This window comes from Amaranthus tricolor, chromosome 10, assembly GCF_026212465.1.
Source record: "Amaranthus tricolor cultivar Red isolate AtriRed21 chromosome 10, ASM2621246v1, whole genome shotgun sequence".
Taxonomy (NCBI): Eukaryota; Viridiplantae; Streptophyta; class Magnoliopsida; order Caryophyllales; family Amaranthaceae; genus Amaranthus; species Amaranthus tricolor.
In genome coordinates, this window is record NC_080056.1 from 7,794,109 (window position 1) to 7,933,795 (window position 139,687).

The 139,687-nt window shown below is 32.5% G+C and overlaps 10 protein-coding genes, 4 non-coding genes and 1 pseudogene across 21 annotated transcripts; 10 read left to right on the forward strand and 5 right to left on the reverse strand.

Annotated features, from left to right (window-relative positions):
* Nucleotides 1-9,683: 9,683 nt before the first annotated feature.
* Nucleotides 9,684-9,796, reverse strand: LOC130826384 (U5 spliceosomal RNA). Its single transcript, XR_009047087.1, has one exon. It is a non-coding gene; the product is annotated as a U5 spliceosomal RNA (small nuclear RNA).
* Nucleotides 9,797-11,410: 1,614 nt separating this feature from the next.
* Nucleotides 11,411-16,384, forward strand: LOC130824791 (S-norcoclaurine synthase 1-like). The gene is made up of 4 exons (XM_057689808.1): nucleotides 11,411-11,487; nucleotides 15,380-15,511; nucleotides 15,677-15,696; nucleotides 15,999-16,384. The coding sequence occupies exons 1-4, from the start codon at nucleotides 11,411-11,413 to the stop codon at nucleotides 16,382-16,384; spliced, it is 615 nt and encodes a 204-aa protein (XP_057545791.1).
* LOC130826373 (U5 spliceosomal RNA) lies at nucleotides 15,562-15,676 on the forward strand. The gene has a single exon (XR_009047077.1). It is a non-coding gene; the product is annotated as a U5 spliceosomal RNA (small nuclear RNA).
* Nucleotides 16,385-21,687: 5,303 nt separating the features above from the next.
* LOC130824792 (2-oxoglutarate-dependent dioxygenase 11-like) lies at nucleotides 21,688-31,281 on the forward strand. Its single transcript, XM_057689809.1, has 5 exons — nucleotides 21,688-21,798; nucleotides 28,992-29,257; nucleotides 29,410-29,496; nucleotides 30,235-30,477; nucleotides 31,017-31,281. The coding sequence occupies exons 1-5, from the start codon at nucleotides 21,688-21,690 to the stop codon at nucleotides 31,279-31,281; spliced, it is 972 nt and encodes a 323-aa protein (XP_057545792.1).
* Nucleotides 31,282-32,149: 868 nt separating this feature from the next.
* On the reverse strand, nucleotides 32,150-32,264 carry LOC130826377 (U5 spliceosomal RNA). Its single transcript, XR_009047081.1, has one exon. It is a non-coding gene; the product is annotated as a U5 spliceosomal RNA (small nuclear RNA).
* A 3,600-nt stretch (nucleotides 32,265-35,864) lies between these two features.
* On the forward strand, nucleotides 35,865-35,979 carry LOC130826378 (U5 spliceosomal RNA). Its single transcript, XR_009047082.1, has one exon. It is a non-coding gene; the product is annotated as a U5 spliceosomal RNA (small nuclear RNA).
* A 16,850-nt stretch (nucleotides 35,980-52,829) lies between these two features.
* Nucleotides 52,830-63,357, forward strand: LOC130825697 (uncharacterized). Its single transcript, XM_057691047.1, has 6 exons — nucleotides 52,830-53,621; nucleotides 53,822-54,030; nucleotides 61,971-62,208; nucleotides 62,292-62,377; nucleotides 62,482-62,573; nucleotides 62,665-63,357. The coding sequence occupies exons 1-6, from the start codon at nucleotides 53,184-53,186 to the stop codon at nucleotides 62,892-62,894; spliced, it is 1,293 nt and encodes a 430-aa protein (XP_057547030.1). The 5' UTR covers nucleotides 52,830-53,183; the 3' UTR covers nucleotides 62,895-63,357.
* A 2,131-nt stretch (nucleotides 63,358-65,488) lies between these two features.
* On the forward strand, nucleotides 65,489-66,432 carry LOC130824793 (mitochondrial phosphate carrier protein 1, mitochondrial-like). Its single transcript, XM_057689810.1, has 4 exons — nucleotides 65,489-65,850; nucleotides 65,945-65,988; nucleotides 66,144-66,337; nucleotides 66,379-66,432. Exons 1-4 carry the CDS (start codon nucleotides 65,489-65,491, stop codon nucleotides 66,430-66,432), a joined length of 654 nt encoding a protein of 217 aa, XP_057545793.1.
* A 512-nt stretch (nucleotides 66,433-66,944) lies between these two features.
* Nucleotides 66,945-72,908, reverse strand: LOC130825698 (protein DEHYDRATION-INDUCED 19 homolog 4-like). 2 transcript variants are annotated; one of them, XM_057691048.1, is made up of 5 exons: nucleotides 72,539-72,908; nucleotides 72,034-72,176; nucleotides 70,448-70,525; nucleotides 69,614-69,873; nucleotides 66,945-67,217 (listed from the first exon to the last, which is right to left on the reverse strand). In XM_057691048.1, the coding sequence occupies exons 1-5, from the start codon at nucleotides 72,603-72,605 to the stop codon at nucleotides 67,109-67,111; spliced, it is 657 nt and encodes a 218-aa protein (XP_057547031.1). In that variant the 5' UTR covers nucleotides 72,606-72,908; the 3' UTR covers nucleotides 66,945-67,108. The 2 variants fall into 2 exon arrangements, with proteins under 2 accessions (XP_057547031.1, XP_057547032.1); XM_057691049.1 differs by lacking the exon at nucleotides 66,945-67,217 and adding an exon at nucleotides 67,240-68,055 and having other exon boundaries at nucleotides 72,539-72,872.
* A 7,368-nt stretch (nucleotides 72,909-80,276) lies between these two features.
* LOC130825700 (two-component response regulator ARR2-like) lies at nucleotides 80,277-85,730 on the forward strand. Of its 4 annotated transcripts, none has more exons than XM_057691050.1 (6): nucleotides 80,277-80,915; nucleotides 81,554-81,706; nucleotides 81,807-82,181; nucleotides 83,422-83,498; nucleotides 83,581-84,702; nucleotides 85,065-85,730. In XM_057691050.1, the coding sequence occupies exons 1-6, from the start codon at nucleotides 80,747-80,749 to the stop codon at nucleotides 85,137-85,139; spliced, it is 1,971 nt and encodes a 656-aa protein (XP_057547033.1). In that variant the 5' UTR covers nucleotides 80,277-80,746; the 3' UTR covers nucleotides 85,140-85,730. The 4 variants fall into 4 exon arrangements, with proteins under 4 accessions (XP_057547033.1, XP_057547035.1, XP_057547034.1 ...); XM_057691052.1 differs by having other exon boundaries at nucleotides 85,068-85,730; XM_057691051.1 differs by having other exon boundaries at nucleotides 80,278-80,915; nucleotides 83,581-84,710.
* Nucleotides 85,731-87,703: 1,973 nt separating this feature from the next.
* LOC130825701 (pathogenesis-related protein 5-like) lies at nucleotides 87,704-89,728 on the forward strand. Its single transcript, XM_057691055.1, has 2 exons — nucleotides 87,704-87,988; nucleotides 88,785-89,728. The coding sequence occupies exons 1-2, from the start codon at nucleotides 87,934-87,936 to the stop codon at nucleotides 89,483-89,485; spliced, it is 756 nt and encodes a 251-aa protein (XP_057547038.1). The 5' UTR covers nucleotides 87,704-87,933; the 3' UTR covers nucleotides 89,486-89,728.
* Nucleotides 89,729-96,988: 7,260 nt separating this feature from the next.
* On the forward strand, nucleotides 96,989-98,393 carry LOC130825768 (GATA transcription factor 15-like). 2 transcript variants are annotated; one of them, XM_057691169.1, is made up of 3 exons: nucleotides 96,989-97,558; nucleotides 97,666-97,773; nucleotides 97,860-98,393. In XM_057691169.1, the coding sequence occupies exons 1-3, from the start codon at nucleotides 97,538-97,540 to the stop codon at nucleotides 98,145-98,147; spliced, it is 417 nt and encodes a 138-aa protein (XP_057547152.1). In that variant the 5' UTR covers nucleotides 96,989-97,537; the 3' UTR covers nucleotides 98,148-98,393. The 2 variants fall into 2 exon arrangements, with proteins under 2 accessions (XP_057547152.1, XP_057547151.1); XM_057691168.1 differs by having other exon boundaries at nucleotides 96,999-97,773.
* A 5,517-nt stretch (nucleotides 98,394-103,910) lies between these two features.
* LOC130826224 (importin subunit alpha-2-like) lies at nucleotides 103,911-111,832 on the reverse strand. 2 transcript variants are annotated; one of them, XM_057691812.1, is made up of 11 exons: nucleotides 111,696-111,832; nucleotides 111,388-111,624; nucleotides 109,757-109,853; nucleotides 109,565-109,656; nucleotides 109,338-109,469; nucleotides 109,055-109,240; nucleotides 108,812-108,975; nucleotides 108,653-108,731; nucleotides 105,837-105,965; nucleotides 104,707-104,834; nucleotides 103,911-104,618 (listed from the first exon to the last, which is right to left on the reverse strand). In XM_057691812.1, the coding sequence occupies exons 2-11, from the start codon at nucleotides 111,598-111,600 to the stop codon at nucleotides 104,228-104,230; spliced, it is 1,611 nt and encodes a 536-aa protein (XP_057547795.1). In that variant the 5' UTR covers nucleotides 111,601-111,624; nucleotides 111,696-111,832; the 3' UTR covers nucleotides 103,911-104,227. The 2 variants fall into 2 exon arrangements, 1 of the variants encoding a protein (XP_057547795.1); XR_009047040.1 differs by having other exon boundaries at nucleotides 104,508-104,618; nucleotides 104,707-104,779.
* Nucleotides 111,833-116,970: 5,138 nt separating this feature from the next.
* On the reverse strand, nucleotides 116,971-133,586 carry LOC130824794 (importin subunit alpha-1a-like; annotated as a pseudogene).
* Nucleotides 133,587-133,755: 169 nt separating this feature from the next.
* Nucleotides 133,756-138,567, forward strand: LOC130825809 (uncharacterized). 2 transcript variants are annotated; one of them, XM_057691233.1, is made up of 3 exons: nucleotides 133,756-135,024; nucleotides 135,318-137,403; nucleotides 137,480-138,567. In XM_057691233.1, exons 2-3 carry the CDS (start codon nucleotides 135,325-135,327, stop codon nucleotides 138,461-138,463), a joined length of 3,063 nt encoding a protein of 1,020 aa, XP_057547216.1. In that variant the 5' UTR covers nucleotides 133,756-135,024; nucleotides 135,318-135,324; the 3' UTR covers nucleotides 138,464-138,567. The 2 variants fall into 2 exon arrangements, with proteins under 2 accessions (XP_057547216.1, XP_057547217.1); XM_057691234.1 differs by lacking the exon at nucleotides 133,756-135,024 and having other exon boundaries at nucleotides 135,157-137,403.
* The last annotated feature ends 1,120 nt before the right edge of the window (nucleotides 138,568-139,687 follow it).

Consider the following 139,687-nt stretch of genomic DNA (forward strand, 5'->3'; position numbering starts at 1 on the left):
TGTCAATAAATTAGGTGAAAGAACATTTGAGAATTTGTTAAAATTGTTGATAGGGAGCTCAACTAATGAAATAAATGAAGAAAGGAGGGTGTTTATTTGCATCATTGGATCAATTTGAATTATTTTAAAATCGGTTCTTGTATTCACATTGATTTTTACATTATTTTAAATTCACTTTAAAGTCGAGTTAAGTTGGATTCAGTTTTAAACGTCTCTAGAAAGAATTGAGATTTATATGCTTGCTCGGCACCCCTGAGCGACTTGATTGCTCACTCAAGCTTATGAAGTTGTTTACATTCTGCCTTGCTCACTCCATAGAATTATCACAACTTCTCATGTTTTGATACTCCAAAATATAAAGTATTTCAAGAATTTAATTTTATGGGAAGGGGAAAATAACGAAAAAATTTTAGTGAAATGATCGATAAAATATAATATCACATTGAAGACCATAAGAATTAACACAAAAACTCGAGAAAATTTCAAAACCATCAATTTAGACCAACACAATTCATGTGTGTAACATTTTTACTATCCTACCCCACTAACCTACAATTACCCCTATCCTACCCTACCCTAAACCCCTATCCTAACCTACCCTAAACCCCACTATCCTACCCCACCTTAAACCCCTACCCTATCCTACCCCACTAACCTACAATTACCCCTATCCTACCCTACCCTAAACCCCTATCCTAACCTACCCTAAATTCAATAATCGTTTCGTTTTATTATTTTATTTTTAATGCCGTTTCGAAATTTTATTCCAATCGTTTTTAAGTTCTCGTTTTTCTTTTATATATAATTTATTTCTCTTAAAATAAATTATCTAAATATTAAGTCTAGCTAAATTAACTACAATAAGTTAATCTTTTTATTTCCCATATTAATTTATTAAAAATAAAGATATATATTATAATAATAATTAAAAAAAAAAAGGTAAAATTCTAAAAAGTTGGCGGCAAGACTAAAACTAGGTGACAAAAAATTTTAATGTAGTCTTATCCTTATGATAAAATATCTTGGAGTAATTATATTTGCTTGCACATGAAGGAAAATTAAAACAACAAAAAAATTACAATCCTTAGCCTATAAATAGAACAAGCATACCGTGGGTAAAAGGAAAGGAGGAGAAAAAAAAAATCAGAAAATTTATTCCTAAAAGCAAATTTCTAAAGAAAAATTCTAAAAACCCTAGAAAAATTCCTAAAAATTCTCAAAAATTTTCTAATAATAGTATTTAGTGTTAATTATAGAAATTCAAGGGGAGGAAGCTAATTTTGTGGCTAGAAATTCTACAACAAAGGGAATTAATTAATAGTTATATTAGTAAAGGTATAAATTATAGATTTCATTATATTTCAATTTCATATTCTGCAAATTTTGGTGAATTAATTCGTTGTAAATTAATTTATATGATTTATTCTTTGAAATTGCCAAAAACCGCAAAATCTGAAATAATTTAAATTAAAATAGTTAATATTAATATTTTTAAACGAAATTTTTTCTGTACATATATATATATGAGATATAGATTTTGTATTAATTTCGTGAAATATTGTTGAGTATAAATATTATTATTAATTTTTTTCTAAAAAAAACAAACCGCAAAATCTGAAATAATTTTAATTATAATAGTAAATATTAATATTTTTAAACGAAACTTTTTCTGTATATATATAAATATGAGACATGAGTTGTGTATTAATTTCGTGAATTGTTGAATATAAATATTATTATTAATTTTTTTTGCTAAAAAACGCATAAAATAAGGAAATTCATAAATTTGGGTTTAAAATAATTAATTCTGGAAAAAAATAATTTATTTTAGTGTTACTGTATTTTCATTTCATTTAAATTATTTTTGTGAAATTTTATGATATTTAAATTTTAAAGAAATAAATTAATAAATTAAATGGTTATTGTAGGCAAAAAGAATAAAAATGAAAGAAATAATTAAAATTAATTTATTTTGGTGAATAAGAATATATGCCAACTCATTTAATAAATTATTTATTTTAAAATATTTCGTGTCGATTTTGATCCTAAGAAAATTAATTATTCATGTACAAAATTTAAAAATAAGTTATTAAGAAAATAATAAAGCATAATTGAAATTTATCTATAAATAAATACTAAAGACCCATTTTAGTTTTGATTTAGTTTAATAATAAATGAATATTTATATGCAAGATGTTATGAATTTATTTCTATTGTATGTTATTGTAATGTTGCATTTATATGAAAACAGTAACATGATAATAAAAAGGCTTGATAGTAAGGAAATTTCGAACCATGCTTCCGGCATGTAAAAAACGTGGGACGTGTTTTCCGACACGTAAAATACGGCGAACACAGTAAGGTTGTTTAACCTGGCCTGTGGCTCGAGCAATATTGTACTGGAGGAGTGACGACTCCCACTAAGTTAGGGGTTTTGGTTTACCTCACCCTAACAGGCCCTTACATATATCAAACAAAGATCATATGTGTTGCATTCATTAAATAAGTAGTCGGATTCCACGCCCTAACACTTCACACTCAAGCAGAAGTGTTAGTAAATCACGCCCTGGTACTCAAGCAGAAGGACCAGAAGTTATATATATATAAATGAATCTAATATGAAAATGAATTCCCTATAATACATAAGATACCTTGCATATTATTTATTGCAATGCACTTATTTTTGCTTATTACTTAATTGTCGTGCATATACTATCCATACTTGTATAGTTGCGGTAAATTTTTATACTCGGTTTTTTTTAAAGCTGACCGATTTCCATCGGCTGTTCCCATATTTCGGGAGCAGATGCAGCAGGTAACTTTACGTGAAGTTATTAAGAAGATATTGTATTGTTTATGTGAGATTAGGATATAATATGTATATAGTTTATATTACGGACGATAATTATGTATTATAGAAAGATGTAATACGTAAAATTATATTTTAATGATTTAAGTTTTCTTTGTTTTAATTGAAAATTCTGTTTTGTCTTATTTGTTTTTCGCAATAATCACGGTACGATAGACTTCCGCTTAGCATTACCTACTATTATATTATTATAAACCTAAATTCGAAAAGAACGCTCCGTTACAGCCTTTTAATAGACATAACCTGCAACATTGTGTAGATGATATCACTTGAATTTTCTAATGAAACAAAGGGAGTCTTTTTTTTTGTTGTTTTTTTTTTTTTTTGATTTGAAATGATGAAATGATGAAACAAGGGAGTTTAATTTGGTTTATAATAAAATTGTGTAAAAGGTAATGTATCAACGGTTGTCAAAATTACTTATTATCTTTTTAAATAAATTTTAATTAATAATATTTAATTTATTTTATGATAAATTTTAAAATTTTAAAATACTAAGAAAATACATATGTTACAACAAAATTTAAGATTGAAACTGATTATTAATATGAAGCAAGTAATTTTTTGTAGACATGTATTTCAACTCATATATTTAGATCACAAGGATTGTTTAACTTTTTTTAGAGGGAAGTTATGATAAAACAAAACTTTTTGTAATGAGAAACATTTTGTCAACAAAACTTGATCAGGCCGTGCACAACGTGGGTAGATTCCGAATCTTGTGTCTATGGATCCTCGTTCACCATGCTCCTTTATGACGCTGTCATCCTTTAAATCCAGGCACCGCGCCATGGCTTTCAGCATAATTAATAAGATTACTGTCAAATTCAATGATAACTCATCCAGAACTTCTCTGCAAGCTCACAAGAACTCGTTTTTCTTAATAAAATCCACTAAATGCATATGAAAAACAATCACTATAAACCCATCAAAAATCAGTTCTAGTCAGCTCATATCAATTGAAATTTGTAATCAACTGATAGATAGATGTATATGCTATGATGTGACAATTCGTCACATAATCACCCCATGAGCCCACTCATGTGGACCCACCAACATGGCACCCATGGGCTCAAACCCACAAACCCATCGACTTGCATACAAAACATGATGAGTTTCACTCTTTTCCAAAACCATACGGTATTAAGAGGATTACACATCAAGCATTATATACAAGTCTATAATTCACTATTTTAGTGATTTGAGATCTTCACATGTGAAATAGTTTCAACAGTATACTTTCAAATTTAATTACCTTGATGCCAGGCTTCACTTTGACTTCCGCTTGTGAGGGGTGGGGTTTTGGGTAGGATGTACGCACTACGCAACCTTACACTTCGTGAAAATAATAGGTTGTTTACCAAATATTATGTGTATGTTTGCATTACTAAAAATTACACATGATTTGATGAGCCATTTTGCTCATTATGACCTGAAGCAAAGAAATATTGAACATCGGCCTATTAGGAATAACTAGGATGAATATGAATATGAGGGGAACACTAGAAATTGACAAAGATCAATTCAACAATAGAATCAACAACAATGCGAAAGCCTAAATCCCAAAAGATTGAGTCGTCTACATAAACGCCCATGTGAGATTTTTGGTACATGTTCATGGATGTGACTAAATTTTACTGAGCTGGTTGTCACTAACTTACCGCTTACCTACCTCTTTTATTCGGGCTTGGGACCTAGGGGAGGAGTTAGCTCAAACAATAGAATAAAAATCAGAATTCTAAAGGGTTGATAATTGATAATGTACCTAAACTTTTGAGGCTTTTGAGGCCAAAGTTGGAGCTTTCTTTGATCTTCAGGATAAACAGTAAGAAAGAGTCTATCATTCCAATTCAGAGACTTATTCCCTGCAATAGTTGCAGCATTCCCATATCCATTAAATAAATCTTCAGCTATTGAGCATTTTAGTCTCTACTCTAATGGAAGTCCAAAAAATTGTCTAGTAACCTCAATCAAATCATTCAGAAATGAAATTGTCATCCCATGATTTACAATCTATCATTAATAAGAAAAATTACTTAATGATTTGTTTGATCATAAGTGTAATAAACATGTTGGAGTATATAAATATCCTAAGGCCTCAAGCCTACTATCATCGACTTAAGTTTTTGGTTGAGTTGATTTCTTGAAATAATATCAAAAGTCAGCATTATAAGAGGTCACATGTTCAAATCATACCTCTTATTTAATTTTTTAAGATAAGAAAATGTATAATCTCAGATAATTTTTTAAGATAAGAAAATATATAACCTCAGATATGGAGAGAATCTATGTTACGTCCATATTTTAAGCTCATAGAGACTCTTATGTGAGGGGTATTTTGCGGTCTCATGACAAAATAAGTAAAGAATCAAAGAAAAAAATAAAAAAATAAAAACCTGGAAGCAACCCCAATCTTGTTAAGCAGAGTGAAGTTTGGTGAGTTCATTTTGAGCAGCAGTAGAAGGATCATAAACAGAAAGAGGAGAAAAATCAATGAATAAAGATTGATTCCATAAAGTTGGGGAAGCATCAATGGCAGGAAGTATAACTTCATTTTTAAGGATGTAATTTTCTGGGATTTCTCCTGTACTAATCTTGATGCTATATCTTCATTCCTTGATTCATCCATTTCAACACTTATAGGATTCTCAGTTTCTCACTTTCACTTGCTTAATCTTTTAGCTTTCTGTAGATCAAAGCTCTTATCCAATGGTTATGACTTATAACGTACTACTATGTCAAATAATTTAATTATATGTGACTCGGTCGATGTTCTATTTGCTTTTTTGACACTATTTATCTCTTACTCTTAATTTTTATGTTATTATTAATTTATAAATTAAAATTCAGTCAAGTGGAATTTTATTTGATCAATCTAAAGATTATTCATATAAATTTTTCATAATTTTTAATTATGTACAATTAGAGATATTAAGAATTGAATAAGTTTATTGAATAAAGTGCATAAAACAAATGAGATGCTAATAGTAAATTGGAGGGACTAGGGAGTATATCTATGTAAATTTATTTCATCGAGACGAATCATATAACAGACGAATCAAACAACATCTCACTTGACTATTTTTTTAATTTATAGATTAAAAACTAATCACAGATTAAGAGTAATAAATGAATTGTACAATATTTCTAAGTGATATTGAAACAGAGAAAGTAATAATTTCCACTGTTTTTTGATGACTACATACAATAGACTCTTTTGGCATTAAATATTCTCAAGTATTATAACAAAAAATTATAATAAGTTGATATTATAAAAATATATATTAGAAAGAATTAAATAAAATTTCAGTTGACTATTTTTTTTTATACATTGAAAAAAAATTGTAAAATAAAATTAAGCAATATATAAATTAATTATCGACATCCTTAAAGGGGCAACAACTTGGTAAAAAGAAATGTCCCATTTGCTTTTTGGACATTATTCATCTCTTACTCTTAATTTGTATTCTATTATTAATCTATAAGTTAAAACATAGTCAAGTGTGATCTTGTTTGATTCATCTCAATGCAAGGATTATTTATATCAACTTTTCATAATTTTTAATTACGCACAATTAGAAATATTAAGAATTGAATAAGCGCATTGGATAGAGTGTATAAAACAAATAAAACATTAAGGGGGTGTTTGGTATGAACTTTTTAATATTGAGTAAGGGATTCAATTACCATTACTCCACATATTTGTTTGGTATGATATTAGGTTAACCCAATCCTTTTCTTGAGGGTAATGGATACCCTTACTGTGTTACCATCCATTTATGTCAAGTAACAAATTCCTTTTTTATGATCAATTAAGTGTTTTTCTTATATTTTCATATCAAACAACATATAACTACAACCCATACCCTTACTCTTACTCCTCTTTATCATTTTCGTTTGCATTACATTTTATATTCCCATACCAAACACCCCCTAATACTGAATTGAAAGAAATATTAAATTATGGATCTACAATCACCAACTTGAAAAACGAAATTTAAAAATAGATAATTAGTGCCCAAAAGTTGCCTCTCATCTTTTTGTCTGTTTCAGTAACTTTAAGCCATTTTTATTTCAGCTACTCTTTTGAGAGACCGTCTCTTTGAGAGATGTCTATTATGCCCAGCCCATTAAAACTTAATATCTACTTACATTATCCTTAATGCCTACTTATATTATTCTTAATGCCTACTTATCGTATTCTTAATACCTACTCACAGTATCTTAAATGCCTACTTACATCATTTTTAATGCTTACTTACAATATTTAAAAAATTATATATTGGGCCGACCCGATTAGAGATGGTCTCTCACAAGAATTTGTGTTTTTATTTTTAGTTATGACTAATTTTTTTTATCTCGCATTTTACCACTTTTTCCTATAAAATATTAATTTATTTTATTTTTTTAGTATTTAAATACTATCGCATATTTAGAGGCGTTCAACGGATCGGATCAAAATATTAACGGACCGGGCCATCGGTTTGAACCCGACCCCTTAAGACTTTTTTTAATCTTACGCTTGAAATTAGATATCTATAGCACAAGTTTGATAGTAATGACTAATGAGCAGAGTATTTGAAATTAGAAAGCAAAAAACAGAAGCGCCTAAAAGCATTCTACATGTACCTCCGGAATAACTAACACAAAGTATTAATTAACGCCATTTTGGTTTAGGCGTTGTGTATGTTTTTTTTCAGTCAACTTGTGTATATGATTATATGAGATTGTCTTATTAAAATAAAAAATCAAGAGTATATTTAATGATAATAGAGTATTTTATAATCTCTATTAGTTAAAAGTTAAAACGTGAAAATTAACATTCATTAATTTTGTATTCATGTCTAGTTTCATACTCCATTTAAATTTATTATTTCTATTTTGTTTTATTATCATATTTGGTGAGTAATTTGCCTATATAAAAGTAAAGTCATTGATGCACTAATCGGATACTTAAAGCTGTAACTCTCTATTTAACTATATTTTAGCGTATGGCTTGAAAATAAAATACACATTAAGGGGTGTTTGGTATGAACTCTTTAATACCAAGTAAGGGATTTAATTATGAATTATTATTACTCCACATTTTTTGTTTGGTATAATATTAGGTTAACCTAAAACCTTTCTTGAGGGTAATGAATACCTTATTTTGTTACCTATAATTTATATCAAGTAACAAATTCTCATACTATGATCAAGTAAATGTTTCCTTATATTTTTACGCCAAATAACATATAACTACAATCCATACTCTTACCTTTACTCGTCTTTATCATTTCTCTTCCCATTACATTATATATTCCAATATCAAATACCCCTAACGGCCCGTTTGGTTGATGGTGATGAAGTAATGGGAATGAAATGTTGTAATGGCAATAGTAATGAAGGAATGGATATTAGAATTGGTCATGAAGATTCTTTTGTTTGGTGTGCATGACTAAAGAATGGTAATGAAAGATAATATTCCATTTATTGCATTTGGTTGTTATTAATAAAAAATGGTAATGACTCTTAGTTTCATTATTGTATATTTGTATCTAAAAGCATTATTGTATCTAAATTATTCTATCTAATGATTTCTTTTTTAATAATAATATTTTTTTGGATAATTACATACATTACCTTTTTTTTCTTCATTATTTTTTTTTCTTCAACTCGAAACAACATTACCTTATTTTATTACCACAGTAATACTTCATTACCATTACAGCCTAATATCAGGTTGTTTGATGGTAATAAAAATGGCCCTTTTTGGTAATTTCATTACCTTATTTTATTACCATCCATTACCATTGAAGGCATCCGAACAACCAAATTTTTTATTACTTAATTTATTACCATTACCGCCCTCTAATACCATGTACCAAACGGGCCGTAAGAGTGATCGATGAATAATGTCCAAAAAACAAATAGGATATTTAAAAAGAAACGAAATGAATATATTTTAAATCTAGTATGTGGCAATTGAAATAAGGTAAATTTAATTAGTCTAACTCCAGTGTGTTTAAACCCTTAGCTACGCGTACAATACGTGTGTTTGCGATAATACCCAAATGGACGATTTCCTTTAGAGAAACTTATAATGATAACATTTTCATCACATTTAGAAGAAAAAAAAAACACTCCACATCAAAGTACAACATTTAGAAGAAGGGATAGTTTGAGTAAAGAAAGTTGATGATGCAGACAAAAGTATGAAGAAATTAAGAATACAAATTAAACTAGATTTTGAGAACATCAATGACCCTTTTGCCTGTAGGGTATGTCTCAAAGAAGAGGTTTCTGTATGTTTGAGTGGACACTCTTTTACACAACTGTGGTTCATTGTTGCATATCAGTTGATTTACAGGTCCCACTTCACCATCTGGGTTTGGAAAATAAAATGCTGCCACTGTAAACCTTTCCTTCTTTGAATTTGGAATCACCCTGTGTATTACACTCTTGAATATCTCATTACTCATCAACTGCATTTTAAAGCCATCATTTAAGACTACAATCAGGTTAAGAACTCATCATACACTAGATATACATATATTATTTACATGGAGTATAGATGTGTATGTGTCTAGACCCAGAGTCGACCCTAATTTGAGGGTCTCACTCTTTTTTTGGACCCTATAAATCTAGGATATGAGTCCTAAATTTTCAACTTCAAAGGATTTGAGTTTGGATTTGGGTCCTACAAAAAATAAGGTGTAAATCTCAGTTTGCTAGACCCTATTCGAATCCTACTCATACCCCTTCTTACTAATCTTGAGACTTTGACTAATCAGCTTAAGCTTAAGAAAATACCTGATGCTTTAAATATAATGGTATATAGTCGATAACTCAAGTCAAAAATAAACGTATGCCACTTAATGCAGCGAGCACATGGTATTCTTTAGTAAAAGGCGAAAGAATAGTTCGCTTTGTGCTCACTGCGTGGTAGCGTGAGAATAAAAAGAAGCAGGTTTTGTTATTTATATGCATAGCATTACCTTGCTCTTTTTTCTTGACCGATGTGGGATATTGTGCTTTCACTAATCTCTACAACAATGTTTTTTTTTGGAAAGTACTCCAAAAATGTAGTATTTTGAGAATTAGAAATAAGAAATAAGAAATCCCTTGTTAACTGATCTTTACATTAGAGTAAGTTAGGATGAGTAGTAATAAAACTGAATTTACAAAATTTTCAATGGGTTAATAAATGGGTTAAAATATGGGTCGACCTGACCTGATTGACCAATTTAATAAATGGGTTAAACAGGTTTTTTTCGGGTTTAAATATTCAACCTGAACCTAACTCATTTAATAAACAGATCAAGTTGGGTTGACCCATTTAATTAATTGGGTCAAAAATCTAAACCCAAACCCGCTAATAAACAGATCAGGTTAGCAGGTTGGGTCAGCTTTTGCCAGCCCTAAGATCAGTAATAACATTGAGTTAACTGTCAATGATAGTCTGTAACTATAACTCTATAACTCTATAAGATAGTTTGTATTAGTTTCATTCACTCCAATAGGTCTAGTTCCGAATATTATTAAGCTTTAAATTAAATACGATCAATTATTAGTGTAATAGATTTATTATTTTAAAGTATTCAAGGTCACTAATAAGTATAAATACATGATATCATATAAAATGGTTATGATTACTTGATTAATCTAATTCACTTTATTATATATAATAAGTTTTAATTATCAAACTTAGAAATACAATCGATTATTAGTGTAATAGAGTAATGTATATTCTAATAGCTTATACTCCCTCTAATTAAAAACAAATGTCTCATTTGGAATTTGCATAAATTCTCCCTCTAGTAATATATTCTAAATTTCTAATAAGTTAATTACAAGCCTAAAAAGAAATCGAGATAATTACTCTGAATTGGAGAGACTATTAGTTTAGCCTTTAGAGTACTCAATAAAGCTAATAAGTCTAAGTACGTAACTAATAGCCTATGAGATAGTTTAGATTATTCTTATTCATTCAAACAAATCGAGTTTCGATTATCGAGTTTTAATATTCAATCAATTATCAAAAGTAGCAACATGATGCATTATTAAATAATAGTCATATATATATATATATATATATATATATATATATATATATATATATATATATATATATATATATATATATATATATATATATATATATAAACTAATTGAAATAAATTGATCTGCCATAAAATGAGCATACATCAATTAAAAACCCGACTATTAACATATTTCGATATTGACCCGATCAATAGTTGTCCGTTACCGATAACTACTCGAAAAATAAAGCTCTAACTCGATTTGTGCCCAAAAAAACCGAACTAATGTAAGACCGATGACAACCCAAGCTCGATTGACACGCCACTCGAAGTTCAACCGATAACAAACCGGTTTGAACCTGATAATGCGAACAACCGTTGTTAAACCGACCCGTAACTAACCGATCTGACCCGAGTATGACCCGTTGTTTTATACAACCGAAAATTTACCGATTCGAAAACCAACCGAGCCGAATTACTCCCGTCCGAAACCGACCCGATGTCCCGAATGAACACCTCTATGAAAGATGATCAATGGTTCAAGGTTCCTGTCATCCCTGGTGCACTTTTTGTTAATCTTGGTGATTTTTTGGAGAGGTAAATCATTAATCACTCCTACCATGCATGCTTTTAAACATCAATACTCGTTAGTTGGTTTGCATTTTAAGATCAACGATCTGATTGAAGAAATTTGAGAGGAAGTTTGAATAAATTTGTTTTCTTTTTGGTAGTTAGTGGGGTGGGTTTTATGCTGAGCATTTCCATGAAATTCTATTTTTTCTAAAGAAAAATTTGGAGTGAAATAATTTTCTTTTAATAGCCCAAGTGTTACGTACTTCGAAAATTTGAAAAAAATGAGATTATTTATCTACTTAATTCCAAATATAAGATTGGGAAAAACTTATGTCCCAAAATAAACTTCCGTACATCCAATCCTAGCTTCGGGTAGAGTCGCTTTTAGTAACAGCGAAAGTGAAAAAAAAAAAAAATTAAAAGCCCAAAGTCGCTGTTAGTAACAGCGACCTAAAAAAAAAATAAAAAATTAAAAGCCCAAAGTCGCTGTTACTAACAGCGACTAAAAAAAAAATATATTTTTTTTTTAATTTAAGTCGCTGTTTGTAGTAATAAAAAAAAAGAGTATGGGTTTCTTTTTTTTCTATCCGAATCTGACACTTAGACTTGTGGCCATGGCCAATTATGGTTGTTGAATCTTTGTAACAATTACATACACCGATACCTCTACCAATCTTCCCTTCCCCTGACTGTACTCTGTTGATTGCTTCTAGCTCTGATAGCCACCATCCTCTCTAGCGCTCATCGCACTGCCTTGCCCTACATTTTCTTTATCCTTCCCGTTTTCTTTTTTTATCCTATCAACATGATTGAGGCCTTTTGGGGGGTTTTAAAGTACATTTTTTAGGAGTAGCAATGTCAATTTCCTTCTCTTTAGGTATTAAAGGTCTAAATTAAGGAGCTTCTATGGTTCATAACTCCTACAATCTTTATTGGCTTTGAATTCCCTTATTTTATACTTACAAGTACTCTGCTGATACATCATACTGATCAGTGTTGACAATTATCTCTTAAAGTGTCTTGTCTCTTGCTATCATTGTATTTCAGATCCAAAATACTACTCATAGTCAGGTTAAATCCAAAATTTAATGTTAAGGTTACTACTAACAGCGACTTAAATTAAAAAAAAAAAATTTTTTTTTAAGTCGCTGTTAGTAACAGCGACTTTGGCCTTTTAATTTTTTTTTAGGTCGCTGTTACTAACAGCGACTTTGGGCTTTTAATTTTTTTTTTTTCACTTTCGCTGTTACTAACAGCGACTCTACCCGAAGTTAGGATTAGATGTACGGAAGCTTATTTTGGGACATAAGTTTTCCCCAATCTTATATTTAGAATTAAGTAGATAAATAATCTCATTTTTTTCAATCTTTCTACGTACTACTATATAAAAGTTGCGCAAGTCTTATATGAACATATCACTCTAAAACTATAAAAAATAATCGCTTATAATAAGTGATCATTTAAGATAATAAGTACACATTGGATAATCTCAATAAAGATGTTCTCACTGTGAGATCATCTCATTTGAATATCAACAAGTCTTGCAAGCAATCGTCTCATATTAAGCCCAATAGGTCAACTATATATAATTAATCATTTTAATGTTTGTATTGATCATTTTAATTTTTAACGTTGAAATTGAATACTTTAAAAAAATTGATTTATTTAAGGTTATAAACTTATAGGTAGAAATTAATCACTTTAATGTCAAAATTGATCACTTTTAGATCAACATTGAAATTTTTTTTATTGATTGCTTTTAAACAAGGTTTTTTGGATCGAGATTTTGCGTAGGATCGTTGAGGAAGTAGGATCGAAATCGTTAGAATTGGATCGTGGAATCGTGTGATCTTACAAATATGCATTAATATGCTTTAGATAACTAATTATCAAATATATTTGTTTATTTTTAAAGTTTTAAGGTGTAAATAAAAACTTATTTGACTTGAATTATTAGGTTTGAAATTTAAATAAAAATACTTTTAATAATAATTTTAAATTACGAATAAAAAAAACTTGAATTTGGGCTAGCCTATTAATACCCACCTCATAATAAGGTGGTGAGGCAATCTTTTGTGAGGTTTTGCGAAGTAATATATTGACTATAGTTTTTAAATAACAAAAACTAATATTGTTATGCTTAACTTGTGCAAATAAACAATGTCATACATTCATAAATAAGTTACATCTATATCTATAGATGTGTAATTCACATGTTTCTAAGAGTTTTCAGATAAGTCATACTTCTATATGAACAACTCTAATAATATAATATAATTATAATTTTTATATGTCTTGCATGGCGCATACATATAAGTAGTAGTTAGAGATGAAAAAAATAAAATTATTTGAGTTTCAATCAAATATGGGTATGAATTATTGTGTAACGGGTACATATGCGTATGAATTTGGTGAGTAGTGAGTGGATATGGGTATAAAAAGTTTAACTTGCCATGGGTAATGGATAAGTGGTGGGTATGAAATCTTACCGGCTTCTAGAGGTGTTCATTCGGGTCATCGGGTCGGTTTCGGACGAGAGTAATTCGGCTCGGTTGGTTTTCGAATCGGTAGTTTTCGGTTGTATACAACAACGGGTCATACTCGGGTCAGATCGGTTAGTTACGGGTCGGTTTAACAACGGTTGTTCGCATTATCGGGTTCAAACCGGTTTGTTATCGGTTGAAATTCGAGTCGCGTGTCAATCGAGCTCGGGTTGTCATCGGTCTTACATTAGTTCGGTTTTTTCGGGCACAAATCGGGTTCGAGCTTTATTTTTCGAGTAGTTATCGGTTACGGACAACTATTGATCGGGTCAATATCGAAATAAGTTAATAGTCGGGTTTTTAATTGATGTATGCTCATTTTATGGCAGATCAATTTATTTCAATTAGTTTATATATATATATATATATATATATATATATATATATATATATATATATATATATATATATATATATATATATATATATATATGAGACTATTATTTAATAATGCATCATGTTGCTACTTTTGATAATTGATTGAATATTAAAACTCGATAATCGAAACTCAATTTGTTTGAATGAATAAGAATAATCTAAACTATCTCATAGGCTATTAGTTACGTACTTAGACTTATTAGCTTTATTGAGTACTCTAAAGGTTAAACTAATAGTCTCTCCAATTCAGAGTAATTATCTCGATTTCTTTTTAGGCTTGTAATTAACTTATTAGAAATTTAGAATATATTACTAGAGGGAGAATTTATGCAAATTCCAAATGAGACATTTGTTTTTAATTAGAGGGAGTATAAGCTAGTAGAATATACATTACTCTATTACACTAATAATCGATTGTATTTCTAAATTTGATAATTAAAACTTATTATATATAATAAAGTGAATTAGATTAATCAAGTAATCATAACCATTTTATATGATATCATGTATTTATACTTATTAGTGACCTTGAATACTTTAAAATAATAAATCTATTGCACTAATAGTTGATCGTATTTAATTTAAAGCTTAATAATGTTCGGAACTAGACCTATTGGAGTGAATGAAACTAATACAAACTATCTTATAGAGTTTTAGAGTTATAGTTACAGACTATCATTGACAGTTAACTCAATGTTATTACTGATCTTAGGGCTGGCAAAAGCTGACCCAACCTGCTAACCTGATCTGTTTATTAGCGGGTTTGGGTTTAGATTTTTGACCCAATTAATTAAATGGGTCAACCCAACTTGATCTGTTTATTAAATGGGTTAGGTTCAGGTTGAATATTTAAACCCGAAAAAAACCTGTTTAACCCATTATTAAATTGGTCAATCAGGTCAGGTCGACCCATATTTTAACCCATTTATTAACCCATTGAAAATTTTGTAAATTCAGTTTTATTGCTACTCATCCTAACTTACTCTAATGTAAAGATCAGTTAACAACGGATTTCTTATTTCTAATTCTCAAAATACTACATTTTTGGAGTACTTTCCAAAAAAAAACATTGTTGTAGAGATTAGTGAAAGCACAATATCCCACATCGGTCAAGAAAAAAGAGCAAGGTAATGCTATGCATATAAATAACAAAACCTGCTTCTCTTTATTCTCACGCTACCACGCAGTGAGCACAAAGCGAACTATTCTTTCGCCTTTTACTAAAGAATACCATGTGCTCGCTGCATTAAGTGGCATACGTTTATTTTTGACTTGAGTTATTGACTATATAGCATTATATTTAAAGCATCAGGTATTTTCTTAAGCTTAAGCTGATTAGTCAAAGTCTCAAGATTAGTAAGAAGGGGTATGAGTAGGATTCGAATAGGGTCTAGCAAACTGAGATTTACACCTTATTTTTTGTAGGACCCAAATCCAAACTCAAATCCTTTGAAGTTGAAAATTTAGGACTCATATCCTAGATTTATAGGGTCCAAAAAAAGAGTGAGACCCTCAAATTAGGGTCGACTCTGGGTCTAGACACATACACATCTATACTCCATGTAAATAATATATGTATATCTAGTGTATGATGAGTTCTTAACCTGATTGTAGTCTTAAATGATGGCTTTAAAATGCAGTTGATGAGTAATGAGATATTCAAGAGTGTAATACACAGGGTGATTCCAAATTCAAAGAAGGAAAGGTTTACAGTGGCAGCATTTTATTTTCCAAACCCAGATGGTGAAGTGGGACCTGTAAATCAACTGATATGCAACAATGAACCACAGTTGTATAAAAGAGTGTCCACTCAAACATACAGAAACCTCTTCTTTGAGACATACCCTACAGGCAAAAGGGTCATTGATGTTCTCAAATCTAGTTTAATTTGTATTCTTAATTTCTTCATACTTTTGTCTGCATCATCAACTTTCTTTACTCAAACTATCCCTTCTTCTAAATGTTGTACTTTGATGTGGAGTGTTTTTTTTTTCTTCTAAATGTGATGAAAATGTTATCATTATAAGTTTCTCTAAAGGAAATCGTCCATTTGGGTATTATCGCAAACAATACGTGTAGCTAAGGGTTTAAACACACTGGAGTTAGACTAATTAAATTTACCTTATTTCAATTGCCACATACTAGATTTAAAATATATTCATTTCGTTTCTTTTTAAATATCCTATTTGTTTTTTGGACATTATTCATCGATCACTCATACGGCCCGTTTGGTACATGGTATTAGAGGGCGGTAATGGTAATAAATTAAGTAATAAAAAATTTGGTTGTTCGGATGCCTTCAATGGTAATGGATGGTAATAAAATAAGGTAATGAAATTACCAAAAAGGGCCATTTTTATTACCATCAAACAACCTGATATTAGGCTGTAATGGTAATGAAGTATTACTGTGGTAATAAAATAAGGTAATGTTGTTTCGAGTTGAAGAAAAAAAAATAATGAAGAAAAAAAAGGTAATGTATGTAATTATCCAAAAAAATATTATTATTAAAAAAGAAATCATTAGATAGAATAATTTAGATACAATAATGCTTTTAGATACAAATATACAATAATGAAACTAAGAGTCATTACCATTTTTTATTAATAACAACCAAATGCAATAAATGGAATATTATCTTCCATTACCATTCTTTAGTCATGCACACCAAACAAAAGAATCTTCATGACCAATTCTAATATCCATTCCTTCATTACTATTGCCATTACAACATTTCATTCCCATTACTTCATCACCATCAACCAAACGGGCCGTTAGGGGTATTTGATATTGGAATATATAATGTAATGGGAAGATAAATGATAAAGACGAGTAAAGGTAAGAGTATGGATTGTAGTTATATGTTATTTGGCGTAAAAATATAAGGAAACATTTACTTGATCATAGTATGAGAATTTGTTACTTGACATAAATTATAGGTAACAAAATAAGGTATTCATTACCCTCAAGAAAGGTTTTAGGTTAACCTAATATTATACCAAACAAAAAATGTGGAGTAATAATAATTCATAATTAAATCCCTTACTTGGTATTAAAGAGTTCATACCAAACACCCCTTAATGTGTATTTTATTTTCAAGCCATACGCTAAAATATAGTTAAATAGAGAGTTACAGCTTTAAGTATCCGATTAGTGCATCAATGACTTTACTTTTATATAGGCAAATTACTCACCAAATATGATAATAAAACAAAATAGAAATAATAAATTTAAATGGAGTATGAAACTAGACATGAATACAAAATTAATGAATGTTAATTTTCACGTTTTAACTTTTAACTAATAGAGATTATAAAATACTCTATTATCATTAAATATACTCTTGATTTTTTATTTTAATAAGACAATCTCATATAATCATATACACAAGTTGACTGAAAAAAAACATACACAACGCCTAAACCAAAATGGCGTTAATTAATACTTTGTGTTAGTTATTCCGGAGGTACATGTAGAATGCTTTTAGGCGCTTCTGTTTTTTGCTTTCTAATTTCAAATACTCTGCTCATTAGTCATTACTATCAAACTTGTGCTATAGATATCTAATTTCAAGCGTAAGATTAAAAAAAGTCTTAAGGGGTCGGGTTCAAACCGATGGCCCGGTCCGTTAATATTTTGATCCGATCCGTTGAACGCCTCTAAATATGCGATAGTATTTAAATACTAAAAAAATAAAATAAATTAATATTTTATAGGAAAAAGTGGTAAAATGCGAGATAAAAAAAATTAGTCATAACTAAAAATAAAAACACAAATTCTTGTGAGAGACCATCTCTAATCGGGTCGGCCCAATATATAATTTTTTAAATATTGTAAGTAAGCATTAAAAATGATGTAAGTAGGCATTTAAGATACTGTGAGTAGGTATTAAGAATACGATAAGTAGGCATTAAGAATAATATAAGTAGGCATTAAGGATAATGTAAGTAGATATTAAGTTTTAATGGGCTGGGCATAATAGACATCTCTCAAAGAGACGGTCTCTCAAAAGAGTAGCTGAAATAAAAATGGCTTAAAGTTACTGAAACAGACAAAAAGATGAGAGGCAACTTTTGGGCACTAATTATCTATTTTTAAATTTCGTTTTTCAAGTTGGTGATTGTAGATCCATAATTTAATATTTCTTTCAATTCAGTATTAGGGGGTGTTTGGTATGGGAATATAAAATGTAATGCAAACGAAAATGATAAAGAGGAGTAAGAGTAAGGGTATGGGTTGTAGTTATATGTTGTTTGATATGAAAATATAAGAAAAACACTTAATTGATCATAAAAAAGGAATTTGTTACTTGACATAAATGGATGGTAACACAGTAAGGGTATCCATTACCCTCAAGAAAAGGATTGGGTTAACCTAATATCATACCAAACAAATATGTGGAGTAATGGTAATTGAATCCCTTACTCAATATTAAAAAGTTCATACCAAACACCCCCTTAATGTTTTATTTGTTTTATACACTCTATCCAATGCGCTTATTCAATTCTTAATATTTCTAATTGTGCGTAATTAAAAATTATGAAAAGTTGATATAAATAATCCTTGCATTGAGATGAATCAAACAAGATCACACTTGACTATGTTTTAACTTATAGATTAATAATAGAATACAAATTAAGAGTAAGAGATGAATAATGTCCAAAAAGCAAATGGGACATTTCTTTTTACCAAGTTGTTGCCCCTTTAAGGATGTCGATAATTAATTTATATATTGCTTAATTTTATTTTACAATTTTTTTTCAATGTATAAAAAAAAATAGTCAACTGAAATTTTATTTAATTCTTTCTAATATATATTTTTATAATATCAACTTATTATAATTTTTTGTTATAATACTTGAGAATATTTAATGCCAAAAGAGTCTATTGTATGTAGTCATCAAAAAACAGTGGAAATTATTACTTTCTCTGTTTCAATATCACTTAGAAATATTGTACAATTCATTTATTACTCTTAATCTGTGATTAGTTTTTAATCTATAAATTAAAAAAATAGTCAAGTGAGATGTTGTTTGATTCGTCTGTTATATGATTCGTCTCGATGAAATAAATTTACATAGATATACTCCCTAGTCCCTCCAATTTACTATTAGCATCTCATTTGTTTTATGCACTTTATTCAATAAACTTATTCAATTCTTAATATCTCTAATTGTACATAATTAAAAATTATGAAAAATTTATATGAATAATCTTTAGATTGATCAAATAAAATTCCACTTGACTGAATTTTAATTTATAAATTAATAATAACATAAAAATTAAGAGTAAGAGATAAATAGTGTCAAAAAAGCAAATAGAACATCGACCGAGTCACATATAATTAAATTATTTGACATAGTAGTACGTTATAAGTCATAACCATTGGATAAGAGCTTTGATCTACAGAAAGCTAAAAGATTAAGCAAGTGAAAGTGAGAAACTGAGAATCCTATAAGTGTTGAAATGGATGAATCAAGGAATGAAGATATAGCATCAAGATTAGTACAGGAGAAATCCCAGAAAATTACATCCTTAAAAATGAAGTTATACTTCCTGCCATTGATGCTTCCCCAACTTTATGGAATCAATCTTTATTCATTGATTTTTCTCCTCTTTCTGTTTATGATCCTTCTACTGCTGCTCAAAATGAACTCACCAAACTTCACTCTGCTTAACAAGATTGGGGTTGCTTCCAGGTTTTTATTTTTTTATTTTTTTCTTTGATTCTTTACTTATTTTGTCATGAGACCGCAAAATACCCCTCACATAAGAGTCTCTATGAGCTTAAAATATGGACGTAACATAGATTCTCTCCATATCTGAGGTTATATATTTTCTTATCTTAAAAAATTATCTGAGATTATACATTTTCTTATCTTAAAAAATTAAATAAGAGGTATGATTTGAACATGTGACCTCTTATAATGCTGACTTTTGATATTATTTCAAGAAATCAACTCAACCAAAAACTTAAGTCGATGATAGTAGGCTTGAGGCCTTAGGATATTTATATACTCCAACATGTTTATTACACTTATGATCAAACAAATCATTAAGTAATTTTTCTTATTAATGATAGATTGTAAATCATGGGATGACAATTTCATTTCTGAATGATTTGATTGAGGTTACTAGACAATTTTTTGGACTTCCATTAGAGTAGAGACTAAAATGCTCAATAGCTGAAGATTTATTTAATGGATATGGGAATGCTGCAACTATTGCAGGGAATAAGTCTCTGAATTGGAATGATAGACTCTTTCTTACTGTTTATCCTGAAGATCAAAGAAAGCTCCAACTTTGGCCTCAAAAGCCTCAAAAGTTTAGGTACATTATCAATTATCAACCCTTTAGAATTCTGATTTTTATTCTATTGTTTGAGCTAACTCCTCCCCTAGGTCCCAAGCCCGAATAAAAGAGGTAGGTAAGCGGTAAGTTAGTGACAACCAGCTCAGTAAAATTTAGTCACATCCATGAACATGTACCAAAAATCTCACATGGGCGTTTATGTAGACGACTCAATCTTTTGGGATTTAGGCTTTCGCATTGTTGTTGATTCTATTGTTGAATTGATCTTTGTCAATTTCTAGTGTTCCCCTCATATTCATATTCATCCTAGTTATTCCTAATAGGCCGATGTTCAATATTTCTTTGCTTCAGGTCATAATGAGCAAAATGGCTCATCAAATCATGTGTAATTTTTAGTAATGCAAACATACACATAATATTTGGTAAACAACCTATTATTTTCACGAAGTGTAAGGTTGCGTAGTGCGTACATCCTACCCAAAACCCCACCCCTCACAAGCGGAAGTCAAAGTGAAGCCTGGCATCAAGGTAATTAAATTTGAAAGTATACTGTTGAAACTATTTCACATGTGAAGATCTCAAATCACTAAAATAGTGAATTATAGACTTGTATATAATGCTTGATGTGTAATCCTCTTAATACCGTATGGTTTTGGAAAAGAGTGAAACTCATCATGTTTTGTATGCAAGTCGATGGGTTTGTGGGTTTGAGCCCATGGGTGCCATGTTGGTGGGTCCACATGAGTGGGCTCATGGGGTGATTATGTGACGAATTGTCACATCATAGCATATACATCTATCTATCAGTTGATTACAAATTTCAATTGATATGAGCTGACTAGAACTGATTTTTGATGGGTTTATAGTGATTGTTTTTCATATGCATTTAGTGGATTTTATTAAGAAAAACGAGTTCTTGTGAGCTTGCAGAGAAGTTCTGGATGAGTTATCATTGAATTTGACAGTAATCTTATTAATTATGCTGAAAGCCATGGCGCGGTGCCTGGATTTAAAGGATGACAGCGTCATAAAGGAGCATGGTGAACGAGGATCCATAGACACAAGATTCGGAATCTACCCACGTTGTGCACGGCCTGATCAAGTTTTGTTGACAAAATGTTTCTCATTACAAAAAGTTTTGTTTTATCATAACTTCCCTCTAAAAAAAGTTAAACAATCCTTGTGATCTAAATATATGAGTTGAAATACATGTCTACAAAAAATTACTTGCTTCATATTAATAATCAGTTTCAATCTTAAATTTTGTTGTAACATATGTATTTTCTTAGTATTTTAAAATTTTAAAATTTATCATAAAATAAATTAAATATTATTAATTAAAATTTATTTAAAAAGATAATAAGTAATTTTGACAACCGTTAATACATTACCTTTACACAATTTTATTATAAACCAAATTAAACTCCCTTGTTTCATCATTTCATCATTTCAAATCAAAAAAAAAAACAACAAAAAAAAAAGACTGCCTTTGTTTCATTAGAAAATTCAAGTGATATCATCTACACAATGTTGCAGGTTATGTCTATTAAAAGGCTGTAACGGAGCGTTCTTTTCGAATTTAGGTTTATAATAATATAATAGTAGGTAATGCTAAGCGGAAGTCTATCGTACCGTGATTATTGCGAAAAACAAATAAGACAAAACAGAATTTTCAATTAAAACAAAGAAAACTTAAATCATTAAAATATAATTTTACGTATTACATCTTTCTATAATACATAATTATCGTCCATAATATAAACTATATACATATTATATCCTAATCTCACATAAACAATACAATATCTTCTTAATAACTTCATGTAAAGTTACCTGCTGCATCTGCTCCCGAAATATGGGAACAGCCGATGGAAATCGGTCAGCTTTAAAAAAAACCGAGTATAAAAATTTACCGCAACTATACAAGTATGGATAGTATATGCACGACAATTAAGTAATAAGCAAAAATAAGTGCATTGCAATAAATAATATGCAAGGTATCTTATGTATTATAGGGAATTCATTTTCATATTAGATTCATTTATATATATATAACTTCTGGTCCTTCTGCTTGAGTACCAGGGCGTGATTTACTAACACTTCTGCTTGAGTGTGAAGTGTTAGGGCGTGGAATCCGACTACTTATTTAATGAATGCAACACATATGATCTTTGTTTGATATATGTAAGGGCCTGTTAGGGTGAGGTAAACCAAAACCCCTAACTTAGTGGGAGTCGTCACTCCTCCAGTACAATATTGCTCGAGCCACAGGCCAGGTTAAACAACCTTACTGTGTTCGCCGTATTTTACGTGTCGGAAAACACGTCCCACGTTTTTTACATGCCGGAAGCATGGTTCGAAATTTCCTTACTATCAAGCCTTTTTATTATCATGTTACTGTTTTCATATAAATGCAACATTACAATAACATACAATAGAAATAAATTCATAACATCATGCATATAAATATTCATTTATTATTAAACTAAATCAAAACTAAAATGGGTCTTTAGTATTTATTTATAGATAAATTTCAATTATGCTTTATTATTTTCTTAATAACTTATTTTTAAATTTTGTACATGAATAATTAATTTTCTTAGGATCGAAATCGACACGAAATAATTTAAAATAAATAATTTATTAAATGAGTTGGCATATATTCTTATTCACCAAAATAAATTAATTTTGATTATTTCTTTCATTTTTATTCTTTTTGCCTACAATAACCATTTAATTTATTAATTTATTTCTTTAAAATTTAAATATCATAAAATTTCACAAAATTAATTTAAATGAAATGAAAATACAGTAACACTAAAATAAATTATTTTTTTCCAGAATTAATTATTTTTAACCCAAATTTATGAATTTCCTTATTTTATGCGTTTTTTAGCAAAACAAATTAATAATAATATTTATATTCAACAATAATTCACGAAATTAATACACAACTCATGTCTCATATTTATATATATACAGAAAAAGTTTCGTTTAAAAATATTAATATTTACTATTATAATTAAAATTATTTCAGATTTTGCGGTTTGTTTTGTTTTAGAAAAAAATTAATCATAATATTTATACTCAACAATATTTCACGAAATTAATATAAAATCTATATCTCATATATATATATGTACAGAAAAAATTTCGTTTAAAAATATTAATATTTACTATTTTAATTTAAATTATTTCAGATTTTGCGGTTTTTGGCAATTTCAAAGAATAAATCATATAAATTAAATTACAACGAATTAATTCACCAAAATTTGCAGAAAATGAAATTTAAATATAATGAACACATATAAAAATTTATGGGCATAATTTCATGTAAATAAATATATGTAAGAATTTATACCTTTACTAATATCAATATTAATTAATTCACTTTGTTATAGAATTTCTAGCCACAAAATTAGCTTCCTCCCCTTGAATTTCTATAATTAACACTAAATACTATTATTAGAAAATTTTTGAGAATTTTTAGGAATTTTTCTAGTGTTTTTAGAATTTTTCTTTAGAAATTTGCTTTTAGGAATAAATTTTCTGATTTTTTTTTTCTCCTCCTTTCCTTTTACCCACGGTATGCTTGTTCTATTTATAGGCTAAGGATTGTAATTTTTTTGTTGTTTTAATTTTCCTTGATGTGCAAGCAAATATAATTACTCCAAGATATTTTATCATAAGGATAAGACTACATTAAAATTTTTTGTCACCTAGTTTTAGTCTTGCCGCCAACTTTTTAGAATTTTACCTTTTTTTTAATTATTATTATAATATATATCTTTATTTTTAATAAATTAATATGGGAAATAAAAAGATTAACTTATTATAGTTAATTTAGCTAGACTTAATATTTAGATAATTTATTTTAAGAGAAATAAATTATATATAAAAGAAAAACGAGAACTTAAAAACGATTGGAATAAAATTTCGAAACGGCATTAAAAATAAAATAATAAAACGAAACGATTATTGAATTTGTCGAAATATTTAAGATTAAGAAAAACGGTCTGTTACAAAGGCGATGTGGGATAGCATGTATGAAACATTTCAATTCATGGGTGAATTGCAACACATCCGATCCCACATCCTAAAATGAAAGATGGGAAGCTCCTACTTTCTTATAAATAGTCTCATGTGAATTCCAATGGTTTTGCTTAAGTGTTCCCATTGGCTATCTTCTTACTTTAGAAGGTTGGGCTATATGGGCATAGTATAGAATAGTGTGTAGGGAGGTTTGGGTTTCTAGGGTCGGGTGAGGGGTTAGGATTAGGATAGAAGGCTTTAGAGCCATAAGGGAGGGGGACTAACTTAGGATAGGATAGGATAGGGTAGGGGCTTAGAATAGAAGGTATATGTTTAGGTTAGGATAGTGCCTAGGGGAGGGTTAGGGTAGGATAGGATAGGGGCTTAAGGTAGGGTATGATAGGATAGGGTAGGGGTTTAGGGTGGGGTAGGATAGGATAGGGGTTTAGGCTAGGGTAGGATAGAATAGGGGTTTAGGGTAGGATAGGATAGGATAGGGGTTTAGGGTAGGGTAGGATAGAATAGGGGTGTAGGGTAGGATAGGGTAGGGGTTTAGGGTAGGATAGGATAGGGGTTTAGGGTGGGGTAGGATAGAATAGGGGTTTAGGGTAGGATAGGATAGGATAGGGGTTTAGGGTAGGGTAGGATAGAATAGGGGTGTAGGGTAGGATAGGGTAGGGGTTTAGGGTAGGATAGGATAGGGGATTAGGGTGGGGTAGGATAGGGTAGGGGTTTAAGGTGGGGTAGGATAGGATAGGGGTTTAGGGTAGGTTAGGATAGGGGTTTAGGGTAGGGTAGGATAGGGGTAATAGTAGGTTAGTAGGGTAGGATAGTAAAAATGTTACACACATGAATTGTGTTGGTCTAAATTGATGGTTTTGAAATTTTCTCAAGTTTTTGTGTTAATTCTTATGGTCTTCAATGTGATATTATATTTTATCGATCATTTCACTAAAATTTTTTCGTTATTTTCCCCTTCCCATAAAATTAAATTCTTGAAATACTTTATATTTTGGAGTATCAAAACATGAGAAGTTGTGATAATTCTATGGAGTGAGCAAGGCAGAATGTAAACAACATCATAAGCTTGAGTGAGCAATCAAGTCGCTCAGGGGTGCCGAGCAAGCATATAAATCTCAATTCTTTCTAGAGACGTTTAAAACTGAATCCAACTTAACTCGACTTTAAAGTGAATTTAAAATAATGTAAAAATCAATGTGAATACAAGAACCGATTTTAAAATAATTCAAATTGATCCAATGATGCAAATAAACACCCTCCTTTCTTCATTTATTTCATTAGTTGAGCTCCCTATCAACAATTTTAACAAATTCTCAAATGTTCCTTCACCTAATTTATTGACATTGTTTGTTTACTTAACCTTGAAAATATCCTTAGTTTAACATTTTTTGATGTATATAGTCCTTATATATTTTTCAATGACTTTATATAAATATAAAATTAGGTATTAAATAAGTTGATATCTTCTTAATGTGGCGGCCGACTCATGAGTCATGACTTTTGTGTTATTGAAAATGATTATCATTCACTCTCTCTATATTGGTGCTTTTGACTATTTATTTAACTTAGATTCGACTCAAACTTTTCTTAAACTTAATTTATGATCCAACCATGTTAAAAAAAGGTAAAATAAATGATTAAATACAATCCATCTATAAGTCATTAGGTACACTTTTAAAATCCTAAACCCATTAAACTCGATAGGTTTGAATTCAAATATGAAGTATAAGACTTTGGTTGTGGATTTGAACTTGAGTCTGAGTTTGAGTCACACGGTTTACACCAGACCAGAATATATTATGGTTTTTCGGTCCGGTCTGGTCTAAAATTTTTAAAACTTAGATCGGATCGGAAACTGTAATTTAAAAAAAACTGATCAGGCCATTTAGACCGTAGACTAAACTAAATACTTAAATTACGGTTTGATCCGATTTGATTTACAATTTAAATCAAACTTTGATCGGCCCTAGTCAAAATAAGCATAGTTGACATCCTAATCATTTAAAGGAGTAGGCTAAGAAGACAATCAATCACATCATACAATTACTTTTCACATCATAATATCCCTCCTCATTTCATAATTGATATTTTTTTCTCTTTCAAAACTAATATTTCTACATCTATTTCTTTTAAAATTAATTTAAAAACATTATATACCACCTTTGTGTCATAATGTTTGCTATATTTTTAATTACATCAGTTTCACAATATATGCTGTATTGCTATATATTCACTCCTATCATGATTAAATGTTAATTTTATTAATATTTAACTTTTACTCATTCCATTTTCATATGTAATTTACGAATTTTAGTGTTAAATTTTGACTATGATTTTCAATCGATCTATAAGAAAAAACATATTCATGTGGTATCTTGTTAGATTTGTTTCAAAATATATACTTTTAAATATCAACTTTTTAGAATTTTTAAAAACTTACAATTTACATTATTTGATTTAAAGTTTACATTGAGATATACGAAAAAAGCGAATGAGAAGAACATTTAAAAATAGAGGGAGTATAGTTTTTAAAGAAGCATGATTAGAGATATTTACGATCTAAAAATCGATAAGTGTGCAAAACTAAATGAAACATTTCACATTTGGTTAGAATATTATATGAGGGAGCATGTCATAATAAAGGAAGTAACTTATAAATTGTCTTATTTATTTTATTTTATCTTACTTCATATTTTATTAATTTTTATATTTTTGTCATCATTAACTTTTATTCTATTTTACTATCAGTTCTTAATACATGGTACAATGTCAAAATGATGTAATTATCATGTAATGAGTCTAGTATAAAAAAAAATACAACCTATCTTTTGAGAGATCTTCTTTGTGGGAAACATCTCTTAAGTTCAACCCATTAAAGCTTAACTCACCCAATTAGTCAAAAAAAATATGTGAAACAAATAAGTCGTAGAAATTTGAGCAAATGCGTATCATGTTGTATTCTTATTCATCATACCATCATCATTTGTTTGCAATCTTTTAGTTATTCATAAAGGCACGTGACTGCCAACTCAGATTGAAAGCTACTCATTCTAACTTTACCGAGACTTAATTCAGCTGCCATATATTCTCATTTCTATTTAATTTGCATTTAATTTTTATTTTGACTCCTCACAAATATTTATATTCTCTTATTTTATTTACGGTCCATTTGATAGATGATAATAGAGGGTGGTATTGAAAATGAAAAATTAATATAATTTTAGTTGAAAAATCTTTTGGCTACCTTAAAGGTCATGCTTGTCCAACTTTAATCATTTTATTTTCTTTATAAAATTCATTTCAATGCATTATCATTGGGAGATGTGATATTAGGTGGTAATGGAAATTTGTAAACAAAAAAAATTTTTTGTGATCAAAGTTTCATTACCATGGAAATGCTATGGAACTTTTGATGAATTTTTACACTATAAATCATTCTCATTACCACCATTTAGTATCATTAACCAAACAGTCTATTAATATTTGTCTTATCCACACACTGCAATAGCGTATGTTCCAAAATCATGAGGACATATAGAGTAGCAAAAATTTGTATCAATTTTCAATTTATTTTGTTCTACTTATTTTAAATTATTTTCTTTTTTGGAAATTAACCCCACTAAGCCTGGCTGAATAGCATGAACACCATGAGTTGTGATTTAGGGCCTCATCTTAGAATTGTCCATCATTAGAGACATTATGTTGCATTGAATAAAAGTACTTGTATTGTACAATGTTTTAATATTATTATTGATAGTGTTATTGACCATTCATTTGTTGTTTATAATTCATCCATAAAATGATAAATTAATAATCCCTCCGTTCTTTTTTGATCTTCCACATTACTATAACGGGTAGTTTCAAAAGTTCTTCCACTTTAGAATACTTTCTATTTTTAGAAAGTTTTTATCCCACTTTTACCCCTTAAAACCCTCTTTTCTTTTAATGTACCCCGTTGCTTTTATTTATAATTATTTTCTCTCTCATACTTTCAATACAATTATTACTTCACACTACTATATAATTAAAATAATTCTCACTACAACCTCATACTTCCAATACAATCATTACTTCACACTACTATTTAATTAAAATAATACCCACTACAACCCAAAGATTATATCTTCCTTAATATGTGTGAAAAACTTAAAGTGGAAGATCAAAAAAGAACGGAGGGAGTATCTAACTATTGTCTAACAAAATCAAAATGAGGGATTAATTCTTGTGGTAATTATTGATTAGGTGATAAATCATGGGATGACGAGTTCATTCTTGGATGAATTGCTAAATGTTTCCAAGCAATTTTTTGGGCTTCCTTTAGATGAGAAACTGAAATATTGCCCAATTCCATCGAAGAACACTACCAAATACTTCAATGGGTATGCAAATTCCTCCTTTATTGCAGGAGATGAGAAATCTTTGAACTGGAATGATAGATTATTTCTCATAGCTCATCCTGACAAATATCGTAAACTCCGATTTTGGCCTCAAAAACCACACAACTTCAGGTATATATATGACTTGCATAACTTTCTTGGTGTGTATTGTTGGGTTGTTTTTACAAATTAAAGATGATTTGCATATTTTATAGGTCATTGGAGATTTTTCTCCCACTGTCCTCATATATGGATTTGATATGGTATCTATTTGGCTTATGAAGTGTGAGCATCATCTTGTGTTTTCCGATTATATATGCTGACGTTCAAAATGAGTCAAGTCTAAACTTAAATATAATGTCAGAGTCGAAGTTCGATTAAAAATTACATGATAGCTAGGTCCAAAAAGAATGATATTCTTAACCTAATTATTAATTACTTCCACGTAGGAATTTAACACGGTTTGCATGCGAGGAGGTTTTTATGGCATAAAACCTTATATTTTCTTAATCTACTAATCATTACACCTATATAGTTCCTCCGTTCCTTAAAGTTATCGTTTTTAATTGTTATTTTGCTTTAGTTTTTATTATTATTGTTCATATGAGTAATCTATCTAATTATATCGTAAATTTTGGACAAAACTAATTTTATAAAAAATTAATATAAAAATATAATAAGAAATTACGGAAAGATAAAAATCTATCTATTTAATCGTTGACTTAAAATTTACTAGATTGAATTTATTTTTAAAGAATGAGTGAAATTAAATTTATTATTGTACGTTTTCAAGTACTGAAGGCTAAAACATAATTTATTTTTGTAAAGTAATACAATAGGGGTGTATCTAATGTCATTTAATAATGCCAACTGACAATATTTTACTTATATATAAAATGGTATACTTAAAAGATATTACGATATGCATGTGTTGGTTAAAATTTGTTATGTCAATGCTGACCTAAGCCCAAACCTCTTTAAGTATAATTTTTTAATTATTATGGACATCATTCGATTTTATTTTAGTGTTAGCCCCAAAATATAGAGATTTATACAAATGTAATGTTATTGTCTAAAAATGAAATAATGGTAATCAATTATTGATGCAGAGAATTGGTAAAGGAATACAGTTTGAAGCTAAAAATGATGTTTGATGTTCTCCTAAAAGCGATGGCGAAGTCTATACGATTAGATGAAAATAGCTTGTTAAATCAAATGGATGGAGGAGTTATCGCAACAACATTTGCAATGTATCCTCGCTGTTCATCTCCTGATCGTGTTTACGGCATTCATCCACATACTGATGGATCAACTATTACAGCACTTTTACCTGATCGTGTTTACATATTCTTGTTACTCATCCTGACAATTTTTGTAAATTCCAATTTTGGCCTCGAAAACCACACAATTTCAGGTAAATTTAGCTTGGCATATCAAACAAATATCTTTTCACCTCAAACTAAATAACTCGTTTAGTTATTGAGTTAGTTATCCAGTTATAAATTAATAAAACGCTATTTTTAAAATAAAAATTGTTAAAAAGTACTACATAAATTTTTTTTCCCAAAAGGTACTCTATAGAAAAAGTTTTGTACTCTATAGAAAAAGTTTTGTCAAAAAATTCCTAATAAATTTTTTTCTTTTTCAATGAGTACCAAGTAACGTTTTCTACGGTTAACTGGTCAAAATCGAAAACTCTTCTTTCTCATCTTCAATTTCTTTTTCAATTTAATTTTGATTTTGATTAAAAAGTAGAGGAAGAAGATTGTGAAGAAATTGAATTGGATTTAGTTTAGACAGATCGGGTAAAATAATTAAGTAAAGTTGAGTATTTACTTAAATGTGTTATTGTTATCTACAAATGAAAAACTGTTAATCAATTATGATGCAGAGAATTGGTCAAGGAATACAATTTGAGGTTAAAAATTATGCTGGGAGTCCTCCTTAAAGCCATGTCAAGGTCTATAAAAATAGATGAAGATAGTTTGTTGAATGAGATGGATGAAGGAGCCATAGCAACAAGATTTGCAATGTATCCTCGTTGTTCGTGTCCTGATCGTGTTTATGGAGTTCATCCACATTCTGATGGATCAGTTATTACGGCACTTCTACCAGATAAGGAAGTATCTGAAGGCTTAGATATCATGAAAGATTAGAGTTGTTCAAAACAAACCCGACCCGGAATTGAAAATTATCCGACCCGAAAAAATGTTAAATTTTTAGGTTTACCGAACCGGAATTATCCGAACCGATACTGCACTCGAATCGTTTGATAACCGAAAAGGGCAAAATAGAACTCGAGCTGCAACCGAATTTTATAACCGACATATAAACGTTAATCGATGTTACCCGAACTCAACAGTGATCGACCCGAGTCAAATCCGACCCGAACTATGCACGTAACCGAATGCAACCTGACTAAAACCGATTAAGATCGAACTGATACAAACCCCAATCGATTATTAATCGAAATGTTTTTAATCCGAACTGATACAAACCCGAACCGATTGTTAATCGAACTGTTATAAATCCGAATCAATTTTTCACCTAATTTCAGCAAATTAGGTCCAATTTCAATTTTCTAATTATGATTTTTTGAATATTTGAAAACTAATTTCTAATATTGAAACATTGTAAACAAGATTATATATAAATAAATAAGATTCCCCATGATATTAAAATCAATTATAAACCAATAAGCACATTACAAAAATTGGACAATTAGTAAGATCTCACACGTCTATATACAAAGATCAACGACTTAGAATAAGTAATGTATCAATTGAGTAATATATTCATCAAATTGGACAATTAGTTATCTAAAATAATTTATTTGAGTATATAAATATTTTATATCAAATATTAAATATTTTTATTATTGAATTTGATCAAATTGCATAATTTAGACTATTTAATTCAAAGTAACAAAAAAAATGGGGGTACTAGTTTCATTTACTATAATAGATCAAATTACAATAAATAAACTTTGAATTACGATCGATTATTAATAGCCTATAAATTATTAATAGCCTATAAAGGCTTCCTCCAGAAATAAACGCATGCCACTTAATGAAGCGAGCACATGGTATTCTTTAGTAAAAGGCGAAAGAATAGTTCGCTTTGTGCTCACTGCATGGTAGCGTGAGAATAAAGAGAAGCAGGTTTTGTTATTTATATGCATAGCATTACCTTGCTCTTTTTTCTTGACCGATGTGGGATATTGTGCTTTCACTAATCTCTACAACAATGTTTTTTTTTTGGAAAGTACTCCAAAAATGTAGTATTTTGAGAATTAGAAATAAGAAATCCCTTGTTAACTGATCTTTACATTAGAGTAAGTTAGGATGAGTAGTAATAAAACTGAATTTACAAAATTTTCAATGGGTTAATAAATGGGTTAAAATATGAGTCGACCTGACCTGATTGACCAATTTAATAAATGGGTTAAACAGGTTTTTTTCGGGTTTAAATATTCAACCTGAACCTAAACCATTTAATAAACAGATAAGGTTAGGTTGACCCATTTAATTAATTGCGTCAAAAATCTAAACCCAAACCCGCTAATTTTGGATCGGTTTCAGATCAGGTTAGCAGGTTGGGTCAGCTTTTGCCAGCCCTAAGATCAGTAATAACATTGAGTTAACTGTCAATGATAGTCTGTAACTATAACTCTATAACTCTATAAGATAGTTTGTATTAGTTTCATTCACTCCAATAGGTCTAGTTCCGAACATTATTAAGCTTTAAATTAAATACGATCAATTATTAGTGTAATAGATTTATTATTTTAAAGTATTCAAGGTCACTAATAAGTATAAATACATAATATCATATAAAATGGTTATGATTACTTGATTAATCTAATTCACTTTATTATATATAATAAGTTTTAATTATCAAACTTAGAAATACAATCGATTATTAGTGTAATAGAGTAATGTATATTCTAATAGCTTATACTCCCTCTAATTAAAAACAAATGTCTCATTTGGAGTTTGCATAAATTCTACCTCTAGTAATATATTCTAAATTTCTAATAAGTTAATTACAAGCCTAAAAAGAAATCGAGATAATTACTCTGAATTGGAGAGACTATTAGTTTAGCCTTTAGAGTACTCAATAAAGCTAATAAGTCTAAGTACGTAACTAATAGCCTATGAGATAGTTTAGATTATTCTTATTCATTCAAACAAATCGAGTTTCGATTATCGAGTTTTAATATTCAATCAATTATCAAAAGTAGCAACATGATGCATTATTAAATAATAGTCTCATATATATATATATATATATATATATATATATATATATATATATATATATATATATATATATATATATATATATATATATATATATATATATATATATATATATATATATATATAAACTAATTGAAATAAATTGATCTGCCATAAAATGAGCATACATCAATTAAAAACCCGACTATTAACTTATTTCGATATTGACCCGATCAATAGTTGTCCGTAACCGATAACTACTCGAAAAATAAAGCTCGAACCCGATTTATGCCCGAAAAAACCTTAACATTAAATTTTGGATTTAACCTGACTATGAGTAGTACTTTGGATCTGAAATACAATGATAGCAAGAGACAAGACACTTTAAGAGATAATTGTCAACACTGATCAGTATGATGTATCAGCAGAGTACTTGTAAGTATAAAATAAGGGAATTCAAAGCCAATAAAGATTGTAGGAGTTATGAACCATAGAAGCTCCTTAATTTAGACCTTTAATACCTAAAGAGAAGGAAATTGACATTGCTACTCCTAAAAAATGTACTTTAAAACCCCCCAAAAGGCCTCAATCATGTTGACAGGATAAAAAAAGAAAACGGGAAGGATAAAGAAAATGTAGGGCAAGGCAGTGCGATGAGCGCTAGATAGGATGGTGGCTATCAGAGCTAGAAGCAATCAACAAAGTACAGTCAGGGGAAGGGAAGATTGGTAGAGGTATCGGTGTATGTAATTGTTACAAAGATTCAACAACCATAATTGGCCATGGCCACAAGTCTAAGTGTCAGATTCGGATAGAAAAAAAAGAAACCCATACTCTTTTTTTTTATTACTACTAACAGCGACTTAAATTAAAAAAAAAAATTTTTTTTTTTAGTCGCTGTTAGTAACAGCGACTTTGGGCTTTTAATTTTTATTTTTTTTTTAGGTCGCTGTTACTAACAGCGACTTTGGGCTTTTAATTTTTTTTTTTTCCACTTTCGCTGTTACTAAAAGCGACTCTACCCGAAGCTAGGATTGGATATACGGAAGTTTATTTTGGGACATAAGTTTTTCCCAATCTTATATTTGGAATTAAGTAGATAAATAATCTCATTTTTTTTCAAATTTTCGAAGTACGTAACACTTGGGCTATTAAAAGAAAATTATTTCACTCCAAATTTTTCTTTAGAAAAAAATAGAATTTCATGGAAATGCTCAGCATAAAACCCACCCCACTAACTACCAAAAAGAAAACAAATTTATTCAAACTTCCTCTCAAATTTCTTCAATCAGATCGTTGATCTTAAAATGCAAACCAACTAACGAGTATTGATGTTTAAAAGCATGCATGGTAGGAGTGATTAATGAGACTATTATTTAATAATGCATAATGTTGCTACTTTTGATAATTAATTGAATATTAAAACTCGATAATCGAAACTCGATTTGTTTGAATGAATAAGAATAATCTAAACTATCTCATAGGCTATTAGTTACGTACTTAGACTTATTAGCTTTATTGAGTACTCTAAAGGCTAAACTAATAGTCTCTCCAATTCAGAGTAATTATCTCGATTTCTTTTTAGGCTTGTAATTAACTTATTAGAAATTTAGAATATATTACTAGAGGTAGAATTTATGCAAACTCCAAATGAGACATTTGTTTTTAATTAGAGGGAGTATAAGCTATTAGAATATACATTACTCTATTACACTAATAATCGATTGTATTTCTAAGTTTGATAATTGAAACTTATTATATATAATAAAGTGAATTAGATTAATCAAGTAATCATAACCATTTTATATGATATTATGTATTTATACTTATTAGTGACCTTGAATACTTTAAAATAATAAATCTATTACACTAATAATTGATCGTATTTAATTTAAAGCTTAATAATGTTCGGAACTAGACCTATTGGAGTGAATGAAACTAATACAAACTATCTTATAGAGTTATAGAGTTATAGTTACAGACTATCATTGACAGTTAACTCAATGTTATTACTGATCTTAGGGCTGGCAAAAGCTGACCCAACCTGCTAACCTGATCTGAAACCGATCCAAAATTAGCGGGTTTGGGTTTAGATTTTTGACGCAATTAATTAAATGGGTCAACCTAACCTTATTTGTTTATTAAATGGTTTAGGTTCAGGTTGAATATTTAAACCCAAAAAAAACCTGTTTAACCCATTTATTAAATTGGTCAATCAGATCAGGTCGACTCATATTTTAACCCATTTATTAACCCATTGAAAATTTTGTAAATTCAGTTTTATTACTACTCATCCTAACTTACTCTAATGTAAAGATCAGTTAACAAGGGATTTCTTATTTCTAATTCTCAAAATACTACATTTTTGGAGTACTTTCCAAAAAAAAACATTGTTGTAGAGATTAGTGAAAGCACAATATCCCACATCGGTCAAGAAAAAAGAGCAAGGTAATGCTATGCATATAAATAACAAAACCTGCTTCTCTTTATTCTCACGCTACCATGCAGTGAGCACAAAGCGAACTATTCTTTCGCCTTTTACTAAAGAATACCATGTGCTCGCTTCATTAAGTGGCATGCGTTTATTTCTGGAGGAAGCCTTTATAGGCTATTAATAATTTATAGGCTATTAATAATCGATCGTAATTCAAAGTTTATTTATTGTAATTTGATCTATTATAGTAAATGAAACTAGTACCCCATCTTTTTTGTTACTTTGAATTAAATAGCCTAAATTATGCAATTTGATCAAATTCAATAATAAAAATATTTAATATTTGATATAAAATATTTATATACTCAAATAAATTATTCTAGATAACTAATTGTCCAATTTGATGAATATATTACTCAATTGATACATTACTTATTCTAAGTCGTTGATCTTTGTATATAGACGTGTGAGATCTTACTAATTGTCCAATTTTTGTAATGTGCTTATTGGTTTATAATTGATTTTAATATCATGGGGAATCTTATTTATTTATATATAATCTTGTTTACAATGTTTCAATATTAGAAATTAGTTTTCAAATATTCAAAAAATCATAATTAAAAAATTGAAATTGGACCTAATTTGCTGAAATTAGGTAAAAAATTGATTCGGATTTATAACAGTTCGATTAACAATTGGTTCAGGTTTGTATCAGTTTGGATTAAAAATAGTTCGATTAATAATCGATTCGGGTTTGTATCAGTTCGATCTTAATCGGTTTTAGTCAGGTTGCATTCGGTTACGTGCATAGTTCGGGTCGGATTTGACTCGGGTCGATCACTGTTGAGTTCGGGTAACATCGGTTAACGTTTATATGTCGGTTATAAAATTCGGTTGCAGTTCGAGTTCGATTTTGCCCTTTTCGGTTATCAAACGATTCGAGTGCAGTATCGGTTCGGATAATTCCGGTTCGGTAAACCTAAAAAATTAACATTTTTCGGGTTGGATAATTTTCAATTCCGGGTCGGATTTTCGGGTCGGGTTTGTTTTGAACAACTTTAGAAACTAGTGTAAGGCTAAGAAAAATGGATTATTACTCCATTATATATGGTAAACTCCAAAATATTAAATAATTAATTAAATGTCCTAATATCCAATCTTTAAACAAAAACTACATTACAAAAACTGAAACACTACTCTATATTGTATTATATTCACTATTTTCCCATCACACACTGCTCATCTGCAAGTAAATAAGAAAGCAACAAAGAAAACTCCAAAATTGAAAAAGGTAAGTAATTTAAAATCCATTATTATGTAAAATAATAATGCAGTAAAAATAATTTAAAGTTCTATGATGTTTTAAAGTGAATATTAATATCACAATTAATTAAGGAGAAGAAATAATACGCTTGCAGGCAGGGCAAACCTACTTACAAGCCCACTTCAATCACTATTTATGGGTTTGGACTACAAGTCTAAACAAAAGAAAATTTATAAATATATTCATGTGAGATCTTGTTAGATTCGTTTTAAAATATATTTTTTTATTATATATTATTTATGATGTGTATTTAGAGATATTAAGACTTAAAATTACTTTAAAAACTGTGCAAAAAGTAAATGGGAAGAACATTAGAAAATAGAGGAAATACTATTTAATAAAGATGAAACTAATTTCAAATGGTGATCTCTGAGCAATTTGCTTATGGAGATTGATAATTCATGAAGAAGCCACATTAATGTACTTCCTCTTCTTGCTACTTTTTGGTTGTGTACAAGAAATATTTGCTCTGAAATACTCGCTATACTTTACAGTTAGTGATATTAGTTATCTTTTAAGTTTATTTTAAATATTGCAGTTATTGCATAAGAAAAAGTATAGTCAAGTGAGATATTGCTTAATTTGTTTGATTGCATACTTGATACTTTCATAATATCAAATTTTATACTTTTTAGTTGAGTATAGTTTAAGATATAAATGATTAATATAGTTTAAGATATAAATGATCAATATTATGCATTAAATTGCGTAAAGTGAAATGTAGTAAGTATAATAATACATAGGAAGTATGAAAAGAGAGTCTCATTAAGAACAAAATTAAAATAATTCTAGTTATGAGATTGGATCCGTGAATAAACATAAGAACATTAAGGGTATAAGAATAAAGTTAGGGTAAAGTAGACTTATATGTGGTTATTTTTTGCCAAAATAAAAAATGTAGCAAATAATTTGAAACTTGAATTTTTAGTATAAATCTCTAAAATAACATTGACGTTGTCTAGTAATTAGGTGTTCTTTAATATACAATTTTTTGTATTATTATTATTATTATTATGAATTTTAAATAAATCTACCCATCGAATAAACTACCTATAATTAATGCTTCGATTTCAAAAAGTTATAAGATCCGATCACTTATAACCAATATATATTTTATTTGTCTCCGATGCAACTAAGTTTTTTCCAATTATTTTGTGGCTACACAAGTGGTCAATAAGATTCTAGCACTTTAGTCCATTTCTAATGAATTGCGATCATTTAGACAACTATCCAGCCACATAAGCACTAATCATTGAGAAACCCATAGATTCACCAAATATAACCATTTAGGTTAAACTTATAGTAGTTTTTATTTCTCTACTTATTGATAAGTTGGGCTTTAAATTAAATTAGGGTTTTTGTCAAAAAATATAATAGTTTTTTTTTCTCAAAAATTATTTAAAAAAAATTCAATTATTTCTTTGTTAAAGACTACTAATTATATCTTTGTTAAAGACTACTAATTATTATTAGGTGAATTGCACGTGACTTGCACATGTTACACCCACATCATAATGGAGTAAAAAACTGTATTTAAGGCTTGAAAAAACGCAGTCTTTACTTATGGAACACCCTTCTGTCTATATCGACTGTTGGTACATGAATATTGGTGATAAATGAAGCAGGGTTTTAGTCTTGGTCATTGTAGGGGTTGGTGTGTGTGTGCTACCTTTGGTTTGAAAAGGATATTGATGAGTTCCAGAAGGCAAAGCCTACCATGATCTCTTCTATCTTTGGAAGAGACCTACGACCAGAAATACAGAGGTACTTTGCCTCACATACATATATGCTGCAAGAATCCACTACATATATAGTTGAGCGGACAGTCAAGTAACCAACTCAACCAAAAGTTTAAGCTGATGGTTGAGGCGCCAAGATATGTTATATACTCTAAGTCTCTAACATGACCCCTCACACGAAAGTCCTTTGACCTAAAAGTGTGGATACAATACAAGCTCTCCTTATACGTAGTGCGAATTATTTCACTTTGAAATAAGGGATTGATGCGATTCAAACCCGTGACCTTCCGTCACGTAGGTCACGTAGGTTTTTGATACCATGTCAAGGAACCAACTCAACCAAAAGCTTAAGTTGATGGTTGAGGCTCAAAGATATATTATATATTCTGACACGAAGCCAACTGTAATTTTTGTGTTTCTTGCAAGAATATACTCTAACACGTCCCGAGAGCTCCTTAGGCTAGAAATATGGATTCAAGACAGACCCTTATTTCCGATGCTAAATATCCCACTTGATTTTGACGTGTGGATTTCTTGGCTTCTAAGACCATGTCAAAGAACCAACTTAACCAAAAGTTTAAGCTAATTATTGAGGCCCCTAGATATGTTATATACTCTTACACTAATGCCTCTGATTAATGGCTCTCATCCATGTGAGATTAAAGTGAGTCGGATAAATGTAATTTTACCCGGGTAATAACATAGAGGCAATATATGCAAATTGCAAAAAATCACCTACAACTTCACATTTGACATTCATATATAGAAGTGCACGTAAATTATGTGACACATTGTGTAGAGAAAACTAAAACACGAGGAAACACGAGGAAATTAGGCTGGACTTATTATCAATGCCAGCATATTAACGGGGAAACACGAGGTGCACACACTTCATAAGTCAAGAAGATATATATTATCCCAAAACCATATGGCAATGGGAAGAAGGTCTCCAATAGCTTATAAAATGTGCACACCATCTTTAATTTTTCGACGTGGAATAAATCATCCCAACACCCCTCCCCCCCTCACATGCGAAGCCTCGTCAAGTTCGCATGTGGGAGTAATCAATTATGGTAGGAGCGCCATTCTTTTCGGACCTGCCATTTTTATTTTTGATCGAACCATCGGCTTTGATACCATGTCAAGGAACCAACTCAACCAAAAGCTTAAGCTGATGGTTGAGGCCCCAAGATATGTTATAAACTCTAACGTGCCCCGTCACACAAGAGCTCTTTGGGCTATAAGTGTAGATGCAACACAGGCCCTTATCATACCTGGTGCTAAATATTCCACTTAAATGAGGGGTGGTTAAGATTCGAACCCGTGACCTCTTGTCACACTGGCTTTTGATACCATGATAAATTAGGCTAGACTTATTATCAATGCCAGCATATTAACGGGGAAAACACAAGGTGTACACACTTCATAAACCAAGGAGATATATAACATCCCAAAACCATATGGCAATGGGAAGGGGAACTCTAATAACTTATAAAGTGTGCACACCATTTTCAATTTGTCGATGTGGGATAACTCATCCCAACACCCCCACATGCGAACCCCCGTCAAGTTTGTATGTGGGAATAATCAATTAGGTAGGAACGCCATTCTTTTTGGACCTACCATTTATAAATTTTGATCGAACCATCGGCTCGGATACCATGTTAAATTAGGTTGGACTTATTATAAATGTCAGCACGTTAACAGGGAGATACGAGGTGCACACACTTCATAAGTCAAAGAGATTTATATTATCCCAAAACCATATGGCAATGGGAAGGACTCCAATAACTTATAAAGTGTGTACACCATTTTCAAAATCCAATGTTTCATGAGCACACTAAACATATTGAAATTGATTGTCACTTTGTGCGAGATGCCATTCAAGATGGTATCAATAATCCTTCTCATGTTCCTTCTACTACACAACTTGCTGATATTTTCACTAAGGCTTTGGGGCAAGCTCAGTTTTCTTTTCTTCTTTGCAAGTTGGGCATTTGTGATCTACATGCTCCAACTTGAGAGAGGGTGTTAGAGTTTATTATGTATTTGGGCCTATTGTATATAATAGTAATGGGCTCTATGTATTAGGGTTTCCTTCCGCACTTATATAAAACCCCTTGTCTTGTTACTACTCATGAGCAAGGTATTTATACAAGTGTGGAAGGAAACCCTAGTACATAGAGCCCATTACTATTATATATAATAGGCCCAAATACATAATAAACTCTAACACCCTCCCTCAAGTTGGAGCATGGAGATCACAAATGCCCAACTTGCGAAGAAGAAAAGAAAACTAAGCTTGCCCCAAAGCCTTAGTGAAATTATCAGCTAGTTGTGTAGTAGAAGAAACATGAGAAGGACTAATGATACCATCTTGAATGACATCTCTCACAAAGTGACAATCAATTTCAATATGTTTGGTGCGCTCATGAAACACTGGACTTTGAGCAATGTAGAGAGCATATTGACTATAACAAAACAAAGACATCGCTTTCGGGTGATGCACTCCCAAACTACAAAGAAAACCTTTGAGCCATTTAAGTTTACAAGTTACGGCAGCCATAGACCTATACTCTGCTTCAGTTGATGATCTAGAGACTGTAACTTGCTTTTTCGTTTTCCACGAAATGGGAGAATGTCCAAGGAAAACTAGCCAACCTGATAATGAGGGATGAGTAAGAGGACAACTAGCCCAATCTGAATCACACCATCCACTTAAAGATAGATCACAATCCGAACGAAGAAGAATGCCTTGACTAGGACATCCTTTAAGATATCGAATCACTCGAATAGCAGCATCCCAATGATCGCGACGTGGAGCGCCAAGAAATTGAGAGAGTATGTGTACAAAATAAGCCAAATCAGGTATAGTAAAAGTTAGATAAATAGGTCGACCAACTAACCTGTGATACTGCTCACCATTATCAAGAAAAAGACTAATAGAAGTTGCCAACTTATGATTTTGCTCCATAGGAAAACGAATGGGTTTCGAGCCAAGATTACCTGATTCAGTAATGATATCAAGAGCATAATTCCTTTGACACAAATAAATAAATACTTTTTGAATTTCTGGAAACTTCAATACCCAGAAAATATTTAAGTACACCAAGATCTTTTATATGAAAGCATGAACACAAATATTGTTTGAAAGCAGTAAAAGCAGTGGAATCATTCCTAGATTTAATTAAATCATCTACATAAATAAGAATATTAAGCTGAACACGACCTTTCTGATAAATGAAAAGAGAATAATTTGAATAAGATTACCGAAAACCATAATTTTGAAGAGAAGTAGCCAACTTAGCCAACCAACATCTAGGTGCTTGTTTCAAGCCATAAAGAGACTTTTGCAACCGATATACCTTACTAGGCTGAGCAGCGTGAAAACCAGGTGGCATTTTCATATAAACTTCTTCAGACAAATCTCCATGCAGGAAAGCATTGTGGACATCTATTTGGTGCAACTCCCAATTTTTAGCAGCAGCTACAGGTAGAAAAACACGTATTGTAGTCATCTTCGCTACCGGAGCAAAGGTAGCTGAGTAATCAATCCCTTCAACCTAATGATTGCCAAACACAACCAACCGAGCCTTAAGGCGCTCCACACTACCATCTGAGTTGTATTTAATTCTATATACCCATTGACTACCAAGAGCTTTCTTCCCGAGAGGAAGATCTGTCACACGCCAAGTACCATTGTTTTCTAATACTTGAATTTCTTGCTGCATAGCTTCTTACCAACTAGGGTCTTTCATGGCTTCCTTAAAGAATTGATGTTCTGAGGCTGCGGTAATAGCTGCAAGAAAATTTCGATGCCCCATAAAAAACCTTCCACAATTAACAAAATGTGCTATAGGATAAGAAATACCTGAGGTCTGAGACGAAGTAGATGACAGAGGAGAGAAAGACGAACTGACTTTTTGAATTGTATTTGTAATAAAACCACATAACTTTGTAGATGAATACCTTATGCACTTGTCTTTTCCTCTTTGATCATTGTCGAGAGTAGTGTGAGTTGCGACAACCTCCTCCCTCAAGGAACTATTAGACCCAATACTAGAGGCCACATTATTACTAGGAGCATTGGCCGCAAACTCACTACCACCAATCTAATGGCTAACAATGCTTGTAGGCTAAACTTTATCATTGCTCGTGCACACTACCCCCTCGCTACTAGTAGAGTTAGTAGTAACAACCCTCTCATGAACAACACTTCTATCAATAACATCGTCATTCCTACTTGCTCCAAGACCAAGAAGGTCATCAAAAGAATCATCAATATAATCAAAATTAGGTGCGACAATAATCATTGGAGAAGATGAGGTGGAAGGAGTATTATGAGCAAAAGGGAATTTGGTTTCATAAAACTTCACATCCCTAGATACAAAATATTCACTTGTTTCAAGATTATATAGTTTCCACCCTTTCTTCCCTTGCGGATAGCCAACAAATATGCATTTCCTACTCCGACTTATAAACTTATCCCTCTTGGATTTGATGTTATGTACATAGCACAAACACCCAAAGACACGAAGTGTATCATAGGAAGGGGAAGTATTACACAAAACCTCATAAGGACTTTTATTGTCAAGCAAAAGATAAGGTGTGCGAGTAATTATATAACTAGCGGCCAAGACACAATCACCCCAAAATGATAAGGCAAATTAGCCTGAAAACGTAACGCTCGAGCTACATTCAAAATGTGACGATGTTTACATTCAACCCGTCCATTCTGTTGAGGTGTATCAACACAAGAAGTTTGAAACAAAATGTCATTATGCTGGAAATAATCTCGCATACAATTGAAATTTGTGCCATTATAGCTTCGTACCATTCTAACTTTAGCATCAAACTGTCGCTCAATCATGGAAAAAAAAGAACTAAACATCTTATAAACCTCAGTTTTATCAAATAAGAGATACACCCACGCCGCTCTAGAATAATCATCAACCAAAGTAAGAAAATAAGTAGCACCACAAGAGGAGGGAGTATGATACTTCTCCCATAAATCACAATGTATAATTTCAAAACGTTTTGTCGCTTTGCTGTCACTTATAGGAAATTTATCTCTAGTTTGTTTTGCTTAATGACATATATCACAAGCTCTGCTAGAATAGCTACACGATTTAACCAAAAAAGGAAGTGACCTTATTACTTTATACGAAGGATGACCAAGACGTTGATGCCATAAATTAGAAGAAGAGACCTCATCGATATTCAATGCACTAATCCTAGGAAAGTCACGAAAATAGTACAGTCCGTATCTCCGTTCACCCACTCCAATCAAAGTCCTCAAGTGTAGGTCCTGTATAACACAAAATGTTTTAGTGAAAAGCAAAACACAACTCATATCATCAGTCAATTGGGTAACAGAAATCAAATTGCATTGTAGATCAGGACCACATAACACATTTCGTAAAACAATATCGGAACGCAATTTCACATCACCCTTCATGGTGGAGACAACCTGCTTACCATCTGGAAGTCCAATCAAAAAATTGGTAACAACATGAATATTGCTCAACAAATCAAAATTACCAGTAACATGATGGGAAGCACCCGAATCAATAGGTCAACAAGAAGTACTACCATTTACACGATTGCGAGAATCGCTTGTTGACGAGTTACCAAGCCATTCACGAAAATGTTGCCAATGTGCTTTCGGTATCCCAGGCAGAATGTCATTAAAATGTTGACCATAAGCATATTAAGCAACATCGTCATTGTGAGGACTTGATACCGAAGCTATCACACAAGGTATTTGTGTTTCTTGCACAAAATGTGTTGCCATGATAAATAAAAAGGAGAAGACAAATTACCTTAAACTTGTCAAATAAATACCAATCGGCCAAAACACAAATTAATGGTGCTCAAAAAAAAATTACACTTACACCTACTTTGAATTGCAGATAAAAAAAATTGTTACTGTTGTAGATAAATGGACAGAGGAATTACGCCATGTATGGCCAAGCACCAAAACCTTTAATAATGAAAATAAACCAAATCCTTCAATAAAGAAACGAAAACAAATTAGCCAACTGCACTTTCTGTTTGCAAATTCAAGAAATTGCAATTATATTAGACCCAATTACTCTTCTCTGCAAACAGAAATCCAATTACTCTTACTATGAAACAAACTAACCAAAACAAAAGTGCAAAATAATATGAAACCACTATTCAATTCCTCTGATGCAATTCAATGGAGGCTGTTGATATTTTTTTGTTTTTTTGTTTATTTAGAATCAAAATATTGTGGTAGGGGAGGAAAAAATAACCTAGCTCTGATACCATGTAGAGAAAACTAAAACCTCTTGTCTTGTTACTACTCATAAGCAAGGTTTTTATGCAAGTGTGGAAGGAAACCCTAATACATAGAGCCCATTACTATTATATACAATAAACCCAAATACATAATAAACTCTAACACATTGTTTCTGGGTCAAGACTCAAGATCAGATCGGTGAACCAGATACATGTTCACTCATTAGTCATTATTGTTATTTAGGTTCAAACAGTCGATATTATGTACATTTGTACTTGAAGGTTTGATAAAAAAAAATTATATTTATAGGAATGGAAATAAGAAGATAGGCTAAAAACTTAGGAGTATCTCTCAAATAAACATGCAATTATGTCTTCGATTCATGACCACCAAGAATAGTCATACAATTTTTGATTACTTACTAATTGATGGGGTTGTGATAAACACTACACAAGAGATTTGTCCATGTAATTGTCAATTTTGTTTGTCCATGTAATTGTCAATTTTGTTTATTTACTCCATCCATCCAAAAATTGTTTTAATATATAAGGTGTTTAGGTAATTTATTGATTTCTAGGTTTCATGAGAATAGATTAGTTGGATCTTCATCATCATTAGGGTCTGGGAAGGGAAGGACGACGGCAACTTATACCCATAAAGGAGAGTGCGGCCAAAGAGTCCCTCGACTCGAGAAAGAATAAAAGATTATAAATTTATTAGGAAAATCTTTTGACAAGTTTACTGGTCATAACTATTATTCTTCAATCATCTATTATGTTCTCACAAAATCTAATCCGATGAATTATCAATTTGATAAGTTGTATTACGTTGTAATAGAAAATTGTGAACAAAAAACACTTTCTATGATTAAAATTTCATCAACGGATAAATGACATGATATACATTTTATGAAAATTTACACTAGTGGAAAAAAACATCATTTGCTGCGTGTCATTTGCTGCGGTTTTCTTTATACGCAGCATTAAATAGCAAAAAAAAAAAGAAAAAACAATATATAATACAAATGCTGCGGTTTTCATGATGACCGCAGCAAATAAGCATTATTTGCTGCGGTTTTATTAAGCCCGCAGCAAATAAGTGCTTATCAAACGAAAAAAAATAAAAATAAAAATAAATAAACATTATTTGTTGCGGTTTTAATGAAACCGCAGCAAATAAGTTATAAAAAAAATTTAAAAAAAAAATTTTTTTTTTTTTAATACTTATTTGCTGCGAGCTTCGTAGAACCGCAGCATATAATGCAGATGTTATTGCAAGTCTGCTTAATTTGCATCCCCCTCTCTCAGTATCTTTCAGCCTAAATCAAATGAAATGTATATTGTTTTTGTACGAAAATGTGCAATATAGACATCCAAGGTAAATGGAAACCCCCTAGGAATTATGTGTTTATTCATTAGCTTCTATTTCCAGCCATACCTAAGTCACTGTTTACTGAGAGTAATAGAAAGGAGGAAAAAACTTCCTTATGCTTCCCTTAATAATAACCAAAGGAGCTGTGTAGGTCGCAAGTGAATCGCAGCTAGAGAAATCACAATCCACTATTTCATCTTTTGGAATATGAACTACTTACAAATTCAAAGTACCATCAAATTCTCTTTATAGTTGGTAGAAAGTGTCCAATGGAAGTGATGAAAGGATGAAAAAGAGAACAGACTATGAAATATAAAGCATTGCAGGAGTACCTGGAGAGTTAATGCACTGGTGTGTTTGGTCACCAAAAAGTTCATTAAATTCACAAAGTAGGCAAGAGCAGAATTAAAGAGCAAATACCAAACAATGCTGCGATCTTCTCTGGCAAGAGCTACTGTGATCCCAACTACATATTTCTCCAGTGTGAGTACTGTTGGAATAAGGCACACAACAGCTATGGGAGCCATGTACATTAGAAGATTCATAGAATTCAGCTTCTTCCTGTCCAATGTAATGTGAATCCATTAAGCCCGCAGCAAATAAGTGCTTATCAAACGAAAAAAAAATAAAAATAAAAAAAATAAACATTATTTGCTGCGATTTTAATGAAACCGCAGCAAATAAGTTAAAAAAAAATGAAATTTAATACTTATTTGTTGCGGGCTTCTTGAAACCGCAGCAAATAATGCTTATTTGCTGCGGTTTTTTAAGAAGCCCGCAGCAAATAGCCAGTTCAAAAAATATAAAAACGCGTTTTGACGTTCAATTGCTTAAAACCCTAAAATAACTTTCTTCAAAATCCTATGATGACGACTGTCTTCTTCTTCAAGCTTATGAATTTCAGAAAATTTCTTCAAACACCCAAGAAAAATCTCTTTAAGTTCTTCAAGTTTTTCAAATCATACGACTCCACTGTGTTTTCTCTTCATTTCGTTCATCATCTTCCAAACCCCACGACTTTGTTTAAGTTCTAAAACCCACCATTGTTGCTTTTCCTTCAAAAGCCACGAAATTATGGCTAGTCTTGTTCTTTTTCAAGTCATTGTGTTTTAATAAGGATTTAGTCTTTTTTTATACTAATTTTGATTTGTTTTTTTCATTGTAGGTTACATAATCTTATTCTGGAAACAAAATTATCATATCTCATTATCAAGGTATGTATTTTATATTTGAATGTGAATAATTTACTTATGTATGTACATGAATATTTGAATGTGAATAATTTTAATTAATTAGGATTTTTAGGGTAGATTGAATGTGAATAATTTACTTATGTATATATGTAGTTGTATATTTGAATGTGAATAATTACTTATGTATGTGGTATCAATGGTTCAATGGGTAGTTGTTCTTGTAAACGATATCATGTAAGATTATAATCATGTAATTTAATTATATATCAATCTTTATTTGGTGATGATAGTTTTTGCTGGTATTAAACCTGCTTTGCTTTATTATGTGTGTGAAGTAGAAATTTGGAAGTAGGATAGTGACTTTTGCTTATCGACAATCGGCTAAGAAACTGTAAAGATTTAAAGAACCTCAAAATGAAATGAGATTTATAGACATTACTTATAAATTAATGTATTATTCATTTTCTATTTTTAGGATTAAGTTGGTATTCTAATGTACTTCTAGGATGTTAATTAATTATGTTTTTGGAATGGTTTAATGCTTATTTGTGTTTCGCTGGATTTGTAGATTGATAGTTTGCCATGTCGATGTTTATTTGAAGGACAAAAATTCTCAACTCGAATCCACTATTCACTTTCGATTTATTAGGACTTTAATTTGTATATGTACATATTATTATATTATATTATATATACGATCGAGAGTTTTCAAAGAGATTATTGGTGATTATCATTGGATTAATTATTGTTTATTACATTGTACATTATTGGATTATTTAATACTATTAAACGAAAAAAGCAAAAAAAAAAAAATTTTTTTTTTTTCGTTTAATAGACACTTATTTGCTACGGGCTTCTTAAATCCGCAGCAAATAATGCTTATTTGTTGCGGTTTTTTAAGAAGCCCGCAGCAAATAGTTAGTTTTTTTGCTGCGGTTCAAAACCGCAGCATTTAAAATAGGTTATTTGCTGCTATCACTATTCCTGCGGGCCAAAATCGCTGCATATTATGGCCCAAAAACCGCAGCAAATAAGGTTTTTTCCACTAGTGTTACACTATAAATTAATATTTTTATTACCACAATTTAGTACTGATAATCAACCAAGCCGTCATTGTAAATATCTAATACTTCTAATGTGCGAGCAGTAGCGGACTACATTGGAGTCTACAGGATCACGTGTCCCTAGGGGTTTTTTTTTCAAAAAAAAAATTCTAAGTAGATTTTTCTATTAGTTAGAGTAAAAGTGCAAAATTAATAATGAAGTCTTTTGATGATAAATAGTCTCTCATTTTAATAATTTTGTCTTATTTTTTTTAGGTCAGTTGATTTATTTTGTTTCATTTCCTCTTATGGTATGTACTATTTAAAAGTTTAGCAAGCAAGTGTAAAATGTTTGTTAATTTTTACAAACCAAACTCTGCTGAAATTTTGTCAATTATTTGGTGCTCCCGAGACTCCAAATCCTAGATCCGCCACTGTGTGCTAATATACTCCAACAAGGACAATTTAGAAAATTTTCCTTGTTATCATGCTTGGTTTTGTCATTCTTGTTTATTGTTGTGCAGATGAAGCAGCAATAATCTTGTCTGTGCCTCCTTTGAAGGAGTCAAAACATAGGCACTTTGGTAGATGCGTGGAGTGTGGTTGTCAAGGTAGGTTTTCTGCTGCCTAATGAAAGTGTGCGCGTTGAATTGGGGTATAAGGTTCGGCACCATAGTGTGAATATTAAATACACGGTTGCAATAACGGAACGGTGATGAATGCGATTACCGTAACACTGAAATGTCAGTTGATCCTAAGATATTCCTTGATATGGCCAAAAATGTGATTTTTTTACACCTTTACAACGTGCTAAATGTCGTTTCATTTGTATTGAAAATCCGTACAACGCAATCGATGCAATGCGATGACATGATCGAAATTGTATACTTCGATCTATTAATAATTGGATGCTCATGTATGTCATAAAGTAGTTCCTTCCAAAGAATATTGCTATATTTGAGTTCTTCAATCCAGCTTATTGCTTGTGGTTTAACTGAAATGGAGAATTGCCATCTACATAACTTCATGCGGGAAAAATTGCTATTACTAAGAGGCCAGCTAAGATTTCCTCTAATCATAGTTAAACCTGGATTGTCGTCCCTTAGTCAACACAAACCAATATCTTATCATAAAAAGTTATTGGTGCTGAAGGATAATAATAATAATAATAATAATAATAATAATAATAATAATAATAATAATAATAATAATAATTCGAGATATAGATAAGGTGACTCAAGATATAAGCTCTAAAAATTTTAAATGTATACTCAAATATTTAAGATATTCAAATGACATTTAAGGTTTGCAACAAAAAAAAAAAAAAAAAAAAAAAAAAAAAAAGAACCTAATTCGAGGGGAAATCTCTCGGAAAGCCTCTTTGACGTGTAAATCGTTTGAGATATCAGAAAATTGAATAGTAGTAGTAGTAATGAATGTGTTGTTTAACATTGTTAGGCTAAGTATCTCTAGTTTTGGTGGATGAATAGAGAATGGAGTGTAGTCTATTCGAAGAATTGACAGAGAGTACAATATTTTGCCCCTTTCCTAGTTTGATAGGAAGGGGTATTCATAGTAGAAAATAGGGAGAGAATCAGAGAATGATGAAAAGTTAGCTTATGTTGAAAAAAATAGAGGAGTGATGATAGTGGGTGGTTATGATTTTGACTATTTCTAAGGTTTCGACCACTCTTTCTAGGCTCTTTCTAGGTTGAGGGTTTTGACTACTTTTCTTAAGGTTAAGTTCAAAATTGGATTTTGAAAATAGAGAGAAAATCAGAGAATAATGGAAAATTGGATTATGCTCGATAGGAGTCCATGAAAATTGAATTATAAAAATATAGCCCTGGTTCAAAATTGGATAATATTAATTTTTTTTCAATAACAATAAGTGCTTAGAATAACTTAGCCCCAAACTCTCAACTTTGGGGCTAATCAAAATATGACTTTTATATCCTCGAACAAAATTTAGCCCTAAATTTTCAATTTGAGGACTAATATGAGTTTGACTTTCAAATTAACAACTTGAAAGTTTGGACCATACAAATCACTCATTTTTGGGTTTTTAGTAATAAACCAACTTTCAAAGTAAGTGAAAACTCAGATTTGAAGACTTACACAAATATCGCACAAAATAATGGCCAAAAAAATCGTCTTGAACTTATGAGGATTAAACTTTCAATTTAGGTGAAAGTTAAAAAATTAAAATACTTAGATGAATAACTCTCAAAATCACTTGTATATGGCTTAATAATAATTTGACTTTCAAACTAGGTAAACGTTTGAAATATAAAATTCTTAAACAAACATCGGCCAAAATCACTCATTTTGGAATTTAATAATAATCCGACTTTAATACTAGATGAAAGTTCAAATGATTTCATAGTTAGAAAACTTTCACCCTTAATTCCTGAATTGGGGGCAGTTAGGGGTTCGATTCATCTAGTTCGATGATACTCGGATAAATTAGTACTTAATATAATTAACATGCATCAAGGATAAACATAAAACACAAATTTAATTATCATCACCATTTTCTTAATAATCACAAAAAAATAGTATAATGTAAACACAAAAATCCATGTTTCATAAGGATAAAATCTCTAATATTAGAGCTAAAACAATTAAACAAGTACAACCAACTCAATAGTTAAGAGTACAAAATTAGAATATAGGGTAAATCATTAACAAGAAAAGTTCAAATTATATTATAATTATCATATTTGTGTTTCACTAACAAACAAATCAAAAAGTCCTTTGAAAGCACAACCACCTCATGAAAGTCTAATCTCATACCCCACCCATTTAGTTTAGCTCCATAAATCATAATTATCATCTAGTAATTACCAAATAATTTCCTATTGGTTTGATGGTGAGGTGGTACCAAATCCAAATCATATCCATTATCCAATCTCAGCATCTTTCACACTCATTAGTGATTAGTAGGAGTACTCCTTAAAATTTCCCTAATCCAACTTAAACCAATATGAATAAGAGAAGGTTAGTTTAGTTAGTTCCTTGATTAACTCTTCACTTTCAAGTACACTACCACTAGCTTCACCCAACTTCCACCAAGTGGGCACATAATACTCCACGTGTTCCAATCTTAACCTCATTTCAAAATCATAGGTATACCCCCAAAACCATCGTATTCAACCTCTACACAAGAAAACTCGTGTGTCTATTTTGGTTTTTACTTTTTACTTTTTACATAATTATATATATTTTTTTTTATATATTTTACTTGTTTTATTTACTTTTTTATATTTGTCGATGTAATATTTTAACTCTTAATATCTCTAATTATGTTTAATAAAAAATTATAAAAAAGTTAATATAAATAATCCTTGAATAAAGTAAATGACAAAAAAGTACAAATTAAAAGAGATTCGTGAATAGTGACAAAAAGTAAATGAGATAAGTAAAATGACTAGGAGGGAGTAATACATTTTAAAAATCGAGTTAAATCAAAATAGGATTTGGTTATAAAGTCAGGTAAGTATCGGATCATCGAGTTTGTTTTATTTTTATTTTTAAATTAGATATAAGATTAGAAGTATTTAAAATAAAAATATAAAATCATATCTTATCCAAAAAAAAATAAATATTAAAATTAAAACATAGTAAAATGAAAAAAAAAAAGACAAATAGAGGGTAATAGGGAGTTACTCATAAGTCATCCACACTGTTTGTTATACTCCAATTAAGATTGAGATTGAGATAAAATCGGCTTTTATTACGATTAGCAATTACTCCCTCTTCCTCTCTCAATTTGCACCTTTTTAATTTTAGTTTATCTCACCGTAAGACATACTTCATATTTAGGTTAAATAGCCCATCAACATAAATTTCTAGCTAGTAGACTTTTTATTTTGAGGTTATCTCACCGTGAGACAACCTCATACAAAACAAACTGTTTTTTTAATCACACTCAAAAATTTATTATCTATCTCCATATGAACCACTATTTTTCTCATTCACTTCTTTGTTTTATTTTGGTGCATTCTTATAGGATCAAACAGATAATGACTTACTCTACTTTACTAATTTGTGATCAGCATCTTTATCTCAAAATTTCATCAAGGGTTTAAAGCCAAAAAAGGTAGCTTCCATTGAAGAATTCTCTGGACTCGTCCACAGGCTGCAATTCACTCCTCCCATCTACTCTAAAAATTCACTCTTTCTTCTTTCGTTTTACCTCTAATTGCCTCCCATCTCCTCAATCTTCTGTACTTAAAATTCTCCATCTTTTTTAAATTTTTTATTCTAAATAATAACAATTATATCAAACACAAACAAAAAAGAAAGTTATTATCCCTTTGAAACCCTAGATTTTCATCTCAACAACACCTAAAACCCTAGCCAAGATTCAAACTTGCAATTAATCAACATAAATTAGGGTTTTCGATTTCAATTTAATTTCAGTTTCATCAAATTTGTGATTAGCAATGTCGACAGCGTCGTATGGTCGTAGTAGAAGCGGAGACAGATTCTACTGTCCTCCACAAGTTCGTCGCCAAAATCAGCTGCGAAAACAAGAACTTCTTGTACAGAAGCAAAAATTAGAGGAAAAAGATGAGATTAGGAGACAAAAGCAACCTAATCAGCAGCTAAATCATCATCAATTGCGACGGAATAAGTCGCTGGCGAATGATACGGTGGTGCAGCAGGAGCAAAGGACGTCGACGAAGAGTACTTCGTCGTCGGAAAATCGGGTGGAATCTGATGATTGTGCTTCTTCCACGGCAACCACAACTACCACGAACACGACTGCTACTACAACTACTACGTTCACACCTGCTGCTTCTGTTTCATCGCATTTGACGAATTTGGATCGGTTTTTGGAGTTTACTACTCCTTCAGTTCCGGTTCAGTACTTTGCTAAGGTATAAATTGTTTCTTGTTAAGTTTTTCTTTTGGTTAATTTGAGGTTATATGAGTTGTTTTAAGCGGTAATTGGATCTCATGATTGTAATTGGGGAAATGTGATTCTTTTCAATTGTGTGTAGCTTGTGATGTTGTTTGAATTTAGCTTTGATTATAGAGTTGGATAATTGAGTAAATGAAAGTTTGATATTTGTTTTAGTCGAGTTTGAAGGGTTGGCGAAATCAAGAAGAGTTTCAACGGTACTTTGTGCTTGGTGATCTTTGGGAGTCCTTTAAAGAGTGGAGTGCGTACGGGGCAGGAGTACCCCTTTTGTTAAATGGGATTGACTCTGTTGTGCAATACTATGTTCCGTATTTGTCTGGGATTCAGTTGTACACAGACCCGTCAAAGCCTTCTCTAAGAACCAGGTTAGTTTGTTTCTTATCTTTATTTGTTATATTGTGTTGGTACATTTATAATTAAGTATGTTATGTATTATTGAATCATTTAATGTAACGTGATTGTGTGTGCATCATGAGGCATGATAAATTTGAAGTGAGCCAAGTTGTTTTTTTATTGTGTTGGTACATTTAAAATTAAGTATGTTCACTGTTATTGAATTTTTTTATATAACGTGATTGTGTGTGCATCATGAGGCATGACAAATTTGAAGTGAGCCAGGTTGCCTATGTATTAGGATGGCCTCATCTTAAGGTTTGGATGATGTCATTATCTCCTCGATGCTTGATAGTACTAGTGCTTTGTTCAATAGAATTATGCATATTGAGTAGATGAGAATTATGGTTTGTTGTGCTGACTTATCCGGGAAGGTATGACAATTGTTAATAAGCTTGGATGCAGAGAGGAAGGATAAATATGATGTAGTGAATGTTTGTGAGCTTAGCTCATTTGATTTTCTTGAAGGATGAGACAGAGGAATAGAAAAAGAAAAGATGTATAACAAGTGCTGAAGTTTAAATATTTATTTTGATGTCCAAAACTTAATGTATGGGCTGAAGACAATTTCTACTTTAATATATCTATTTTCAGTGTTGTATACATTCAGAGAAGGGTAGGGATTATTATAAGGACCTCTGGAGTTACTAAAATCCATTTTCTATGATACTATTTATTCAGTATACTGTTGGTAAATCTATCTTAGAGATGAGGTGTGGCAGCCATTTATTGTATGATTGTAGCTATTGTTATGAGTTATGTGTATATAGGATGGTCAAAAGTCAGTTAAAGATTTCATGCTTTGGATAGGATGTGGTGGAATAACATGTTTTATCTTTGTTAGTAATGAATCTCTACCTTTATTTCTTGAGTTTCATTAGTTAGGTTTCTTTTCTACCCGTCTTGAATACGGAGTGGATTGTGTAGAACCATATTGTGAAGTATGATGAAGCCGATTGACATTTTCTTCTTTTATTGATTGGCAAAGCTATGACCTTTGCTTGGTTTATAGTGCAGCCCTTGCACTTCAATTTTGAATTGACCAATTGTGTGTTTTTAGCATAAAAGATATTTTTTGGTTTGCGGATTAAATTGGATGTTATAAGGACTTTTGTAATTTGTATCTTTTAGAAAATGGAGAATGGAGATCTTTCTTTATGAATTAGTAACATGGATGTATGTACTATAGCAACATAGGAATCAAGAGTTTAGGTTAATGGTTCAACTTGTTTGTGCTTTAGCTTCTTTAACTTGAAGCCTTAAAGCACTTACTTCATTGTCGAGCAAGATTGTCCTTGCCTCCTTGGTTATATGTCTTTAGTTTTATAGTCTTGATATTTTTAACTTATATGGTTGTTTGAGGAATTAGATCTATAGCCTCTCGTTAATTCGGAAATCAATGAGTATTTAGCACTGTTTCATATGGGTTAGTGAGACAATAGGGAAGTGCAAAGGAATGGAGAATGGGAAGTGCTTAATGTTTTTGAAACGTTGTTTCGTTGATTTACAAAGAGCGTTCAATTTATATTCTCTCTCTTAAAACCTTTCAAAATAGATTCTCTCGCCCCTTGCCTATTGCCTCTTAGAAGTTACTCCCTTCCTTCTCTAATGTTCTTCCCATTTGGAATATTCTAACTTAAAGAGAGAGAAATTTAATTAATGTTTTTGACACATATTTAGAAAATTAAATATATCCATGTAAGATCTCGTTACATTGATAATTGCGCAAAAAGAAAATGGGAAGAACAAAAAGAAACGGAAAGAGTAATACATAGGAGTATTAAAAATAGATATTCTCAAGAACATTAATTTAAATTTAGTCTTGTAATAGACCTCTTAGAACCTAATACATATTAGAAAAACAATTTTAATAGTAATATATTAGAATAACAACTTAATATGGTTGTTCCTCGACGATTTTAACGCACATGTTACATGACGGAGTTTTGCAAAATGGTAAGTCAAAATCAATTATAAAACGACCATTATTTATAGGGATCGAACTCATTTTTATTCACAATGGTTATTGCAATTGTAGTGTTGTGCTTAGTTTTAAAAAACTCATTTATGTGCGCATTAAGCTAGCGTCTTGGGTGGGTGATGGGTTGGGTGCCTTAACAATGTTGACCGAGGCGATTCTTTAAGGTAAGCACCTTAGAGTGCTTCATTATACCCAAGCCCAGTGCCTTAGAGCACCTTTTGATCTTAGTCTCAAAAGAAGTTCATTTGATGCGCGCATCTGTACCAAATATGTTTTCTTTCGGCGTAATAATATAAGTTTGTCACCTGTGGCTTATTTGGGAATGAATGAAGGTTAGTCTTGTTGATGGTATAAGAAAGTGCACAAGGTACCTACAAGTACAATTTTGATTGGTATTGTTACATTTTCTATGTGAGACATTAATTGTTGCAAGAAAGATAAAAATTTTCCAAGGATTTTGACCAGGTGTTACATAATTCGCTGGCTAATTCGTTTTTCAAATTTATAATTTGATGATCAAAATTAGCCTAAAACTGACCATAATTTGCTTTTTTTGATTTGCAATTCGTGAGGAAATCAGTGAATCATGTGACACTGATTTTGACTAACTTTACTAACGCACATTATCTTTTTGGGTAACTTGACTGCCGGTTAAATAAACAAATTTGGCAGTTTCATTGTTAGTTTGGCAATGTTCTTCAAAGCCTATATTGTATTTTTTTTCCATAATCCTGAACTTCATTATTATCAACACTACAATATGTGAACTGTTCAGTGTCAAGACATGCAAATGCTCTTTATGTTAAATAGTGTGACGACCCACCTGTGACTAAAATAGTACTCCTTCCATCCCTATAAGAATGCATCCAAATTTTTTTGGTGAAATTTAGTGAAGAGGAATCGAATTGGAGAATAAAATTGAATGATAGAAATGAGTGGTTAAGATGAAAAGAGATGATAAATTTATCAACGAGATCTATAGAAAGAGTGTGGGACCATAACCAAAAAAGGAAAGGGTGCAAAATGAGGGGGACAAACTAATATGAAAAGTGGTTCAAATTGAGAGGGACAGAGCGAGTAATTGTTTTGGTTGATAACTCAAAGTATGATCATCGTTTTGAAGGCCTGATCAATAGCTGCTTGAAATTTATGTTATAATGTGTAAATGACTGAAATTTTGAATTGGTGATAAAGCTGAATGCAACTCTTAGATTGAGAAGCATTTTGTTTTAAATTCTTAAATACTCCTGCTACATGTTTGGTATCAAGGCTGGATATTTTGATGTTATATTGTCTCTACCAGATTTAATTAGTACATGTATGAGAAAATTGCTTTTAAATTATTTAGTTATACTGTGCTGCATAATCTTTGTTTCATGTAGATGGGTGCACATATTATTTAGTTGATGGATCTGTATTTTGAATTGGAATGGGTGTTTGTGATGTTAATTCTAATAATAGAAGAGACAGTCATAATAATCAATCGAGGTTGTAGGCCCCTTTCAAAAATGTCATAAAATATGTGTATTCAATAAATTGTATAATTCACATGTCAATCCTTTAATCGGTGATCTACTGATAATATTCTTTGAAGCGGATTTTTTCGTTTATATATCTTTCAAGCGGATTTTTTGTTTATATTTCTTCAAGCAAATTTTTTTGTTAATGTATAGGATTACGAGTCGTGAACTCTATATCTCCTGAGTGGATTTTGTGAGTCATACTACTATATATCAATCAAGGGGTTTGTGAGTTGTGATTAGAATTGCTAAAGCTTTGAACAATATTATTCACTGCTCAGTTGAGTTGTAGGGAGGATACATATTGGTTCGTACTTGAGTGTTACTGCTCTGGGTGCAAGATTGAAGCCTGGACAGCAAGCATAGCAGCTTGCTCCAGATTGCTGGTCAATGTCAAACTAGATTGATGATGTTCATGCCCAGTTAGGACTTGGGTACTTAGCTTGACCATCAATCCAGCCTTCCATTGCTTGTAATGTAATGGTTACCACATCAAAGATTGGATTAGCAAACAGTTAACCTGTTTGCTAGTAAGAACTAGGCCAGGATCATTTTGAGTTGGAATTCTGGATCTAGGTTCAAATTGAAAACCCTTTGAACAACTATTGGGCCATCACTTGATGTGCAGGGATGAAAGCATTGCTGTGTCAAGGGAACAGTGAGGAAACCAAGGTCAAATATTTTTTTGTGTTTTTTTTTCTCTACCTTGTTTTAGTGTTTTTTATGCTAAAAATATGAATTGTTGTTCTACTAAGCTTTTCATCTTTAGTAGCATTTTATTTCTTTTTGAATCTTCTATAAATTATTATAGCCGCAAAAGTTAATTTTTTGGAGTTATAGCCACTTTAAATTAACAGGTGCATCTATTATAACCATGTCACCGGAATCCGATGATCGGACTTTTTAATGATCGTTGTCCACTTAATTACCTTTGACCTTACCCGAGTTACCCAAACTACTCTTCCTCACCTTCTCTCTTTTTCGTCTCTTCTTCATATCTATCTTTCCCCATTAACTAACTCAACCATGGACCGTGATATGTTATCAATGGCGGATGCAATGGGTTTTTTTTTGGGTTTTAGAAGAATACACATCTCTTTTATAGGAGTCATTACCAATTTTTATCAATTTTGTTTTAAATCCCTATATCTATCTTTCCCAACTTAACTAACTCAACCATGGACCTTGATATGTCATCAATGGCGGATGCATTGTACCAATACTCATATTTCTCCTATGTTATGTTGCCACAACACTTGTCAGCCTTTTTGGCAATTTGTAGCTAGAACTCTTCCTAAGCGCATCTATTCTTCATTAACTAGTATTGTTCTATGTTACCTGTCTTTTGGGGTTTCTTCTCATCTTCATTTTCTTGTTTCTATGCTTTTTTATCGCCTTAAATATGGGCTCATCACTTTCATTGCTGCTTTTGGGTATTTGATTGGCTGGTAAGTTTTTAATTTACATTATGAGTATTTAAAGTTTTATTTAGTTGATTTCAAGTTATGGGTATTCCTAATTTGTGAGTTTTATTGTCTTACATTGTTGTTTCATGGTTGATTAGATCATTGTCTTAATCTATATTGAATGAAATTTATGTATGTCTTGATTACTGACATCCTGATTGCCATTTGGTTAGTGTTTGATTTTCGGTTTGTTGATTTGCTAATGTATGATAAAGATTTTAACCTTTTTTTTTGTTTGGATTTTCACTCATTACTTGGATTTAACCTTGTATTTTCATGTAGCATACGAGAATTTGTTTGGTTTATTGGAGTTTCTTCAATTGTAGAAAACTAATATATTTCCTACAATGGAAATTTGAATATGTTTATTTTCAAACTTTTTATAAGATTGCCTTTCTTGAGTGAGGGAAGTTTTTTCTTAGCACTATCCGATGAATGAAATGTGAAAGTGAAATTATAAGGAGTATACAAATGAGTAAATGGTTTGATTACTGTTTGATTTAGGTGAGAGAAGGTGGGCAATGGGAGGGTGGATTAGCAGAGATGAGGAAGAGAGAAGGTGAAGGAGAATACTTTGGGTAATTTGGGAAGTTCAAAGGTAAGTAAGTTGAGTTGATGACCATAGTGGCTGTAACTCATAAAAAATGAACTTTGCGGGTATAATTAATAAATGAGCTAAATTATTGGCTATAATTTATAAATGGATTCATTCTTTTTTCTCCTACTTCGACTTGCATTACACTTTGTCTAAATTTGACAAGCCTAAAAAAAGAATGAAGAGAATTCTGGATAGGAACACAGTCTATATTGAGTGCAATGTAGTGCCAGTGATTCACACTTTTAATATTGAACTAATCTTGTGTTTAAATCTTCAACTGACAAAAAAAGTAGGGATTTAATTTTTATCTCGTTTAGTGTAAGTAGGACTGCCTGTTCCTTCAATATGTATAATTTTGCTTGTGAGTATGCCATCATTCTTAAGATTCAAGCTGCATTTGATTCATACTACAAAAGTATGATTTCGGTTGCTGTTGTGGTAACAGTGGCAAAGCGGCTTTTGCGGTCAATGAGGATAGTAACGTTTAGCTCGCCTATTTTTGGGTCACGGAAGATCAAAAACCTGCACAATGCAGTCTTAATAGAGTGATGTGGGCGATATCATGCACTATGGTTTGATTCTTGGCTATGGTCGTCACTTGGTGCATATAGTACTACAGTAGCTTTTATGAAACTCAAAGATTTGATTTTTTAAGCCTTTGTAAGAATTGTCAGAGCTAGTTACTTTAGGAGTCGTTGACACTCATTAATGCTGGAAAAGTTGAGGTTGAGCTCTTCATGAGTTGCTGATGAATTTCTCAGAGGCTTAAGAACTGTAATCTGTTTTTTGCTACAAGCCCCCAATTAATGTTGAGTTAGTTACATTGTAAGTAGAGGTGGTTGATGGGGCAAGTCAGTCCAATGGGTTGATGGCTGGTTTGAATTTATTTTGCGAGGCAGATCATCAACCGGGCGGGTCATTAAGGGGCTTTATTTAATTGGGTCAATAATGGGTTTTGAAGGCTCGATAAATGGGTTTTCCTCTCTACACTTTTCTTTTTCCCAATACAATTCATGTCTTCACGTGACCCATATCAAAGGTCTTCCTCTCTAAACTTTCTTCTCTGATGATCCATACAAGCAATTGCAGAACTTGAACAAGCAGGTTTTTTCGTTTCTTCATCTTTGCTTATTTCTTCTTGTTTCTTTTTGTTCAACTCACTTTTCAAATTTTTTTCCTCTGCCCATTAAAATCCCTCAATTTTTTCTTCAGAAAATTTCAATTTTGATGATTATAGAAAACCCATCTTCATTCCCATTTCAAAATTTTTTTAAATATCACCCATCACTTTCAATGTAGTTTTTTTTAAAAAAATTTCTAAATGCCTTCAATTTTGTCATTAAACTGTGAAATTCCATGTTTGGGCCTTTAATTGTTTGAATATTGACTGTATTTATGTAGTTTTAAACTTTTGGGATGTTAAATCTTTGAAAAATTGCACCACTTGATTGAGAGAAAAGAAAATATGTTTGTTGATTACTCCTTAGCTCTGTTTAAAAGACTAAAACGTATGAAATAACTATTGACAGACCAACAAACAATATTGCTAAGATAAATGCTGACAGCCCAAAAATTCTGCCTCACAACCTGCCATGCTAAGATACACGCCGACCCACATTGACCCACCCTGCTCATTTACCAAGACGAATTGTATGCATATAAAGGGTAGAACTTGTGGATGATTAAACTTTCAGGGTTGGCTTGACACTTTGCTCCATGGTGCTTACACTTTCATTATACCCATCTGTGGAATATGTCATGATTCATGTTTACTATGAGATTCTGGCTGTAGATACTCGTTCAGTTTAGTAAACCTTAGCTGCTCCTTTAGAAATTAGTAACTCGATATTCGCACGAGATTTTTTTTTTTTTTTTTTTTTGTTGCTGCTGTTTGTAGTTTGGATGTCTTACTCAATCAATTCCTAGTTTTACTCCATCCTGTTTTCTCCTTTTTTTGGGTGTTTTTAGAAGTAGGGAACAGTGATTCTTTTTTCAGGTTTCCATCGTAACTTGTAAGTGATCATCGGAGGAGAGAGAGCTATAGGCTATTCGTGTAAATTTTCATTCTTCAAAGAATTGTTTCTTTTTCTCTTTCAATACTTGCATTTCATTTTTTTTCTTCATTTAAGTGATCATTGGAGGAAAGAGCTGTAGGCTTTTTGTGCCACACTTCTGTTCTTCAAAGAATTGGTCCTTTGTTTCTCTCAGATTTTGGAGTAGTTCATTATTGTCTTGATTTATAGAGAATATAACTTGGTTCGTGTTTATTGTTTATAAACGTTTCTACATTGGAGTTGATGACACAGTATCGTTTGCTTACTCCATGTTCTTGCGAGTTCTTTTGCAGAATGCCCGGTGAGGAGAGTGATGAGTCATCTAGAGAAACCTGTAGTGATGGCAGCAGTGATTGTGAGACAGGTTTTTCAGAGTCTACACTACAGGGTATGAAAGGACTTTCTCTAAGATATAAGCCTTTCAATGGTTCATCTAGTGATGAAGGGGATTTTTCTAGTTCTCCTGGTGTTCTTATCTTCGAGTATTTTGAGCATGCCCCTCCATTTAGCCGGGAACCATTGGCTGACAAGGTTATTTCATCATCTCAATTTTTTTATTCTTTTCCATTTTTATATCCTTGTATTCTTATTAAATTTAATGTAATTCTCCACAGATATCACTTCTTGCATCACAATACCCGGGACTAAAAACTTATAGGAGCTGCGATTTGACACCATCAAGTTGGATTTCTGTTGCATGGTAGGTTCTTTCAGTTGTATAAACATGAATTTTTTTAACAGTTCGTATGCTTTTATCATATAAATAACCTGATATAGATGTCTTTAACCTATTCTTGGCAAAAGGTATCCGATATATAGAATTCCTACTGGTCCAACCCTGCAGAACTTGGATTCCTGCTTTTTGACGTTTCACTCCCTCTCAACACCTCTTTGTGGTATGCCTCACTTGTTTTCGGTTTGAAATTCAAATAAATATATTCCTTCTGGAAATCCTGCCTGAAAGGGTTTACTACCCCATTTTTACAGGTGGATATCCAAGGGAGATTCCGAATGGCTTCCATATGGTTCCTAAAATGCCCTTGCCAATATTCGGGATGGCCTCGTATAAGTTCAAAATCTCTGTTTGGGATCAAAATGGAGAAGAAAGTCAAAAGGCCAATTCCCTTTTGCAAGCTGCTGACGAGTGGCTTAGGGTCCTAAACGTAAATCATCCTGATTACAGGTTCTTTATCTCTCGTAACTTCAACTGTCGATGAAAAGGCTGAACTAATGATACACGAATCGAGGGACGACAAGAGTCGTAGCTGACTCCCCATAGCTCTAGCTGGCTATACGTATTAAAAAATTGTTGGCTGAGCATTGCAGAATCCCCCTCGCCCTTCTATTCCTCAATCTGCATCTTTGATTTTGCCATTATGTGTATTTAGAGAGAGAAATTTTTGAAAAATCAGCGTTTGGTGACTTGCAAGCAGGAAGGATGGAAGTTTTATACTGTGTAATTTTTTAAATAACTCGCTGTACCAAAAACTTTCTGATCTGATACAGTTCGAGGACGGGATTCTTGAAAATTTGTAGGCTTTTGAAAGCTCCCTTGGGCCAATGTATAACTACTTTGCCATCTTAACGTTAAAACATGTACTATCTTAGATATTGTATGAGCAAGGTTTCTTGTATAAATTATATGCTTTTCTCGGAATTGGATTCTACAAGTTTTTGAGATGGTCTAGGGGTCTTTCTCGGGTTGAGGGACTCTTTCGCTTCCTCTTCTGGAGGTATGTGTTTCTGTCTTCCATTCCTCCCCAGATCCTAATCATAGTTTTTATGAGCGGATATAATGAGTACGATGGTGATGGTGATGGTGATGTTTTTGTTTTTGAGACGGTCACCTGTGTGTTATTAGTGTTTCAAGTATGTTGCAGGGAAGAAAAAAATATCAAAATGCAGTCACATAAGCTTATGTATCTCTGGAATCAAATGTTTCAGCTTAATTCTTATTGAAGGATGTCGAATTCTTTGAATTCAATGTTCTGTCTCTGCTACAGAAACAATGCTATATATATGGTCATATGGCTACAAAGTGACATGCATAATACACTTGCTACAAGTTTTAATTTTATGAGATGTATTTGGTAAATGACTTTTTTTTATTGGTTTTTTAGTTTTGATTTATAATTGACTTTTTGTTTGGTTAAACGGTTAAAAGAAGTGTTTTTGAATGATCTGTTATGTTTTTTAAGTTAAAACGAAAATACTAAAATATTAATGAGTAGCTTTTTGATACATTTTTTTTCTATGCGAATACTCTCTCCAATTCACTATTAATGTCTTATTTAATTTATGCGTTCTACTCAATGCACTTATTTAATTTTTAATATTTTTAATTGTGCATTATTAAAAATTATGAAAAGTTGATTTGAATAATTTTTACATTGAGACGAATCAATTAAGATTTCATATAACTATGTTTTAACTTATAGATTAATAATAAAATATAAATTAAGAATAAGAGATGAATAGTGTTTAAAAAGCAAATAGGACGTTAATACTGAATTGAAGGGAGTAGTGAATAATTTATTTTTAGCGAAATTTTCATGATTGTTGGCTTATAGCCAGTACAACAACGCTAACGAAATTAACCAATTTCCACTAAGAACTTGAATTTGGAATATTCTACTTTCATCAATCCACAAGATTATCAAGCAAATGGTCTTTCACAATTTAGGCCAAATGGGGGGTCATGCCTAGACGTAATAGTTTAAGAAATTATGAATACTGATTATAAATACTAAAATTAAATGTTTGGATGCAATTATAAAAGCTTCACATATGATTTTGTGTGATTAAATTCAATTTCATGGATATTTATGAATGGCATAATGGTGGTGAAGGTATAGGTATTTTGAATCAGTTAAAAATCGATTTTGTGTTTATGTAGGTTTTACATAATTGCTAGTCCATTTTTAAAGCTGAGTCAAATTAATTTTGATTTACAAGGACGAGTTAATAACAGGTTGTCGAGTTTATATTGAACACTTTTAGGTGGAGGTGAGATGGATGCAAATACTACATTGCCTGTATGAATAAGGCACATTCTTCTTTAAAGAAAGCTCATTTGTAAAAAAAAAACTCCACAATTAAACGTGTTTGGTATAAAATAGTCTAAGATAGATTACCTTTTGAAAAGCTTTCAGAATAAATACGAGTGAAGACAAAATACACCCTAAATACTTAAAGTAATTTGTAAGCTAGTCTAGAAACCCTATATTAATTTACTAAAGCCTTAAAAATCTCATTTTATTCATAACCCCTCAAAAAAGCAGAAATTTATTAATGAAAAGTCCAACACATGCCAAGTTCGTTCCATCTTTAATTATGAGAAAGATTGAAAAAAATAAGATAAATAAACAATTTAATTCCGAATATAAGATTCGGGGAAACTTATGTCCCAAAATAAGCTTCCGTACATCCAAGCCTAGCCTCGGGTAAGTCGCTGTTAGTAACAGCGAATGAGGAGAAAAAAAAAAAATTAAAAGGCCTTAAGTCGCTGTTACTAACAGCGACTTAAAAAAAAAAAAAAAAAAATTTTTTTTTTTAAAAAATTTTAATAGTACTAAACTTGAAGTTGCTGTATTTTTTTGTTTTTGAAGCAGCTCGTTTTTTAACCTTCAAACAGTTATTAATAGCAGATGAACTAACTATATAAACTTGTTATTGTTTGATTAATCTTCCGATGTGGGACTGTGGGTTTTTCCTTTCAATTCCCTACCCTCCCTTGCCCTATCGATATCCAAATGAGGAAATGCAATCCTACGTGCAGAACTGACGAGTGTGGGACCTTGTAGTTGTTCCCATGGGCTTTGTGAAGACTCTCTGTGTGTTCCCTTGCCGCCCATTATGCCTATCAACTTTACTTAGAGAACAAGGGCCTTCTGTGCTTTGGAGAGGGTGGGCTACCAAATTCTTTGGTTATGGTATGCAAGGTGTTTGTAGGTTCGGTCTATACGAGTACTTCAAGAATCTCTATTCAAATATGCTGGCAGACAGCAACAGAAATGTTGTTTTCTTTGCTAGTAGTGCTTCTGCAGAGGTGGTTGCTAACGTTGTTTTGTGTCCCTTCGAAGCCATCAAAGTTCGGGTGCAAGCGCAACCTGTTTTTGGTAAAGGGTTGCTAGATGGATTCCCAAAACTATATGCTGCCGAAGGACTCCATGGGTATGATTTTAGTAATTGAAACTTACTATATAGATAAATTGTTTGTGTTAATTTCTTCTATTGATTGCTACTGCCTTTTCATTTCAATTTGCAGTTTTTACCGAGGGCTTATTCCACTTTGGGGTCGAAACCTTCCATGTAAACCCTGCATTTCTATAACATTCATATACTAATCATTATATTGTAAGGATTAAGGATCATTCAAATTGTGTAAATATGGATTTAGATTTCAAATTTAAGTCGACTTTGACATAGTGCAAGGATCATTCAATACCTCGATGTTTGTGGTGCAGTCTCGATGGTGATGTTCTCGACATTTGAGCATACTGTGGATTTCTTATATTCTAATATTCTCAAGTCAAGAAAAGAAGATTGCTCCATAGCAAGGCAGCTTAGTGTAACATGTTTAGCAGGATATACAGCTGGAGCAGTGGGTAGTATTGTTTTAAAGATGAGCCGACATCAGTCCCACATCGGTGCTCTATTCGTGAGCTAATTTTTGGTTTCATTTATTTTGATGTGTTTCAGAAAACAGTCCCACATCGGAAGATTAATCAAACAATAACAAGTTTATATAATTAGTTCATCTGCTATTAAAGAACTGTTTGAAGGTTAAAAAACGAGCTGCTTCAAAAACAAAAAAATACAGCAACTTCAAGTTTAGTACTATTAAAATTTTTTTAAAAAAAAAAATTTTTTTTTTTTTTTTTTAAGTCGCTGTTAGTAACAGCGACTTAAGGCCTTTTGATTTTTTTTTTTTTCTCCTCATTCGCTGTTACTAACAGCGACTTACCCGAGGCTAGGCTTGGATGTACGGAAGCTTATTTTGGGACATAAGTTTTCCCGAATCTTATATTCGGCATTAAATTGTTTATTTATCTTATTTTTTTCAATCTTTCTAATTATGATGATGTACGCTTCCCATTTGCATGGGAGACTAAAGACCCAAAAACTAGAAGCAACAAGTCAAATGCTAAAAATACATATTATTCCACCTTAAAAATATGGCAGTTCCACAAAAGTCTTGTAAATACAATAAGAAATACAACATTAACTTACAATATTAACCTGAGTCCTAACATATTTTCTCTCCCTCTTTTTTTTTTTTTTTTTTTTTTTTTTTTTTTTTTTTTTTTATCGCTCTCAATCTTTCATAACACTGGTTATAGTTATGGATCCTGTTGGAGTTCTCCCTTTCCTCCTACAGTTCACACTATCTTAGCACAGTTCAAAGCATCTCCAACCTCGGTTTTGCATTTTATAAAACATCGTCAAGCATTGTGGAGAGCAGCAATCCTCGAACGAATTCACACTTCCTCGCCTTCTCCTCTTGCTCCTTTTCAGAAAGCACAGATGGCTGCGGAGAACTATAATAAATACACATCGTTAGCATATAAATCACCCATCTAACCTTTCAAACAAATAATTTAACCGAGCTTTTTACAAGTAAAGTTTGTCGTAGTTTATTAAGCAATGCTGAATGGGAGGGCCGAAAACTAACAAGTGAAGGATTTGATTTAGTATTATATGAGATTTGCTTCCACATTCTCATGAAAACACATTGTAAATGTAATGGAAAGGGAACGTATATACAAAGGTAAGGGTAATGATAAGTGTTTTTGTTATTATTTGTTTGGTATGAAGAGAGCAAAGGGATTTGTTACAGCACTATTACGCGCGGTAACAAATTAGACGACTCCATTTCTTGAAAGTAACGTACACGATTACTTTAGAGTCAAAACAAACAATATGTAACGGGTTGAGTTATGCGTTTCCATTAGTGTGATCTTCAAAAAATGGATACCAAACACACCCTTACTTTGTGATGTCCGCCTTGACACAAGCTCTCGCTCTCTATCTTCAGCAATCTTCATCCTCCATAACCATCATGTTCTTTCTCCACGTCCTTTAATGGGGGAATCTCCATCGTCTTTTCAATTTCAATGACAATGCCTTCTAGTCTATGACTACCATATTCATCTCAAAGTTGCCACCATGGTGCCACCGTTGTTAATGATGACAATTAAATCTACCTCTTCTCTCATTATGCTTCTTCGCGAAAATGAAATTTAGATGAAAAGGCTTTGGTGATCCTTTTGTACCTAATCCCACTGAAATGCCACTAACTGGCTCCTCCGGCTTGTGAATATTTGGACAAATTTGATCGAATTGGGACTAGAAAGAGAATGCTAATTGAATTACGATCTACGACAAGCCAATTAGAAATTTTTAGAAGAAATTTCTAAAATCAAGCTAATTGAATGATTATGAATTGAAGTTCAATGACATATATATGGGAGAAAAGGGGCAAAGAGAAAGAAAATGCAAATAATTAACTATTCTCTTCATGTGGTTATAGAATTGAAATGGCTAAATTACAAATTTTTGGTCTCTGTTTCCAATTCCATGCTTATACCAAACAATTGACAATAATAATACTTCTTTTTATTTGTTCTCTTATTTAAATGTTTTCATTCCATTCCATAAATATAATACAAACCAAAAGAACACTTAATGTGATATTGAAGGAACTCAACCACATTGTGAGTGGTAACTTGAGACTACGCGCACCCCATGGAATCTAGAAGGCAAGGAGCCGAAAATACCACTAAATTGCAATGGCTATATCATGTTGTCTCAAAACCAGGGGTGTGCATAAATACTCGACCCGAAATATCCGGTATCCGGTATCCAAAACCGGATAATTAACCCGGTTTCACAACCCGGATAATCCGGATCAGGTACCCAGATTTGAAACCGGATCCGAATCACTTTTTTGGAAACTGGGTATCCGGTAATAGATATTTTTTATTTTTTTAAAAAACTTTTTCTCAAATAAAATGATGATAGTATCTCTTAAGCTAACCTTAGGTTGAATCTTAATATAATTCCGCATAATTTTTTTTACGATTGTTCTTGCTTAAAGGAATGAGCAATAATGTTATTCTTTAATTTTCTTAAGGTAGAAGTTTACAAGATTTAAACATGTAAATGATGTAGACATTTACACACAAGATTAAAAATATTCTAAAATAAAAATAGTATTTAAATTTTAGAGAGTTAGTATTTGAATTTCATATAAAAAAATATTCTAAAGTAAAAATAAAGATGAAAAAACGCATGGGTAAACAAAAAAAAGGCAATTTTTTTTTTCAAAAATCTATTAAAACCAGGTATCCGGATCGCATTTTTAGGTATCCGAAAAACCGGGTATCCATATTTTCGGATCCGAGTCGACCCGGTATCTGATTTTGAACACCCCTACTCAAAACCAAGACCTCTTCAACACAAATGGCACTCTAAACCACTTGCTCTAGCCTAGGTTAGTTGGGTCAAAAAATTGTGTTGCAATTGTGGTAAAAAAATAACAGGGTGATGCAGTCATCGTTTTGTCAAATTTCCTCCTAAATCATGAAATATTGCTTGAAACGAACTAAAACATGTATTTTTACATCTTATGAAAAAGGGTCTTAATCAACTTGGTAAATTTGATAAACTTAAAGATACGGGGTATTGAGCTCTTTTTTTATTCATGTAAGAAACAAAAAGATCAGAATTTAATTAATTATTTACATCTTTCATTACCTACACCTAAGTTTTAATTGGGGACGCGGTGGTGGGTGTTCACATCAATTACAATACATTCTTTGATAGAATGAACCTTCAAATTATAAACATCCCCCCAAAACTGCTAATACGGAATCAAATTCTAAAATGTTCACTATGCAAAAAGTTACCATCAAACAAGATAGTTTTATGTTACCTTTTACTCGCCTCCTCTACCACTTGTGGAAGTGAGACAACTTCCTTAGACAAACGAGGTTCTTCCTTCCCCAGTTCTTCTGCAGTGGATGAGTTACACATAAACGAAGACAGCAGAGGATCAGGGTCAGGATTAGATGAGGAAACTGCAAAAGAAGACCCTCCAGAAAACAATTGCCTGTTTCCTTCTCGCAATTCCTTCCTCAATATGTTGAACATAGAATTCGGAATGCTTCTGCGTACTCTCCTCCTGCGCTGGACGTATTTTCCAGTCAAGGAAACACATTCAATGATACGCGAGCTCATATGGGGGACACCAATATCAATTAACCAATTAGATCTTACTGTAGCTAATATTATCCAAAGGAACGCGTCTCGGTTATGTTATTTACTGGGTGATGAAATGAATCCAAATTCAACTATGGAGAGAACCAAAGTAAAACTTCAAAACAACTAAGCCAAACACACAAATGAAAATAGAATTTAATAAAGCTAATAGCATGAGAAGTCGCCTGAAATACGAAGATAATATGAAGGCATGTAAGACATCGAAAGCGTAGTTGCATATTTCAAATAGGGTCTACAAGAGATTTAGGCTACAAACATATAGTCAATGGTTTATGATGTCTTGATTTTGGTAGACTGGACACAAAATAGCATGATAACCCGACATCTATACCTAAACAAGAATATCTTCCTCAATGTTGAGTTGAGAGACAAGTCACACATCACATAGAATGTTCATACTTCATGCAGCACAAGTGAAATAAGAATTCAAAATCTTTAGTCTAGTCTATACAATTCAAAGTTGCATGAACTATAAGAGAAAGGATATCTTCAAAATATTTCCATGCTGCATTGTGATGTGACCCACCATGTCCGTTCCCACCCTCTTTGTGCACACAGGGCAAACCTGCAAAAAAAGTACACCATCCAAGCACATCAATTCAGTAATCTATTAAGCACCCAACGTGACAATAAGGGAAGGAATATGTGGGAATCATTATTTTCCATGATAATCTACAAGTTCAAACAAAAGTGTTAACTGTCCAGTACTATGTTGAGGTAATATAACTGCTGTGGCAAACACCCATAAAAAACAAAAAGGATACAGAAGGAAGCAAAAGGTTGCAAAACACAGAAAAGACAACAGTCCAAAGCACAATTAATCAATCAATAGATGAAAAAAGGCCTAAAAAAGAATATTGCACTAAATGAAATTAAAATTAATAACAAACGTAAATATCCAAGATAACACACCAATCACAGTACGTTACGGCAATTCTTATCTAATATCCAATAGGCTTCACATCTTAAGACACATAACATGCCACTGCAAAATTGCAAGAAAAATTTTCCACTAGAAACTCACAAGTTATATAAACATTAGACTTGTTGAGTGCTAAATAGTTTATAAGGCTTTGTTTTATACACTTGAGAAAGGAAAGGAAAGGGAAAGGAAGGAGAGAGGGAGGGAAGGGAGCAAAAATCACTCAGATTTCACTCCAATTCTTTCAATTATTGGAAGCTACTGCCTCAATTATCTTCCCTTCATCACATTCTTCCTCCCCTTCTACCCAAATGAAAGAAACCCTATCCCTTCATTTCCCTCTCCTCCATTTCTCTCTAAATCCTCCTATCCGAACATAGTATAAAGGATCACTACCATCAGCTAATAAAGCAAAAGACACCACGGCATCTCTTTGCAAACAGGTCCATATGGAAGGATTAAAGCATAAAATAAGCAAGAAAAAGGTTCATACACGTATAAAAATTTGTCTAGTTCAGCCAAAAGTCATAGATCGGTTGGTAATGAGTAAGAAAAGCTGAAGAGGTTCGTTAACCCAAATTCATAATAGGATTTCAATGCAATTCAATGCCCCGGCACAAAGATTTCCACCATTATCCGTCTCACTCAAAGTAAGTAGCTCATATTAAATCAAAGGACCTTAGAGTCAAACCAATGGTATCATGCACAACAATCCTAATGAAGGGTCTAAAGGAGCACTGATCATTCCATCTTATAAACTAATCATCACCAAATTGTTTTTTTTGGATTCGAGGTAGGCTAAAGAATCCCTACAGGTAAGAGAAAAAAGGAAGTAATTATTCGTGTAGGTGATGAGAATCGAAACCCGATCATAAGGGTGAAAGGTAAAGCCCTCGAAAACTCAGTTGTCCCAAGATTCTCGAATCAGCACCATAATTGGAATGGTTATACAAAGTAGGAACTTCCGATCAATAAACACATTAGATTGAATACACAACCATCAAAAGCCTCAAAAAACATGACAGATTAGCAAAACAACATATGTACTACGCATGAACAAGTTTCAAGCAAATAGGATAAAACCAACAGATAATTCTGCACAGCTATAACGTAGACAAATGTAAAACTATGGTATAGAGGTAAAGAATTACCCCATTTTTCAATTCCAGCTGATGTTCATCATCCATATGGCAAAAGAGCCCCACAATATCGAGCTCATCCGCACAAAATGGACATGAAAATTCTTGCTTGTACTCGTCTTCCACTTCTAGATCATCTCCTCCTAAATAAGCCTCTGTTACAACCAAAAATTTCAAATTTTTAATATATTAATCCACCATAACATAATAATTCAACTAATTCCATATAACCCTTTGCAAAATCACCCCAAATGATAAGAAGATGCAATTTTTACAAGCTAATTGCAACAATTTCACCAAAACCACCCAACTAATGGATAAAACCTTTTGTATATTAACCAAAAGAAATTAATAAATCATAAAGGTAAGATGTTTATGAGATAAATTTTGGAAAAAAAAATCACTTTTCTAAATTGAATTCCCTTTCAAATCCCCAAAAAGAGAATCAATTTACAAATTAAAAACTGACCAGATGAAAGAATGAAAAAAAAAATAAAACCCAGAAAAGAAAACTAACCAGATCGTAGTTGGTAACGTCTGAAAGAAGAGGAAAGACGAGAACTCCATGGATCACCTCCGTCCATTTCTTTATACCTTCTTCAAGATGATGATTATGATCCTCAAAAATACCAGAAAATCAGTTGAACTTTTGATGAAAAAAGCCAGTAATTAATGAAAGAAACAAGTCACAAGCTTTCTGGAAAATCTTGGATGAATTTTGATAAAGCTATAAGGAGAAACCCCTAAAAGAAGGTAGAAAAAAAGGAGGAGTCCGAGTATAGTTTGTGTTTTTTTGGTTGGGAGAAATGTCCAGGAAATAGAGAATGAGAGAGAAAAATCAGAGATAAAACACTATCTACCGACCTTCATATTTATACACCCACAATTTTCAGGTTTTTACCCTCCATTATTTGTGTTTTTTTCCACTTTACCTATACTTAAACATTTATGTTAGGATAGAAGGAATAGGAAGGGAAGGTAAAGAAAAAGAAATAATACAAAATGTTTATTTGAAAGGGAAAGAAAGAAGAGAAAAAGAATTTTTTTTTTTTAAATTGAAAAAATAATTTTGAATAATTTTATTTATTGTCTATCTAATGTAAATAATTTTTATTTTGAATTATTTTTTAATAATTTAATATTTGATATTAATTTGGTCACGGGTCAGGATCACTTTTCCTCCCCTCTCCTCACAACACCCCACCGCAGCTCTTCTCCTTTCTCAGCTGCAACCCCTTTCCACCACAACACTTTTCCTCTTCTCGACCCATCTAGCTACAATACCACTACCATCCTCTTCCCCACCCATTTACCTGTTGAACATTTAGAGTATATAGACCTAGATTTGTATATACTACATACTTAGTATAGTAGTGGGACTAAATAAATATATTATAAGTCCAATTAAGTGCCTCAAAGAATTTGATGAATTATTACTTTGATTCATAAGTTTTGTTTGATGAATAACTTTGATTCATAAGCTTTGCTTGGTGAAACATTACTTTGATTCATAAGCTTTGTTTGGTGAAACACTTTTGTTTCAAAAGGAGGTATTGTTTCATGCATAGCTCTATAATAGAGGTTGCATGCCAAGGGACATTCCATCTCATCTCCATATCATTTCTTATTTCTCTCTGAAAAATACTCCCATTCTTGTTCTTCATTTCATGAGATAATATTGAGAGAGTAATTAACTCTCAATATTATCAAAGTTCTTAATTCACCACAACACTTGTATTTACTACTGCAATTTCCTTGTTCTAGGATTTTGTTGTGTAGATTGTATCTCATTGTGAATTTTATTTATCATTCCAAGCACCTTTGTGGGAGAAATATTACAATAGAAAAGTGCATGAACGCATTCTACTCATATCAAGTTTCCGAGCGACTTCTTTGATTGTCGCAACCATATCTTCATCGTCTCCTTGGTAATTCAACAAGAGTTCAAAGCCATATACAAAGGATTACAAATAGTGTAGATTTATCTTGTAACACATATTTATAATACATCATTATTGTAATACTAGCAACAACATTTTGAGTAAAATCTATTCAATTTTGGCTTGGGTGGTTGATGTTGTAAGGGAAGGGGTGGGTGGGGTGGGGTGGCAAAGATGATGACAAAGGTGGTGGAGAAAGGGAGTGGGATGGTACAGGTGGTGAGGAACGAGTTGGGTTAGGTGGTAGTGGTGGTAGCTAGGTATGGAGTTGGCCGTTATGTGTTTTTCCATTGAATTTTTAATTTTTCTTTTTCTTTTTGTGCAGGATTACCTGTTATAACATGTGAAAAAAATTAAGGGTATGTTAGGAGCAAATTAGTATCAAAGGTGGATTATTAGAAAATAATTTAAAGTAGGAATTATTTACTATAGATGGGCGATAGGTGAGATATTATTCAAGTTAATTTTTGCTTCAAAATTTTCATGAAGATCAAGTGAAGGAAGAAGAAAGATGTATGAAGATCAAACTTTAACTTATCATGGATTCGGGTGATCCCAATACTATCTAAGTTTATAAGACGATTATTCCTTCAAGAATTAATTAGACAATTTATAGATTCATCATTTTGACATGAGATAATGGGTGGACCTACTTTATAAGTGAATCCCTATACACTTTAAGTTTAACAGATCTGACGACCATTGCAAACCTTTTGAAGTGTGTTTGAAAATTTCATAACCCTAGAAAGTTGCATTAGTCATTTTCTAGCTTGCAAGAAGCAAGTTAAGGCTACTCCAGAACGAAAAAATCATTCAGGTGTAAGATAAGAGTCTTTTAGACGATCTTTTCCAATTCAACAAAGAGACAATTGTGATAAGCAACCTAGAGTATTGCCATGTTTACTTTCAAATTAGGTCTTACAGAAGATTTATCGAATATCAATACCTTATATTTTTATCGATAGCGATACATATAAAAGAATATGAAGCAAGTTACTAATTCTACATGTAAGTAAGTCAACAATGAAAAATTCAAGAGGCTAAATAAGAGGTAAAAATCAAAAGTGGAAAAAAGAAGAGGGTTATTTAGTGATGTTTAAGAAATTAAAGCCATTAAGTAATCAAGAGTCACATATGAGACAAATTGTATATCAAATAAATCCAATTATAAATTGTATGTTATCACCTTATTAGTAATAAACCCAACCTTAAAATAATTGGTCGTACTATTTTTTAGTGCTTCTTTTCTGATACAATCAAAACTTACAACACTATTATTTCAATATAGATATATATATACATGTTATTTACTTTTAGTAAATTAAATTTAATGGCATAATATTTTGGAGGGAGTATTTTGTGGGTTTTACTATTATAAGTAAAAATCTAAATTTATTTTTGGAAAGAGAATTTTGAGGGGTTTAATTTAGATTAAGGGTTTTGAGGAGATTTGAATTTTTATATCAAATAAATAAAAACAAACTTTTAGAATTTAATTTTAGAGGATGAAGTTTGAAATTTTATTTTGGATGAAGAATATGTTTTGAAGGATTTTTATTTTGCGTATCAAATATTTCTCATTTCAGATAAAAACAAAATTTTAAAATATTATTTTAGAGTTAATATTTAGGGTGTTATTTTGGATGGATACCTTTGAGTGATTTAATTTTTGTATCTTATATTTAAAATGAAGGGTTGGTGGTTTAATTTTCAATGGGGTATTTTTGAAATTTTAATTTTTCGTATAAAAAAATTTTAATGTGAATAAATAATAAGATCAAATTTGCTTCAAAATACATTATATTAAATATTGTATTGGTTCAAATAAAATTTTATTGTAAAAATTTCCTTTCAATTCAACAAAAGATTCACTCAATGATATGAATTTAATCCAAACGAAACCAAAAGATCATAAATTTTATTCTAACTTAATCTTTCATACCTAAAGTTAATATGAACCCCAAACAAGAACACAGGATTTTCTTACTCAAATATAACATGATATAACTCACTAAAGTCAACCCAATTCAAAATAACCTGAATCAAAGTTAAACCCAAACCAAAAGTGACTCTACCCATAGTCTAATCAAACTTGATTGGACGTCGAGCATATGTTAGAGTATACTTCTATAACATATCATTGGATTTCAATTATAAGCTTTAACTTTTGGTTGAATTGGTTTTTTAACATGATATTATAAGCCAGCGTCATAAGGTCACATATTTAAATGTCAATCACCCCTCATCTAAAGTGAAATATGCAATGTCAGAGATAAGGAGGACCTATGTTACATTCACACACTTCTAATCCAAAGGGCTCTTGTATGTGAGAGCGAGTTAGTGTATATAACATATCATGATACCTCATCCATAAGCTAAATTTTTTGTTGAGTTGATTCTTTATCAGTATAGATAATTTAGTTTTTTTCAACAATTCTCCAGTGAGACGGTCTCATGTTATATTGGGCTTAGCATTTAGCAAAATAAAAGAAAACAACTACTTATTTAATTCTCTCTGTTTCTCTTCTCCTCTTTTCTCTTTAATCGTCTTTTTCAATTGGAATACAATTCAATTAATATCTGCAAAATAAAGGACAAAAACTGCCATGACATCCAAAACCATGTCATTTGAATTGGATACATTTGAATTATCTAAACATAACAGTTATATTTATTCTTGTGTTTAATTGTAGTAATTAGTGAATTACTGCTATTATAGTTATTTTGTAATAAGTATAATTGAGATTTGTTTAGTAAAGAATTGGTAAAATACTTTGTCACGTGTTAGAATTAAATTTTTGATTTTGTTTATGAAAGAGATTTTTCATAAATGAATTTATTGTATGTTTTCCACACTTTAATGTATACTTATCATATCAATACTTTTGACAATTTAAGGCTTAGGGTTCAATATTTTAAGTTTTGAAGTAGGCAATTTAATTCTTTGAATAGGCCTTCTAAGACTTAAAATACGCTTTTAAAACTTTATAGTATGATGTAAAACTTATACTTTTGGAAAATGAAAGTTAAGGCTTAGAATTGGCATTTTAAGCCTTAAAATAGATATTTTATGCCTTAAAATAGGCGTTAAAAACTTTAACTTTGGATGTTAAATTCCAGTGTTTATAATAAAAAGAAGGGTAAGGCTTTGAATAAGTGTTTTAATCATTGGAATAAAAAATTTAAGCCCTAAAATTGAAATTTTAAACTTTCAAATAGGTTGTTAAACTTAATCCTTTAATTTAAAACGGAATATTAAGGCTTAGAATGGAGATTTTAATCCTTAGAATGGACATTTTATGGCTTAGAATATATATTTTAAGATTTGGAATAGACATTTAAATCTTTATAGTAAGATGTTAAACTAAGCCTTAAGAAAAAGGAAGATTAAGTCTTAAATTTGGTATTTTAAATCATAAAATGGACATTTTAATAATTAAAATAGGCTTTTTAATCATTGGATCTTAAGCTTTGGAATGTACATTAAAACTTTGAAATTGGGCCAGAATATTAGGCTGATTGCATGTATATACCCACCGCACAGGAGAATTTCTCAACTTTTAATCCTATTTACATGACCCAATATAAACTCGAACCAAAATCTAATCCGACCCGAAACCAAATTTGATTCAATGTAGAACTAGATATATAAACTCGAACCAGAATCTAATCCGACCCGAAACCAAATTTGATTCAATGTAGAACTAGATAGTAGTCATAGTGTCATATAATGCACAACTTTATAATTTAGTCTGTTGTATTTGTAAACATTCAGAAAATAAATTTCTTATAAATAATTTTGTTAGTTAATTTCTAAACAAGAAAACTATTTCCTCCTTTCTTTTTTTGTTGGTCCATTTTAGAAAGGAGAAATTTAAATTAGATTTTTAAAGTATATGTTGAACATAAAAAATATTCATGTGAGATTTTGTTAAAATTGATATTAATTTAATAAAATATAATAATGAAGAAACGACTTGAGACATGTGTCTCACTGTTATTAAAAATTTTTTCGCCTTTTTTTCTATTATCGACAGAGAAATTTTTGATATTTGACTTGATATTTAGGGAAACAATTAACTCATTAAAACACGTAATATTTGTTGATTGACTCTACTTATATGTGATGATTTATCAATAATCAATAATCAATCAATAATCAGTAAAATATAATAATGAAGAAACGACTTGAGACACGTGTCACACTATTATTAAAAAAATTTTCGTCTTTTTTCTATTATTAACAGGGAAATAAAATATAATAATGAAAAAACGACTTGAGACATGTGTCTCATTATTATTAAAAAAAATTTCGCCTTTTTTTCTATTATCGACAGAGAAATTTTTGATATTTGACTTGATATTTAGGGAAACAATTAACTCATTAAAACATGTAATATTTGTTGATTGACTCTAATTATATGTGATGATTTATCAATAATCAATAAAATGTAATAATGAAGAAACGATTTGAGACACATGTCACACTATTATTAAAAAATTTTCCGTCTTTTTTCTATTATTGACAGGAAAATTTTTGAAACTATAATTATTTGTGATGATCTATTAAAATATTATATTTCCTTATATAACAAAAAAAAATAGTATACATGTAAATCTTTATTTTTAACTTAAATAATAAATCATCAACATATAATGAATAAGCTAACTAATTTGGCTATTTTTTCAACTAAACCCTCCCTCCTATTTATCATAGTTGAAGACCTTTTAATTTTTATTTATCTTAATTATCAATAATTACTATGAATATATATTTTAGTATTGTTGTATAATAGATTATTTATTCACTTTAATAATGATAATATAATAACAAATACAAAGATTTATTAATTAAGTTTATGTTGTAAACGAATTAATTTTATAAAATAATATCATTATTCATATCAGTAAATATTTTTATCATCCGTGTTTTATACGGGAATCTATCTAGTTAAAACTAAAACTCTACAAATTCAAACCCAAAAACATCCATGCTGAAAATCAAACCGAGTAACCGAATTAGAGGCAAAGCAGGCCCTTACTTTTTAGGGATTCGGGGTGAAATATATTTACCGCCCCCTAACTAGCAGAGATATAAAAAATTATATATTCAATGTTATAATAGAAAGAGTGCATGCATCAATATATAATATAAAATAAAATAAAATAATTTCCAAGAGCATTTTTTTATGCATAATCTCTACTAACAGTGTCTAAATCAAGATATTTGGTCCTAATTTTCTCAAATGATAACACTGCACCATTCAAACATTCTTGTGAAATTGAAGATCTTAAAGTAATTTTTTAGTATATTTAAATTTGAAAAACTTCTCTCGACTGATGCAACAGTAACAAGAATAAATATATTTACAATTATAAGGTTATAATCCTCTTTTGCAATTTAAAAGAGGAATCAATTATCAATCAATCATAAAAATTACTTCAACTAATTTACATATCAACATTTAAATAGTGATATAAGCATAAATTAAGAATTAATGATGATAAATTAGTGATTGATGATTAATGATTCCTTCAAGTATATCAATTGTTTAGAAATTGGAAGGTTTCCCATAATACAGTTTTCAGTACAAGGCAACTTTCAATGATTTAGAAAGTTTCCTATTATACCATTTCTCACAATTCATTAACAATCATGTAATTGGGGCTAATGGACGAAGGTTTCCCGCAAACTTGAAGTACAGTAATTGTTTGGGAATCAAGACCGTAAGATTTTATAAGGTTTTCAAACTTTAAGCACAGGCTCAACTCGCTCCTTCATATGGTGGAACCTAATTAAACATGTTCATTCGGATCATCGGATTGATTTTAGGTCGATTTGAAATCATGTTTTGTGTCGAATCAGATTCTATTACAAAATCGGATAAATTTCGAATCATCAAATCTATTTTGAACACTTCTATGTAGTGTTTGGAAATAACTATTTCATTTTAAATTATGCATTTCAGTTATGAAATCATAAAAAAAGAATTTTGGATAGTCATTTTTAAATTTTCAACTTTCACTACTTTACAAATAATGGTAAAATTTAATCTAAATTCAAAATTAAAAATTTTTTAATGTGCTAAACAATAAATTTAAACCAATTTTAAATTTACAAATGAAATTATGGTTTGACATATACCGAGTAAATGACTACTAAATCTATGGGTTATTTTAGTTGCGTGTGTTAATGAGCTGGATCCATACTCATCAAATAGACCCACTTACTAATAAAATATTCAAATCCAATTTTATTTTAAAATTTATTTTTAAAATAAATATTTTACCCAGAAGCAGCGTTGAACTTGCATCAATTTATTCCTCTTGCTTTTATCTTTGTTTCTCTCTCTTTCTCCTCCTCTTCACTTTCTCTCTCTACTTTTCTCCCATCTTCTCTCGAATTTTCAGGCAAATCTTAACTCATGTTTGCTTAACAACTTGAATTTCCATTTGGGTATGACGAATTTACTTCCAGAGTTTTCAAAAAATCTGTTATTTTACCTCAAATAATTTCCTAGTAGTCAAACTTAGTAAAAGCACAATAAGAATCTTATACTGGGTTTCATCATTTCATTTTTTTTCTATTTCAAAGATTCCATTTCTCCTAAAGTTAGGATTTCGAAAGTGGGTTTTTCCTTAAATTAATCCATGCAGACCTTAATTACGTAATAAGTTCCTTAATTTTTTTGGGGGTTTTTGGGAAATTATTTATGGTGGGTCAAACCCCTTAATTTGTAGGTACTATTTTGTATAAATAATAAGGTTATTACAATCTAGATGAGATGAATTTAGGTGGTGGATTAGTAGGATCCATGAATTTAACTAGCTCTACAGTTAACCGGAAATCAGCAGATGATAATTTTCCGGTTGGTCTCCGGGTTCTTTTGGTTGATGATGATCCAACTTGCCTTACCATCTTAGAAAAGATGCTTCGTACTTGTCGGTATGAAGGTAATAATTTTAAGTTTTTATGTACTTCCTTTGATACATCAATTATTGGACTGAATTTTGGTTGATCCAACTGTTGATTTTATTAATTGTTCTGTACTTTTCTTCTTTGATGAATTAATGGTGTATTGGGTTTTGGTATATTTGTGGGTTTTTGTTGTATGGTTTAGTTTTTGTTGCTTCGTATTGATAGTTTTGAACTGTGATATATGGGTTTTGTTGGAGATGTAAATTGTTTAGATGGGATAAATTTGTGATATATGGTAATAATTTGGGGTTTGGTATATTTGAGGGTATTTATTGTATGGTTTAAGATTTGTTGCTTTGTATTGATTGATTGTTGGAGATGTGAATTATTTAGATGGGATAAAATTAGATATATGGTAATAATTTGGGTTTTGAATTGCTTTAGACATTGATTCCAAATATTGATATTAGGGTTTTAACCCATTATAACCTATTTGCCTTCCATGATCATGAACCTAAAATCAATCCCGTGTGGACGACAATTGGAAATGAACTATTGGTTCATGTTGCCGACCAAAATCTTTTGGGATTAAGGGTTGGCATAGTTGATGTTGTGGATTAGCTATTTTAGTTTGAGTTGAAAAATGACTTGTGTTTGATTTTGTATGTTTTAGTTACCAAGACAAATAGAGCTGAGATTGCCCTAACCTTGCTCCGAGAGAATAAGAATGGGTTTGATATTGTTATAAGTGATGTTCATATGCCCGATATGGATGGGTTCAAACTCCTGGAGCATGTTGGGTTGGAAATGGACCTTCCGGTTATCAGTAAGTATTAACTATTGAGCTATAACATCTGGGTTAATACTTGATCCTTAAATTCTCATTTTCTTTAGAAGTCTTAGATGAAATTTATGTAATGGAACAGTGATGTCTGCGGATGATAGCAAGCATGTTGTGATGAAAGGTGTTACACACGGAGCTTGTGATTATTTGATCAAACCTGTGCCAATTGAGGCACTTAAGAACATATGGCAGCATGTGGTGAGGAAGAGGAAGAATGAGTACAAAGACATCGAGCAATCAGGAAGTTGGGATGAAGGGGATCGATCGCAAAAACAAGAAGATGCTGTTTCATCTCCTGCCAATGATGGGAACTGGAAGAATTCGAAAAGGAAAAGTAGCGAGGATGATGAGAATGAGGAAAAGGACGAGTCGACTTCTCTTAAGAAACCTCGGGTAGTTTGGTCGGTTGAGCTTCACCAACAGTTTGTGGCCGCTGTAAACCAGCTTGGCATTGACAGTATGATCCCTTCCTCTTCCGATTTAAGTTATTTAAAGTGTCTGTTTTGCGTTGTTGAAGGCATCCAACTATTATTGAATAATGTTTTCTATAAATCACGTAGCACTTTTATTGTTCGAGTTAGTTTTGGAATAGTTTCATCATCATCATCTCACCCAGTGTATCTCGCTCATAGGACTTTACCTGGTTATTGACTATTGTTGCACCAATAAAGAGGTCGAATGTGCATATTTGATGAATCAATTGTTTCTTTTTGGTTGGATTATGAAATTTTTAAATTGCCTCCAATGGAAGAGTTGTTTGTTGTTTTGTTTGAAGTTGAAATTGGACTGCATATGGCTTTGCTTGTTCTTGTTCTTTTTTTAGAAGATTGCTTGTTGCCCAAACCTTTAGTGTTGTTAAATTGGCAATTGCTGTGCTTGATACTATAACATTTTTCACGATTAAATTTATTATTATTGTTTTCTTTATCTTTTGTCTTCTTTGGGTTACCATATGATTTTGATATTAATGTCTAAAGGAAACTAAAATGTTAAACATTTTTCTTTCAAGTCAACTAAATAAAGGGTTAAATCATAGTTGTAAAAATTTGCTAATTTATTGAATAGTTTGATAACTTAATTTTTAAATAACAATCTAATTTTTTAAGAACATAATCAAGATATAATTTTCGTAGCATACTTCATTTAAAATCCAATATCTACTTTATATAGGATATTAATTTTCAAACTTTTAAAACGCACATTTGCATGGTAGCTCCTAGACTCCAACCCTCATCTTATATGTTTTGTTGATTAGTATATTACAACATCAATAGCATTCCATTACCCTAATGCCACTAATGTCTCCACCTAGGTGAGGCTTGGGGAGTTGGATGTACGCAACGTCGCAACCTTACCCTTGTTGGTGATGTTGATTTATCTATCTGCTTGATGGCTCGGCCCTATAAAGGGGCAGGAGGGGAGGGGCCTGTGCCCCGGGCCCTTCAATAAAATTCGAAAAATGACGCTTTAATATTTAATACCTAGGGGCCTATAATAATATATTTAGTGATTAGGGGTCAATAATAACATTTAAACCCGGGCCACTCAAATCTCAGGGCCGACCTTGTCTGCTTGAAATTATTCTTATGAACTGTTCGAAGAAAATGTTAGGTACTTAAGTCTACTTTTTTGTCTTAAATTGTTTGCTTCTCTTTTTTTATCTTAGCTTACCATTTCTGCTGGATGAATGTTTCCAGAAGCCGTTCCAAAGAAAATACTGGAGCTGATGAACGTTCCTGGTCTTACAAGAGAAAATGTGGCTAGCCATCTTCAGGTAAATCAGAGATTCAACCCCTCGTCTTCTGCTCCCTTTTCACTTCCATCTTTCTCTTGAACGTCTTACTTGATCGATGCAGAAATATCGCTTGTATCTAAGAAGGTTGAGTGGAGTATCACAACACCAAGGTGGAATAAACAGCTCGTTTATGCCCCAGGATACAGGTTTTAGCTCAATGTCATCGCTCGGAGGTATTGATCTCCAAACTCTAGCCGCTACTGGTCAACTTTCCGCTCAGACTCTAGCGGCATACACCAGAATCCCTCCTCCTATTAAACCCGGCATGTCAATGCCGTTTGTCGACCAGAGAAATCTCTTTAGTTTTGACAACAATAAGGTAAGATACGGAGATCCACAACAAGCACAGATCAGCAAAACTAGTAAGCAAATGAACCTGCTGCACGGAATCCCGACATCTATGGAACCTAAGCAAATCGGAGGATTAAATCAATCTGTACAATCCCTTGGGAATATGAACATGCAAGCTAATGCTACAAGTAGTCATCAAAATAGTTCTTTAATGATGCAGCAGATGGTCCCACAACACTCACGGGGTCAAATTTTAAACGAAAATGTCAATGCTCAAGCTTTACGGATTCAATCTTCGATCGGGCAGTCATTGCAGTCAAATGGGACCGGAAGTTCAGTTATATCGAGAAATAATGTGCCTTATGATCCAGTTGCTCAAGCTGGCCCGGTGGTAGATTACTCTGTCAACCAGATCTATGATTTACCAAGCAATAGCTTCCCTCTTGGTAGTACCCCAGGGATAACATCTAACTCGGAAATTAAAGTAACGAGAGGATTTGTTGGGAGTTACGATATTTTCAGCGATCTTCAGCAGAAGCCTCAAGAATGTTATTTGCAGAATCCTAACATGTCGTTTGGTGGGCCCTCCCAACATGTATCGTCTATGCAAAGCAGTGTGAATGTTGCACCCTCGGTTTTGGTAAACCAGTCCTATATTTCCTCTCATAAGAATGAACAGAATGGGAACACCATTCCCGGGAATCCGATTTTTTCAGTCGGATTAGAAAATCAAAACGTGGGTACGCAGAACGTCAATCAGAACATCAACAGCGTAGTCATTAATCATTCTTCAAAGGTGAAGGCAGAGAGTGTTTCTGACGTGGAGAGCCCGGGAGCCCACCTCTTTTCCGAGCACTATAGTCAGGACGATTTGATGAGTCTTCTTAAGCAGGTAAGGAGGTATAGTTCTCATTAAAGTTTTGTCTACACGAACACGATCGATGAAATATTAATTGCATTTATCATTTAGCTTGGACTCCCTTGGCATACCTTTTTTGTTCTATACAAGATTAGTTAAGATACACTAAGTGAAAACGGTAGAATACATTTGTCGTAATTGAGAGTATAAACCATCAGTTTAAGCTTTTAGTTGAGTTGGTTGGCTCAATACCAACAAGGAACCAACTCAACTAAAAGCTTAAGTTGACGGTTGAGGCTCCAACGCGCATTTTTCTTATGAAAACTCGTAATATTGAAAACTCCTAGCTATGAAGTATGAACATAAAACTCATCTATGAAATGTTTGCCTTGTAGCAGCAAGAAGGCATCGGATCGGACTACGACTATGATGGGTATACCTTGGATAATATTCCTAGGATAGGAATATAATACGACTTTAAAATTCCGGTCTTGAGATTGTGAATGTACATAATTGCTGCTGCAAATTGGTGAGGAACTCCATATACACTAAAAGATTTAAACCCGCGTCTGGACCGCCATTTTCAGCTAAAAAACAGCTTTCATGGTTGGTATAGATTTAGTTATTCTATCGTTCGTTATAATTCAAAAAAGTTTTGATTGTTTCTAAGGCTGTGTCGTTCGTGGTGATTACTGCATAGCTTTGTGCATATGAAAGGGGTGGGAGAAGTCTGCAGATTGGTAGAGGAGTTTTATTCTTGTTCTTTGTTACTCTTGTGTTCTTCTAACTTGAATATCCACACTTAAATGTGTAGCTTTTAGACTTTGATGTACAAATCTCATTTGATTGCTCAGGATAATGCTCTTGAGAATTATTTTTTCTTTGGTTGCTTCTTTGTGTATTGGTTCTTTTAAGGATATTTGCTTTCTCCTTTTTTTTTAATTTTTTTTTTAAATTAATGACCCCATACTTCTCTTTGTACCCAATTGAATGATGTTTGTCATTATCTTTGGTAAAATTTACTCTCGTTTAAGATGGTTTATTTGTGAGATAGTCTTAAATTGCGCTAAATTAATTAGAAATCTACTTTCGTACTTTAATAACTCACTTTCAAGTGTTTAATGTTAGCACATTGTTTTCAAGTTAAATGTATCTCTTTAGATATTAAAACACTTATCTTGGTATGCTTTTATGGATTTGTTTTAACGTTGGTCTACAAGATCTGCTCTTTTTAACGCGCTAATGCCTTGGCTTATGAATCCGCTCTTATGTTTTGTTGGGCTGGCTTTGGTAACTACATATAAATTTTGGGTGAGATCATTTTACTTGTAACCTCTAACGGTACTCCACCATAGGAACTGCTACAGTAAGTTTTTGTAAAGTGAAAAGTAGACTGTACTCCATAGGAGCTGGTACAGTAACTTCTGCTACCATTAGAACCCTTAAATGGAGAATGAAAATGAAAAAAATGAAGGATAAAGAAGAGAAATAGAGAAGAGAGGAATAAAGAATGAAGAATGAAAAATAAAGAGAAAAAATAAAAAGAAAAAAAAATAGAGAAGAATGAATTATTTTGATCCATGTTCAAGTGTTTAGGAAAAATATAGTAGCATATAAATATAGAAAAGCGAAAGGAAAAAAATAGAGAGGAATGAAGAAGAATGAGAAGAGTGAAGAAGAAAGAAGAATGAAGATCAAGAAAAAGAGAATAAGAAGAAAGTAAAGAAGAAAAAAATAGGTAATGTATGTTTTCAGAAGAGAGGAAAAATTAGGTTATAGTATTTGAGATAGAAAATTAGGGATGGCAATTCAGTCCGAATCCGACCCTAGTCCGACTCCTCCGAGGAAAATAATCCGATTCGAGTCTGAGGAAAAGGTTATCCAACTCCAACTCCGACTTTACGATCCGAATCCGAGTTAGAGACGGACCGGAGTTGCACCTTATAAAAATCCGACACTCCGACCCGACTCCAACCCTGAAGTGAATCCGACTTTGAATTTGACTTTTAACCCAATATTTTGTTTTCTTTAAAACTCTAGACGTGACTAATTCAAACTCTCTCTCATACTAATTGTAATTTTCGATTTTGAAAAACTACTTGGTATTTTTATTTAGATCAATCAATCAAAATACGACAGATCAGATCAAGAGAAATAAAATACACCAAATCAAAATGCGAGAAAATTTTGTTAAATTGTAGTATTAGGAATATTTCTCATGTTAAATTTGAATTCAAAGTACATATTTTTTTTGTTAAATTGTATTTGAAAAATATATTTTGTTAACTTCTTATGCTTTAAATCATTAGTACAATATCACAACGATAAAGTTTGATAATAATCCGACTCCGTTGGAGGTCCAAAGTCCGAGTCAGGGCAAACTTGGAGTATGCATAATCCAACTCTGAGTGGAGGTGGACTGAAAAAAAAAAGTTCGACTAAAATCCGGAGCAAAGTCAGAGTATGTATAATTCGAGCCGAGTCTGACCCATTGCCATCCCTACAGAAAATAGAAGGGGAGAGAGTTTGATGATCCGAGTATGGGGGTAAGAACCAATAGAAAAGAGAAAAAATAAGGTATATTATCTGAGATTATTTAATGAAAAAAGTTGGCAATAAAGACTTTTAATTTGTTGCCATCCGCCCACATTTTCGTAAAAAAAATTGGTGGCAAAACAGTTATTTGTCACCATTTTTATTGCCTAACTTTTGCAACATGTATTCATCATTAATGAGAACCCCTAAACAATAAGAGAAAAGGAAAAATAAGGTATAGATCGATAATATGAAATTTGAGATTGTTTTAAAAAAAAATTATAACAAACATTTTATATCGCCATCTTATTTCTACATTTTTTAAAATTAATGACAAAAGCAGGTACATATCATCATTTTTGTGGCCAACCCTGTTTTACTACATAAATTTTTATTGTCAAATTAAATACCCTGTTTTACTACATAAATTTTTATTGTCAAATTAAATTTTTTAGTGCATCTTTGATGAGACCCCAAAAAAATAACAAAAATAGAAAATATAAAAAGGAAGCAAGAATCACACTCTTTGAATAAAATCTTAAAATAGTTGGTATCCCTAAAACTATAAATACACCACCATATCTACTTTTAGCTTTAAACTCCAACCCCCTTCCCCAACTCTTAACCACTCTTGAGTCTAACCTTTAACCTTTTTCTCTTTATTACTTTTTAAACACAATAAAACTTCCTCACTTCTCATTTAACTGTGATCCTTCTCAATTACCAACAATGTTGATCATCAATCGTAGCTTCTTTTTTCTCCACACATTCCTCTTCTTGTTAGGTATGTTTTATCCTAGTTGTGCTTAGTTTCCATTGTTATTTTGTATTTCAATGTTTGCATATAATCATAAATATAATTAGTATTGTTAGAGTTTAATATAACATATTTTAGCTTTTAGCCATCCAACTTAAGGTTTTTGGTTAAGTTGGTTCATTTACATTGACTGCCTATTTGATATAGTCGGTATTAAATGATTGAATTTGTAAAACTTTAGCGTAATTTTAATGAAAATTTAGTGTCTTGACAAGTTAAATAGTTATACTTATTCTACTTTAATTGTCTCACACAAATTTCTAATGCATTGCCATGTGAAAATGTAGTATTAAGCGGTAATGAAAATTGTAACAAAAAAAAGTTTTTATAATTAAATTTTTGTTACATGGTATATTTCATGCGGATCATTCTTATTAAACACTATTTAGTACGGATAATCAAATGAGCCATGAGTAATGAACACAATGTATGTTGAAAACATGTTTTACATCAACATTTTTAGCCCAAATATTTTATATGAGAAAGCGAGTTAAATTATACTATAACATATTTTGATACTTCAAACAATTATCGTACAAAAATTGTTATATGAGACGACCGAGAGACGTGTCTCATATATGGCTTACATAGCCCATCGCACATATTTTATAACAATATATATATTCTTTGTTTGAGGTCATCTCGCCGAAAGGCGGTCTCTCACAAGAATGATTTTTTACAATTACATTTAAAATGAAAATATGATGCATTATTTGCACATACCATCCCTTTGTAAGTTGTAACTACCCTCAATTTTATACAGGCTTTTCAACAAACACAGCATCAGCAACCGTGTTTAATCTCCTCAACAACTGCCCATACACAGTCTGGCCCGCTTCACTAACAGGAAACGGCCCACCCCTCCTCACACAATCAAACCACACTCTACCACATGGCTCATCACTCACCCTCAACCCCCCAGCAGGCTGGTCAGGCCGATTCTGGGCCCGAACAGCCTGCAACTTCAACCCCAAAGGCACAGGCACCTGCTCAACAGGCGACTGTGGGGGACTCACTTGCACGGGTGGGGGAATCCCACCCGTGTCCCTTGTAGAATTTACCTTAAACGGAGCCAATGGTATGGACTTCTACGACGTAAGCCTTGTTGACGGATACAATGTAGGCATAGGAGTAAAGCCGATAAATGGTGGAATCGGGAATTGTGAGTATGCTGGGTGTGTTGAGGACCTGAACGGGTCATGTCCACCCGAGCTACGAGTGGTGGACCCGAACCGTTCAGGTGCGGTAATTGCGTGTAAAAGTGCGTGTACTGCGTTTAATAAACCGGAGTATTGTTGTACGGAGAATTATGGGACCCCACAAACGTGTACGCCTACGAAGTATTCGAAGTTGTTCAAGAATGCGTGTCCAACTGCTTACAGTTATGCTTATGATGATGCTACCAGTACATGTACTTGTACTGGGTCGGATTATTTGATCACTTTCTGCCCTTCTACTCTGTGATTTGTCAAAAAAAAAATAAATAAATATATGTTGTATTTTTTTTAGTGTAATTTATTTTATCTATGGCGTAGGTAGTGGCATCACACAACATGTATCAGTTAAGGAAATTCTTGTTTTTTTAGTTGTATGTTTTAGAACATTGTAGTTGGTTCATGGCAATTGTGAGTAATTATGTTTGATTAGAATATTAGAATAAAAATTCATATATAAAACGATCTTATGGTGAGATTATTTTAATTGGACTAACTCATGTACATTTATAGCGTGTTAGGGTGTGTGTAAAAATATTCAATTAGAATTATCCGATTTGAAATATCCGATTTTAAAAAACATATAATTTATCCGATTATTTGGAAATCACATATCCGGTTTTCTAAATTTCAAAAGTTCATGGTTAAACCTATATGAAGTAATTTAACCTCTTTTCAAAAAAAGGTAATTTAACCTAAAATTTAAGCTAAGTTAATTATGGCTTTAAAAGTTTTAGAGGGTGTACTGGTGTTAGAGGGAATATCATCCATACTTCAATTCAAACCCCTATAATTCAACTAATGCGAAATCAAAATTAATATCCCTAATAAAAACTTTTACACAAATTCTTGTGTGAGATGGTGTTATCATAAGACATTCTTTCTATATAGACTAAATAGTCTAACTAATATAATTATTAGCACATTAACTTTTTATTTTAGAGAAAATTACTAAAAATTACCTATTCGCTGCAAAAAACTACCTATTCTAATTTTTTTTTGCAAAAAACTACCTTAAATGACATAAACGTTTGCAAAAAACTACCTGATGACAGAATCAGTTCGGTGACCGTTAGTTCTATGGTTGACTTTACACGTGAATTGCACGTGACTTCATTTAAAGCTATGAAATGTTTAATTGGCGTCATCTTTTCCTTTCCCTCTACTCTTAGTTGATGATTGCTCTCACAGATCATGAAAGACATCCATCAACACTCAATCAAAACTTGAATGCAGCATTAATCATCCCATCCAATCAACTAGTAAATCCTGTAATTGCTATTTATTTCATTAATCTATCCTCAAATTCAAATTTCTCTCATATATGCTCTGAATCAGTACTTGAATGCGTGGGTTTATTTCATTAATCTACTCCCCAATCTCGATCCTCAGTTCTCTTTCTCTTGCACATTATTATTCTACATACGAGATGATGAAGCCAGTGAACATTCGTTTATATTTTGGTGGATTTTTTGTTACCAAGAACTGCAAAACTGAATATAGACATTTAGAACTAGCTTGCACCCAAATGTAGAGGTTTGTTATTTTGAAATGGCTTATTGGATTAGAAATGAGCTAGGCTATGCTGATGTTAATAGAAATTGGTACAAGAGGTATGGCTACACTATGTTTGCAGGTAGGGCAGAAATCAAGGATGACAAGAGCATCCCAGATTTCCTTCAAAGCCCTGAACCTGATGATTGGTAGCATCTTTATGTTGTTCATGGGGGTGATGACAGAGGTGAAAAAGTCAATAAGAAAAAATCAAATAAGAAAATGCCTAAAAAAGATGTGGCAGATGACATGGACATTGATGATGATGTGTGTATATTGAATGATGAATTGGACATAGATAAGGGTGAAGTGGGAGACAAGGTTGGTGGTGATGTGGAGAGTCCAAGTGGTCATTTGAAAAGGGGACCACTACTAAAGGACAAGGTTGTAAATGTGTCATTACACTCAAACCCTAGATCTAAAACGCAAACAACTACCGAACCCTACTTCAATGCTCTGAACACCTTCCACAAACACTAAATAACCAAATAACAAGTGCACAGACTTCATAAAACAGTGACTACAAAGCTGGTTCTTGGAGTGAGTCAGAGGATGATGATGATGCTGATGCTGATTTGTTTGCAGAGAATGTAGAGTTTGGTTTGGATGATGTAAGGTTAGGTGATGAAGAAGTTAGGCGGACCGTGGATAAGGAGGTGAATGTGGAAATCAGTAGGGATGTCTACTACAATGAAGGTGATGATGAAGTATGCAGTGATGATGAAGAGACTATGAAGGACTGTGAGGAGGGGAAAACATTATATCTAACCTTCAATGCTGAGGTTGACTTCAAAGGTAAAATTAATCTGTACCTTGGCTTGAAATTCCCTTCCAATTCTGTTTTTAGAAAAGCTTTGAGGTATCATGCCATTGAAAGTGGATATAACTATTATTAATTGAACACTGGTAGTACTAGGGTGATTGTGTATTGCTACAATAGATGTGATTGCAAGAAAGAAAAAGCTAGGATAGTTAACTGTGTTTATGGGAAACAGAAGAAATGCAGCTTTAAGGTTCATGCAATTAAGTTAAAGGACGAAGAGACTTTTCAGATCAAGACATATATTCCTGATCGCAGTTGTGGTCACCAACATCACAATAATAAGGTTACTGCATTGTACTTAGATGAGAAGTATTTAGAGGATTGGAGAGAGAATCCTTGTTGGGATGTGAGGGCCTTTCAAAAAAGGGTGAATAGGAAATTAGGTTGTGAGGTAAATATTCTAAGTGTTATATGGCAAAGAGGATTGCAAGGAAGTTAATATTTGAAGATGCAAATGAGGAGTATGGTAGAGTGTGGGATTATGCAGAGGCTATTAGAAACTACAGCCCGGATAGTACAGCCATAGTCAAGTGCATAGGTATTGAGAACCCACCTCCACTCTTCCAAAGAATGTATGTGTGTCTACAAGCATGCAAAGAGGGTTTTATGGCAGGTTGCAGGCCAATTCTAGGAGTTGATGGAGCTCATTTGAAGGGTGAATTCCCTGATATCTTGTTGACAACTGTTGGAAAAGATGAAAACAACAACATCTTTCCTGTTGCTTGGGCTGTTGTTAAGACAGAGAATAAAGAAACATGGACATGATTTCAACAAGGTATCAATGTTCTTTAATTTCTTAAGTGCATTGACTGAATTTCACATACTCTTTGATTAATTATTAGTTTTCTTTGACAGTCATCTTTTGATAATGAAATGAATGCAATAAAAATATTTTTGTAGATGCATTTGAATACCTAAATGTAATTCCCCCAAAGCATTGGTCTAGACATGCCTTCCCAAATAGGAGCAAATTTGGTATACTATTGAATAATTGTTGTGAGTCATTCAACAATGTGCTTAGGGAGGTGAGGGGAAAACCAATAATTTCATTGATGGAATGGATTAGGAGGTATGTAATTGTAACACCCTCAAAATAGGTCGAACTTTTGAAAACACCTTTAATGAAAAACATGAACCAAAACCTACTCATGGGAGTGTTACCGCTACATCTATTTCTAATAAAATAAATGTAAGGCTTAACGACTAAGAAATAATTTAATAATTTTAAATCCAACAAAGGGTCTTACAACATGGGAAAAGACTGAAACGCAATCTATGTCCATATAAAATTTAAACAACTTAACGTAAAATTTAAACTGAAATACGATTCTAATAAAAGCTATGTTTTTAAGTGATCCTCACTCTACATTCTCACGCAATCAATAATCTGCAACATAAGAATGCAAGAAAAACAAGGGAAAAACTCCCAAAATCAGAAAATTGAGTAATTCCAACTCCATCCCGTAAAACAATTAAGTATGAAAATAGTTTAAGAAAATAAAACATAATTTGAGTTGAAAATAATTTTGGAAAATAATTTATAGCTGAGTTTAAGAAAAACAATTTGTGAAGACAATATGTATAATATCACATAAACCAATTTATTAATTTGATATTTTATAATGACAAACACATAACCAATTTTTAATTTGAGGGAACGAGAACGCTAGTAGGCCGAGGCTTTACCCCTATACCTACTTCATCAAGAGATCGTCACCCCAAATTATTCAAGGCCAGCAGAGTAGCCTCAGGGAACCCTAGTGTGCACACCCCTTCAACTTGGATCACAACAAATAGAAGGAAGACCAAACATCGTATCAAGTATCAGAAATAATAATACCTATTGGTAGCTATACTAACCAAACAGGACAACCTGTTCATCACCCTTATACTTGGATCACAAAAAATATAAGAGCTTTATTTCCCTCGTGTTACACTTTACGTGATTTAATATATTTTAATAATTAGTCGCCTGCACACAACCATTAATCAAACATACATTATACATTTTATTTATGATCATAAATTTTCCCAATAAATATATCTCAATACTATTCAATTGCAATATTAATATCATTATATTTTCCTCCCAAATTCAATCGCATTTACAATCATTATTAAAATAATTATATAACTTTCATCAAAATAATAATATTATAAGTATTTCTCTTTCAAATTAAACCGTATCTAATTTCGTTATCAAAATAATAATATAAATTCTATCGAAATAGTAATTATAAATTCAAGTTTGACAAGAATAATAGTAGATATAATTTGAGAATATATAAAACATAATATCATACAAAATATAATGTCATATCAAATCATGCATCCCATTTAAACACATTAATTATCACTTAGCACATAACACTAACGGGATAGTCATAGTTAGATGGACATTGAGAATTACCTTGTCACGCGATCCTAGACAACGTACGCTCCTAATAATCTCTGTCTACGAATTCGTTGTCTACACGAGAAAATAATATATCTCAATTTAATACCCCGATCAACCCATTCAAAATAAATAAGTTAAAAGATTCTCGTTATATATACATAATTTATTTATTTTGTTAAAAAAAAATTTCAAAATGTACTTAAAATTTTAAAGAGTAGAAGTAATGATTTTACAACAAAAAGATAAAGTTTAAATAATAATTAAATAGGATTTATAAAAAAAAGAAAAGAAAAAAAAATAGAATTGGGTTACACAGTCCCAATCCACGAAATGAGAAGAAGTGAGGAAAAGAAGAGAGAAAAGAAGAAATGGAGAAGGAAGAAGGAGAAGGTGCCGGCCGGCGGTGGCTTCGGTAGCCGCCATCGCACGCCGTTGGTATCCCGGTGATCGCCGTATCGCCGGAAAACTAAGGTCAGAAATATATTTTTTTTTATCAAATAAAAGATGGATGTTTTTCAATTAGCATAAATTTCTAGGTTTTGGATATAAAAATCTCTAACAAAATGATGAAATTCATACCTTTAATATCGAAATCTTGCGTTTTTTTGACTGAAATTTAAGCAAATGGGAGATGGAGGAAGTAGTTTGTTGGAGAAAAAGGAAGTGTGAGTAATAATGTGAAAAAATTAAGGGTAATTGGTTTAATTTATAGTAGGTAAGTGAAGTTAGTTATAAGATTTAGAGGGAGAAGTAGGGAGTTATTTGTTAATGGGGAGTTATTTGTTAATGGGGAGTTATTTTTATTTTTTTATTTTTAAATTTCTGAAATTTGTTTTTTTTTTATAGAATTATCATTACTATATTTATTATTATTATTATTATTATTATTATTATTATTATTATTATTATTATTTTTAAAAAAAGACAGATGTTACTGTAATGCAGAGGAGTGCAGTTAAAGTAGAGGGGCTAAGTAAGTTTCAAGGGGTTGTTATGCCATCTATGGTGAAAGTAATAGAAAAAAATGAGAAGTCATGTCATGGTGTTAGGATTATCCCTGTTGATGTTTTTGAGTTTGAGGTTGATGATGGAGAGGAGTCTTATGTTGTGAACTTGACAAATAAGACTTGTCATTATGGTAGGTGGACCCTAATTGGAATCCCTTGCAAGCATGCCATTGCTTACATTGTGCATAGAAAATTGGACTATACAAAGTTTGTCCATGAGGCTTACCATGTCAAGACATATGCCAAGACATATGGACCTAGGTTCCATGGAATTCCAGGGCATAAAATGTGGCCTACCTCTACAAACCCTAAGCCATTACCACCTCCCTTTAGAAAAATGCTCGGTAGGCCTAATAAGAGGAGGAGGAGATTGGAGGTTGATGAAGCTAAGGGTGGGAAAAAACAAGGCTCTATAGTGAGGGAGTATAAGCAAAGGAGGTGTGGCAATTGTGGCACAAGAGGACATAACAAAACGAAGTGTAAAAACCCTCCCAAACCCCCTTCCACCATGGATAAATCAAAGGGAGGAAGGCCTAAGAACGTTTCAGTGTCCTCATCATCAACTACACCAATGGTGCCAATAGCAACTGCAACAACAACCCCTCCTGCAACTCAAAGCTCAACACCAATGGTGCCAACAGCAATTGCAAGCTCTGTTGCCCTGCAAACAATGTTGCCACCTCATTTCAATCAAAGCGAGGTAAAAAGAAATCTTGGGCGTCTGGATGCAACAAGAAAGGGGCAAAACGTGCAACTCCAAGGGTGATTTCAACCCAAGCATCTTCAAGTTTTCAAAATCAAAGTAGAAAAATGTAGTTGCAATGTATGTAATGAAGAATTTGTAACATTTTTTTGTTGGAATGGTTAGGTTATGAAACAACCTTTTTTGACTACGTTAGTTTGTTTATGTTAGGTTGTGAAAGTACTATGGTTAGTTTATGCATTGTATGTAATGAACATCTGTTGATATTAGATAATTAGCAACAAAGTAATGAAGAAAATCAGCCTCTTCATTCATTATAATCATGTTTACAAAATCTTTCAAACAACAATTACAATCCCTACTCACTATTACATAACACCGATGTTGGTATATTGTTTGAAGGTTACATAACCTTCATTAGTACAATCAACACTAAGAAAAAACCAAATAAAAAACCTAATACAAAGCTTGATATCTCTTTTCCATGCTTTCTCTCGTTCATCAATTTCTTCTTTATCCTTTTAAGTTCTGAAATTGCTTGTTCCTTTTCATGTTCCAGGCAACAAACCCTTGAAGTCGATATCTTGATTTCTGTTGATAAATGTCACTTCTCCTCAACAAGTGTGTTTGTCACTTGTCTTTGCCAATCAACTATTTCAGGTTCATCAATCCATTTGAACTTGTTGCATCCCCTCCAATTCATGTTAGGATTGAAAAATTTGCAAGTGTTGAACCGTCTTTCAGGATTTTCCTTAGTCCGGGAAATTCTCTGTGCAAAAGGAAATCCGCAAGCACATTTGTCGAACTTCGAGTTTTTGGTGTGAGAAGCCATAATTTAATTTGGGGAATAATTAGAGTTCTTAGGGATTGATAGGGAAAGGGGAAGAATTAGGGTTCTTATGAATTCAAGGGGAAAGAGGAAATAATTAGGAAAAATCGTGTTTTCAAACAGAAAAATCAATGCCTTAAGTAAATCACGTAAGATACGTGTTGGTCAACTAATGGTCAACTAACTGATTCCGTCATCAGGTAGTCTTTTGCAAACGTTTACATCATTTAAAATAGTTTTTTGCAAAAAAAAAATTACAATAAATAATTTTTCGCAACGACTACTACAAAATAGATAGTTTTTAGTAATTTTCTATATTTTAATATCGCTGTATCAAGAGTGACTAATTTGTACGCAAGAGCCAAAAGGAGGCAAACACAAAACCAAACCAAAATGTTTGGCGGGAGCAGGAGGTTAATTTACTCGAAACTAATTCAATCTTTCAAAGGGGCAAATAAACTAAAGATCAAATGCCCAAAATACCCTCTAAATTGAAGAGAGAAAACTAGGGTTTTAGAATCTAAAATCAAATTAGCCAAACAGTACAACACACCATTCACCAACTCTCCAGTCTCCTCCATTCGGCTGCAGATAACCTTCTTTATCGCTTCTTTCCGAGTCTTTTATATTTGCATGTCCGTTAAATCTTCATTTCATCATTCAAATCTTTGCCCTAATAATCCTTTATTTCACATTTAATCTCTGCCCACCACTTTATTTTTTCCGATCCTGTCTCCGTTTTTCCCGCTTTCCTTTGTTTTTCTGTTTTTGATTCATAATAATATTTCACTTCTTGGATCACTTTATCATCTCATTTGTCCATTTAAATTTTACTCTGTTCTGAAACAGGGAAACTAGTTACTTGATTAGGTTTATCGATTTTAGGGTTTTTTTTCCCATTGTTTGATCAATCTAGCTTCCACCCATTATTCCTTTTGCATTTGATTTTTCTGGGTTTATTTTAAATTTCTGATAAAACTCAGTAATCATGGTGGATTTAAATGATAAAGTACGTGATCATTTCCCCGGTTCTTAATCTTTAGATTAGGTGATGATTTTGTGTTTTAGAAATGATCTAATATTATGATTTTCCAATATTTTGATCGATTAATGCAGAAATCATCCGACCCAGATGGAGAAAGCAAAGAAAATGAGATTAAACGATGTGCTGATTGTGGTACTTCTAAAACCCCTCTTTGGAGAGGCGGTCCAGCAGGCCCAAAGGTCTGTTCTTATCATTTTGATCTCTCTCTTAATAACAGCCCTTGGATTTAGTATGTTTTTCTGATCATCTGAAGATTTTTTTACAGTCATTGTGTAATGCATGTGGAATCAGAAGTAGGAAGAAAAGAAGGGCAATTTTGGGATTAAAAACAGATGGAAAAAAATCAAAGAAAATCAATCATAATACATCATCATCATCATCATCATCAAGTAGATTGATTGGGAGTCCACTCAACCAACGGCTAAGAATGCTTGGAAGCGAAGTGATAATGCAAAGATCAACGGTGGATAAGCAACATAGGTGGAATCTAGGAGAAGAAGAAGAAGCTGCTGTGCTTTTAATGGCTCTTTCTTATGGCTCTGTCTATGCATAAAACTAGAATAGAAATTAGATTTGTTTGGTGATTGTATTATTAGTAGTAATTTTAGAATAGAGAAGTGGATAAAAATTGTCGCTTGAAGAATCATGTAAAAGCCAATAATAAAAGAAAGTTTCTTCCTTTAATAATGCTTTTCTAATTAGAGAAATAACTTTATTGTAGAGCGTGAAAAAGAGAGTTGTTAATTATCTTAAAATGTTTTGATTGATTTAATGTCTTCAATAATGAAAGTTGTATTAATAGGGTGTTTAGTTATATTCTCATGTGATGAGTTTTCAAAGGTCAACGGAAAGCGGGAGTTTTGCGGCGGTGTACGCACAATTATTGCTTAACAGTTTGTTTATTGATCATACTTATGATTAAGAGAACTGATTAAGGTTGAAAGAATTTTGTTTGGCATTAAAGGAAAGAGAATCTCTCATAAATCATACTTCAATCAACATGGCTTTATTTTTTTTTCCGTCCTGAAATACTCGCATATAATGATGAAATTTTATGTGAAAAACTATTATTATCAGTAGTAAGTATAATAAAACGAAGAAAATATGCTATTATAATAACTTAATAAGGAATTCCACTAATAAAATACCCAGAGTCTCAAATATGACACGGGAATTTAGATGGTAGGATCATTTAGAAAAAAATAAAAAGTAAAAAAAGATGAAATTATATTCTAAAATATAAATGAGGCAAAATCAATCTGATGAGTTAAAATGAAAAATCAAGCAAATCAAATATGATCTAAAATATAAAATTGGCAAAATTGAGTCCTCAACAGATGCTTTGTTGCTTACGAATATTTGAAATAAACAAATATTTTTCAATAAAAAATGCAAAAAATAAAATAGTTCTAAAATTGCCAAATAAGTGTCTATACGGGCTTAAGGTTCAAGCTTGTTCGCTGTACTAACAATAAACAAGCCCTAACCTTAGGGTCGTATACGAAGAGACCTATTTTGAGGTTTACTTTAAGACCAACTTTTTAACTCATTATAATCATTAGTTCATTTCCACTTCTTCAATCCCCCTATCTTTAGCTTAGCCTACCCTACCCTACGCTACCTTGCCAAGCCACGCCACATAACTCATCAGCCAAGTATTCAGGTGTCTGTCCAACACAAATACAGAATTACTAATTGATACTACTGTACAAGAAACAATGACAATGTTTTCATACCTAAAGTTAAACTCCAACACAAAGGTTTATATATGCGAAAGCACACCATACAGATTCTAGACAACTACAATTTTACCAATATGATCTTAATGGCCTTATCTTATACACAAACCCAGTCCCATATTATTACTGACAAATGCATGAAGTCATGAACAAACCCAGCCCGAACAGAGCTGAACCTTGAAGTCCACCTGATATTTAACTAGAGTAAAAAATTTATACTGTTGACTTTGGTGTACTGCAACTTCATGCATTCATCCAATCGATCCTGTGTTTTCATGTATAATTAGTCTAAGGATGTACAACAAGCTATGTAGCAACTAAAATGTAGAGTTAAAATCTACTAGGAAATGGACAGAATGCCGATTAAAAGAAACCTATACAATTTTAATTTAGGAAATATTACTTAGAATAACCTAACTTATTTATGATTTTCCTACAATAATTCCACCTATTGATTAATCACGAATAATCCCAATTTTATGGAGTATTTGCCTAGTGCAAACTTGAGTAACCGGATGACCTGCTATAGTACATTTTATTTTAAAAAAATAGATAAATTAAAATAAATATCGAAAAAATGTAAAAAATGATGTTAAAATTTTTATAAATTTTTTTACGTAAATTTGATAAAAAAATTCCTAACTCTATATTAATTTTCAATTTACTTTTTTGTAAATTACCTAGTATAATAGGTCATCTAGATACTTAAATTTACTCTAGGCAAATATCACATAAAGTTGAGATCATTCATGATTAATCAATAATTGAAATTATTATTAGAAAATTTTTAAAAGGTTGAATTATTCCAACTAAATTTTTCTTTAATTTATTACCCTCAAGGTCAAGGATAATTCTCAGTGAATTTTAGAATCTGATAACAGAATAACATGGAAACTTGGATCTAGGGGTGAACGAGGTAACAAAAAATACTTCAAAGGGGCCACATAAATCTAATCATTAACAAAAAATACCTTTAGCCATGTAGGAAAGTTAACATATTTAGAGATATTCTTTATTCTGTATTTATTTGTCATTTATTTTGTTACCATTCTTAGTCTCCTAGCTTCTGTATATATTCTGGCTTAGCCATTGTTCATAATCAATACAAAAAGGTATTCAAAACCCTAATTCCCTGTTTTATTATTCCGTTTCATGGTATCAGAGCCGAAAGGTGATTCCAAGGCTGTCGAACACTTTTTTGGCTTCATCATTTACCTTTTTTATTCTAAAACTTACCGTACTTATGGCTGATTCTGAAATTCCAGAAAACCAAACTTTAACCATGGCACAAATGGAGCATGTACTTCGCTTATTTCAACAGATGAACAAAACCAACAAACCTGAACCTGAACCAGAACCTGAACATTCAACACCAGATCTAAAAGTATCCGAAAAATTAACCTACCACAACTATACAAAATGGTGCAAGCTAATGCACATAGCCTTAGACAGCAGAGGACGGCTCAAACACATCATTGCCGCCCCTCCTGCACCTGCAGATCCAAGTTACAAACAATGGAGACAAAGAGATTCGATAGTTCTTTCATGGATTATCACAAATATTGATTCTGATTTAGTTAATCAATTTTTAGATTACAATACAGCATGGGATTTATGTAAGGGTATTGAAACTCTTCTAGGCAGTGGAAGAGACGAGCTCCAAATTTTTGATCTCAGTACAAGGGCAAATGCAATAAAACAGAATAATGATACTATTGAGGTTTACTTTAGTAAACTAAATACCATTTGGAAAGAAATAGATCGGAGGCAACCAAGGCACCGGTACACCGGGCCGGCGGCAAAGCCCTTCTCAGTACAGCAGAGGTCACCGGCGAAGAGGATCCCAACCATGGAGGTTTGTATAGAGAGAAAATAATGGAGGATGCTCATGAAAAAACTCATGAAAAAGGAACCAGAAATGAGGAAGAAGAGAGAGACCCACGATTTAGAGAGAGAAAGGAAAAACCGGCCATAAGTGAGGGAGGGAGTGAAAACTTTCCTTTCTTGGTTTTTTATAGTGACACAAACACAAACCCTAAACCTAATAACCCCACCTTCTCAAACCTAATAACCCCATTTATAGTGATACATTCGGATGTTTGGGGGCCAGACCCTGTTTTTGCTACTAGTACTTATTCTTATTATGTTCTGTTTGTTGATGATTGCACTCGTATGAGCTGGGTTTATTTTCTTAAACACAAATCTGAAGTTTTTTCTGTGTTTGTTACTTTTTATAATATGCTTCATACCCAATTTCAAACCACCCCGAAAATTATACGTTCTGATAATGGAGGAGAATTTGTTAACTCCTCTATGAAACGTTTTTTTTCTGATCGTGGCATGATACATCAAACCTCTTGCCCATATACTCCTCAACAAAATGGAGTGGCCGAGCGTAAAAATCGTACTCTTCTCGATATTACTCGGGCTATACTCCTTGAGTCTAATACCCCTGCCTCTTTCTGGCCTGAAGCTGTTGCCACTGCCACCTATCTTACTAACCGTCTACCCTTCAAACCTCTCCACTATAAAACCCCCCTTGCAACCCTAGTCTCTTTTGTTCCTATACCTCCCTCTCATTCTCTTCAACCTCGTGTCTTTGGATGTGTGGTTTATGTTCATCTTCCTCTACACACCCGAACCAAACTTGAACCCTGGGCTCTTAAGTGTGTATTTGTGGGATATGGGATACATCAGAAGGGATACAAGTGTTATGACCCAGTACATAATCGGATGTATACTACCATGGACTGTGATTTCTTTGAACAGTCTTATTATTATACCCAGCCTCGTCCTCAAGGGGAGAATACTAGTGATGACTTGAGCTGGTTATTATATCCAGTTACTATTGATCAGGAACCAAAAGAACAAGTAGGTGAAACCACTGATGTTGTCACTGAAAACATAGTATCTCCTCTTCAGACTGATCTTCGGATTGATTCTGTCCAACCCACTGAGCATCCGAAGGAGTTACAGGAGGTAAATTCTGATGTTCCTGAAATTGTTGAAAGCATTTCTAATAACAATATTGCAGATGTGGAGTTGCCACACAGGTATGAGTTGCCGCCTAGAGTACGAGAGGTATACCTCCTAAGAGATATGATCCAGAGTTCGAAGCACAGAGATTGAAATATCCTCTTAAAGAAAACAATGAAAATCTCTCTCTCTCAGCTATTGCCTTTAATGCTGCTCTTTACTCCAATAACATACCAAGAAATATTGAAGAAGCCCTACAGAATCCTAGATGGAAGAAAGCAATGGAAGAAGAAATTTCTGCCCTGAACAAAATGAAACTTGGGAAAAATGTGAACTACCAGAAGGAAAGAGAACGGTAGGATGCAGATGGGTGTACACTATAAAGTATCAAGCAGATGGTACGATTGAAAGGTTTAAAGCCAGATTAGTAGCTCAAGGGTACACACAAACTTATGGAGTTGATTACTCAGAAACCTTCTCTCCGGTTGCAAAACTTAATACTATCCGTGTCCTTTTTTCTGTTGCTGCAAATAAGGATTGGCCCTTGCATCATTTCGATGTGAAGAATGCACTTCTCCATGGGAAAATAGAGGAAGAAGTATACATGAAAGCTCCTCCACGGTTCTCAAGTGACTATAAGCCAGGAGAAGGGTGTAAGCTAAAAAAGGCTCTCTATGGGTTGAAGCAGTCTCCTAGGGCGTGGTTTGGAAGGTTCACAGCAGCCATGAGGAAGTTTGGGTACAAACAAAGTAATTCAGATCACACTTTGTTTCTCAAACGGCGACAAGGAAAGATCACATGTCTAATCATTTATGTAGATGATATGATTATTACTGGAAATGACAAACATGAGATTGATACTTTGAAGAAGCAACTTTTTAGAGAATTCGAAATGAAAGATTTGGGGCAGCTAAAATATTTCCTTGGTATTGAGGTTCTGAGGTCAAAAGGAGGTATCTTTATAAACCAACGGAAATATATTTTGGATTTACTTACAGAGACTGGTATGATTGATTGTAAACCAGCAGAGACTCCTATTGTTACTCATCACGGGTTACAGATGATCGAAGGAGAGAAACTTGCAGATAGGGGACAATACCAGAGGTTGGTCGGGAAACTTATTTATCTTGCTCACACGAGACCAGATATTGCATATGCAGTTAGTAATGTAAGCAGATTTATGCACCAACCTTAAACTCACCATATGGCAGCTGTTATGAGGATTCTAAGGTATCTTAAAGGTACCAGTGGCAGAGGGATATTTTATAAGAAGAATGGGCACTTAGATCTTATTGCCTACACAGATACTGATTGGGCAGGAGACAGGGATGATAGGAGGTCTACATCTGGATACTTTACTCTTATTGGAGGCAATCTAGTTACATGGAAGAGTAAGAAACAGAAAGTAGTTGCTCTTTCAAGTGCAGAAGCAAAATTCCGGGGCATTACAAAGGGAATAACTGAAGTAATGTGGTTAAAGAAGCTCCTAAGTGAGTTAGACTTTCCGAGAAGACGAACTTGCAGACTTTTTTGCGATAACAAAGCTGCTATTAGCATCTCCGAGAATCCAGTTCAGCATGATAGAACCAAACACGTGGAGATTGACAGACATTTTATTAAGGAGAAATTGGAGAATAACATTATCAGCCTTCCTTTTGTCAGATCAAAGGACCAACTTGCTGATATTCTTACAAAGGCTGTTAGTTCTGAGGTGTTCGAACAGACACTATGCAAGTTAGGTATCGGTGACCCGAAGACCTAACTTGAGGGGAAGTGTAGGAAAGTTAACATATTTAGAGATATTCTTTATTCTGTATTTATTTGTCATTTATTTTGTTACCATTCTTAGTCTCCTAGCTTCTGTATATATTCTGGCTTAGCCATTGTTCATAATCAATACAAAAAGGTATTCAAAACCCTAATTCTCTGTTTTATTATTCCGTTTCAAGCCACCAAACTTAAATTGACCCTCATGGCTCCACATCTGGAAACCAGCCTGAGAACTTTCAGCAGATGGTGGTGCAACTTCTTCCACTTCCTCCAACCAATATGTCTCGAGAATTTTTACTGCTATCGCATAAATCTGATTGTTACCATGAAATTGTAGATTCTCGATTTTCTCCAAACCTTCGGCTTCATCAATCAACTGGGCATAGAAATTAACATCTCCAAATGCACCCGAATTCTTCTCTGCTTCGCCCACTTGGAGAATGTATTCCAACCCTTGCAGACAGACAGTGATAATTTTCGGATCTTGGCACACAAGCAGATCACATAATGGTTTTATGCAGTTCTGACTCACAAGGTACCTAGTACAGAAATGGTCACTAATAAGATTAGTCTTGCAAAGTTACAGCACAAGTTAAAAGAAAATGCTCTAAGACATTAAATACAAACTTTATTTGTTCAGGAGATCCACCAGATATAGCATTATATATCGCCCAAGCAGCTTCTTTCTTTATGTTAAATTCTGCAGTTTCAAGCAAATTGACAATAGGACCAACAAAACCAGCTTCGATAACAGCCTAGACCAGTCAACAATACCATTAAGCACTGTTTCCTATTACATAATGGAAAAAAGGTCTACCAAGGAGCAAATCATCAGATTCAGTTAGAGAGGAATACATTTAAAAAAAGTAAATTTACTTTTGAAAATCTCAACTTTAAGTGATTTAATTCTTAAAAAACTCAACTTTTGATTAATATTTAAAAGTTTAAACATTAAGATTATTTAATTTTAAAGCACTTAATAACCGGCTACCGTTTTAAAAGGTTACTTTTGGTGCTTTTTTTTTTTTGAAATTTCTATTTTTAAAACTTTTTTTTTTAAAAAAAAAAAAAAACCAGACCTTAGTGGTGGTGGCAGCGGTGGGTGTCAAGGGTTGGGGTTAGGGTTAGGGTTAGGGGACCACAAGGGTTTAGGTTTTAAGTGTTGTTATTTTTTTTTCTTTTATATTTTTTAAAAACTAATTTTTATTGGAAAGACACGGGACCAATAGGAAACTGCTAGGTATTGTGTTTAACCTTCTTTACCGGTTATCAAGGAGTCCAGTGTTTTAAAATTAGAAAACTACAAAGTTCGGATTTTTAAATATGAATCAATAGTTTGAATTTTTATAACTAAATCACCCAAAATTGGGATTTTTAGAAGTAATTTTTCATTTAAAAAAAATGAGAACCTTCATCTATAAATCGTAAAATTAATTTTCAAGTTTACTTTAAAAGCAACAATCATGAATAAATTCAATTCATTACAAACAAAATTATAACTAGCACGAAATCTTTTGCATCATCACTTCCCCACACCCCCAAAACCCTTTAATATGTGAGAAAGAAGGTCCGAAAGAGCAAACTCAGTGGGATAGCCGGATAGATTAGATTTTAAACAATTACTTGAGTTTTTTCATGCTGTTAACTTTAAAGACTATTTGTTGGAAAATCACAAATGGAGTCAATTAATCATCCCATCATCACTTATGACTTACCTACACTCTTGGCAACAAGAAAAACTTTTAAGAGAGAATTACTTGGATCTGTGCGTTGTTTCCAGCTGTAATGTTTGATATCGACCAACATGCTTCTCTTTTAATGTCGTTTTTATGATTGCGAGTCAACAAGTTCAAAAGACATGGTAAAGCACCACTACTAACAATAAACTGCAATTGCAACCCAATATAATTTAGGAAAAATATAAAAAGAATGAAGCAACAAAATAAAATTCAAAAACATTCCAAACTTTGCATAATCCAAAATATTAAAGCTCACAATAAAACAAAAATAGACCTACTCTATGGCTCTATCTCTACGAAATTGCTTATATTTTTATTTTAGTTTGTCTCATTTACTTCCACCATTTTCATTTTTGGCAATGGTCCACACTCCTATCTTTTGAGTTCATCCACAAACTTATATTCTCTCCATCTGAAATACTCAAATCTCTCGTCCATTTGTGTTTTGTCTTGTTCTGCAAATTTAAATTAAAATATTATAACAAATTGCATCATACAAACAAACATCCAACGAAAAAAAGTAACAAAAATGAATAACTCATTGCTGAAAAGGCAAAATGTAAAGTCTCCAATTTCTTTTTGAACATACGTAAGCAATCAAAATGTAATGACTCTTCTCCTCGTTGTAATCGGACAAAAGGGTATGAAAGAATTCAACGAACTTAACTAATAGGACGAAGTGGATGGGACATAGACGAATAAAAATGATCTTGAAACTGGTTGTGGAAGTCGGAATCATCACAAGAGTAGACAATTAAAGTTTCCCTCTATTTTTCCTTTTAGAGTACCTCATAATTCCTCCACAACGTGTGCTAAGTAGAGTTGGCACTAAGAATAACCTAATATTCCACTCTTCTCCTCTAGTTAACAGCCATTACCTCCACCTATCCTTCATAAATCATACCACCATATCCCAGGATGCATGAAGGATCGACAATTTCAATCAGAGTCGGATAAAATATATCCTACTCTAACCACTCCTAACCATTAAAATGAAAGCTTATAAGAGGTATAACGATCAAAAACAAGATGATAAACAACAATCAAAACAATGAAAGAAGGACACAGTAATATATGAGGTATCTTAGATACTTCCCCTCAACAATGATTTTATTATAATTGGATTCAACAATACAATGTATAAATAACCCTCCTTATCTTGAGAACAACCTCTTAAAATCACAAATACTAGCACAAAGTAAGAAACTATTTTGATAAACACATAGCCCTTGTGTATTAGCCCTCTCAACTATTGTGTGTTGTGGTGATTCTTTGAATGCGTATACCCTTTATATAGAGGCTATACCAGAATCATACAATAACTCTTCATTAATACATTAATTCCTATATTAAAGCATGACAATAAAGAAGATATACTGCACCCCCTTCAAACCCCAAAAGTATGTAAACTAACCGTTGAAAGCATCCTAGGCAAGTGCTCGAACGAGCCAACAAATCAGTAAATCAATGTCTGCTGCACATAGGGCTGCTCAAACGAGCAGCAGGTCGAACTAGCCTTCTGGTTGATTTTCTTCGTTGCTTTGTTCGAGCAACCTTCATGCGATGTCTTACCTCGTTCAAGGCATGGTCTTGCACCTTTAGTGAGGTCATATGATGCTTAGTTCAAGGCCATTCCTACCTTGTTCAACACATCTCATATCCTTCACATTACACACCTTATTTAACGTTCCAAATCAATTTATGCTCATTTTCGAGTAATTTAGGGGTTTCGAATTAATTTTTCCTCCAAACGTTCAGAAATTGAATGTAAAAACTAAGATTGAAGGTTATTGCAACTAAAATCGTCGTTTATTCAAATGGTTCAGATATTTGCAAATTTGTAGCTTCTGAAGCTACTGTTGTTACAACTCAAAGCCAAGACTAGCTTCAAATTGGAGAGGGAAAGTGAGCAAAAAAGATGGGAGTACACAATTAAGAAATGTCTACTATAAAAATGGAAATGAAAAGGAAAAGGAGGAACAAGTGCACATCCACAATTAGTCTCACAGTGACACTCTTTCTCTTTCTTTTGCTCAATTCTCATTTTTGCTCTTCAAAGTTGCCAATTTTGAATTTGTTCAAGGGGAGGGTAAGAGAAAGTGAAAGTAAGGGGTGGAAAAGGTCAAATTTAAAGTTTGCTTTGAAATAAATTTTTAGGGTTGGGGTCCAAGACTGCCTTAGACCCTAAATGTCTGATCTGAGTCTAATTTTTTAGACCCCTAAAATTAGAGTTCGGGTTTCGGTCCAACCCTAAAGTTAGAGGGTAGGGTCCAGACCCGATCCAAGCTCTAAAATGCTCATCCCTAAACACGACTAATAAAATGCACAAGTCTTTTCAAAGTAACCCAAAAAATTGAACCACCACCAATGAAATAGCAAGAGACACAAAAAGAAAAATTATAAGTCCTTCTATAAATGTGACAAAAGTAAATAGGGCCCCCTTCTTTTCTTCACTGCTAACAAACAGAACTTTATTATCAAAGTACACATTTCCAATAAGCAATTGTACAATTCAAAAGCAGACTAGCAAAGCTCTTCTTTGTTAATTGCAGGTTGCAGCAATAGTCGTCCATAATGAACAGACACGCACACGAGTTCATGATCAGATAAGGAACATACAGTTACATATATTCTTTCATGTCAAATATATACTAAGAACTGCAGATCATTTAGCAATTGTCACAATCAACATGGTTGATCTTGCCCTACCAAAAGCAAAGGTATAGCGAAAAATGACATAAAGTGAGGTATAATTCAGCACCAAAATAGATCCTCTAGGCAGTCTAACATCAACGCACCAGTCAACCAACAAGAAAAGCTTGAAAAAATCTAACCTGTGTTTGGGCATCATCTCCGGTAACAATATTGCCAACAGTACGAAGAGCGGGTAACATAACAGACGAAGCTGGGTGCCTGGATGACGGCCAAAAACAATATAACTAAAGCAAAAGAAAAAGTACTCTAAGAACAGGTAACAGAGTTAGGTCACATACATAAGGAGTTCAACCAATCGTTGACACACCCCTGCCTCGATCACAGCTTGAATCTTGTCATTTGGTCCATGAGACAAGTAAGAAAGTGCCCAGCATGCATCTGTTAACATTTCCTCATCATTTGAATGAATGAGATGTTCAAGGGCAGAAAGAGCTAGCCTTACCTATTCATGGATTTTCAATATGTAAGGTCCGAAATTGTACAATTCAAACCAAGGTAGAAATACAAAATAGGGCACCGACCTGGTCAAGGGGAGGTTGTGGAGTCCCTCTACAAAAGTTAGACAAAGTCCATGTAGCAATTCTAAGCATGGAAAGCTTGGAGTCTTCATTTAACTGAGCAAGCAATGGAATCATCGCACCACTACTAAGAACTAGATCTCGGCATTTAGGAGATTCACCAGCAATATTACCCAATGCCCACACTGCCTGTATTTCAAAATGAACATCAGAGAAAGGGCATACTCAATGATCTTCAATTACCTAAAATTCATCAAAGGTTTATGGTATCCAACTCCAGTCATACCTGCTCCCGAACATCAGCCCTAGGAGAAGCAAGAAGCTTCACAAAAATTGGAACAGCCCCATGATCAATTACAGCCTTTGTGTTCTCTGGGGTTCCTGATGCAATGTTTGTGAGAGCCCAAGCAGCCTCAAACTACACATTACAAGCCACTTTCAGTAAAAGAATCAACTACATGCACAAAGACAAAGAAATAGAGTCACAAGCAATGCATAAGGAATAGAATATACCTGTAGCTGTGGAAAATCTTCCCTCTGAAGAAATTCCACAAAGCGAGGAACAAGTCCAGCTTGTATAACTTCTTCAATGAGGGGGCTTTTTGCTACAAAAGTCAATACACAATCAACACTTAATCATTATGGCTAACTACTCAATTGTACATGCCAAAAGTATGGCAAAGGTGAAAATATTATCAACAATACCTATTAAAAACAATTCTAGAATCTGTTTAGTAGCCTCTAACTGCATTTGATTGTTAGCAGAAAAAACCTCGGCTACCATATCAGGCAGTGACTCCAGCTACAAAGAAAAAAGTTGTCGATTCAAGATTTAAAAATGAATACAAGAAAACTACTACTAATAACCACTACCAGGTATTGAACTAACAGTAACAGTTCAAGCTGCCCTATGCATTGGGTCATCTTCTCATGTTGCAGTTGGATTAGAAAGCATTAAAAGTCATTATCATCATACAAAGTATATCCTGCTCATAGAGATCCGAAGCTATGATCAAGATTAGGCATGTGCATTGGGCCAAGGGCCCGTTGGGACCTTGATCCAGGCCTTTATTATGAGGGTTATAAAAGGTTAAGCTGAATAATGGTTCTATTATAATAAAAAATATAGGCTGGATAAGGATTTCACTAAAAGTTTAATTGAATAAAGACAATTTGACCTGAGCCTTATTAATTTTCATTCATGCTCTTTAGTAGAGTTTAAGGGTTCTGAAAATTTTTGTAGTTGTAGTGCTAGGTAAGGGTTCTAAAACATCATCCTCTTGAAACCCTAGAAAATGTGCCTCAAATCATACTTTTAATTTTTGATTCATCGTTTTTTTGGTTGTATAGTGAATCTCTAGTTTTAAGGTAAGAATCCCTAAGTTCGTCTCTCTTTCTTTTAATCTGATTTTACTGTTTGAAGTAATTGACGAATATAATGTGAGTAATTGATAAATATAATGTGAACTGATGAATATTATGTGAGTTATCTAGTGTTGTTTGAAGTAGATTGATGAATATCTTCCCATCTATGACTCAAATTTTTAATCAACCTACCATTTGCTTCAAATGTTCCACAGAATGCATTGGGATTCAGGAAACCTTGTGCACACTTCTTCCAATTCAGAGTAGAATCTCGAGAGTGTTTCACTTGTTTATCATTGGCTTGCCTTCAACTTCATACCTTGTGTAGATTTGGTGATTTGTTTTTAGGATAAAAAAAAATATTGTGCATTTCATATTTAGTCTTGTATTTCTTTGTGGGTTTTGTGATTTGAGGAGTAAATTATGATTGTTTTGAACTTCAATTTGTTTCATCAATTTTAATATTGTGGGTATACTTAGTAAATTATGATATACTTATGTTGATAATTGTATAATTATTGCATTGCTCTCGTTACTGCATCAATATTTAGTTATTGTAATCGCGATCTTTACTGCATTTTTACACTATTGTAGCTAAGTTAAAAATCACCTTCATACTTATAGAAAATCATCCCTCCAAAAAACCAACGAACATCAGTGTATACATTATATGATTCCTTAAAAAAACCAACGAACGGTCAGTCCACCCATTTATGATCTAAACAAACTATAAATTTACTCCAATAAATATTGCAAAATCATCGTCGCAATTTACATGTATACATATATGATTCCTCCTTCGTTCCCTGTCGCATTTCTATAAAAAGAACTCAAGAGAAAGATGATTTTTTAAAGAAAAAAGAGGAAGTATAAATCAATGAACAAGAATATTGAACTATTCAAGAAAATAATTAATGTTGAACAAAAATAGCAAATCGAAAATCCAGAAAAAAAGGAGAATAAAAATAAACCTTCTTTCTAGCAGTAGATGTATGAAGAGTAGGAAACTGGTGATCTTGATCTTTAAGACCTTCACGACGCTTCTTATGCAAGCTTTCTTCTCTCTTACTTTTACGGATCTGCACCATATTATCCTCTCTGCGTCGGCGACCTTTATCTGCATCAACAGCGACTTTGTATCGATTCCGACGACTTTCCGTCCTTGCATTTGGTCTCAAAGACATCTTTCCGTTTACAATTTGAGTAACCTGAAAAGAAAAGGTTAAACCCGAATTACAGGTATTAGCAAATCAAATATTGAGAGAAAGAGGAATCTTACAGGTATTATTTGGCGGGAAAATGGATGAGTAGTAGAGAGAGAAAGGGGAGGAGTTAAATTGGTTAAGACTTAAGACTAATATGCTTTTTCTTTAAATTTGAAAGAGTGAATGTATTGGTTACAGTGGTATCATGTTGTATGGTGTCATTTCTTGATTTTATCTAATTTTCAAACGGCTGGTTTGCCGGTTCATGAAAGACTGAATTACAGATTAAATTGGATGTTTTTTGACAACAGATCTAAATAGACTAGTCTGTTTTATTAAATTACGATTTCTAACCTGGTCTTGATTTTAAACTTTTTAGACCACACTAATCGAAAATCGTAATATTCTCCGGTTTGGTGAGAACCATTGACAATTAACCGTAAACCATTATTTTATGTAACCACATGTATAACACAAATTCTCAAATGAGATGTTCTCAAGGTGAAATCATCACTATTGGATTGCTTAATGTACATTTATTTTTCTAAAGTGATCACATTATAAATTTAAAGTGATCTCTTGTAATTTTAAAGTGGTTAGGTTAGCTTTATAGTCTTAAATCATCACATATTTTACCTCAAAGTGATCATTATAATCTTGAATTGAGCATTAAGAAAAATAAGCTAATTATATGAGTGAGATGATCTCATACAAGATAAGGTGCTCGACAAATTCTTAAAAGAGAAGGTTTTATGGTAAGAGTCTCTATTGGGCTTGACCATTAACATTTAGTTTATTAAAATGATTACTTACAATTTTAACGTGAGAAATGTTCTATTTATATGAGCCCGTCTCACAAAATTACGGTCTCATACAAAAATTATTTGCTCATGTTTTTCTAGATAATAACATAAAATCAAATTCACATAATACAAATTTACTATAAGTAAACAATTTGTAATTTTATTTTAACTATAATTGAACTAGCCAATATTTTGAAAATTAACTCATTTTGGATGACCTTGTTGTTGTTATTGTGATCTCATTGATGTTTGCCGAGAATTATTTGCCTCAATAGAATCGATGGTTCTTCTTCTTCATCATCAAAATCAAGTGTTTGTTCCAACTCATTTTTTCAAATTTATCTAAATTGTATCTTTCTTGGTCATTTCACTCCTTGAGTCATAGTTACTACCCGACATTATTGATCTCGTCAAATTTAAGCTAATGCAGAAGCTTAATACTTATATCGGACTATTACGTTGATAATATAACCACATGTATAACACAAATTCTCAAATGAGATGTTCTCAAGGTGAAATCATCACTATTGGACTGCGTAATGTACATTTATTTTTCTAAAGTGATCACTTATAAATTTAAAGTGATATCTTGTAATTTTAAAGTGGTTATGTTAGCTTTATAGTCTTAAATGATCACATATTTTACCTCATAGTGATCATTATAATCTTGAATTGAGCATTAAGAAAAATAAGCTAATTATATGAGTGAGATGATCTCATACAAGACGAGGTGCTCGACAAATTCTTAAAAGAGAAGGTTTTATGGTAAGAGTCTCTATTGAGCTTGACCATTAACATTTAGTTTATTAAAATGATTACTTACAATTTTAACGTGAGAAATGTTCAATTTATATGAGGCCGTCTCACAAAATTACGGTCTCATACAAAAATTATTTGCTCATGTTTTTCTAAATAATAACATAAAATCAAATTCACATAATACAAATTTACTATAAGTAAACAATTTGTAATTTTATTTTAACTATAATTGAACTAGCCAATATTTTGGAAATTAACTCATTTTGCATGACCTTGTTGTTGTTATTGTGATCTCATTGATGTTTGCCGAGAATTATTTGCCTCAATAGAATCGATGGTTGTTCTTCTTCATCATCAAAATCAAGTGTTTGTTCCAACTTATTTTTTCAAATTTATCTTAATTGTATCTTTCTTGGTCATTTCGCTCATTGAGTTATAGTTACTACCCGACATTGTTGATCTCGTCAAATTTAAGCTAATGCAGAAGCTTAATACTTATATCGGACTATTACGTTGATAATATAATCAATTACTCAACTGATTATATTACTAGTATTACTACAACTCTTACTACTTTATACAAGGGAGGAATGATAAATTAGGGATTGACCTTAATCCTACTACTTAAAAATATATCATGATCGGCCCAATTAGTGTCACAAGAATTTGTGCAAATTTTTTGGTTATATACAGTGCTCTCTTGTTCATCTTCTTTTCCTCATTTTTCCCTACATCATCTGTTTTTCCTCCTCCATATTTATTGTGCTTCTATCCTTTCCTCTCTTCCACTATTTCTCCCCCAAATCAAACCTTTAAACCTTTTGATTTCAACTCATTTAAGGAATGGAAGGTTAAGGTGAAGAGAGAGAAACCCAGTTGAATGGTGGATTGCAACGACTCAATATTGTGGATTGCAATTTTGCATCTCTTTCTCTCCATAAAAAATCTGGTAAGATTTTCAACTCTTTTTCGATTTTGGCTTATTAAATTGCTATTGTTTGATCATTAGGTTAATTTTTAGGGCTTTGGTTGATTTTAGTTGTCTTTTTTTTGCTGGCTCCACCACCATTCAACAATCAGAAATTTAGTTGGTTTATTAAGTTGCTAGGGTGTTTCTGATTTTGATTTCGTATGTCGCAAAATCGTGAATGTCGTACTCAATCTTTCATTCTTCTTATACTATGTCACATTTGGGTTTTAATTTCATTTTCTGTTGAATATAGTAGGGTTTTCTTCCAAAGATCAACATCTCAATGATCAAATCGTCATTTGTCAGAGAAAATGTTGAAGAACTTGAAGTTGTGCTAGGGCCTGTTAATTCTGATGAAGGTTGCCGATGATGATTTCCCTTGTCATGATGATGGAGAGGATGACTTAGAGGTTTGTAATCTTTCATAACTTTTTAGTGTTTATGTTGTTATATTAGTTTACAATTTTTTAATTCGAACATTTAATTTTAATTGCATTTTTTCCCATTTAATTGTTTGAAAATTTGAATGTAAATTAGATAAATGTCTATATTTTGCTCCATCATCCATGTAATGCTTTTATCAAAAATTTTGACTGCGGGAATTTATCATTTATGTTAATTCAAGTAAGGATGTTGGATGCATAAATTTTCATAATTTTTCTGGTTGAAAGTGAAATATGAGTAATGGTTTACAAAAAAGGACTGCATTAAGATTATGATTATTTTTTGATGAATCTTTAAAGAAATTGTAGCTTAGTATTGTGACTCCCTTTTCGATGTTTACATTGATTTGCACCTCTTTTAAGTAGATGTAAATATTAATTTGTAGTAAGTGAATAAGACAAATAAAAAGTCAGATAAGAAAATGAATGAATGAGACTGAATGAGAGAATAAATTTATTGATGAGATTCAAAGAGAAATGTGGGCCAAAAGAAGAAAGAGTGCGAAGTATGTGGGACAATTATGATTTATCCAAAACAAAAATGAATTTGCAAGTCATTATCTGTCTTTAGTCCATTTTATTCTGTATGAAGACAATTATGACTTTTCCTAGAAGGAATTGCATTTTTAGCTTATACACTCTCCTAAGAATTCAAATGTTTTGCATTTCTTGTGTTTTTAGAATGAAAATGAGTAAAAATGGATGTTACTTATGAGTTGTGATTTTTTGCAATTCTTCCATTCCATATGCAAGATTTTGCATGGTTTTGGATATAATTAGTGATATTGGGTTCTCAACTCTTGCATTGAATTGGTTATTGCATAAATTATACTACTGCTGAGTCGAAACGTAGTAAGGTTGAAATATTCAAGGAGGAAAGTAACTTCATTAGGTACCCTCTTAATGGGGAGATGATGAATGATGCACCCAACATTAATGAGGCGGCTACACTGTTGATGAAAGCTTATTTTATGGCCTTCATGTTGACAATGACATATTATCTGCCGTGAATTACAGCCTTAAAGTTTCGCACTTTTGTAAATTACAACCTCAATGTTTATTTTTTGCGAATTACAGCAACCAAAGTATCAAAGTTTGCAAATTCAGGCCAAAATATAGAATTTCGACCATTTTGGTGGTCAGAATTTCGGGTTAAGTGATCGAAAATCTGTGTTTTTGGTCTGAACCTGTGAACTTTAATACTTTGGTGATTGTAATTCGCAAAAAATAAATATTGAGGCTGTAATTCGTAAAAGTGTTAAACTTTAAGGCTCTAATTCGCAAATTATTCTAAATTTTTTATTAAAAAATTCTCAAACTAAGCTTGGGAAAAACTTAATTCTCAAAATAAGCATCTCCTAGTTTGAAAAGAACAAAACAAACTCGGCCAATGTTAGTCAAAATCAGTCAACAATCCTTTATTCACTATTACTAACAAGCATAACAACAAACGAAGGAGGACTAACTTTTTTGACTTTTTCTCATAGTTATAAACCTACCCGATGTGATTGGTCAAACTAGTCATTTGTTTTAAAACTAAGAGAAAAAGTCAAAAAAAAGTTAGTCCTCTTTTGCTTGCCGTTTGTAATAGCAAACAAAAAACTGCTTAGGTTTTTCACAAATTCTTGTGAGAGACGATCTTTTTGAAATACTATCCCTAATTTGGTTAGCCCACTAACGTCTTTAGTTTAATTAAGCTCTAATGTGCTAAGTCTGAGAGACGTCTCTCAGGAGACCAACTGTAGTTTTTTTTGACTAATATTGGCCAAATTTGTTTTGTTCGCTTCACAGTAGGACTAGATTTCACTATATATATTCCGTCCTACAAAGTTTGCTACTTTTTAATGTGGAGATTAACATACGCATAAACACTAACATTATCATTCCATTACCAAAAAAGATATGCTCGATCTTCAATTGAATTCAAAATTATGCTCGAAGAAAGAAATATACTCCAAAAAATACAAAATCCTTTGGGTTGCCTATGGATATTCAGGTGTCTGTCCAATGCAAATACAAAGATACTAATTGATACTACTATACAAGAAACAATGGTGATGTTTTCAAACCTAAAGTTCAACCCAAACTTCCCCCTACCAAAAAAACGATTAAAAAACCTTAATTGCATAAAGAAACTCCTAGTAGATGTAAACCCCAACACAAAGGTTTATATACACAAAATCACACCATCTAGACCACTACAACTCACCATTATGATGTCATATACACCATATACACCAACCCAATCCTATATTACTGACCAAATGCATGATGTCATGAACAAACTCAGCCCGAACACAGCTGATCCTCAAAGTCCACCTGATATTTAACTAGAGTAGAAAATTTAAACTGTTGACTTCTGTATACTGCAACTTCATGCATTCATCCAATCAATCCTGTGATTCCATGAATAATTAGTCTTAAGATGTACAACAAGCTATGTAGAACTAAAACGTAGAGTTAGATTCTACTAGGAAATGGAAAAAATGCCAATCAAAAGAAACCTATACATTTTTTTGAATCATTACCCTTAAGGTTAAGGATCTTTTTGACAGTCGCGTGAGTCAACGTTAGAAGAAAGGGTGTATCAAGTTTTAAATTCTACAAAAAATGATTTGTGAAGACGAATAGGCAAAACATCAATCAACTAAAAAATAGGGCATTGAAATCCAAAAGCTTCTATTGACAAGTTGTGAGAACTTTTGAATGGAAGGTGAACATAAGCTCGGTATCTTATAGTAGAAACTAGAAGGGTGGCAGTGGACTATCAAATAGAGAATGGAGGAATGAAGTACCCAAGTCGATAACAATGATAATTACCGAATGTGTAGCTATATGTGCATTTTTATACTTCCTCTGATTTTCAAGTATATGAGCACCTTAATTGCACTTTACTTCTCCCAAAGCACACTCAAATCTTGAGATAAAACTGAGGAAGTGTCATTTTAGACCAAAAGATAATTCTTAGTGAATTATCTAATAACAGGACAACATGGCAACTTTGGACCCAGGGGTGACTGAGATAACAAAAAATACTTAAAGGGCCACAGAAATCTAATCATTAGCAATCAGATAAGCGTGAACCTACCTTCAGCCACCAAACTTATATTGACCAGAGGGACCCTCACCCTCATTGCTCCACATCTAGAAACCAACCTAAGAACTTTCAACAAATGGTGGTGCAACTTCTTCCACTTCCTCCAACCAATATGTCTCGAGAATTTTTACTGCTTTTTGACAAATATGATTGTAATCATGAAATTGTAGATTCTCGATTTTTTCCAAACCTTCAGCTTCATCAATCAAGCGGGCATAGCAATTAACATCTCTAGATGTACCCAAATTCTTCTCTGCTTCTCCAACTTTTACAATGTTTTCCAATCCTTGCAGACAAATCATGATAGTTCTCGGATCTGGGCACACAAGCAGATCACATAATGGTTTTATGCAATTCTGACTCACAAGGTACCTAGTACAAAATTGGTCACCAAAAGATTAGTCTTGCAAAGTTACTGCACGAGTTAAAACAAAACGCTCTAAGACAATAAATACAAACTTTATTTGTTCTGGAGATCCACCAGATGTAGCATTAGATATCGCCGAAGCAGCTTCTTTCTTTATTTCAAATTCTGCTGTTTGAAGCAACTTGACAAGAGGACCAACCAAACCAGCTTCGATAACAGCCTACACCAGTCAATAATACCATAAAGCACTGTTTGGATAGAGAGAAATAGAGGAGAAAGAAGAGGAGAAATTTAAAAGGATGAAAAATCTCTTGTTTGGATAACAAAACGGGAGGGAAAGGGTTTGGAGGGAAAACATGGACAAGTTTTCTTAAGAATATAATCTCTCCTAAGGCGAAAAGATTTGAAAGGAGAAAACTCATTTTCTTACTCTTCCTTTCTAAACAAACATAATGCACTTTTCCTCCTTACCCCTCCCCTTCCTTTTCCTTCCTTCCCTTCTCTTTCCCTCTCATTTTTTTCTCTTCTAATTTGTTATCCAAACATAGCGTTAATGTTTGATGGAAAAATGGCCCGCCAAGGAGCAAATCAGCAAACTAAGTTGAAGAGGAGTATATTTAAAAAAAATGAGAAGCTTCATTTTATAAACTGTAAAACGTATTTTCAAGTTCACTTTAAAAGGAGCAATCACGTATATATTCAATTCATTACAAACAAAATTGTAACTAGCACGAAATCTTTTACATCAACGATTCCCTGCACCCCTAAAATCCTTTAATACGTGAGCAAAAAGGTCCAAAAGAGCAAACTCAGTGGGATAGAGTACATTTTAAATAATTACTTGAGTTTTTTCATGCTGTTAATTATAAAGACTATTCGTTGGGAAATCACAAATAGAGTCAACTCATCATCCCAACATCACTTACCTACCCTCTTGGCAACAAGAAAGACTTTTAGGAGAGAATTACCTGGATCTGTGCGTTGTTTCCAGCTGTAATGTTTGATATCAACCAACATGCTTCTTTTTTAATGTAGTTTTTGTGATTACAAGTCAACAAGTTCCAAAGACATGGTAAAACACCACTACTAATAATAAACTGCAATGGCAACCCAACACAATTCAAGAAAAATATAAAAAGAATGAAGCAACAAAATAAAGTTCAAATATTCCAAACTTTGCATAATCCAAAAAATTGAAGCTCACAACAAAACAAAACAAACCTCCTCTATCTCTACGAAATTACACCATTTTTTATTTAATTTGTCTCACTTACTTTGCACCATTTCCATTTTTGGCAATGATCTACACTCCCTACCTTTTGAGTGCATCAACGAACTTATTTTCTCTCCATCTCAAACACTCAAATCTTTCATCCACTTGTGTTTTGTCTTGTTTACCAATTTTTAATAAATATACTAACTTGAATCACAAAGTGCATCATACTATTGGAAAATAACCAATTTGTGATCCCACATCGAAGAATTAAAGAAGAGATTGACTAACATATATACTTAATGAGCTACTACTTCTAATACCAATTAGTTTTGGATAGAAACTCATTGGGTTTATGTGCAACAAGTCTCCTCTTATGCGGGTCTTGTAGTGTACTAGCCCATAACAAATTTATCTTGGCATTATAGCCGATAGTTTCTGATTAGCTGGAAACAAAAAAATTTCGGTCTATCATAAAAACAATTTGTGGGTTCATAAAGAATGGCGTTCCCACCGAATTAAAAAACAATAGGTTCACATGTGAAGGGGAGTAACAAACATCCTATGGAAAAAAGTAACAAAATGAATAACTCATCCCTAGTAAAATGTAAAGTCCTCAATTTCTTTTTGAACAAACGTAAGCATTCAAAATGTAATGACTCCTATCCACGTTGCAATAAGACCAAAAAGGTATGAAATAATTCAACGAATTGAACTAATTGGATGATGTAGATGGAACATAGACAGAAAAAAATGATCTTAACACTAGTTGCGGAAATGGGAATCATCACAAGAGCAGACAATTAAAGTTTCCCTCCATTTTTCCTTTTAGAGTACCTCATAATTCTTCCATACTTTAAGCTAAGAAGAGTTGGCACTAATAATAACCTAATACTCCACTCTACAGCCATTACCTCCACCTATCCATCATATATTATACCACTATATACCCGTACGCAAGAAGGATCAACAATTTTGATCAGGGTCAGATAAAATATATCCTACTCTAACTACTCTTAACCGTATTAATCTAATTTGTATCCCAAGAGTTAGATACAAAATAGTAATAGTGTTCAACAATCCACATTCCATTTCCATACTGAACATGGGTAATAGTGATTCATACCCCACCACACCTAAACATTGACATCCACGATCCCCACTGCAAAACCCAACTCATAAACACCTCTGCTTAAAAATTTACCTATCAACATATACAAAATGTAAATAAATTAATAATGCGGAAATCCAGTTTTGGGTCTTGAATACTGATTTTGTATTACTCTCAATGAATAATTACATCTCACGACTCAACTTGAGGGGGAGTGTAGGAATCAAAATCGAATAATTGTATTTTATTAGTATAAAGTTAATTTAGGAACTTAGTATATTTGTTTCTATTATTAGCTTGCTATAGGTGAGAACGTTTCATAGTCAATCCTATATGTCTAAGTGTACCCTTTAGCCACTAGCCGAGCTTTATATCTTTGAACTATTCCATCTGCCTAATATTTAATTGAGTACAATCATTTGCATTTCACCCTTTTCTTTCCCTTTAAAACACATTTTTCCTATGTTTCATTTTTCTATAGAGCCATATATTCAGCTTCCATAGCTTTCCTCCATCATTTATCTTTGAGGACTTCCTAAGGATTTTTGGGAACATCAGTGCATTATAAAGATGTAAAAAATGGTTTTTTGGGATACGTTTTCTTCACTGACCTTTTGCACAAAATATCTGGATTGTTGGGCTTCAAACTCCGGATACCTCTTTGGTGGAACACCCCTAGTGCTTCTAAGAGGAAGCTCATACCTGTCTTGTATCTCAACATTGGATATTGAGTCTATTCCACAATTTTCGCAATTAACAGTTTCACGAGGTTCATGAATTATTTCACGAGGTTCATGAGTTACCTCTTGAGTTGTCAAATGCTCATCAGAGGGGACTTGGACTTGAGTGGGCAGAAGAGGAGATACCATTGTTTCAGTAACAACGTCAGTGGTCCTGTCTACTTGTTTTCTGGCCTTTTGGGAAGGTGAACATATACCACATAACCAAAGACATGAGGAGGTAAGGAATATGAAGAAGGAAAAGTAACATGTGAACTGAGGGTGTAAATAAAAGTCTTGTAGTTAAGGACTTTTGTGGGAATACGATTAGTGAAATAGGTAGCAGTAGCAATTGTCGAAGGCCAAAAATGAACAGGAACATGGGATTCAATTATAAGAGCTAGGGTGATTTCTAGGAGAATGCAATTTTTTCGTTCAATTACCTTATTTTGTTGTGGGGTATCGGGACAAGTGTTTTGGTGAAGCATGAAATGGTCAGATATAAATTGTTTTATGTCTAAAATAACATATTCACCCCCATTATCATATCGTAAAATATTGGGTTGGATTTGTAATTAAGTACGAAGCATATTATAGAATTTAACAAAGACGGTATAGACTTCGGACTTGTGTTTCAAGAAGTAAACCTAGCTCATGCGAGCGCAATCATCCACAAATAAAACAAAATAAGAAAAACCATGTGGAGTACAATTTGGGCAGGACCCTATATATTAGAATGTAATAGATGGGCGAGTAATATGAGTCAAACTAGGCAAATAAGAATGTTTGTGACTTTTTAGCCAAAACACAGGTTTCACAAGATAGAGAAATAGCGGAACTTTTAAGTGAAGAAACATGTGTTTGTATAAGTTAAGAAGGATGGCCTAACCGTCAATGCCACATCCATACGAGGTGATCAGGAGACCCATGAGTAAGCATAGCCTGACCATTTTGTATTAACTCTTAATGAATAATTACACCTCCATTAAAACATAAACTAACAAGCTAATAATAGAAACATATATACTAACTTCCTAAATTAACTTCATTCTAATTAATTACAATTATTCGATTCTGATTTCCTTTAGAACAACATGTCCACCACAACGGCAAAAACCAAAATACGCACAAGCATTAGGACACAACCAATCGCTTGAGAACTCTTACAACTCGCCAGTCACCACCATTAACATAATCATCACATCTAACACTCTATGGAACAAGCATTTAAATGGCCAATCAGGTCTGCTTTTATAATGGTAGAACAAAGTCAGTTGTAGAATAGTGGTGCTATTGTGGTAGAAAATAAAGGGTAATCTAAGGTTTTAGAGTTGTGTTAAACCTACATCGCAACACCTATAGAAGACTTTGGGACACATTTTGAGTTGTTAAATTTCTGCTTGACAATAGCAAACTTATATAAAAACTAGTTTGAAATCCTTTCTTTTGTCAAACAAAACAAGGGGAATTAGGAGGCTAACTTGAACGTACTTGATGGCACGAATAAACACATGTAGTCTTTCTATCCATGCATTTAAGAAAAACAAATTAAGGTCCATAATAAAAATTTTCGCCCCCTCAACTCTTACCCCAAGTTTTGCCACTGCGAATATATGCAACCATACCCTTGTAGAAAAACGAAGAGATTGTTCTGAAATAGAAAAAATCACAAAGTAGTACAGTACTAAGAATAGAATAAATGTTGAACACCACTATACTTTCACAATATATCGTGACACAATAATACTACAGTAGTAATGATGTAATTCCAACTAGAAATGGCAATCACTTTGTCTTAGTCACAAGAAGTATAGGATAAAACATGACTAGGAATGGGCAAGAGTCCAAGGTTATATTCGGATCTTGTTGGACCCTACCCTTTTAAGTATAAGGGTTATTTTATTTACCTAAGGGTCCGAATCCAAGTCCGGTCCAATAAATACTTCAAGGGCCTTGGACCGGGTCTACCTAGACCCGACCCTTAGACCCTTCTGTAGCATTTGTATCAGTGGGTTTGATGGTAAAATTAGAGTTTATAGAAAATTTTAGAATTTCTCCCCTTTTTGTATACTTCTACTTCTTTCTCCCTTCTCTTTATTTATGCCCATTTTCAAGTAATCTAGGGTTTCCACCAAAAGATTAAAGGTTTTTGCAACTTAAATCGAAGTTTATTCAAATGGTTTAGATTTTGGCAAACTTATACCTTATAAAGCTACCGACACTACAACTCAAAGCCAAGACTAGCTTCAAATTGGACAGGGAAAGTGAGAGAAAAAGAGTAAATAATTGAGAAATGTCCACTAGTAAAATGAAAATGAAAAGGAAAAGGAGGAACAAGTGCACCTCCACAATTAGTCTCACAAAGACACTCTTTCTCTTTCCATTGCTCAATCCCATTTTTTCGCTTCAAAGTTGTTGATTTTGATTTTGTTTTTTTCTTGATTTTGATTTTGTTTTTTTCGCTTCAAAGTTGTTGATTTTGATTTTGTTTTTTTCGCTTCAAAGTTGTTGATTTTGATTTTGTTTAACGGGAGGATGAAAATAAGGGGTGGAAAATGTAATCACAAAAAATAAAGATACACAAAACTTTACTTTCAGAGTACACATTTCCAATAAACAAGATGACAATCTAGCAGAGCTCTTGTTTGATGCTTGCAACAACACTCATCCATAATGAACACATACACACGAGGTCATGACAAGATAAGGAACATATAGTTGCGTATATTCTTTCATGTCAAATTTATACTAAGAACTGTAGCTCATTTAGCAATTGTCACAATCAGCATGGTAGATCTCTTCCTACCAAAAGAAAAGGTACAACGAAAGATGACATAAAATGAGGTATTATTCAACACCAAAACAGATGCTCTAGGCAATCTAACATCTAAGCACAAGTCAACCAACAAGAAAGGCTTACAAAATTTAACCTGTGTTTGGGCATTATCTTCGGCGACAATATTGCAAACGGTATGAAGAGCAGGACTCAGAATAGACGAAGTTGGGTGCCTGGATGACGACCCAAAACAATGTAACTAAAGCACAAGATAATGTACTTACGAACATGTAACATAGTCAGATCACATACATGAGGAGTTCAACCAATCGTTGACACACCCCTGTCTCAATCACAGCTTGAATCATGTCATTTGGTCCATGAGACAAGTAATAAAGTGCCCAACATGCATCTGTTAACACTTCCTCATCATTTGAATGAACGAGATATTTAAGGGAAAGAAGAGCTAGCCTCACCTATTCATGGTTTTTCAATATGTAAGGTCTGAAATTGTACACTGCAAAACTAAGGTCTGAAATTGTACACTACAAAATAGGGCACAAACCTGGTCCATGGGAGGCTCTGGATTTCCTCTACAAAGGATGGACAAAGTCCATGTAGCAATTTTGAGCATGGAAAGCTTGGAATGCTCATTTAACTGAGCAAGCAGTGGAATGAACGCACCACTACAAAGAACTAGATCTCGGTATTTAGGAGAATCAGCAGCAATATTACCCAATGCCCATACTGCCTGCATTTCAAAATGAATGTTAAAGAAAGGGCATACTCATGATCTTCAATTAGCTAAAATTCATCGAAGGTTTATGGTATCCAACTCCAGATATACCTGCTCCCGGACATCATCCCTAGGAGAAGCAAGAAGTTTCACAAAAATTGGAACAGCCCCATGATCAATTACAACCTTTGTGTTCTCTGAGGTTCCTGAAGTAATGTTTGTGAGAGCCCATGCAGCCTTAAACTACACATTACAAGCCACTTTTTAGTAAAAAAAATCACCTACATACACAAAGACAAATAAATAGTCACAAGCAATGCATTACAAATAGAATATACCTGTAGCAGTGGAAAATCTTCCCTTTGAAGAAATTCCACAAAGCGAGGAACAAGTCCAGCTTGTATAACTTCTTCAATTGATGAGCTTTGTTCTACAGAAGTCAATACACAATCAACACTTAACAATAATGGCTAACTACTTAATTGTACATGCCAAAAATATGGCAAAGGTGAAAATATCATCAACAATACCTATTGTAAGCAATTCTATAATCTGTGTAGTAGCCTCTAACTGCATTTGATTATTAACAGAAAAAACCCCCGCTACCATATTAGGCAGTGACTCCAGCTGCAAAGACAAAAGTTATCGATTCAAGATTCAAAATGAATTTAGGAAAACTTCTACTAAGAGCCACTACCAAGTATTGAACCAACAGTTACAGTTCAAGCCCGATGCGTTGGGCCATCTTGTCATACTGGATTAGAAAGCATTAAAGGTCGTCGTCATCATCATCATACAAGTTATATTCTACTCAGAGATTCGAAGCTATATCAAGGTTAGGCATGTGCATTGGACCGAGGGCCTGTTGGGGACCTTGATTCAGGCCTTTATTATGAGGGTTACAAAATGGTTAAGCTGAATAAGGGTTCTATTGAAATAAAAGAATATAGGCTATATAAGAATTTCATTAAAAGTTCAATTGAATTAAGACAATTTGACCTGAGCTTTTTAATTTTTCATTCATCCTTTTCGATATATTATAAGGGTTCTGAAATTTTTTGTAGTTATAGTGCTGGATAAGGGTTTTAAAAAATCATCCTCTTTGAACATTAGAAAATATGCCCCAAATCATACTTTTAATTTTTGATTCATCATCTTCTTGGTTTTAAAGTCAATCTCCAGTTTTAATGTTTGAAGTAATCGACGAATATAATGTGAGTAATTGATGAATATAATGCGAGTAATTGATGAATATAATGCGAATTGATGAAAATGATGTGAGTTATCTAGTGCTGAAGTAGATTGAGGAATGCATTGGGATTCAGGAATCCTTGTGCACACTTCTTCCAATTCAAAGTAGAATCTCGAGAGTGTTAACTCGTTTATCATTGGACTGCCTTCAACTTCATACCTTGTGTACATTTGGTGATTTGTTTTTAGGCTGGAAAAAATTATTGTGCATTCCATATTTAGTATTTGTATTTGTTTGTGGGTTTTGTAATTTGAGGAGTAAATTATGATTGTTTTGAACTTCTATTTGTTTTCATCTACTTTAATATTGTGGGCATACTTAGTAAATTATGATATGCTTATGTTGATAGTTTGGTTTTATGTTGATAGATTGCTTTTTAAATCAAAAGTGAGACTACCTTATCATCTAGAGCGGAGCCTGAGCGTGAACATGATGGTTACACTGAATATATATACCTTCCAAATAAAAGGAAGAAGATATCCAAGGTATGGCTTGAATATGCAAAACATGTAAATGAAAATGGTGAAAAAGTCGCGAATTGTTAGCATTGCGATAGTAGTTCGGTTTGTGGCTCAACTAAAGATACGTCACATTCAAAACTTCATTTGTTACAATATTGTTGTAAAAGATCTAAGGGACCAATTGGAGAGGTATTAGTTGATGATAATGATGACATGGTAGAATTTGTCTTTGATATAAAAGAACTTAAATTAATTTTAACATATATTACTAAATACTAGGGATCTTTTATCTCATTCTTTGTGTGATAGGGAAAATTGCAAAGTGCGTTAGAAAATGTTCCTAGCATAATTTGTTTAATTACGGATAATTAAAATTCAAAGCACAATTGGCAATATTGCTATGCATAATGGAGCATGTTATTGAAAATAGCTGGAAATTACATAAGAGAATCCTTAGGTTTCGATCTATTTCTCCTCCATACGATGGACAAATGAAATCTGAAGAAATTTTCATGTTTTTGAATCAATGGAAGATTGATGATAAAGTTCTAGTTTGACCATTATATTGCTAGTTACAATAATTAAATGGTATCTAATTTGAGAACAAGATCTTTATCAAGAGGAATGTTGGTTTTCGGTGGAGCAATGTTTCATCTTTATGTGAGATGACATAAATTTAGTTGCCCAAATTGGATTGGAGCTTATGAATGATACTTTAAAAACTGTTTAAAAATTACTCAAAGATTTCAAAATCCTCTACCAAAAGCTAGATATTTTATGAGGCTGCACAAAAGCTTTTCCATCTTGATGTTAGGAGAAAACTACATATCGATGTGAAAGTGCATTGGACTTCCTACATAATTGATAGGTTCAAACATGTTTCTTTCAAGACTTGTGTGCACAAGTTAGTGGCTATACAGAAGTTTTTGAAATTTTTTAAGGGTGCATGTTTTCAGCCGTTCAAACACCAACTTCAACTTTATATTTTTAAGGGTGCATGGTTGATTAACCATTTATTTAAAACAAAAGATAGCCCCATGAGTTCTTATCATCTATTGTGGATCTAATGTTAAAGAAATTTGATAAATTATCAAAGGAATACAACTTGTATCTTACTTGTCTTGCAATTCGAGTGGATGAAGTATTGGATACTTTGAGGTCGTTGATTGAAGATTATAAGTCACAATCTTCCATGTCTCTAGAGTTTCTACCCTTCCTTTGAATAGTGGACTTGACCATGATGACATATTAGACAATTATGATAGTTATACCTAGGGCCTAGGGGTGTGTAGAATACTAGAATTAGACAGGTCCGGTCTTCGGTCCTTAAATATTATCAAATCCGGGTTTCAGCCCAGTTCATTCCAAACCCAAAAAATTTAGGATTAGATCGGATATGACCAGTTAATATGTATTATGCTATCCCAACTTTCAGTCATATAAATAGCCTCCTAATTTCTAGAGTTTTTCTTAAGCAAAACAAAATTGTGAATGAAGGGATTGCTGCGGTGCTGACCTCAGTGGCTGTTTGTTAGGACCACCACAATTTCTAGAGTTTTTCTTAAGCAAAACAATTTTCGTTGCATATTTTCTACAGTAAGCATAGACGATACTACAGACTACGATAGTCCTGAATTATCACAATTATGATTCATGTTTGATTATTATTTTAAAAGAGGATGAAATTTGATTGGATTCATGTCTAAATTATGATTCGTGATTCGTGACTAAATGCAAGAAAAACCCACGTACTGGATTAACACAATTCACAAAAATACAGTAAACTTGCCTATTTCTTTAAAATATAAATTTGATTATTATTTTTTAATTATTTCTTTATAATATTTTTTTTGAAAGAATATTTCTTCATAATATTAGTTTAACTACATTCTTAAATTCATAGTTTAACTGCTTTATAATATTTTTTATTTTTCTATTTTTATAATAATAAATGCCATAAAATTTAAATTTTTAATAAAAGTATTTAAATGATGTAGGATGGTAATTGGTAAGGCAATATTAATTCATGATATTCATTTTCATAGAATTTCAATATTCTATAGATTGAGTTAGTCGGTCCAACCGTTTTAAACATAGACCGAACTAGTAGTTTTCACGGTTGAACCAGAACTAAACTGGATGTAACAGGTTCGGTCTTTGGGTCTTAAGATTTCAAAATTCGGTCTTCCGGTCCAGCTAGTTTAGGTACGATTCGATCCGGTCGACTCAATGGTAATTGGTAAGGCAATATTAATTCATGATATTCATTTTCATAGAATTTCAATATTCTATAGATTGAGTTAGTCGGTCCAACCGTTTTAAACATGGACCGAACTAGTAGTTTTCACGGTTGAACCAGAACTAAACTGGATGTAACAGGTTCGGTCTTTGGGTCTTAAGATTTCAAAATTCGGTCTTCCGGTCCAGCTAGTTTAGGTACGATTCGATCCGGTCGACTCAATGGTAATTGGTAAGGCAATATTAATTCATGATATTCATTTTCATAGAATTTCAATATTCTATAGATTGAGTTAGTCGGTCCAACTGTTTTAAACATGGACCGAACTAGTAGTTTTCACGGTTGAACCAGAACTAAACTGGATGTAACAGGTTCGGTCTCTGGTTCAGTGCTGGTAGCTGAATTCTTATTTTTCAAGTGATTTTTTCCTCTTGCCTCCTCCAATCCCTACTTGTGTGCCAAACCCTTCTTACTCCTGCAAAGCTTTTCCACATGATCAAGAAAAGTTGCTTGTTGGTTAACCTTAGTAATGATCAAGAATGCAAATGGAAAATCTTTAGAATTTGACTATTTCATCCCTAATTTTCTTAAGAAATCATCAAGACACCATAGAAGAAAACTAATCTTAGGGCATATCAAGGGGGTTGTTCATGAAATAAGAATCTTGTCTTAAGTTCTATTAAAAACATTTCTTTTTAGCATTTTTCATTCTATACTCGATATTATTTCATGTTTTAAGTTGTACTTTAATTCACAAACATTAGTAGCATCAACTTCAGGTTCGTTTGGAAATCAATCGAAAATTCGAATATTTCTCAATTTGTGGATGTACTTGCACATTGGAGTTCTTGTTCTTATTATAATAAATCTCAACTTCACTATTTTTAGAGGAAGTAAGTTCTTTTAATTTTTCGTTTCAAAAAAAAAAAGTTCTTTTAATTTTTCCTTTTAGTTTATTGTAAAAATTATGAATGTTTTAATTATGAATGTGTCTTGTTATTCTTGATTAATTTCTAGGGTTTTGGGTTGTAGATTTGATTTGCTTATGGAGTGAAGGGGTCGAATATGTATGTAGTAGCTTGACGCTCTAAGAATTTGCTAAACCCGAAAATTACGCCTTCTTCATTTCGATCTCTATCCATGGTCAATTCATGTAAAATGAAGGTATTGAATACTTGTGAATTGTGATCTATGAATTCATGTTAGTAATGAGTAGCCGAAAATTAACTTTATTAGGATTCAGCTTGTCCTTTGGATAATGAACAATGCCTCACTTGTATGATTTCTTCTTGTTTCAATATGAATTGGAAGTCATGTGCTTAAAAGTAAGTAGTATGGTTGAATTTACACCCAAAAAGCAAATCTCCTTAACCACATAAGTAACTATATAGTTTCTATACCCAAAAATTGGGTGTTAGAAGGTGTTCTCTTCAACTTATTTTTTTGACTTATTACTTATTCTTATTGGAATCAGATCAGATCAGACCAGATCAGATCAGAACTATTCAGATCAGATCAGAAAGTTTCAGATCAGACCAGACCAGACCAGATCAGACCACACCAGATCAGATCAGATCAGACCAGACCAGATCAGACCAGATCAGATCAAACCATACCATTATTATTATTATTATTATTATTATTATTGTTATTATTATTATTATTATTATTATTATTGTTATTATTATTATTATTATTATTATTATTATTATTATTATAACTATGTAGTATGTAATAATAATAATAATAATAATAATAATAATAATAATAATACTAAAAATAAATAATAATAATCATTATAACTATTCAAATCATCAGAAAGTTTCAAATCAGACCAGACCAGATCAGATCAGACCAGATCAGATCAGATCAGATCAGATCAGATCAGAAAGATTCAGATCAGATCAGACTGAATCAGACCAGATCAGATCAGACCTTAGTAAATTCAGATCAGATCCAATCAGCTCAGACGAAGAGAACATGTCCTTAGTATGGAAAAACTTTACTCATCATGATAAAACTTGGTTATGCTCAACCCATTTGTAATCCCCTTGGCACTTCAAAGAGTTGATCCCCCAAATTCTAGTCCCTTATCATTTGATTCTGAATCTTGATTTGTTGTTCTCATAACTCATTAAACTAAACCAAACAAAAATCTTTATTGTCATCGAAGCTAATTGTCACATAGTGATTTCATTTTCTGTGGATCTACCCCTTACTTACTACTAGTGCTAGACATTAAAAGTTATTTAAGGTGTATAAACTCAACTGCATAGAAAGGACCTATTAATCTTGACAACGACCTAGAAAACTGGTGTATCAACTTCATTATAGGATATCTCATATTTTTGACCGATATTTAACATTATGATAATTGCATCACTCTCGTTACCGTATCCATACTTGGTTATCGTCATCACAAGCTTTACCTCATTTTTATACTATATAATAGCCGTGTTTAAAGGTTTTTAAAAGCGAACTACTGTAGCTTAAGTTAAAATTCATCCCACCAAAAAAACAACGAACATCAGTGTGCACCTAGCAGTTCTCCCATTTATGATCTAAACAAATTATGAACTTACTCCAATAAAAATTGCAAATTCATAGTCGCAATTCACATTTATACATTATATGATCCTCCTTCATTCTCTGTCGCATTTCTATAAAAACTAGAAAGAACTCAAGAGAAAGATGATATTTAAAGAAAAAAGAGGAAGTATAAATCAATGAACAATATAGTTGAATTATTCAAGAAAACAATTAATTGAGAATCTTTATACTATCAATAGTCTAAAAAATCCAAAAAAAAAAAGGAGAATTAAAGTAAACCTTATTTCCAGCAGTAGATGTATGAAGAGTAGGAAACTGGTGATCTTGATCTTGATCTTGAAGATCTTCACGACGCTTCTTAAGCAATCTTTCTTCTCTCTTACTTTTACGGATCTCCGCCATATTATCCGCTCTGCGTCGGCGACCTTCATCTGCATCAGCAGCGAATTTGTATAGATTCCGACGACTTTCCGTCCTTTCCTTTGGTTTCAAAGACATCTTTCCGTTTAGGTTTGAGTAACCTGAAAAGAAAAGGTTAAACCCTAATTACAATATAGCAAATCAAATATTGAGAGAGAAAGAGGAATTTTTACAGGAATTATTTGGCGGGAAAGTGAATGAGAGGTTGAACCCTGAATACAATATAGCAAATCAAATACTACTACTCTATTCTTGATTTTAAACACTTATTTTAAACGGTCATTTTCAAATTTTTTGTCTAAATTGCAAAATAAATTGGATTAAAATCTTATTTTTTATAAATAGACTAGTCTGATTTATAAAATTACGATTTCTAACCTAGTTTAGATTTTAAACTTTTAGACCACACCAACTGAAAATCGTAATATTTTCCAATCTGGTGAAACCGTAAACAATATACTATAAACCATTATTTTATATAACCACATGTATAATACAAAATTTTCAGATGAGATGATTCTATGGTGAAACTATCCCTATTGGACTAGCCTAATGTATATTTATTTTCTTAAAGTGATTACTTATAACTTTAAAGTGATTTTTTTTAAAGTGGTTAGTTTTATAGTCTTAATATCACATATTTTGCCTTAAGGTGATCATTATAATCTTAAATTGAGCATCAAGAAAAATGCTAATCATCTGGGTTCGTTATAATGAGATATTCTCAAACAAGATGAGGTGCTCCACAATTCTTAAAAGAAAGGATTTCATGGTCAGACTATCTTTATTAGGCTGACCCATTTACATTAGTTTATTAAAGTGATCACTTATAATTTTAACGTGACTGACTAAAGCAATGAACTAATCATATGAGAACGTCTCATGAAGATATGATCTCATACAAGACTTATTTGCTCATGTTCTTCTAAAAATAACATAAAATCATACTCACATACTACAAATAATTTAACGCATTTTGCACGACCTTGTTGTTGTAGTGATCTCGTTGATAATTGTTGAGAACTTTTGACCTCAATAGGGTCGATGGTTCTTCTTCTTTATCGTCAGTTTCAAGTGTTTGTTCCAACATATTTTCAAATTCATCTAAATCTTGATTGTATCCTTCTTGGTCATTTCACTCATAGAGTCATAGTTACTACCCGGCCATATTGATCTCGTCGGAATAGATATAACATTTATTTTGGAGCTTGATCCTCTCATTGATTTTGCTGCATAACTACCTTTTTTAGTGGCTTTCATTAAGATGGAATAAATAATTATGGTATTTGATGATTAAAAAACCAAAATAATTAAAAAATTAAGAAATTAATTATATAATTAAGAGAATAATTTCTTAAATTAAAGAGAATAATTAGAGAGACTAGAGTAGTAGGAGAGGAGACGATGAGAATGAAAAGATCAAAATCCTCCCATATATATAAGGATGGTTCAAAGTTCAAACGATTATTTTTTATTTTTTCAAAATTTGGACAATTCCGGTGAACCGTCGGTTCCTGGAACCATGCAGTTCCAATGAACTAGTCTCGTGGCAGTTCAATGGATGCACAATCTGTTCACCTGAATTGCACGGTCTGGTTCACCCATTCCTGCGGTATACTTTTAGGTTCTACCGTCCAATTAATCCTCTTTGCATTGATTTTCTTTTCTTTTGTTCTTTCTTATAAGCAAACATTTGTAAGAGGTTTGTGTTGGGTGGCACACACTCTTGTGGTTGACGATGAATTTAGGGGTCGTTTGGTTCGTACAAGGGAATCGGAATGGAATGAGGAAAGGGAATGAAGGAGAAAAGAATGGTTCCCCTAATTTAGCCTAGTCGTTTGGTTGTGTTCAGGAAACGGAATGAACTACTCATTGATTTCCTTTGTGACTGTTTGGTTCAAGTTAAGGAATCAAATTATGAGTTTTTCATGTAGCAAATCTTTAATCATTAAGAACAACTTGATAAAAACAATCAAACAAAAATTACTTCAGATTGATAAAAACAATCAAGCAAATCCAATTACACTCATCAAAATACAATCAAGCTTGATAAAAACAATCAAGCAAATCTAATTACACCCATCAAAATACAATCAAGCTTGATAAAAACAACTTCAGATTGAACCCAGAAATTCAATTAATCACAGAAATTCAGAGATTATGAACAGAAATTATGAACAGAAATCTTTGATGCAAGAACAATGGCGGTAGAACAAGAACGCAGCAGTTAACGAACAAAGATTCATCAATGGCGGTAGAACAGAGATTCTTCAAGAACACGAATATGAATTTCAATCCATCAAAAAAGCCGCAAAAATTAGGAAAAAGAGTGAAGAGAAAAGACGCAGCAAAAGAGTGAAGAGATTCATCAAGAACACGAACTGTCACATTTGACAATGGCGGCCGCAAAATTGAGATTGAGAAGAAGAATGCTACGAACAATGGCAGCAGGCGCAACAACTTCAGGAAGGAGGAGTGAAGAGAAGAGACGAGAACTTGAGGGGGAGGCGCAGCAGCAGTAGTGTACTAGGGTTTGAGAGGAGAGGGTGATGAATGAAGGTGGAATGGAATGGGAAAGTGTAGGGGGGTGGGGAATCAGGGTATAATAGTTTGGGGTAAACCCAAAACTAAAATGGGGGAAAGGGAATGATAGAATGGGGCAAACAAAGAACAACAAAGGGAATGGGGTATTTCCATTCCCTTTCCCTTTGATCATTAACCCCAACCAAACACCCCCTTAGAGAATTAAATCATGTAGTTTTCACGGGTTACCAGTAGTGGTGAAGCCACATGGTCAACAGGGGTCCTAGCCCCACAACCTACTTTCATAGTGTATTTTACGACCTATTATTTAAGTTTTATTTTATTGTTTTGCTTCATATTTTTCCAAATATTGCTAAAATTGCTTTATATCTAAGGAGATTATATATTGTTGATATTGTTTTATATTTTTCAGCTCCTTAATTTTCATTTTCTCTTTTCTACCCGGTTCGTCTTATATGAGACTATTTCAATATCAGATGGATCCATATGATAAGTCTATTTTTATAATTGGTCATTTAAAAATTATAAGTGATTACTTTAACACACTAAATTTATATGAGTCAACTCAATAAAAATGATCTCACCATGACACAGTCTCATTTAAAATTTTTGATATAGTAAACATTTTCAATAAGGCCATCATTTAAAAAAATTGGGAAATTATCAATGGTGCCCTTGTAGTTTTGTAAAATTACATTGGTACCCAACTGCATTTCAGTGGTACCCCCCAATTATATGGTAATTAAAACCGTGACATTAATGATGTTTTTTCCGTTAACTGTCATTAAATACCAACCATGGTTTGTCTGTGATTCATTTGCTTACCTCTTCGTTTTCCCTCCTAACCCGTACTTGCTTCACTCTGTGTTCATCATCATCTCCCTCCGTTGATCACGCCATTGTTGAAGCTGCATTTTTCTCATTCCTACTTTCGTTGACGTTTGTAAGTTCCCTGTTCTTTCTTTCCTCATTTTTTTCTTTACATGCAAGATGTTTGGTTGTTTCAGTTATTACTCTAAATTTCAAGTAAAATGTCGCTTTTTTTTTATTTTCTCGTCCTAAATGTTTCGATCTTTAGGCTTTGTTGTTGAATTTTGTGGTTTAAAGGTATTCTGAGTCGTTTTTTTAAACGGAAATGCCCTAAAATTTAAGGCTTTTTTGAATTCTGTATTTGTTTGGAATTCTATGATTGATGTCGTTTATGTTTATGTTTTTTTATTTTTTTGGTGTTAACAGATTGTAAATGGATGATAGTGTGGTGTTGAAATTTTTGTACAAGGGTACAGAGACAGAAGTTTTTGTTGATGATGTCGACCTAGTTAACATGCTAGACATGATTATTGATTATTGGGATAAGGCTGAGAGGGAGGAACATTTGACCCCTGAACATCCCAGTTTTAGTTATGTATACAAAAAGAAGCATGTTGAACTAGTTGATGATAAAGCATTGCTGGAGATGTTCAGTAGAAATATGGGCAAGGACAGTATTTGCATCCATGTAGGGGATTCTAAACCTAATGCCCTGTTAGATAATGCTAGGAGGCTTAGGGAAACCTTAAAGGAGAATGCACAGAAGAAAGAGGTGAGATCCAATGAAATCCCTGCACAACTTGTTGATGAAGATGATGATGATGTTGTTTTGATAATTCCAACCCCAAGTCAACCTTTTGAGGAGCCGCCTGTGGTGAGTGTTGAGGATGATGTGGACCCCATTCCAACTCCTGTTATACCTGAGAAAAAACCTGTTGATGATGTGCCCTATGAGGAGGAACCTGTACTTGAAAAGGAACATGTTGTTGAAGATGATATGGATCTTGATAGTGATTTTGATATAGAAGTGTACCTCATTCCAACCCCACTACAGATTGTGAAGCCCAAGGGCTTGAAACCACCAAAGACTGAGTTTAGGCCCAAGTTGCCTGTTTTGAGAAGGAGTAGAAGACATGCTGAGATAAACCCACCATCCCCTGGCAACATCAATGATGTTATCATTGAAAATGCCGAGTTACTGAATGAGATAAACCAAGGTGATGAATTTACTCATGAAGCGAATGATGATGTTGATGTGGAGGGTTCTACAGCACAGACAACACAAAAGAAGACATTAAACAAATCTCCAAACAAAACCCCAAAGACCAGTGCTAAGAAGACCTTAAGCAAATCCCCAAAGAAAAAAATCCCAAAGACCACTATGAGAAGAAAGGGAATTAAGAAGACAGTTATTAGAAAGTATGTAAGATTGATGCAACAGAACAAGGAGGCTGCTGCTACATCTAGAACAAAATCATTGGTCAGTGAGAGTGATGATGAATCTTTGGTTGATAGTTCTGAGAGTGATACTGTGTCTTTGGTTCATAGTGATAAAGAGGCTGAGGTAGAGGATGTTGATGCAGATAATTTTGATCCATTTGAAGGACCAATTTGGGATGATGACTTTGATAATTATTTGACTAAGTTGTATAAGAATGGGGAGTTGTACAAGGACAAAGGTTTTGGGAATATTGTCATTAAGGAGTGGCAATTGTTTACAGATAAGCAACATTTGAGGGATGTTATTAGGGATTATTGCATACAATCTGGTTTTTCAGTGATTGTTGATAAAGCAGATAGAGTTAGATACACAATTAGTTGTAGTGAAGCAAAATGTGAGTGGCGGTTGCATGCTTCTAGGCTGCTTGATGGTGTCACATGGGCTATCAAGAAAATTCAAAATGCTGAACACACATGCTTGGGGTTAGAGACCAAAAACCCTATGGTAATAGTGAAGTGGGCATGCCATGCCTTACTTGAGGACATAAGGGCTAATAATGATATACCAGGTAAGGCCTTGAATGAGCTCTTGTGGTCCAGATATGGTGTTGAGATGCCACAACCAAGCTTGTATAGGGTGAGGAACTTGGCCTTGAGTATCATTCATGGTGGCCATGATACATCATACAGCGCATTGCCATCTTACTGTGATGTTATCAAATCAACAAACGAGGGTTCATTTGCAAATTGTGCTTGGTATCCCCCTACACATCCTGATAGACCATTAGTGTTTATGAGCATTTTTGTATCATTCAAGGCATCTTTGGAGGGCCTTTTTTCTAGTTGTAGAAGTGTTATTGGAGTGGATGGGGCTCATTTAAAGGGTAATTATAGTGGGGTTTTGTTATCTGCAATTGCCCTTGATGGCAACAATGAAATGTTTCCAGTGGCATGGGGTATTGTCTCATGTGAGGATGAAGAGAGTTGGAAGTTTTTCATTTGGCATCTTAAGCATGTACTGGAACCAAGTAAAAGAGGCGACAATTGGTGCATAATATCTGACAGACAGAAGGTAACAATACTTATTATTGTTTAGTTCATTGATTATGCATAATCTATTAAACCTAATATCTTGTTTTCATATGCAGGGAATTGAGAAGGCTCTAACTGATTTGTGGCCTAAGGTGCAAAGAAGGTATTGTTGCAGACACCTTAGTGCCAACTGGAAGAAGTCTTTTCATGGGCCTAAGTTATGGCAATTGTATTGGCTAGCATGTGGGGCCTTCTCACCCTTCACATTTGCAAAGGCCATGACTGAGATTGAAAAAAACAACCCTGCTGCAAGGATATGGCTTGCTAATTTGGGTCCACAGGAGAGATGGACAAAACATAGATTTGACCCTGAATTGAAGTGTGATGTTAACACAACAAATTTTGTGGAAAGCTTTAATGCCACTCTAGGAACTGACAGGTGCAAGCCAGTGTTAAGTTTGTTAGAGGGAATTAGGAGAGTAACAATGGTTAGGTTAGCAACAAGGAGGCAAAAGTGCGAAGAATGGGAGAGGCTGTGTCCAAATATTGCTAAGAGAGTTCAAGTATTGTGCAATGAGAGTAGCTCTTGCAGGGCTTTCATGTCTAGTCCAGGTGAGTATGAGGTGGTGGAGGGCAAATCAACTGTGGCTATCAGTTTAAACCAACGCACATGCCATTGCAATGTCTGGCAACTCACTGGGATACCATGTAGGCATGCAATGAGAGCGATACTTCATGAAGGTCTTGATCCACAATCCTTGGTTGATGATTGGTATTCAGTAGAGAAATATAAGTTGACCTATCATCACAGCATTGAACCTATCCCTGATCAGGGTAAGTGGCCAGCAACTGAACACCCTGCAATACTACCTCCTGTGCTGAAAAGAGGTGTTGGTAGGCCTTGTAGGAATCGAAAGAGAGGTGATGATGAAGAGAGGAAGGCAAAGAGGAGCAAGACAATTAAATGTGGGAAGTGTGGGGATTTTGGTCACAACAAGTCCAGCTGCAAGGGAGGGGCAACAAAAAAACAGAAGGCAGCAGCAACAAAGACTAATGATTCTTCAAGTTTGAAGTGCAAGGGAAAGAGCAAAGCAAAATGATTAGTATTTGTGTAATGTAATTACTTAACTTCTGACTTCTTATGGATGAACAACTACATTAATCCTATTTTGTATACCTAATTGATGAATAGTTGATTAATCCTCTTTTTGTATAACTAATGGATGATTATGGATGCAAATTATGTATGAATGTATTTCAGATTGTATTAATTATGTATGATGTTGGATGAACAGCAGCAACTTCGAATTGCAAATTGATCTAATTCCAATTTTTTCATAACGAACAATACAACATTACTTTTACAAGGCAAGAACCAACACAATACCTAAACTTACATATAAGGAAACCAATACAACGCTTACAATCTTACTTTACAATCGCAAGAAAGACCAATAATAGGTATAACATTACAACAAATTTCATGAAAACCAGAACCTTAAGTAAGCTATCAACCTTCTTGGACAGCCCTTCAACAGTTGCTTTCAGTTCATTAAATTGTTCGCCATTCGACATTAGAGGTGCAGCACCTTCTCCCTCTGCAGGTGTAGGTTCATCAATATTTTCCTTCAAATCAGCATCAAAACCCCATTCAAATGCTTGGCACGACATACATTTGTAGTATATTCTTCCCAGATTGTTAATTGAACCCGAAACCCTAATATCATAGAATTTTGTTGGGTCACAGTTACACTTCTTCAACCTTACCTAGCTATCACCAGCTTCAATGGAATTAACGTTAGGGCTTCCATGTCGTCTTTTGGTATTACCCGAATACACCTTACCGCAGACTGATGAGATCCTTGAGGAAGCAGCCATGGAAGCAGAGAAGGAAGAGGAGATGGAAAAGAGAAGAAGAAGATCGTGTGTTTGAATGGATGCTGGGTATTTAAACAATTACAAACTAACCATGGTTAAGTTAATTTTAAAAGTTAACGGACATTTAACGGAAACAACATCATTAATGTCACGGTTGTAATTACCATAAAATTGGGGGTACCACTGAAATGCAGTTGGGTACCATTGTAATTTTTCAAAACTACAAGGGCACCGTTGATAATTTCCCTTTAAAATTTAAGGCTCATGTGCAAATTCTATCTTATAGACCCTTAGTCCCTTACATTTTTAGAAAAAGTCAAATTATTAGTTTATGACAAAATCTCTTAACTAATCAAATTTCACAAATTCTTGTATGAGATGGTCTCACAGTTATACGTGCTTCATACTTGGGTTAAATAACCCAATAATAGAATTTTAGCATAATG

Bases quoted from the DNA above. Each gene is read 5' to 3' on its own strand.
- LOC130825698 (XM_057691048.1), bottom strand. From the start codon at position 72,605: ATGGACGGAGGTGATCCATGGAGTTCTCGTCTTTCCTCTTCTTTCAGA. The intron at 70,526-72,033 runs GTAATTCTTTAC...CTTTTTTTGCAG, and splicing joins AGCTGGAATTGAAAAATGGG to GTTTGCCCTGTGTGCACAAA. The intron at 69,874-70,447 runs ATATCCTTTCTC...ACTGGAAAATAC, and splicing joins AGCATGGAAATATTTTGAAG to GTCCAGCGCAGGAGGAGAGT.
- LOC130824791 (XM_057689808.1), top strand. From the start codon at position 11,411: ATGAAAGATGATCAATGGTTCAAGGTTCCTGTCATCCCTGGTGCACTT. The intron at 11,488-15,379 runs GTAAATCATTAA...TCTAATGTAAAG, and splicing joins CTTGGTGATTTTTTGGAGAG to ATCAGTTAACAACGGATTTC. The intron at 15,512-15,676 runs GTAATGCTATGC...TTGACTATATAG, and splicing joins GGTCAAGAAAAAAGAGCAAG to CATTATATTTAAAGCATCAG.
- LOC130825809 (XM_057691233.1), top strand. From the start codon at position 135,325: ATGGATGATAGTGTGGTGTTGAAATTTTTGTACAAGGGTACAGAGACA. The intron at 137,404-137,479 runs GTAACAATACTT...TTTCATATGCAG, and splicing joins TAATATCTGACAGACAGAAG to GGAATTGAGAAGGCTCTAAC.
- LOC130826224 (XM_057691812.1), bottom strand. From the start codon at position 111,600: ATGTCTTTGAGACCAAATGCAAGGACGGAAAGTCGTCGGAATCGATAC. The intron at 109,854-111,387 runs GTTTATTTTTAT...TTTTCTTTGTAG, and splicing joins CATCTACTGCTAGAAAGAAG to CTGGAGTCACTGCCTGATAT. The intron at 109,470-109,564 runs GTATATTCTATT...TGTAATGTGTAG, and splicing joins AAGATTTTCCACAGCTACAG to TTTGAGGCTGCTTGGGCTCT.
- LOC130825701 (XM_057691055.1), top strand. From the start codon at position 87,934: ATGTTGATCATCAATCGTAGCTTCTTTTTTCTCCACACATTCCTCTTC. The intron at 87,989-88,784 runs GTATGTTTTATC...AATTTTATACAG, and splicing joins CACATTCCTCTTCTTGTTAG to GCTTTTCAACAAACACAGCA.
- LOC130824793 (XM_057689810.1), top strand. From the start codon at position 65,489: ATGGGCTTTGTGAAGACTCTCTGTGTGTTCCCTTGCCGCCCATTATGC. The intron at 65,851-65,944 runs GTATGATTTTAG...TTCAATTTGCAG, and splicing joins GCTGCCGAAGGACTCCATGG to TTTTTACCGAGGGCTTATTC. The intron at 66,338-66,378 runs GTGAGCTAATTT...GATGTGTTTCAG, and splicing joins CCCACATCGGTGCTCTATTC to AAAACAGTCCCACATCGGAA.
- LOC130825700 (XM_057691050.1), top strand. From the start codon at position 80,747: ATGAATTTAGGTGGTGGATTAGTAGGATCCATGAATTTAACTAGCTCT. The intron at 80,916-81,553 runs GTAATAATTTTA...TGTATGTTTTAG, and splicing joins TCGTACTTGTCGGTATGAAG to TTACCAAGACAAATAGAGCT. The intron at 84,703-85,064 runs GTAAGGAGGTAT...TTTGCCTTGTAG, and splicing joins TGATGAGTCTTCTTAAGCAG to CAGCAAGAAGGCATCGGATC.
- LOC130825697 (XM_057691047.1), top strand. From the start codon at position 53,184: ATGTCGACAGCGTCGTATGGTCGTAGTAGAAGCGGAGACAGATTCTAC. The intron at 54,031-61,970 runs GTTAGTTTGTTT...GTTCTTTTGCAG, and splicing joins AAGCCTTCTCTAAGAACCAG to AATGCCCGGTGAGGAGAGTG. The intron at 62,209-62,291 runs GTTATTTCATCA...AATTCTCCACAG, and splicing joins GGGAACCATTGGCTGACAAG to ATATCACTTCTTGCATCACA.
- LOC130825768 (XM_057691168.1), top strand. From the start codon at position 97,633: ATGATTTTCCAATATTTTGATCGATTAATGCAGAAATCATCCGACCCA. The intron at 97,774-97,859 runs GTCTGTTCTTAT...ATTTTTTTACAG, and splicing joins GCGGTCCAGCAGGCCCAAAG to TCATTGTGTAATGCATGTGG.
- LOC130824792 (XM_057689809.1), top strand. From the start codon at position 21,688: ATGGCGCGGTGCCTGGATTTAAAGGATGACAGCGTCATAAAGGAGCAT. The intron at 29,258-29,409 runs GTATATATATGA...TGGCTTATGAAG, and splicing joins CAAAAACCACACAACTTCAG to TGTGAGCATCATCTTGTGTT. The intron at 29,497-30,234 runs GTTCGATTAAAA...TTATTGATGCAG, and splicing joins AATATAATGTCAGAGTCGAA to AGAATTGGTAAAGGAATACA.